A 143549-nucleotide genomic window follows, 5' to 3' on the forward strand; every position below is an offset into this window, starting at 1 on the left:
ATCAACCACATGGAGGACAAGTTAGAGACACGTGGCAATGCCACTTCAGTAGAATGGGTCCCACATGCGGTGCCACATCATCAGTCAATGTGCTACGTCCTCGGTCAATGATGACGTGACAGCTAGTCCAGTCAATAGGAAATATTCCCAAGTCTTGGGAATATTCCAGATCAGTTTTTTGCATTTTTCGAAGCTGTTCAAACTTTGTTTTTAACTATTTTCTCATTCCGGATCCAACCCCATGCTCCCTTTCCGGTTTAGAGGCTCCTAGGCTGGTGCTATTGCTTAGTTGAGGCTTTTCGGGCTGTGGGGAGGCTTGTTGTAGCAAAGTGATTTATTTTGAACAGCCATGGGAGGTCGTGATTAGTTGTAGGAGACATAGTAAGCAAGGATACATTATTTCGAGCTTGTATCCCAATTTGGAAGGTGTTGGAGAGTTCGTCTGGTAATGACACAAGCGCTTGCTAGGGGCGACATATCGAAGATCAAAGGTTGCAGGGAAAACCTTGGGGTGGAACGTGGATGGATGAGTGGCGGGAGAAGACTAGATAGAGATGAAGAAGACTAGATAGAGATGATTGAGACTAGCAGGAGGTTTTGGGAGTGGCGGATATGATGAAGACCTATCATTGAGATTTGCAATTATGATTTAGGCTACATGAGGAGAATGATGGGCAACCAATACAGGCTTGTGGAAAGTACGGACATATGGAGCTGATGTTTGATATGGGGACAAGCAGTATGGGTTTTTTTGTGACAGTGAACAAAAGAAGCAACAATTGCAGAGACGCATAGAAAGGGCATTAGAGTACAAAGAGTCATGAACTTAGATGTCCAGGAGTGCCGGGTATTGAATTGGTTTGTGTGTGGAATAGTCTGCAGACAGCGGGCAACTGGTTGTTAGAAGATGTTCACTAAAGCTCCGGACAGAGGGATTGAGATAGAGACCAGACGATACATCGCTGGGATCTCTTTCTTTGTGGATTTTGTGACTGGATCCTCTCTGCGATATATGGCCATATGAGGAGGAGAGATGGAGTCACAGATTGTGTCCTGTGATTGGGCACGGGCGTTTGCAATTTGTTGGACGTAGTTTATGGCAACTTGATTTAGATTCGCGCACTCCGGTCAAGGGGTGTGGAATCGCAGCCGGACAGTGGTACGGGTTTAGTCTCTGAAGATCTAGTCTTACAATGAGATATTTAGTCAAGCAGGGGTAATCCGGTGAGGGTTGCTGGACGCTAGACTTGGAATGACACAAGTGCTTTGCTAGAGAGGGGGTGATTGTTGGGGTCCACCCATAGTGGTGGAATTTTGTGAGAGATACCTATAGTGTTGGGTGTCTTGTGTATTTTACTCAAAACCCTTATATATATTTTGTAAACCCTATTAGGGTTAGTGTGTGACATAATATAGGGAGATGGTGAGGCGAGTTTGGGGAGCCGATTTGTGGCTTGCCGGAGAGGAACCAGTGTTGGTTCCTGGAAATTTTTTTCATCTTTGTGTATATTGTGTGTGAGTATATATCAAAGGAAATTTTTCTCTGATATCGTTGTGTGGGTTGTGTGCATGGTATCCCTCCAATCCTAACAAAAGGGATGTGGTAGGGATGTTTCTATTTGGCCTCTTGCCAACCTTGTCTTTTGAGTCTCGGCACATGTTCGCGGGAAATACGGACGTCATTTTGTTGGGATGCATTTTCATAAGACCTGCGCCTGAATATGTACTTGCATCGGGCACCTGACACGGCATTTATAGTTCATTTGGCATTTGTTTTTTTGGAAACAGATATCTGCGCTCCACTTTTAACGTGAAATTATTAGTAACTTCATGAACAAAGTAGAGCACCATCAGTAAAAAGTGATGGGTGAATATCAAAATCTTTTTTTTTTTTAAAACAAGTGTTCTTCCACCATTGGGGTGGGAACAATTAAGTGGTGTATGTCCAAAAGGTCAGCTAACTTTGTTAATTACCTTGTCACTTAATGAAAAATGGATAGAAATGGTATGGTATACTAAGTTACACCTCATGCTTTAGGTTGAGATAGACATTAACCAAGAGGACAATAGAATTAAAGAAAAGAAAACAACAAAATTGAGTTTGGGATTAAGACTGCCAAAGCATCAAACAAAAACTAAGGTGTTTCATTCTTTGTCTTTATCTTCATCTAACATTTGGAATAAAAGCTCTTTGTTATTTGAGAATGCTTGTTAGATGTTGGATAGAGGTGCTATGTTGGGAATTAAACTCTTAGGGGGGAGGACATTTAATTTAAGGCGCTTGGTTGGGATGGAAGAAGAGGAAGTCACTGATTGGGAGAAAGCTTAGAAGAATATCACGCAGTTAGAAGAGAGAAAATTCTGATAGGGAAGATGATGTTTCTCCCTTTCGTTGGAGTTCTAGGTTCCGTTTGGTTGCTTTTTGGGCTCTACTTAAGTTTTTGGTGCTTTGATTTTTGGCTTTTCAATTTGTTTGGTTATTCCTTTTTGGTTGATTTGGTTGCTGAGGGTTTGTTTTTTGGTCCATGGGTTAGTTAGGTGCTGTTGGTGTTTGTCTCTTTGGGTCTTTGTTAGTTGTTTTGATTGTGTTATCTCTTTGGATTTGCTTTTGTGTTTCTAGTTGTGTTATCTCTTTGGATTTGCTTTTGTGTTTTGGTTGGCGTCTTGCCTTCCTTTTGTTCTCAGATGAATTTTCACCAGTGTGCATTTGATTCGTATGATGTGTTTGGATGAGTTTTTAAGAATTTTTTAGTTTGGTTTTTGGGATAATGAGTGAAGAGAGAAATAGAGTAATGATTACACAAAGGGGTAATGAGTGAAAAAAGATAGAGAGAGAAATGAGAATAATGATTAGAAAGTGGAGAGAAAAATTAGAGTAATGATTGAAAATATATGTAATGAGTGTTTTTTGAGTTGGAATTTTTTTTTCAAGTTCCCATTCAAACAAAACTTAATCTTTATAATCTTTTATATATAAAGATTATTAAATTTCTTTTGCTTCGAAAAAAAAAAAGAAAAGAAAAGAACAAAATAGATGCCTATGGAAGGGCCGGATATCAGGCCTCGTTTCCCATTTTGGTCTCATGTATAAAGGTGTCAAATGGGCCGTGCCGGCACAGCACGTCACAGGCATGGTCTTGACCTGGCACGGCACGACACGGCACGGTTTTAGTGGGCCGGGGGCACGACACGGGCACGGGAGTGGGCGGCATAGCACGGGCACGGCACGGAAGTTGGCCTGGCACGGCACGGCACGATATGGTCGTAGATGGGCACAACACGAGCACGGGCACGGAAGGTGGACAGAAAGGGCCCGGTACGACACCATTCTAGCCGGGCACGAGCACGGGTACGGGCATGGGCACGACACGGGCACGGCACGACGCACAGAAAAACAAAAAAAAATTAAATAAGCCAAAGTAAAAAATTTCTATTCGGTAAAAAATATTTGTCCTTTAAAAAATTAAAGGTAAACAACTAAGATATTTAATTTTAAAAAACCAATTTCTTAAAAAAATTATGTTTTTAAAAAATCATTTGTTTACCTTTAAAAAATTATCCATTTTTATTCGGTAACAAATATTTGGTTTGTTTTTGTTAGTGAATAAGCTTTGGACCTTTCGTTTATAAATTTAACATTACAAGATAAAAAGTAAAATTAAAAAAACTTATCAAAATATTTATGGTGCAAGAGTAATTTAATACAAAAGGAAATGTGCAAGAATCGTATACTCGTATATTATTTAACAAGAAATAAGAAAAAAGTCTCCAACAAAAAAAAAAGAAAAAAAAAATACATAGTAGAAATAAGGGGAAAAAATAAGATAAGAAAAAAAGTCTCAAACAAAAAAAAAAAAGGAAAAAAATGCATACTAGAAATAATGGGAAAAAAAAACAAAAAGGGGTTGCTTGGACTAGTATTTGAATCCAAATCCCTAGGTTCTTTCATACACAAACAAACTACTATGTCACCAATTAACTTGTGTTATAGATTTGAAAAATTAGTATATAATATGTAGCTCTATTATATAAAAACAAGACCATCAAGCAGTAGCCACACAATCGCAACGCAATCACGATGATCAATACTATTCAATGTGTTCATTTTGCTGTGCTTAGCGTTTTAATCATGGAATCCAATTTTTTCGTGCATCGGATTTTGAAAGCTCTTTCATCGGCACGCTAATTCATTGTTTGATTAAATTTTTTTTACGTCCGATCAAGCATGTAGCGATAAGCATTTTACTTGATTATTGGCATGAATGATCTAATCCCTCCCACATAAAAGTTAGATAGTTCTAATTTTTAAAAATAGCTTATGCGGCCCTCAAGTAATGCATTATAGAACTTTGATGCCTCTGAAAGCACCGAATGTGTTCTGATCATGTGGTTTCAGCATTCGATTATCACCTATTCAGGTGAGAATGATAAATTTGATAAGACGTTAAATCGTAACGGTTTAGATCGAACATTCGGAAAAAAGAGTCTATAACTACCTTTCAAATATATACATTGAACTTGGTTGGTATGAACCAAGGTATTCTGCTATAGTATAATGTACGTTAGCCACACGATCACAAAACAAATATGACGATCCATGCCGTTCATTTTGTTATTCTCTGTGTTTTAATGACTGTCAAATTTTTTTAGGTCTATCGGGTGTTAAAGCACCTTCATCGGCACGTAGATTCATTAATAGAAAAATGAACGTTATAAACAATCAAGTATATAACGATAACCAATTTACTTCATTTTTGGCAAGAATGATATAATCTCTCCCACATAAAAGATAGACGGTTCTGATTTTCAAAAAACATCTCGAGTAGCCCTTGAGTGATGCATTATAGGACTCTACAAGAATTTTCGATAAGTTGGTGCATATGGATTGTGGTGTCTCGTATGCACATGATCACACAGATCATATAAAATGAATGAGATGCTGCCCTAGCAGACATCTCATTCTCCGATCTCTGTCGATCTCTCTCGAACTCTCAGACTCTCTCAACATCTCTCTGTCCTTTCATCTCTGACGAGCCTCAACGTTCAGATTCTGGCACGATATATCGATTCATTCACCTTTCTCACCGATTCATTCACCTCTCTCACTCTGTCTCGCTGCTCACCTCTCTCTCTCTACTCTCAAACGGTGAGTCGGTGCGACAGTGAACATCACAAGTGAAGAGATCAGATCTGAACTCAGTGACCATCATCATCTCACTCTCTCAACGTCTTCGACTCTCTCATCACCTCAGGTTTGTGGGCTCCTCGCCCGGCACGCACTCGAAGAGTCGCCACCCCGATTTTTGAGATGGATGATCCGAAAAACCAAGAACTCGTTTGAAAAAGAGGCTTTTAATGTAGCGAAAACGTCGAGATTTTGGATTCGGGAGCCATGTTACAAGCAGGGAAGGTTTTGTTGAAAAAGCACCCCGCTCGCCCGGTTAAAACCGATCTCTACTAAACACTTTCAAAGGGAAAAATTTCGTACATCTCTTGAAAAATGAAAATCTTTAATAAACAAGTAGAAGGGGGAGGGACATGGGAAATATATCAAGTTGACGTGCGCATGGTGCCGTTTGTACAGAAGTGATAAAGATGATGTGGCAAGGAAAAGAAAAGAGAAGCTTCTCAACAAACTGTTTAGATTATAGCAATCTCCTACACGACATACTGTAATACCACGCGCAGCTTTATGATACGCCGTGCGGGGTACCTATTTTGTTATCAGACTATTATCAGCTTTCAGAATATCACATGTAACATTTTTAAGAGACATTAAAAGATGCACAATCACTGGATCATCTCAAGTACAGTACCATTTCTTCAAGCCATGGACGTAAAACAACTTTTGATACGCTTAATCACTTGAGAAGGTCAAGAAGACCTTATTTATAAAACGGAATACGACTTGTAGATATGGTCTTATTCTGAAAGTATTGACAACTGATATCTCAATAACAAGAATAGGTCTTATGAAGGATAGCTATGATTCAGACAGTTTAAACAAGAAAACAGTAGCTGATGAAAGACCGTGCGCCTGAACACACTACATCGCGCGACGCATCGAAACGCCACGTGGCGTGGCGCCTTCAGCACAGTGGCTATTTTATTTTCTAGAAATGATTTTTAAGTCAATTTAACCAAAAGGGGTTAAGTCTGACGATTGGGAAGCCCCCTTAGGGTCAAGACAGAGCCTTAGCCCAAGAAAATTTGGTTTTTACCTTTGATCTTGAGCTTAAATGAGATTTGGGGGGGGGGGGTACGGTGATAGCGGATGATGAATGATGTGGGTAGATGAGATTGGGTGAGAAAAGATAGGTATGGGTGTGAGTTGTGGTTGGTTTTTTGGTGGGTGTGGTCTCAAAGTTAGTAAGAGGTTAACTTTAATGGTGAGGAGAAAATGGAGTAAAGTGATTAGAGAATGTCTTTTGGGAATAACATTCTCAAGACTTGGAAATAGAAAGTAAGTGTAAAGGCAAGAAGAGAGAAAGGCCAGGCCTGGGCACTTTCTTTTGGAGAACTTGGGACTCCTTTCTTTTGAGTGAAGAGGTGTATTTATAGGCAAGAGCCAATGATTTTGAATTTAAATGGTGGAGGTATTTTCTGGGCGGGCCAGAAGTGCTTTTTCAGCTAAGCCACTTTAGTAGCTGTGGCTCAAGTGAGCATGGCCGATAGCTTTCTGAGCCAGCCCAAACTTTACCTAAAATGCCGTGCGGTTTTCTTCATGATGGCGTACGGTGTAACAAATTTTATTACACCGCGGGGTGTAGAGATGTACCGTGCGACACTAAAGGTTCAATTCCAGGCTTTTGGGTTTATCTGGGCTTTTGGGTTCTTGGGTTTATCTGGGCTTTTGGGCTGAGGGAATCCTTTATTCAAGCTCCCAAAGGTATTGTTTCCTTAATTTCATCATCGGGGTATTCAAAGAACCTCTGAGGTCCAGATTGGGGTATCTACAAGGTCCTTAGCTCACCGACTCACTCACCATTCACCGTATCTCTTTCTCTCTCACAGGTATCTCTATCACTTCCCTCTCCAGTCTCCACCTATCGTTATCTACTACAATTAGGGTTTCTGAAATTAGGGTTTTGACTTGGTTTCTGAAATTAAGGTTACGAAAGTAAGGCTTTGGTTAATTGTTACTAATTTCTAAAATTAGGGTTATGAATTAGGGCTTTTGCAGAAATTAGTAACAAGATATTAGGGCTTTTGTTACTAATAGAAATTAGTAACAAGAAATTAGGAATTTTCACTTTTGTTACTAATTTTTGAAATGAGGGTTACGAAATGGTTTTTGATGATTTTGTTATAGACATACACTGTTGATATGGATTAGTTTATTTTTGCATTCTTCCATGTGATTAATCAGTCTAGTGTTGCATATCATTTTGTCAAATGCATCTCTTTCCTCTCTTTAGTGATTTAGGTGATATGTGGGGTTCCTCTCTTTGCATATGATTGATTGCCTAGACTTAGACTTCTGCAACAAAATTGGTAGTTGCTACTTGCTATAGTGGTAAAATTGGTAGTTGGTTAAATTTTGAATACAGTTTATTTTGCGCTATTTGTACATTCTAGGTTTTCTGCACATGTAGGTTATTAACTTATTTAGATGTTATTAACTAATATTCTAGTGTACTAATTTTCTCTGTTTTGTTTTCAGTTTTTTATAGGAGATGAATCCTAAAAATATTCATTTTGACAATGAGGGTTTACACCCTAACTCGGATGATGATGGACCAACTCTACCACCGGGAAGGGAGTCTGTAGGTGAAGCTATTTCAAACATTGCAACAGCTTCTACTCCTGCAGGTGTAACATGTGGTGGCCAATCGGCCCAATCAGGTGATAAAAGGTGCCGCTCTTAGGTATGAAATCATTTAACCATTGTTAAAAACTTTAAAAATGCACATGGAATGGATGTAGGACCTAGTGATGTATGTAATTATTGTCCAAATGATTATACATGCGCAAGTGGTGGTGGGGTAGGGCATCTTTAACGACATTTAAATGATAAACATAAAAAATTTAAACATACCGTAGTTGGCCAAGTCAGTGGTGAATCTGGTAGCATTGATACTATAGGTGATACGTCGAATTTCGTATATTCTCAATTTAGTATGAGAGAGGGATTGACCCGTTATGTAGTTGCAGCAGAACAACCATTTATTTTTGGTGATGATGTCAGATTTGAATATTTTATCAAACAATATCTTCATCCTATTTTTTCGAAAGTTTCTAGAAATATGACCAGAAGTGATTCTTTGAAAGCTTTTATTGAAGTTAGAAAAAAATTGATAAGTGAAATTGCGGAATTTTGTAGTTTAATCTCTTTTACTTCTGATTTGTGGAGTGGTCGAAAAAATCTTAATTGGTTACATTTCTGTGACAGCTCATTATATAGACTCCAATTGGATTTTGAATAAAAAATTTATTATTTTCTTTTTAATGGAGTATCCTCATAATGCTATGAACATTTTTTAAAATATAATGGGTGTTTTTAGGGAGTTTGAAATTGTTGATAAAGTTTTCAGTATTACTTTTGATAACCATTCTGCTAATATCAGTTCAATTGATTTGTTCAGACTGAATTTGACTACTCCTCATGCTGGACAATTTTTTCATGTGCGATGTGTATGCCATATTATTAATTTAGTTGTGCAAGATGGTTTGAAATGTATAGAACCACAAGTGGAAAAATTAGAGATGTTATTCTTTTTATTGCTACTTCTTCAGCTAGGCAACAAGAATTTGAAGGATTGTGTTTAAGTTACAACGTTAAACCAAAACAAATCAAAACTGATGCTAAAACTTGTTGGAATTCAACATTTCTTATGTTAAAATCCTGTAGGAATCACACCAATGTAATTTCTGCTTATGTTAATTCCAAGCATATGTGTACTAACGATGGTTTAACTCGAGCTGATTGGAAGATTACTTTTGAGTTTATGAATTTTTTGAAAATTTTTTATGCTGCTACCCTAGCTTGCTCAAGTGTTCATTATCCTATTACTTGTCTTGTGCTGAATCACTTGTATAATATGAGTCACACTCTTAAAAGTTATAGAACAAAACCAAATTTTGTAGCTGCTTGTAAGTCTATGGAAGATAAATTCAAAAAATAATTCAAGAACATGCCAATAATATTTATTGTAGCTTCTACAATTGTAACACCCCAATTTTCGGATATAAAATCGAAGGCATTAAATATTAATTTTTTAAAAATTCTTTAAATTAAATTCAAAATCCAAAACGGATAATTCATCCTAAAGATTCATCTATTACAAACCATTGTAGAAATACTGAAATTAGTCTTTGTAGTAATAAACTGAACAAAATAATCGAGCCGTCTTCTAGGTTTGATACGGATTCCAAGCATATTCTGGCTCGACTCCCACCTCTGGATTCTCCTTTGCATAAAATTGCTCACCTTTGAGATTCTATGTCTCTTCCTGATTTTCTGCAAAATCTGGCACGGAAGCCAGGCAATCCGTACCTGAGTGATAGAGTTCACCCCGAAGTATAATCCAACCCAACTACCCACCTTACTTTACAGTTAACAAGTAACAGGATAATAATAATGTGAAAAGCAGAATAAGGATTCACAAACACCAATTTATTACTATTCATTATTCTAATGTAAAATCTAAGATCCCTCCGCGAGATCTTTCCTCCCCCAACTGCTAGCCATGCTCGGTCCCATGAGGTCACTTCCTTTTATTGTCGCAAATACACCTAAGTCATATACCGAGTGTGCACCTCAATAACTACAACAAGGGAAAAGCTTATCATGCCTGAATCACAACTAGGGTTCGCCTATATCTTATATACCACTTCACAAATCACTTTACAATCATCACTAGACTCCCGCCAGTCTATCAATTCATCACTGGACTCCCGCCAGTTTCAATCACATCACAAATCTCATCATATCTCAAAATCACGCCTGCAGGCAATCTAGAAATAAAACTTTCCAATTCATCCATTACCTAGCATCACAAATCGCATACCACCCCATGTCTCTAGGGTCCAATCTAGCATTCAAATCAAGTAATAGTGCAACATACAATTAAAACAAACTACAAGCAAAACAATCACACAACCTTTTATGAATGGGCCGTTGCCCTTAATCTCGTATGGCCAAGATGATAATAAGTAAGAGCTTTTTAAGAGAATTTAAAAATATATATTTTTCTAGGCTCTCATTAATTATTTCTAAGTAATTAGATTAATTAAAAACTAATTAAACACATTAATTAGGTAAAAATATTAGAATAATTAACCTGACCTTAATAAGGATCCTAGAGGTCCTATGCAACCAATTGAGTGTCAAAAGTTGGATTCGGAGAGTCGTGGAATTAATTTAAATGAAGACGTTAAATAAAGTGGCCGAAAGTGAAGTAAATAGATAATAAATAATTTACAAATTAAAATATGTTGAGGTTAACAAAGTTTCATCTTTGAAATGTAAGGAGTCTAAATAAAATTATTCGGGCATTAATAATATGGTTTATAAGGTCGTAAAGTAATTTTGATTGGAAACGCTATAGAAATAACAATAAATAATAAATTAAATAAAAATATATATTAATTTAACAAGATATCATCTTTGAGATGCAAGGAGTCTAGGAAAAATAGTTTGAGTGTTAAAAATATTATTCGGAAGGTCGCAAAGATTTTTCGTTTGAAAACTTTGAATGAAAACAAGAAAAAAATTTAATAAATAGATAATAAAATAAAAAAAATGATATTAACAAGGTATAATCTTTGAGGTGTGAAAAGTCTAGAAAAAATAGTCCGGGGGTCAAAAATGGTGTTCGGGATGTTGAAAAGTCGTTTCGAACCAAAACTGCCCAAACCGCGAGGTTGGACCGGTCAACCTTGCGGTTAGACCTTCTGCCGCAAGGTTGAACCTAGTTCTTGCAACCTGAACCTTGCGGCCGCAAGGTGCAATGCAGATTTCATTTTTTTTGTCTTTTCGTCATGGTTTCGATGCATGGGTTCATTCGGGCTATTGGGTTAAGAATAAAAACACTTAATATACATAGATGAGTGTTTGGAATGGATTATAATACCTTGAATCGGATCGAATTGATTTAAAACCGAAACTTGAATTTTTGGGAAGATGACTTCAGTTTCTTTGATCGGGGAACCTTGGGACCGAATTGGACGACGTTTGGTGATGCTAGGAGTTGTGGGAGGAGTTTGGAATGGTCAATTTAGGTTTCGGTCGGGTCTTGGTACAAAACCCACTTTTCTTTCTTTCTCTTTCTTTCTCTCTCTAAAACTCCATGGATTGGAGTTCGATTTTCTCCGATTTTTCTCTCTCTTCTGGACTGGTGGGGCATGGGGAATATTGTGGTATGCCCTCGGGTCGGAGTGATGCGGTATTTATGGACGAATTTTTGAAGAGGGTGATAAAATTGAATTTAAATAAAACTCTACTTCTTGGGCTTTGAGTAGAAACAAGATAGGAACGAATTTAGGTCAGGGAGGGAGTAGTGACTGAGTAGGAGAGGGAGAGATGGAAGAAATTCGTATTTATGCATGCATGCAATTTGTAACGAAAGAAATAAAATAAAAATAAGGTAATTAGGATAAATTAATTATAATTGTATATATTTAATAATAAAGAAAATTTTATTATTAAGAATAAAACCTTTTAAATACTATTATTATTGTTAAAAATTACGAGTTGTTACAATAATGGACCTAAAGATTAAGGTAAAGGATGTTGAATTGCTCTTAGAAGGGATTGGTGAGAATGTAGGGATTACATTACCTTCTACTTCTACTGTGACTAGGGTTGTAAATGAACCGAGTAGCTCACGAGCTTAACTCGGTTCGACTCATTAAGACTCGGCTCGTTTAGTAAACGAGCCGAGCTCAAGCTCGAGTATTCGGCTCGTTTACTAAACGAGTCGAGTGAAGTTCGGCTCGTTCGACAAAAGCTCGGCTCGTTAAGGGAGGCTCGACTCGATTAAAGAGACTCATTTAGTAAATGACTAAGCTCGGCTAGTTAAGGCTCAAGCCGAGCTCGAGCTCGAGTTTTTGGCTCGTTAAGCAAACGAGCCGAGCTCAAGCTCGCAGAAGCTCGGCTCGACTTGGCTCATTTACACCCCTAACTATGACTACACTGTTGATTTCTATATATACTTCATATGAGTCTAAATTTGTAAGCACTACTACTGCTGCTGCTGTTCCATCTTCTTCAAGTATTAATGACTCATGTTCTACAAGTAACAATGAGAATAACCCATCTTGGTTTCTGATTTCAGGGTCAGGTAAAAGTGAAACTTCTTCATGCTCTGAACTTAGTCAATATTTAGAGACCAAAGACGAGTTACAATCATTTGATATCTTAGCTTGGTGGAAAAAAACAGAAAGGACATTTCCCATTCTTTCTATCATGGCACGTGATTTACTAACACTACATGTGTCTTCAGTGGCTTCCGAATATGCTTTTAGTGCAGATAATAGAGTGTTGGATGAGAGGAGAAGCACACTAACTCCCAACATTTTGGACTGTCTTATATGTTTAAAAGATTAGAAGGATGCAAGTCTTGGAATTCAAAAATGTCATCGTAGAGATGAATTCAGAGATTATTTTTCAAACTCAGATATAGATGCTGATTAGGAGTGCTGGTGCTAGTAACTTATGAAGGCCTTAAATGACAACTTAATGTTGCCGTATCCAGGTGCTTTTCTTTATAGATCTGAGTGTGTGCTATGATGATATAATTTGAGTGTAATTTGTGTTTAGTGTGGCTATGATGATATAATCTGAGCCTAATTGGTGTTTAGTGTGGCTATGATGATATAATCCGAGTCTAATGGGTGTTTAGTGTGGCTATGATGATTCATGATATAATCTGAGCCTAAACTGCAGAAAACAGCGTGCCAAACAACAAGTTTAATAGGTTTTGGTGTTTGGTGGTATGAAAAAGCATGAACATGTGTGTTATCTTATTTGTGGACAATGATGAATTAATTTATTTCATAATTAAGGTGGATACCTTGGCGCCTTGGCAGGGTATCATTTGATGCAGCCATGAGCATCCTTCTAATTCCCAAAATATATTTTCTGAGCTCAATCATGTTTTCATTACTACATTGATGCCATGCCTATGTTTGGTTTAGCATGCTGTTTTTCTGCAATTTTGATGCAATTTTGTGGATATGGTTTGGCTCTGATAATCTGTGCAATGTAGGAGTGCTGCTGCTACTGGTATTTCAAAGTACTGAGTGTGTGTAGTAGTAGCAGTGTGCAAGTGTGTGTGTTCATTTGGCAGAAAAAAATGGACTGCTGGTGTTTCAAACTCATTCAACTATTGGTTATGATTTGAATTTTATATATTATTGGCTATGATGTTTAAAAATTTGTGTAACGACCCTAATTTTTATCAATAAAATTATTAGTTCAATAAAATTTCCATTACTCGATGGTCTTTTTATTTATTTACTTGAGTGTTGTTTTTATTAAACATGTCCTAATTATAAAATTTGGTTTTGGAAGCCTTAATAATTATACATACACATACTTGGAGAGAAAGCTGAATGGGATTTCTATCCCAAGAATCTATCATATTGCTTGACGATTTCCTAGTCCTAAATTAATGGGTTGCCCCAAGCGTAGGGCTGAGACCAATGTAGCACAATACCCGATAAGACCGGAGTCGAATCCACTAAGGACGGTGATGTGTGTGCTATGGAAACTCGGATTGTAGTATTAAAAATAGCTCTTAGGTAGCCACCATTTGTCTTTTAGTTGATTGATTAGCTAATACTAATAGATAACTTGATCAAATAATTAAAAAGAGAGGCACGGTCATAGGGAATCCGGCGCTTACTACCCAATCAGAATCCACTCGCTTTTCAAAGTTCTAAAATGATTAAATTTAGGGAGAATTGGAAACTCCGAAGGATGCGAATCCTGTGGTTGCCGGTCCCGTACACAGAAGCAAACAGGTTTTGGTTCCCCGTTCCTGCTCACATGAGCCCTAGCAATGCTTCGGATTCGTCCAATGAACGTAGTTTTCACCAACTAAATTATTTAATTAAATTAATGTGCGAAAAATTGCGAGACGAATCCTAATTGGGTCACGGCGCCTTTACCCAGCGACCAAACCTCAGAAAAACTACTCACTAATTATTAAAAATAAAAAGAAAAAAAACCCTAGAATTAATCATGCCTCCAAATACGAAACAAACAGAAGAAATAGATTAAACAAGTTCTAACGAACAACTTTAATGAAGGACGAAAATTAATACGAGTTACCGAAGTGCGAGTACTTGAACAAAACTTGAAAACTTCAAAAGAAAAGAGCTCTGAAAGGAAAAGAACGTAAGAAAAAGCTGCTACCTAATGTTCGAACCCTAAAAACAAAGTCTGGTGAGGTATTTATATTAATCTCCAAAGTCTAGAATTAAAAATAATTGAAATACAATTTTTTCCCGTTAAAACCTTCGGTAGCCCTACAAGGAATAGCTGTAGGGCTACGGGTTTCTCTGTTCCCCAGCTAATGCACTCCGTAGGGCTACACTTCTGAGCTGTAGCCCTACCGCCTACTTTAGTGAAAATTTTGTGCTTGCATGCACTTTTTGGCACCCGACGCGTCCATCACGTCACCCGACGCCTCACGCCTCGGTCACGACTTCCCATGGCGATGTCCGACACGGCCTCAAGGCCTCGCAATCCAAACTTGGCGCAAGAACCGCCTTATTTCCTGCGAAACTAACAAAGACACAAAAACAAGACAAAGCACGGCGTCAAGTGGAAAATGGAATAAATCGCGCCTCTAACGCGCTAATATGCCCTACTTAGGCGCTTATATCTATGATATCACGCGCCTATCACATATCATCTCATCTCTTCCACCTTTCGTCATCCTAGCCCTGAGTCTGGTGGAGAGAGAGAGAGAGAGAGAGAGAGAGAGAGAGAGAGAGAGAGAGATAGCAGTTCGAATGAGAGGGAGAGAAAGAGTAAATGTGCGAGATTTTCCTTGCACAACATTCAGGTGCCTTGTCCTTTTGAGTTGACAAGAGAGAGAGAGAGAGATTGCCGAGAAGAGGGACAGGATGGGATTTCTTTTTATCCAAATCTCCATCTGTCATGAATGTTGCCAGGCTATAACATCCTATGTATATATGGCTTATAGGAGAGAGAGATAGAAAGAGAGAGAAAGAGGGGAAATGGCCGAGAGAGGGAGAGAGAGAAGGGAACAAACACTTACACTACTCATCATTTCCCTCTATCCTACAATATAGCCTGTGAATGTGTAGCTCACCAATGACAAGACAAGAGAGAGAGAGAGTGTGGATATTGCCGAGAGAAGACAGGAGCAATATTGAGATGAGATTTTCACCAGATTTTTCCTCCCTCATGCCCCATCATGTCAACCTATTATAGCCTTGCCCAGGCTAGAAATTAAAATATGAGGAAGAGGGTGTGTGTGTGTGCCGTGGAGAGGGAGGAGAGAGAGAGAGATGAGAGGCCTATATATACCTTCACATACTTTCCATTTTTGGGCATTCCACTTCCACATGTTTTTTTTCCCATTTGGGAAGCTAAATAGAGAAAGAAACGAGAGAGGGAACCACTGGAGGAAAAGGGAAAAGAAAAGTCAGTCTTATACCACCACCCACTAATCACATCATCACCCATATAACTGTTCTTCAAAAAAAAGATAAATTCTACACTTTTACTGTTATTTTTCGGTCCTGAGAAAGAAGACTAGAATTTCGGCCAATCCTAGACCGAAAAGAAACGTACCGATCACCCGACCTGACGCCGTCATAATCAACCCGCTACCGCCAAGAAGTAAGGTAGAAACCTCCTACTTGCTCACCTAAATATAGTAGTGCTACGTGTTCGTTGATTTTAAAAAAAAAAATTGATCTAGAGAATTTCATAGTTACCCGCATAATTAGTTTGCTGGAAAAATTAAAATGTTAACGTCATTGTAGTTATAATCTCCGTTGTACACTGTATAAAGGAAACTAGAGTAATTGCTTGTAATGTTGCATGAAGGAATAGTGGAGTAATTACTAGACGCTTTAAAAAAAAAAAAAGGAGTTAATTGGCATCAATGAAAAGTCTTCACTTGCTAGTGTATTGGCTTTGGTATTATTAATTTAGAAAAGAAGCAAACAATCACTTTTTGGTTGGCGTGGGAAAAGTTTTCCATTTACTAAACTTATTGACTTCTATTTTGGTGTGGAAAAGAAGCAAACCCAGTGTACTTCATTTACCCAGTGTACTAATTTTTGTCCTAGTTTAGAAAGGAAGGATATGGAATACGTTTTTATTTTACTTTATTCTATTATTAGAAAAGCATGAAAGTAGGATTAGTTCTACATGATTTTAGTAAGCTTTGAAAGAATAATGTGTTCGCGAGAAAATGATGCATGTGTACAAAACACGAGAAACAAGAAAACGATATTCGAGAACGAAAAAGAGCAAATGAGAAATTTTGACATGTGTAAATCTGTGAGACCGGAACAGCGGAACCAGAGTTTGGGTGTGCGTGAGTAAACTTGGGAGACTGGAACGGCGGAACCAGTGTTTGGGAATGTGTAAGTAAACCTGGGAGACCGAAACGGCAGAACCAGAGTTTGTAAATGCATGGTTGACCGTTATTCTGAAATAGGGAGTAAACGGAATCAGTGCTAAAGGATAAGAGTTGAAAATAAGAGAAATTGACGTTTTGACACGAGATACGATACACTATACGAATTTGACACTTGACACTTTTACTCGTACGATATTGTTAATAATTGTTTTTATTTAAGTTCTGTTTGATGCCTTGTAAACTAGATGTTATTTTTGCTAAAAGTATAGGACATAGAGGGAAGAGTTAGCTACTAAGCTTAAAAGCTCATGGTGTTACTTTTACGACCCTGACATTTTATGCCAGACTTAGAAGGCGAACAGGAGGCGTACTATAATCTGGAGCAGTACGGAGCTGAGCAGAATATCGTTGAGGAAGCCAACCACCTTGGAGAATAGAAAATTTTTCGTAGAACCTCTCCCTATTATTAAAGAAATGTAATCTTGATTTGAGAATAATTTGGGATGTAATGACTTATTAATCTACTTTTAGTTACTAAATGTTTTAGTTGAATAAAATAGTAATAAATAATGTTTCCAAAATTTGGGGCGTTACAATTTGAGCCAAAAGGCATATATTGCTTTGGAAGGTGTTGCTGCTCTGGTGTCCAAACTGAGTCCACCCTCTGAGTTAGGTGTGTAAATGTAACCTGATACTCAACTATTTGGGGCTGCTGCTGTGTGTGAAAAAGGTTGTGTGTAATAGATTTTACTTTCAGTTTTCACCTGTTATTTGGAGTTTGGAATAATGTGTGTATAGTGAGTGTGTGCACTGGCATATCTGTGTGAAATTGTTGCCGTTGCTGCTGTGAGTGTGTAGAGCAGCAAGTGTTTGCAATAGATTCAACTATTGGTTATGATTTGAATTTTATATATTGTTGGCTATGATGTTTAAAAATCTGAGCCAAAAGGCATATTGCTTTGGAAGGTGTTGCTGCTCTGGTGTCCAAACTGAGTCCAACCTCTAGGTTAGGTGTGTAAGTATAATCTGATATTCAACTATTTGGGGCTGCTGCTGTGTGTGAAAAGAGTTGTGTGTAGCAGGTTTTACTTCCAGTTTTCACCTATTATTTGAAGTCTGGGAATAATGTGTGTATGCGTGTGTGCACTGTCATATATGTGTGAAACTGTTGCAGCAGCACTTGCGTGCAGGCACAATGAGTGTGTACATCAGCAAGTGTTTGCAATGCTTGACACGTATCTAATGATCCAAGCACTCCGCCACCAAGACCCACGGGAAGAAGCAGTAAATGATGGAAGACCAATAATTTCTTTTTATTAGTATTGTTGCAGTTCACTCATAGTTTATTACATTCCCTATTATAGAGTACTCGTATGTAATCAGTTTTAGTGGATTCAAAATCATTATTCTAATTTCTAATGTCAATGTATGAAATTGAAGCCAATAAGTTTCTGTTTTCTGGGCAAATGAAAATGGATGTGATGTAATATATTGTGACCAATCAAACCATTGAATGAGAATATGAGATTCTCAACAAGGGACTGTTAATATTTGGATAACCTTTTAAGAAAGTTGTACTTTAATTTTTTGAAGATGGCATTGCCTTCACTGTACGTTTAATTGGTGTCGGTGCCATTGAACCTACTTTTAAACATAGGATACAAAATGATACAAAAATGGTTAATTGTTCAACGGCACCTACGAAACATGGCACCTACTATAAAATGGTGCCATGGTGAACACCCTTTAACCACAAATCAGAAGTAAAAGTGTGCCATGTTTCCAACCGGTGCCATTGACAAACTGGTTCATGGAATTAAAATGGTTAATATGACCATGACATTGGCCATGTTTCGAAGTGTACTATCATACACGGCCATGGTCTCACTTTTTAATGATACTTTATTAACCATGGTCTTATGATACTTTAATCAAAATAGGTTCAACGGCACCTACAAAACATCTTTTGTATCATTTCATTTTTGTTTTGTCCTACTTTAAACATGGTTTGGATGAAAATTGGTTGGTGGTGTGCCGGCATGACACGACTTAAAATGGCACAGTCCAACCTGACACAATTAAGTAAACGGGCCGGCACGGCTTGACACGATTGAAAACGGTACGGCACGACACGATTTAAGAAAATGGGCAGGCACAACACGACACAATTGGCAAACGGGCCGGCACGACACGACACAACACGACACGATTTAAGAAAACGGACTGGCACGACACGACACAATTTAAGTAAACGGGCCGGCACGACACGACACGACACGATTGACAAACGGCACGGCACGGCACGATACGATTTGAGTAAATACTGTAAACGAGCCGGTACGACACGGCACAAAGCACGGTTAGCACGGAGTTAAACGGGCCGTGCCGTACCTCTGCTCATGTATAAACTCATGCATGTACATGTATATCCATATGCTAGGTTTGGGTGTGCATGGAAGGCCACCCCATGCATTTGTTTCCACCACATGCTTAGGATTCCAAAAGAAATCAATTCAAGAGAACTTCTTCTTCTCCTTTTTTGGTTTTTTTATTTGTAAAAATAAATTTCATTAACTCATAACAACAAAACACAAAGATAATAGGGACTTGGGTACACAAGTCTGACCACCCAAGATCCTTTTCTTCTAATCATACGGAGAAAACTGATTTATGCCCATTGGGCTGAACCCAAATCTGTAGGAAAAACCCTAAACAAACCCAACGGTTGGTAAAAAACCAACCCAACACCTGCGGCACCAACAAACACCCAATTCTTCGCCTTTTCTGTTGCAGCACCGAAAGAGGAGAGAGAGAGAGTGTGTGTGTGTGTGTGTGAGTGTGAGTGTGAGTGTGTGTGTTAAGGGAATAACTTTTCATTTGATTCGAGCACATGGATGCATTTTTATACTCCTATATGTTTAAGTTAACTAGATATGGTGAGTATACATCTCTTGTATGAAGTTTCTCAGGATAATTTGAAATACTTACGGTCTTGAGATATGAAAATTCGCAATAATAATGATTTTACTGTATTTTGAAAGTTTTCATATCATAATTTTTGTAATAAAAGTTTCGCAAATTTCCTTAGTTTGAGATAACTTATGCGTTTTCATCACTGTTTTTGTATCAAAATTATAATTATCCTATGCCAGTGATAGATTTATTGTGTTAGAATTCTCGTAATTTTTGAATTTTATTCAAAATTTTAGAAGAGAGAAGATTGGAGAGTAAATCAGAGATATTTGAAAGATATCTCTGATAGATTATGAACAGGAATAGTCGCCAATTTTTTTAAAATATACGTACGACCAAACGATATCCTCCTAAAACACCTAGGACTACTTTTTGAGGATCTTTCGAGCATAAGACCAGAATTAAGAACCCTATTCCATGCAAGATAAGTTAATTTTTGTGCCAAAATTCATTTGTTCCTTTGGGGTTCAAGAAAATTTTGGAAGACGGTTAGTAATTTTAAGTACAAAATTCTTTTTAAAGATCCTAGCTAACGCGTTCTTGGAATCTAATCTACTCAAGAAAAAACAATTCAAAAGTCTTATATATTTACAAAAGTCCTATGTACAAAGAAATGTTATCCGGAAATGACCTGGAATACACTATTTATCATTTCGGGTTATTTTCGGGTAAAATTTCTTTGTACGTAGCATGCCCCATATATTTATATAACTTGACATTGGCGAATGGGTCTAAATCCTTAACTAAAGTGTAAAAAGCAGTGCTTCTGATCATTGCATGCCATGGGAAAGAGTTCCATCAAATTAATGAATATATATACTATGGCAGGATCACTTGTGAGTCGAGCTTGGAGACAGAAATCTGGAGAATATATATAGGTCTAACCGTAATTCTAGAGAAAAGCATGACCAACATCAATCTGGAAGTAGATTCCCTCACTGTTGTGGATCGAGCTGATCAATGAGAGGATCTGGGGAATCACCCACGAAGTGTCATGATCAATGATTGAATACTATTCTGAATTAGACAAGAACTATTCTAACCCACACTTATTGGGAAGCTAACCAATGTGTTATATATTCATTTGACAAGGCTTGGAGAAGGAACAAAGTGAAGATCTTGTGATCTCGAATGAACAAACCACTCTCAATTAGGGGAGTTCATGATTCAGGACAGCCTTAACCCAAGGCAATTTCTTGACTAGATAGGAATCTCTTTTGCTGGGTTGTAATCTATTCCTTATGCTCCCACATCTGTTGCACAAACCTTTGTTCATTTGGTTTTATAATATTCCGAAATACCAACAAAAAAATAACTATATATACTGGAACATATACAATTTTTCTTTACTTCATCTTACTACTAATTAAACTCATCTTGAAATAATTATTTATAATATTCCGAAGTACAAAAAAAATTACTATATATTCTTTTTTTTAGCTTTTCGTCTAAATGTTTGAAATTAATTACTTTTCATCATTTTCTCGAGGAGAGCTATAAGAATAATAAAAATATATGGACTGAAATTTAAAAGTAATTAAATAAGGCAATATAATCCTAAAGATGCCTTCTTCCAAACTTTTTTTTTTTTTTTACTTTCTATATTCAGCTTGTCAAGATGAACAATTATCCTAAAAAATTAATACAAATCCAAAAAAAATCATTAATCTAACATCTGAATTTAGGCCAAACTGCTGTTGAATTTAGACCAAAATTCATTATCCTTATTTGGGCAAAAGTTTTGTTTGAATTAATTATCTAGGATAAGGCATTAAAAACACAAATGGGCAATGGATAAAGTGAAATCATGAATAATAGAGAGGAGTAATGGCATTTAGGCAGGAAGTCATGTAGTAATAGAAAAGGAGGTGAACCTGCCCCATTTTTATTTTGTAAAAATTTACCCAAACAGCTCCGCCGATTAGGCTAGCTGCACCTTTATTGTCCATTTTCGTTTTGTAATTTGTTCTTAATTACCTCTATGGATTTGGTTATTGACTGTTATAAGCACTCCCATCCATGCACTTAATTAATTAACATAACCAGAGCATTTAAATTGCGAGCCAAATACCGGATAGAAAGTAATTACGAAACGGGAAGAAAAGGGTAGACTAAGTGACCGGTTCATTCCCCGGCCACCAACCTAGGGTACGTAGATATATGCATGGTGCCTCCATCCGCGGTGAGAGAGCGGATGCAACACTTGCAGGCGGGAGGAGTTGGATGCAGGCGTGGAGGAGTTGGATGCGGGCGTGGCAGGATCAAATTGCGAGCCAAATGTTATGTAGCCATGAGTGAATACCGTTGTATGACTTCTGAAATTCAAACCGAAAGAAACAACTCTATTGAATTGTAAAGGTGCTAGGTATCAGGCATAAAAGGGGAGGAGTAGTGAACGACACTTGAGTGTTTACGTTAGTGATTAACTTATGAAACATAATTTTTTGGTTGTCTTTATTCAATTTTTTTTTTTCGTTTATTAGTTTTATGGCAAACTTTTATGTGATATGGATTTGTCTCGACGAGAAGAATCGAAAAACTAAAAATTATGACTTTTACACAAGTAAAATTTTGAATTTTTATTTGGATACTTTCCAAAATACTTGTGTAAAAGTCATTATTTTTTTCTTTTTTGATACCTCTCGTAGAGACGAAACCATATCACATAAAAGTTTAGCTTAAAATTAACAAATGCAAAAAAAAAAAATTTTGAATAAGGACAAAATCAAAAAGTTGTGGTGCATAAGTTAATCATTAACGTGAACGGGACCAATCGAAAGACAATGGTGCTGGACCATTAATTATAAACATATTCGTTACGCATATAATCGTGCACGGTTTCGAGGTACGGTGTACTATATAGTACACTGGTTTATCCAAGACTGAACAAAACCAACCGATTAGGTTAATAAACTTCATCGGAGGTTTGGATTGCACAATCAGTCCATGTAATGGCCTGACTCTAGGATTGTTCATCCGTTAAAAGAAAAAAGGAAAAAGAAAAACTTCATCGAAGGCATGCCAAGAGTCCTCAATGGCCCACTCCCTAAAATTAATCAAGGAAGTCTTTCATGCCACGAATAGACTCGCGCGACCCACGAAATCAAATACGAAAGTGATTGTAAACGTAAATTGCTTTTCCCACCCCTCTTCTCACACACACACCTATCTTCCGAAAATACCCCCGCAGCTACGCCCAGAAATACCTAACCCCATTTTCTCTAATTTCTCCTTTATTTCCTTAATAATCTTGATATCGTTTTTCTCTTTTATTTATTTAATATTATTTAAGTCTTCCGATTTTCAATCTGGTTGAATCAGTGCAAAGATTTTATTTTATTTTTATCATTTTATCTTCAATGGTCATAATAAATTTTTGGCTCTAAAGCCTTTCAACGAGCACTCTATGGGCCCAATTGGATGACGTAGAAGTTTTGAGTGTATTATTATTTATGAAGGGGGATAAAATAGTAAGGGATATTAGTTAAGAAGGGATGACCTACATTGATGTGACATTTATGGAGGGGGGATAAAATAATATTTGATTTGGATGAAGGATAAATTGGAGGTATAAGGAAGGGTGTATGATGTAAAAAGCTGTTAAATGATTCATTTGCCCTATGCAGTATGAAATTAGGTTATTCATTATATAATAACAAAATTCAATAAAATTAATTACTTTTCACAATTTAAGGAACAATAATTTAGTTTACAAATAAAAATAATTAATTTAATATTTATAAATAATAAAAAATCAATATCAATCGTATTTAATTCAATTTGTGGTTTGTTTAATATGAAAATGTACAAATGTTAAGTTGAATTAATTTTTTGTTATAAGTTATTTTATTTGTCAATTATTAGTATTATTTTTTCATAATTAAGCAATACTCCCACATGCACCAAATCATTTTTCTCTTCTTTGTTTTTATACATGGTCACAAGACTCACACATGCACCGAATCATTTTTCCTTCTCTTCTTTGTTTTTATCGCCTTTTAAAAGAGAGAGAGAGAGAGAGAGAGAGAGAGAGAGAGAGAGAGAGAGAGAGAGAGAGAGAGAGAGAGATAGATAGAGAAGAAGAAGAAGAAGAAGAAGAAGAAGAAGCTGCTGTTGCTGCTCTCCGATCATGGTGACTCCTCCCTCTCTCTCTCTCCGATCTGTTGTTGATGTTCATCTTCTTCTTGTTGTTTCTGTTCACTGATCATCTCTCTGAAATTTAGGGTTTGAAATTCGAAATTGGGGGTTTCTGGTGGTGGCGGTTTGTGATGGTTCTGATAGTTTGTGTGTGTGTTTTTGTGGTGATCTCCTCATCTTTCTTCTCCTTCTCTTTTTTTTTTTTTTGATTGATTAGTTTCTTCTTCTTCTTCTTCTCTCTCAACAGAGAAAGAGAGCCGTTGGGGAAGGGGATGAGGAGGGGTGTTTTGGTCAAAAAGCAGGTGTATTAGGCCGGCTAAATTATGGAGAGCTCAAGGGGTGGCAATAATTTAGCACTCTATACACCGGATTGAGGTGTATACGCGAAGAAGGGGGAGAGTCCAATACAGGTAGAAATTGGGTTGCCAAAGCAAGCTAAATCAGTCCCATCATCCCCTAACCGGGTGTATTGTGGAATACACCTAGTTAAAACAGCACCCGATCGGGCCCTAAGGCTTCTTATTTAGTTTCAGATCTCTCTTAGGGTGGTCATTGAAAGGCCTTAGAGCCAAAAATTCATTACGACCATTTAGGATGAAATACTAAGAAAAATAAGATTTTCGCACCAGTTCAAACGAATTGAAAATTGGAATACTTATTTTTTATATAGTTTATATATTAAAAAATATAGTTAAGAAATTAAGTGTTTTAATTTTCAATCTGTTTGAACCGGTGCAAAGATTTTATTTTTCTGATCATTTCATCTTAAATGGTCATAATTAATTTTTTGCTCTAAGGCCTTTCAATGGGTACCCTTAGAGAGCTCTGAAACTAAATAAGGAATTTTAGGATTCTCATTGAAAGGCCTTGAGCAAAAAATTTAATACGACCATTTAGGATTAAATGATAAAAAAATAAGATTTTCGTACCGGTTCAACTGAATTGAAAATTGGAGCAATATCTAAACGATGTATTTATTCCGTTTGAACTGGAAATGTTCCAATTTTCATAGATATTGTTAAGACAAACTTTTGCTTTTGTTAGTTTTGCGCCAAACTTTTGTGAGTTATCGATTAGTCTCGACTAGAAGAATCGGAAAAGTAATTTTTTTTACTTTTCCCCAAGTATTTTGCTAAAAAGTGATTATATCTCAAAATACTTAGGTAAAAGTTAAAAAAAAAAATTATTTCTTCAATTCTTCTCCTCGAGACGAATCAATAATGCAAAATTAACAAATGCGAAAAAAATTCAAATAATGACAAAGTTTCGAAGTTTAAAAGTAGTCTTTATTCAAAATATTTGGGTAAAAGTAAATTTTTTTTAGTTTTCGGAATCGCCTTGACGAAACAAATCGGAAAACCAAAAACATTAGGCACAAAACTAACAAACGCAAAAAAATTCAAATAAAGACAAACAAAAAGGTGGAAAAAGTTGTTAGTGGAACGGGTCTTTAATTAAAATAATGTAAAATTCTTAAATATAAATGCAAATTTAAATGTAAAAACATAATTTAGTTTAAAACATACTTTGAGTTAATCAAATTAAAATTAAATAAGTATTTCAATAAAATAAAGAAAGGAATTAAATAAATAAGATAAAAGCAATTAGATAAAGAAAAAAACTAAATAGAGAAAGGAATTAAAGAGTGGAGTGGGGGTATTTCGGTCAAATAGACAAAAAGGTGGGAAGGGGTGTGTGTTAGGAGGGGGGCGAAAAGCAGCTCTCTTAGGTCGTGTTTGGTAGCCATTCTATTTTCTGTTTTTTGTTTTCATTTTCAGAATTTTCAAAAATTAACTTTGAAAGTTTGTTTGGTGCCTACTTCAACTTTCAAACTATGGAAATCACTTTCACTATTTTCAAAATTTGAGGAAGTAACAAAACTCAACTTTCACTATTTTCAAAAGCAAAAAATAGGCTGTCAAAAAGGCTCCGCTACAATTCCTTGGAGGGAGTATTACTTTCATACGTACGCGGTCAGTAGTTAAGTAAAAATTAATTACATTTACATTTACAATTTTTTTTTTTAAGTCCGCAATGGACGATGTAAAACCTTCTAGCAATATCTGTGCTTTGTGCTTGTGCTTGAGAAGACACATATTCAAAAGCATCGACCTAAAACAATGTATATTTTTTGACACCAGCATTCTGTTACTCTTGATGTGGTCAATCATAACGAGTAATTAGAACGATTCAAGGTGAGGAAGAATTTCACAATGCTAGTCTCACAAACTATCCTAATGACGTATTGTTATTATTTACGACACCTTGGTTTCTCCTTCTGAATGCTAAGAACATCTTTTCACGTCTCTCCATCTTTACAAAAGGGTCAATGATTTGTCAAAACAGTGTCAATTATGAGAAGAATAATGTGATTTTATTGGGGCAACCTTGTTTTGCGCTTCTAAATCCTAACTTTTACAGCTTGATATTGTTTATTCTGTGCCCTCTTCCATGTATATAACCATCACGGTTGCTCCGTGTCTTGCATAATTCATGTCCTTCATTCCTTAATTACCAATCTCCACAGCGATTGCCACCACCTCTTTTTGCTCCCTTTGCAACACCAGGATATCCCATTCTATAGAATTTTTTATGGGCAATCCTATTCTAGCTACAAATATCACCTGAAAAATGCATCAAATTATTACCGCAGAATGATGTCAACAGAGATAGGACTATGGTGTCATTAAAGAGAGATTTTCCGTGACACAGGCTGTCGTTGAATGCAATGGTGACGATAAAGGTGGAGTCGTGCAAGAGAGATTTTTAGTGACGAGTTGTTACTGAAATTATCTACCATGGCAACCTACTATGTCACCGATGATCTTTTCTGGTGGGCACACAAGGGTGACAAACTTTTTTTGTCACAAAAAATAGAACTTCAGCGACACAACACTCAACATAATTGTGCCACCCAAAATGTCATTTTCCACCTACTTACAAAGTTTCAAATATTTGTATCTTATGTCTCACCCATTAGCAAAACTTATACCGTGAAGAAGCAAAATATCATTCAAATCAAATATCCAACAAGTCAACATTCATTATCCAACTTCAAAACCCTTCAAAATATTCATCCTCCAACAATAAACACTTCAAACTTAACAGCATTAGCGAAACCACGAATCATCCATACATGGTGTGTCGAATGACAAAAATAACTCAAGACAAGTGTTCCAGTTAACTACCAAAAAGTCATCAACTCCATCATGGCATGGTTAACTGCCAAAAAGTAACTCCATCTAGTTACTTACTTGTACAAAATCGAAAAATAAAAATAAAAAATGCAATTATTCAACATGTCCAGCACAAAACTAAAAATTAATGGAAATACAAGTTCTTCAAATCAAGAGAAAACTACAAAAGGCTATGAAAAAGAAAGATTTTACTCCAAGTTGTTATATGACAAATCATGGCATGACTCATGAGTGACTTATAAATGAGCTACCCAACCCAGATTTTGATGCCATTAATTCTATATAATATCAGTGATATGCAACAAAAGAATATTCATTGTCCCACTTTCCTGTGAACATCCTAAAACTAGCTATTACAGCCATAAAACAAAGCCATACATAGGATAGTACACCAATAATAGTTACAGATAAGTTGGATATGCAAGACACAAAACCATGCTAGCAGATCAGTCCTGCTACATACACAGCAAACTGTGCACAGATTGTGCACAGATTTTGTTGTGGGGCCCACCACGGGTCCCACACAAAATCATCCGAGCCGTTCATTAAATGTAAAACATTTTTTCAATGGTCCCCACAAAAAATAAGCTCAATCCAATACCTATAGGTGCTTCATCCAACCATCTAACTTTTCATTCAGATTTTCGGATAATGAAAAGTTATATGATTGGATCGAGCATCTATAGGTATCGGATTGAGATTATTTTTTACGGGGACCCTTGAAAAAATATTTTACATTTAATAAACAGCTCGGATGATTTGTGTGGTACCCGTGGTGAACTCCACAATGAAATATGTGCACAGATTATATGTGTGTGTAGACTTTCTGCTAGCAGATAGACAACCAAACATTGTACCCATGAGTTCCTCCTTTAAAGTATATTATGGAAAGCAACAGCTGGAAAAACAAACTACCATGACTGCCACGTGCACATTTCATGCAATCCCCCAAATTTTTTTTATCAACATTCATGCAATCCCCAATTGCAGCATCAAACATAAAATTCCAGCAATTAAAGAAAGTCAAATTCCTTCATCTAAGCTACAATTTGATAAGGTTTTGTTAATGACCGGTTTTTGAACAAATTACACCAATATATTGAATGGAATTGGGAGCTAATGAAGCGAAAGTTACTTACTGGTAATTAGAGATGTACGTACTTGTAACTTTAATATCATTTTCATTGACATTGAAGGACTGTAATAACCTTAACTTTTTCACTGATCTATTCATTATGAAACTTTGGGCCGGAGTTCCTATATTGTAACATTTTGAATTGTATTATGATTTGGTGAAACGAGTATGGAAAATTGGTTGTGAAGTTGTGTACGATATTACGAGAATTTTATTTATGAAAAGTTATTAAAATTTATGTTTAAAATCTAGGAAGGGACACGAAATGAGTCCCGCAAAAATTATGTGGATGATTTGTGCCAATTTCCTTTGTGTCATTAGAATTTTCGTTAGGGCTTCAATTTGGCGACAAGCAAAACCGAGTGAAACGACGTTGTTTTGCCTTAACTTCTCTTATTTTTGGTGACAACCAAAACCCCATGAAATGATGTCATTTTGCCTCACATCGCTTTTAAATGAATTTTTTAAGCACGCCTAAATGAGTACCAGCCCTCTTGCGAGAAAATTCAAATCCTTCAGTGTTATACTTGTCGCCTAAAATATTTTTCGTCTTTGGCTACTGGTTACTAGAGGTGTCAAACGGGTCATGCCATGCCGTCATGGCCTATTTAGCTTCGTGTCAACCGTGCTTCACATCATGTTGTGCTAACCCATTTACTTAAGAAGACTAACTATGACCAAAAGACACTGTTCTTATTAGGGCTGCCCGCAGATAGGTTTAGTGCAGATTAGTCTGGTTCCCAATTTGATTCCCTCGCGGCGGATTGTCATTTTCTCCATCCGCCAACCGTCCATGAGTGTTGTTTGGTCGGTTCAGTTTGGATGCGGTTTCGGCGGATCAGTTCGGACGGTTTCAACGGATTTAAGTATGCAATTTATTTTTTTATCTACAGCAAAAAATTAATAAAGCCTTACAACTTCAAGTTCAATCAAGTTAAAACAAATTCAAACAAGTCTAAATATTGATCCACCCTAAAATCCAATTAAGTGTGTCAATGTCTGGAGTAGTTAACACTGCCTAAAACTTTACCCTATCCATGCGTTCATAGAATCTGATTCTCGGTGTGTTATTAATTTGCAAAATCTGTTGGTTGTGAATTGTCATCCACAACTGATACGTCTTTAGATCATTGAATGATAAAGTTTGCAAGATTACATTCAAAGTAATTAGGACTAGGGTTTTTCTTCAGTAGTTCAGTCATTAATTTCTTCCGCAATTTTTATTTTTATTTTTTTGAAGTGGCCGATGGTTCAATTTGAACTGGAACCGATTTGGATCCACCAGAATAAGTATTTTTAGATCTGTATCCGTCCCTATAGCATAGCTCGGTTTGGTCCGATTCGGACAGATGGGGCGATTCGATTCATTTACTGAACAGCCCTAGTTCTTATATACTATGTATTTACGAGGGCCTAAACCCAAAGATACGAAATAAGACCAAGTCAAACTTGAATTGCATCTCATTAGGAGATTAGGAGTTCGAGTCTCTTTACGTGAGCTTCCCTTAGAGGCTTTCTTTCTTTGTTTCTATGGCTTATTTCTTATATTAGTTGAGTTGTTGGGCTTAGTTATTTCGTGAACTCTTACAATTGATGTAGTGTCGTGAATTTGTACTCACAACTACAATAATAGATATGCATCACGCTAAGGAGATTTACAAAGATCACGGTTTTCAGTGAAAGCGTGATAAAAAGTGGTGCTTAAATTTTTTTATCTCAGTTTAGGTCCAAAGCTGAGATTAAAAGTGGGTTTTAGCACGAAATAAAAGACCTCGCTCTTGCGGTGAGATAAAAGAAAAACAACCTCACCGTTGCAGCATGATAAAAGATTTTAGGGCGGAAAAAAAATGAGATAAAAGATCGCGCTCTTATGGCGAGATAAAAGAGAAAAGACCTCACTCTTGTGGCGTGATAAAAAAGAGAAAAGATTTCACCCTTGTGACATTATAAAAGATTTTAGGGCGGAAAAGAATGAGATAAAAGTTCTCGCTCTTGTGACAAGATGAAAGAGAAATGACCTCACCCTTGTAGCGTGATAAAAAACTTTAGCGCAAAAAAAAGTGAGATAAATGATCTCACTCTTGCAGTGAGATAAAAAACCTACCTATTTAGGCGCGCAGTTTGAATTTTCACGTGAGCGGGCTAGTACTCATTTAGGCAGACTTTGAAAAGTTATGTGAGAAAACGATGTCGTTTAAGAACTTCGAAAAGTTTTTTTTTTTTTTTTACAAAAGATAAGAAGATAAGCCCTAATTACACTCATCCCAAAAAATCTTTACGTTTCATCCATCTTCACATCCAAAGAGAGATAGAGAGAGAGAGTGAGAGAGAAAACAAATCCCACAACTAGGTTCCACCAATGCCTAGTTGTTTCTTCGACAATGGGCAGACTATTCCACTAGTGCCCGATTTTCACTTGGGCGAGCCATGATCTTTATGGTTTATTGTAGTAGTGAAATTTAGTTATTTTGGATGTCTTCCAAGTATATGTTTGACACATTAGGTAAACTTTTTTTTTCGCCCCAAGAAAATTTTTTGGTGACCAACAACTAATTTTGATTGGCAAAAGATCTGTTGTCGTATTTTTAAAATTTTTTAAACAATGTTTATATATGTATTTTTATATGTTTATATATGTATTTTTTTATATTTTAATATCATGTTCATTGCATTTCAAAAAATTTAGCAAATTTTAAGGGGAAAAAAAAAGTTTTCACACTTTAGGAAATAAGTATAAATATTTTTGTTTTCCTAATGTAGCTGAAGTTCTTGGCTAGCTTAGTGGTAAAGGCTTGGGAAATCAACTAAGGGTCCGTGGGTTCGAAATTTGGCAATGATAAGAAAAGATGGTTTAATAGATACAAAGAAAATATCACGCGCAATGATTTTTCATCTCAGTTTATGGTTGTGTGATTATTTTGAACTTTCAATCACGGTTATAAACCGTGATCTAAAGTGACATACAATCACACCCAGAAAAGAGAAATGATCACGCCCAAGAGAAACAAACGATCACGCCTTTTGGCCATGATTGTTTCTCTCTTTCAATCACGGTTTATAGCCGTAATAAAAGAGAGTGACTTACAATCACACTTAGATCCATCACGGTAGCAGGAGTGTGATGAAAAACTTACAATCACAATCAATTGCTGTGATCTTTATGGTTTATTGTAGTAATGACTTTACATATCAGATGTAAAATGATTTCTTCTATTGCTCGAAAAAAAAAAACACTCAATTGAATTGTAAACCAATGATTGGCAGCGTTAATTTAGGACATGCCCCTCAACTAACCATACATTCATTTCCTGAAAAGCCGGTCATCCACACGCAATTGCAGTATTTATCTCTGTTGTCCTTTCCCTTGATCTTGTTACTTTTCATTTGCTCTGTTGCCATCATGGCAACAGACCTTGATCGATTTGCTTTCACATTTATCATCATCTTAAGTGCCATTCCAATCATCTTTTCGGGATACTTCTTTATCAACACTCTCGTCTTCCTCGGCGGCGATCCTGTTTGCGACCATCCGCGCTTGGAATGGGATTTCCGGTTCGGCATCTTCCTTCTCGTTCTTTCCGTCGCGGGATCAATCGGCACTATGTGCAGATCGAAGGGCCTCCTGATGGCTTGCCTAACCATCCTGGGTACTTTCATCGCGTTCATCCTCGTGGTCAGTTGGAATATCGAATATGGTGGAACCTATGCTGAAGGTTCGAAGAGGATTGATTCGTCCTATCGCCTTGATAACTACGCGCCGTGGGCGGTGAAGTTCTTGTTGAAGGACGACGGTTGGACTAACTTTCGCAACTGTCTTAATTAGAGGAAAATTTGCGAAAAAAAACTCGACGACAATAATTTTTACGAGGTTTTTTCCATCTCTTCTCTTAATTCCTGTCCATGCTTGTGTTTTGTATGTTCCATAGGTGATATGAAAGATGAAAAATGCATGTGTCTTGTCATGAGCTACGTACGTTTTGATTTTCAGTCCCCTAACATGACCCGTTATTTTTAGCTTGTGGCCCAATGTTCTGAATACCGTATCGGTCAGGTTACCGATTTTTTTATTGGTACGGTATGTATCGGTACCAGTCAAATACCGGGTACCGTTTCGGATTGATCGCTATTAGTGTTATTTTCCTACTTAAAAGAATTTATAATATAATATACACTTTTTTAAAATAAATAAAAAATCAGGTATTTGACCGGTACCATCCGGTATTTGCCTCGTACCATCCGGTATTATCCAGTACTTGAAGAAAAAATAAATTTAAAAGTAGTCCAGTACTATCTGGTATTGGCCGATACTGACCGGTATGTCCGAAACTGGCCGGTACTGACCGATATTTGAGCCGAAACGGAATTAGAGGTGTAGGGTACCGAATTCTGTAAAAAACGGTACGTACCGGCCGGTACAGAACGGTATTGATAACATTGCTATGGCCTCTCTGCTTACAAATTAATTTGTAAAGACTCAATTCAAAAGATCAGGTCCAGAGATTATATTCAAGAAGTCTCATTTATTTTTTATACCAAATATAAAAAAAAAAATAGTGACAAAGTATAAAAGTCATAGACTTCCAGAAGACCAAGATTTCACTGATGAAGAAGGGTACAGTTTTTGGAATAATTTACTTTTGGAGAATTGCACAACATCGACAATACGATAGAAAGATGAAATCATTAGTTAAAAGGAAAAAAACATCATGAAAACCAAAGCATAATTGCTTTTCTTCATATTAGCACCAAAAGCAAAGACAATCGGCATCTTTATTTAATATTTATACATATTGAATTTGTAGTCCCTTTAGTTATGGCGTTTATGATTTAGCGCCAACTTGTTCTTATTTCCTGTTCATGATGGTAATCGAGAACAATTTCATATGGCGATGTAAAATTAATACTTAAATTAATATTTCATACTAGTTAAAACAAATTGGTAATGCCGCTTCCTCCATCGATCCCATTACTATAATTTTGCCTCTACAAGAAGTGTAAAAACATCATCATAATTTTCATGTTCTTCTGCAGAACGGTTGGTGTGCTCCGCCCCAGTATTGCGGCTTTCAGGACAAAAACCAGTCATGGGTGATCCCTGAATCTGGTTTTTACGCGGAGGACATCAACTGTGTTACTTGGAGCAGTGACAAAACAAAGTTGTGCCACCAGTGCGAGACGTGCCAGGCAGTATATGTCTACGTCATGACGTTCAATTGGCACCTTCGAGGGATTTGGTTAGTGTTCGGCATCGGCATCTGGGTCATGTGCCTTGCCTTTACTTGTGAGCATGAGAACAAACAAAGACAACAGCAAAATAACCGATCGAACTAACGTCGACAATGTTGAAAGTAACCCAAGTGTTCAACTTGATCTGCCTGCCTAATGCAACAACATGAAGTAGTGTTACTAATATATATATATATATATATATATATATATATATATATATATATATATATATATATATATAATTTAATGTACTTCTCAGAATATTGCCACAATTCATATATACTTGATTAATTGAGAATTAAAGTGAATAATATACGGGTAATTTGAAGAAAGTTCTTGTTTCCACTTGCCACCACCAATGTTAAACTACTATAGCAAATCGTATGCATTCATTTCAACTAGCTAGGAGAAACACACTGAAGTGAATTAAGTCGCTTGAATATGGATATTTTGCTATACAATGTAATAAGGCCCGGGGGGGGGGGGGGGGGGGGGTGTGGGGAGTGGTGGGAATTAGCACAATTTTTGCATGATGCTGCATGATTAGCTATGGTTAGGGAAACTAATCGTATAAGTTCCTTTATAGTTTGAAGGCATGAGTATGGGAGAGAGAGAGAGAGAGAGAGAGAGAGTGCGCGCGCGCGCGCGCATGTGTGTGTGTTTGTGGATTTTTGAGGGAGGGAGTGTGGGTGCACTACTAGAAAAATAGATAAAGATCTCGATTATCTGGTGTGGATCTTTTACTTTTAATCTCGCATTTAAAACCACGGTTTATCAATGTGTAACTAAAAGTCTCTATCTTTTAACCACGGGATAAGAACCGTGATTAAAACTCATTAAAACCGTGACTAAAAAGGTAAAAACTGTGACTTTTAACAGCTTAACATCTCACTTTTATTGTAAAACCGTGGTTATTTAGAAAGAAATAATCTTGGAAAAACTGAGGTTAAAAGTAGCCTTCTCCTTTGGAAGCACAGATACAGATACGAAATATAATACGGACAAACAGATAAATCATTTCTTTAGAATTTAGGACACGCACATGTTGTGTTAATATGGCAACTAAAAAATAACTATATTTGCATTATAGAGGTATATTTATGAATGAAGGGGCGGTTCCGGAGACCCTTAAAAAAACCTCTCAAATCTTAATTTTATAGTTCTCAATCAAATTTTGATGATCCAAGCCGCTCAATATGTTCAAAACGTGATTTTAAGGGTGCCCGCGAGAAATTGAGAAAAAAAATAATCGGGAAAGGCTTGATTTGAGCAGTTTTTTTATTGAACCGTTCAAAAAAAAACTGTTCGGATTAAGCCCTTTCTAGTTAGTTTTTTGTTGATTTCTAGCAAGTACCCTTAAAATTACGTTTTAATTACATTGAGCGGCTCGGATTATCAAAATTCGATTGGGAACTTGCGAGGGTTTTTTTAGAGATTTTTTTAAGAGTCCTTAGAACCGCCCCGTATAAATACATATTAAAAAAATAAGAACATCACCAGTTAGACAATTAAGAAAGAGTGTTGTGTTGTGTCTGTATTCGATACGTGTTCGTTCTTCTTAGACAATTAGTAGTGCAGGGGCAAGAACCCATCACTTGCCGTTGGCTTGGTGGAGCTCCTCTTAACCTTTGTAGGTACTCCTTTATCATTCTTAGTTGCTTTCAGTCACCTCCTTGCCCTTACCAGTTGTTTCATTTCCATCCAAATTAGAGGCATCAAGACATAAATATTTGGGATCCAATACATTACATTTCCAATCTCAATTCAAATTCCCAAAACGGACGTATGCTATAACAAGCATATAGTAATGATACTTCCATTAGTGATGGGAAAATAATTTTCCCTATACTTCACCCCAAAGTAACGAAATATAATATCGTACCCAATATTTCACCCCAAAATAATTCAACAATAATTGATGACAGTCCCACATTGCATAATGCATATACAAACAATAGTACAAATATTGAGGATTTCTTACAAACAATTTCCATGCCCAATGGAGTAGAAGATGAACAATGGAGGAATTGAGAAGTGTGAAAGATGATGAAAAGTGAGAGAGAGGAGCCGACAGTGCGAGGGAGGAGTCGAATTTTTTTTTTTAACATAATAGGTTAGGGAAGAAGTGGGGAATGGAGGAAGGAGATGATGGTTTGCATGTGTAGGAATATTGGGTTGTGATGAGAAATTTTGTGAAGGATTTTAAGTGCGTGGGCACTGGGTTGTGTAGAATTTTGTAAGGGCAATTAAGTCATTACGCATCAGGGTATTTTGGTAATAGTGGGTTGCGACGGCCCTGAGTTTTATACTCCCTCCCTCTGTCCTTAAATAAATATCCGGCGCGAAAAACTAGGCTTTCAAAAAAATACATTTGTTTGGTTAAAAAAATCAATTTTTTTCCACAAATCAATAAATAGCAATGGATTCTATTAGATTGTGAAAAAAATTAAATTTTTTAATGAAAAATATGTATATTTTGTAAAGTCTAATTTTGCTTTCTGGATACTTATTTACGGACACTTGTTTCGGGATTGAGGGAGTAACAAGATGGACAAGTATACGTCATGTGTAGCCCTAAACCACCCCAAAATCTCAAACTTGAAAAAATCGAACAAACCTGAAGCTCCGGCCACTATCGGCGGCTCCGGCGATCCAAGAACAGGTGCCTCTCTCTCTCTCTCTCTCTCTCTCTCTCTCTGCTTGTTGTTACTACTGGCACTCTTAGATGCTTCATAACAAACAACGAACTTACTTCGCTCAGTCTTTGGTAAAATATTTTCCTAATTTTGGTTGCTTATAAACTGGGTTTTACAATCCCTTCCCGATCTCAAGTTTCCACCAAAAAATCATTGTTTGGTAATTGTTTTCCAAGTAAAAGTTTTTTCAGGAAAATATTCTTCCACGTCTAAACAAACTGAGCCTAATTTCCTTTATATACGTATCACTAATAACCTCGCCTTTCTTCATTTCCGAACGAGAAGCCCCATGGCGGTCCTTGTGAGTTCCAAGGTGGACCTGAAGCGCAGGGAGAAGCATAAGAAGGCGGCCAAGTCGGGCGGGTTCGAGTCGATGGGGCTGAGCCTCAACGTGTTCAGAGGAGTAAAGCGCAAGGGCTACAGGGTGCCCACACCGATCCAGCGCAAGGCAATGCCGCTGATACTCTCCGGGGCCGATGTGGTCGCCATGGCCCGCACCGGGTCCGGGAAGACGGCAGCGTTCCTTGTGCCGATGCTCGAGAAGCTCAGCCAGCACGTGCCTCAGGGCGGCGTTAGGGCCCTGATACTGTCGCCCACCAGAGACCTGGCGCTTCAGACCTTGAAGTTTACGAAAGAGCTCAGTCGTTATATGGGTGCGTAAGTCTTTTATGAAATTGCAGTTGTGTTGCCTTTTTGTGGAATATTAGTTGATTGCAAGGTGAAAGAGGACTCACTGACAGGATAGAGAGAGGGTTGGGGTGTTATGAGCACCAATAGTATGTGTGTAGTGGTTTCAGGGGAAATTTTGTCTTAAAAATGCCCAAACGAATGTGATATTTGCCCTACCAACAAGTAGTCATGTAACAGAAGGGTTCCAGTTGGATAACATTTATAGATGAGGGGGTCATTTTGGGCAATTTTAAAGTTGAGGAGGTGTGTGTGAGAAAAGTGAATGGATGAGGGAGTGTCGATGGAATTTAACCCTAATTATACGAGCATAATTTGCACTTTAAATGCTAGAAAATTATCTTTTTTATAAGTGATTGGTTTGAATTTTTTGTATTGATATTCATTATTTATAATTTTGTCTTCTTGAATAGTTATAAAGTTTCTTGTTGAAGTTGTCTTATTAAATTTTTTATTGTTTTCGTTGTAAACTGCATAAAGGGCCCCCCTTTGTTAAATTCGCCTTGAGCCCCCAAACTATCAGGCTGGCCCTGTTTGTATGGACTATAATTGATTACGAGGTGAAAGAAGACTCACTGATTGTTTTCTTGGGGTGAAATTTTGAATTTAGCCTATGCAATGGTGTTTAGTTTGTAACGAAACTTAAGAGTGGATATTTTGTTTAGTTTGGATGATGTTTGTATTGTTGTTTTGAGTTTTAAGGAAATGATAATGTCCCATGTGGTTGCGCACTTTGAAGATTTGAACAAGAACTGTAGACCATATTCAGTTGCTATTTTGGTATCACAAAACTTATAGAAAATTATAGTACTTCTGAAATGCAAACACTCGTAGCTATCAGAATGTGTGTGTTGTCCCGTGGAAAAAGTTTTTGAGAATTGAAATATATCTAATCTTTGTTTTCCAGAAAAGAATCGCTTAAAAACAGCTTTTTAAATCTGTCAACCAAATGAGTTTTTCTAGAAAATAGGTTATAAAGGATTGATCCTACGACGGCCATCAAATATAGCAATTGTTTTTCAATGTTATGTATGGGTCTCTTTTGTTGTTGAAGAATGTAAGTAAGTCAAGTCAGGTTTAGACTTACATGATTTCAATCAATTTAATGTCACACAATACTTGTCTAAAATGCACTTTATTATGTATTATCTCAGATCTTCGTATTAGTTTATTGGTTGGGGGTGATAGCATGGAAAGCCAGTTTGAAGAACTAGCTCAGAACCCTGACATCATAATTGCAACCCCTGGTCGGCTCATGCACCATTTGTCGGAGGTTGATGATATGTCCTTGCGTACAGTGGAATACATGGTTTTTGATGAAGCAGATTGTCTCTTTAGCATGGGATTTGCTGAACAGTTGCATAAAATCCTCACCCAACTCAGCGACAATCGACAGACCTTGCTTTTCAGTGCAACCTTACCGGGTGCTCTTGCTGAGTTTGCTAAGGCTGGTCTGCGGGACCCTCATCTCGTCCGACTTGATTTGGAGACGAGGATTAGCCCTGACTTGACACTTACTTTTTTCACCCTTCGGCAGGAGGAAAAATATGCAGCTTTGTTGTATCTTATAAGAGAACAAATTGGTTCTGATCAGCAGTCGCTGATATTTGTTTCCACCAAACATCATGTTGAATTTCTGAATGTTCTGTTTAGAGAAGATGGTATCGAGCCTTCTGTGTGTTATGGAGATATGGATCAAGAAGCACGCAAGATGCATGTATCAAGATTTAGGGCAAGAAAGACTATGTTGCTTATTGTGACTGACATTGCCGCTAGGGGTATTGATATCCCGCTGCTTGATAATGTTATTAACTGGGATTTTCCCCCTAAACCTAAACTCTTTGTCCATCGAGTTGGCCGAGCTGCAAGAGCAGGTCGGATTGGTACCGCGTTTTCCTTTATCACTTCTGAAGATTTGCCTTACCTTCTAGATCTTAATCTCTTTCTCTCAAAACCCGTCAGAGCTGCTCCCACGGAAGAGGAGGTTTTGCAAGATATGGATGCAGTAATGTCTGAAGTTGATCTAGCAATTTTAAATGGAGAAACTGTTTATGGGCGTTTCCCTCAAACAGTTATCGATCTTGTTTCTGACAGAGTTCGTGAAATTATTGATTCGTCTGCTGAACTTAATTCTTTGCAGAAAGCTTGTACAAATGCATTTCGTTTGTATTCTAAGACAAAACCATCACCTTCAAGGGAGTCCATCAGGAGAGCAAAGGATTTACCCCGTGAAGGGTTGCATCCAATTTTCAAAAACGTTCTAGCTGCTAATGAGTTATCAGCACTGGCCTTTTCAGAACGGTTGAAAGCCTTCAGGTGACTTCTATATACTTATTCTTTGAGGATTTTGAATGCACTATTTTCTTCCCTTAATTTCTCCCTTTCTCATGCTGATGAAACCTTTGGAACTTGATGCTGTAAGCATTCACCATTTAATGTTTTGCTTATTGCAGGCCCAAGCAGACTATTTTGGAAGCTGAAGGTGAAGCTGCTAAATCAAAGCATCTAAAAGTAAATCCCTGCTTTTATATGTTGTGAATTTTCATTTTCTCATTCTTTTACATCATTCATTTGCATGCCCCCTATTTGCTTTCTTGTCTGCGATATTGCTACTTATTGTCATGATCGAAATGTGTTATATTTGATAACACTGTTATTTACACATTCGATCAAGATTTTCAAACATGAGGCTACAATGTTTTGAGTCTTTTGACTATCCAGCTTGCTAAACAAACTTAGATTCTTTATACATATGTAATTTTCAAATACAATCTTCCATCCCACTGCTCAAATTTCTTTTGCTTCCGTGTTTTGAGATTCCGCCTCCTGCGCTGTGGTGTGTGGTGGGTTCATGTCATGAGAACTAGGCTGTCGATAATAACGTGGGATGCGGTTGTCTGCCTCCTCTCTCTCCTAGACCTTGCCAGAGCCTTGTGCACTCGTTTTGACATGTTTCAAAATATATTGAAATCATTATAATTGGCATTCAATCACTGTAACTGGTGTTTTTGTATAGATTAAGCTTGGTGTTGTGTATGAAGATAAGCATCTAGTAGTAATAGTTGTTTTCATTTTTTTCATATATGTACAATCGTTTGAAAAGAAATTAATTGGAGGATACAGTTCATTGTGTCTTTATATGATGAACTTTGTTGTTCTATATGCAATGCCTATTAAAATTATTAGCTTGACTGTTGAGGGTGGAAAAGATAGAAAAGAAATTCTAAAAGCCATGTTAAAGGAGAGTTTATACGAGAAAATTGTAACCATCTTGCATACCAAATCATCAAGTAACTTGCCTATGAAATTGCCAAAAAAAACATGGAAGTTGTTTAGAAAGCTAAAAAAATTTACTCTCTGATGAGACCTTTTCCTTCAAGATTGGAAACTCAATGGACAAAGTCGACTAATTCACTTGTTTTTTATCTTTGATCATTCGTAAAACACAACACTAATTTGACACAAGGTGCATTTAGCCATGTACGACTAATGGACGAAGTGAACAAAAATACTTGTTGCCCCTTCTGGAAGGTTCTGAATTGTGTTTCTGTAATTCCTCAAGCCAAGGTTCCAACATCTTCTGCCCAGTGATTGTCTTGGACTTATGGAGAACTGCTGTATTGTAGAACGTTACATATTTTTGTAGTCCACTTCCTGAGGCACATTTCACTAGCTCTTTATGCCCTAAAACCTCTATAGCATGTGGTTGCAAAATGTGCATGATTTCCGTCCTGCGTGTTGGAGCTATAACTTTATCAGTTGGCACTATTATCTTATGATTCTAATTAACTTTTTTCTTTTCTTTCTTTTGTATGCTAATTATGCAAGTTATCGGCTAAATAGTTTTCGAGGGATCTGACACTGTTTTGTCAGTTAAACATTGTTTTATACTCCGTGTTAAGATTCCAAGCAATGGTCATAGGAATGACACTGGTCACACTTTGGCACTTTGCATTTAACTTTGAGGGGACTGCTTATTTAGTTTCTTATTATGTTTTGTTGACCTATCTTCACATTAAGAGTTAATTCTAGGGCCCTTCTAGTCAATGGGTTGATGTCATGAAGAAAAAACGAGCTATTCATGAGGAAATCATTAACACAGTACGTCAGCAACGCTCTAACGATCATGCGACAAAGGTAAGCCTCTGGTTAATATGTTCATGTTTATTTTGCTTTTGAGTTGCTGCGTCGAAAAGGCATTATTTTGATTTCTTGAACTGTTTTTGTGGGTGGGTGCCTTGCCTATGTATGATTGTTTTGATGTTATTACTTGTTTAGGTAAAAGATATGCATTGTCCACATTAATTTTTCTTTTGAAAGTACATTTTTGTGAATGTTGCTGGATGTGTTCAGTCAGTAAGGTAGTCTTTCTTGGGTAGAGAGCATAATGGGATGAAAAGATTCACGAAATTAATCCCATAAATTTGACCAGTCTTTTTTTGTGGCATGGTGTTGCCATTCCATTTGTGAAGGTAGATTGCACAACTTTGTCTCCGGTCACTGTTTTGGAAACAATCATACCTTTGGATTGTTTGCTGGACGATTTTTTATCTCTTGAATGTGCATCAATAGAATGAAGCAGTTCTCTACTAGTGGATATTTGGGCAAGTGACTCATTGACCGTTGGTGCCAAAACGGCATTGTTAAAGCCTTTGTTGGCTAGCTACATTGTCATTTTGCTAGAAGAAGTGGCAGGGTTGCTCCATCAATGCATCGCCATTTAGGCATAACCACCTTTCTTCCCCCTTTGCAACCACCTTTCTCACAATTTGAATGTGATGTGGCAAGTTTGGAAATTGCCAATTTGATGCCAAATTTGGCACAAAGGATGGCATTGCTAAAGTTTGGCATCGAATTTGGCATAGGAGTGGAGAGGATTTGGGCATTCTTCATGCCAAATTTTGGCTTCGGCATAGCATTTGGCACAAAGGTGGGCTTGCTCTTAGTGGTTTGGTTCTACTTTGCACATGATAGGTGCCCCGTTCCAAAACACCTTTTTAAAAAATAAGTACTTATTTCACATTTTTAAACTCAAAAATAATGTAAATGAAAATTAATTTTTCAATTTTTTTTGCACCGTATTAAAGATCTCAATGAGATCTATCAAACACATGATTTTTGAGTTTGAAATTGCCTTCTTAAAAAATAAGTGCTTATTTATCGTTCTGGAACGGGGCTAATGTCCCTTTTTGTGTTGAAATGGGGCCTACTTGGTCTTAGTGTCAGTTACTTTATTTTTTTGTATTTATTTTTTAGGTTAAGAATGTCGGACATTTATCCAAGCTTAAAGGACAAATCCAGTGCACGAGGCTCCCGCCATTGCGGGGTCTGGGGAAGGGTTGATGTATGCAGCCTTGCCCCTGCCAGCAGGAAGGCTGTTTCCGTGGCTCGAACCCGTGACCGAGGTCACAATGGAGCAACTTTACCGTTGTATCAGGCCCACCCGTCACATTTATCCGAGCTTACCTTTCAAATCTTATCTTACCTCTATTTTCTGGGCTTTTATCATCGAATGTACTTTGCATTTTTTTTTGTGTGGTGATTTTGTGCTTTCAAAGGTGGTTATGTCAGAAGTATTTTATTGGGATTTGCTTATCGAAAATAGTCATTTCTAATTCTTTAGTAGGTGATTAAGTAATAGAACCAATATGAATTGATATTTAGGGGTTGTATACTTAGTGCTTATTATTTGATCGCGTCTGCAAAATGTTTACTTCATCTCTAGTAGAAATCGACATCAAAACTAGATTTACTACTGGAAGCTATTGGTTTAAAGAGTGTAATACCCACCTGTGTAGACTTTGCCAAGTAAGAAGCAGCAATGGAGTGGTACTGGTTTTATTGCTCTAGCTGCAGATTTGAAAATGGTGCAATTTGGGTGCAATTAATAGCCACAGGAATTCTTGATTTGGGCCATAAGGGCTATTTGGGCTCAATTAATAGACACTGGAATTATCCACTGAGATCACTTGTTTTGGGCCATTGGACAGTGGACACGAAGGTAATTATAAGAAATCATTTCTTTCTTGTGAGAGTGCGAACCTTGGAGCACAAATATTTAACTGCCAGCTGGGGGTCAATATCCACTCAACGCACTCCTGCCTCTGATGGAGTTGCCATCTGCTAAAGGATCTATAAGATATATTTCTGATGTTTGGTTTCTTGGGAGGTGTGAGACCCACTTGAATGGTAGTTTCAGAAACTTCAACTAGCATATAAGGACTCTCGACTTTTTATTTTGATCAACAAGGACTTACGACTTTGAAATAGTCTTTGAATAATTTGTCGATTTGATAATACTTGTTTATTCCTTGTCTTTGTAATTCTTAGTTATCATTATCAATGTCTATGTTCTTCTAGCAACCTAGTGTTTTTGCTTTTAGCTTGAATTGCCAAAGCTGGCATCTTGCCCACTCTATTAGATGGACCATAACATTTAGGCTGTGAATGAGGGATTGAATCTGAACCATCTTAAATTCTTGGATAAAGAATAAACTATAAAGGATACTTCATCCTATACGGACTACTTTGGAATGGTGATGATTTGCCTAGGACTGGGTCTTTACCCATGTTAACATGTTATGCTGGTTTAGTGGTTTCTAGGAATGATTGCTTACAACATACATGGTATCTTCACACAGTTATCTGACTGTTGTACGTTTATTTCCTCTCTCTATCAAATGAGATAAATTGCTTGATATTTGTTACAGGCAATAATGGAATCTGAAATCAGTTTTCCGAAGGAGAGGGAGAAAAAAGGTTTATCCTTCGCCCAATCTCTTCTCTAGTTCATATTGATCCGCTGTCTTGCATGATAAGTCTTATAGTATTCAATTGCGGCAAATTAGCCTGGTGAAACTTCTATAAGGATGTTTTGCATCGTGAGAACTGTTAGACTTGTCTCACATCGCTCATCTAAGCCACCCAAGCTTGGTTAATAAATTCAAGAGGCTACTCCACCTATTGCCAATTGGTTTTAGGTTGGAACCCTCCAAGAAATCTAACAAGAACTTCTATATAAACTGTTTATTTGTGGACCACCACTTGTGCAGTAGTGGAGAACCTCATGGCTGACATCATGAACTGAAGAGAGAACCTTTACGCACTACCTGATGCCTATTAAATAGCCATGTTTACGGCTGTCACCCTTAATTTTAGTTTTTTGAGTTTTTCGATTTAAATCAAAATTAGAAGGGTTGACCTTTTTTAGAGGCGTCTCCATATCCATGGCTCCATCTGCTGTCACAATGATGTGATACTTTTTTTTCTTAAATTAGTATAAGTGGAAACGGTTAACTCCCTTCAGTTTGAGCCCCGGCAGAAGAAAACTGGAAAGTGAGTTTAAGATCAGTAATCTCATTTACACCTACTAGTGCTGTCAAACCCTAGAAGAACCATTCTTCAGGTCCACCAAGTAGCAAAAGTGTTCTGTATCTCTTTATGTTATTCACTTGATAAAGGAGCTATTTTAAAAATTAAGAAAGTGGGAAAGTTTGTTAGTAGATCTGGTTTGAAACATTCCTATTTGAGCAACTTTGAATTTAAGGATCATGGGAAATTTTGAAAGGAGACTAACCTGAAATAAGATAAATCCAGCTAACAATAGAATGAGCAAACTTTGAAAGGAAACATGGGAAATTTTGTTTTTGTTTGGTTTTCATGTTACTTTGTAGCTTTAGGAATCCCGTTTATTGTTTGCTTATAATTGTTCTTGATGCATTCCATTGATTCTGGCAGTTTCCGGTTTTAAAAGGAAGGTGAAGACCTTCAAGGATGAGGAGTTCTTTATAAGTGCTGTACCAACAAATCAAGTAGGTCACTCTGTTCTATTTTATGTTAATATGCCTCCAACTGTAGTATGTAATGTTTCTCATAATGAATTAACGCTTCTGGTCGCAGTTGGGTGCATCCATTTCAGTCGTTTTATCGGGGGATAGTTTGTGTTTAACTTATTTTTCGTGCTCTGTGAAGTTCATATTTACAACTATTTAACTTAGCCTGTGTTATCAATTGCAGCATTTGGAGGCAGGACTCTCGGTAAGTGCCAACCAAGGCTTTGAGTCAAACAGGTAAAGATAAATATTTGCTCGAGTGTAGTACTCTTCTCTTCATATTCTTGTACTAGTTTTATCTTTTCTACTGTAAGTTTTATAAATACAAAGGAAAACTTTCAAGGGTGTTGAAGTTTCTCCAACACTCTTTAACATATGTTAGGCCCGAAACTTTTCTGCATGAGAGGCCAAGTATTCTCGAAAGAGAGAATGTGGATGTCTGTGTTACATGGATGTGGGTGCGGGATGGAGTGAATATTGAACGGTCCTGCACGGTATTTGGATACAGATGCCGGGATACATTAAATAATTATTTCCTGAAATATTTAAGACTTAGGCCCATTTATTTATAAGTCATAACCTAGTGGCCAAATCGCCCAATATCCCTCTCAATCCACTAATCAACAGTGGCCCATTTATTCAATTGTTCTTGGACCAAATCCATTTATCCCTTTGCCCCTTGATCCCTGAGGATATGAGATAAATTGTACGTCCCATAAATCTCATAAGAGACCCTAGCCACTATAAGCAAACCAAGCCCAACTAGTGCCGCACATCAAACTCATCAGAGATTGTTGAAGACCCAGATGGTCTTCTTTCTCTCTGAATCATCAGCACTTGGGAAAACAAAAAGGCTGGGTTTGGTACATATACCGCACCCGTGTCGTATTGTTTTGACATTGGTGCATCAGCGAAAACCGAGTTTCCATGTAAGTATTTAACATACTGAATCTTAAAACTAGCATTTCTTTTTGGTTAAAGAAACCAAGATAGTTATTTTATCATCTGATCGTATGATGTCCTGTATAGTGGATTAAGAGATAAACCAAAAAATCGAAAAATTCTATCGTACATAATTAACATTAATCAATTCAAAAGTGGAATATGCTGCTAGATGTTTGAAGTAGAATTCCTAGATCGTTGTATGTACTACCTTTACCTGTAGTGCACCTGAGCATTAGGGGTTAAAATTATTGATCTCTGTATTATGCACTTTTGCTTGTTCTTTGATTTTTTAGGAGTATACTTATTTTTGGTGTCGTGATTAATTAATTGAATAGGTTAGATGCTGCGGTGCTTGATCTAGTTGCAGATGATAAAGAGGGCTTGCAGAAACAAAAGACTAGATTCCACTGGGATAAGGTATCTCCTTATCTGTTGGACATTTATTTCCTGCTTTTATTTGCGTTCGTCTCCTTTTACATTCTTTGAATCTCTTTTCCATGGCAGAGGAGTAAGAAGTATGTCAAATTGAACAATGGGGAACGCGTGACAGCCAGTGGAAAGGTATTTAACGAGGATCTTTGATTTTTTTTTTTCTCGGCAAACAAGGATCTTTGATGTTTACATTTATGTAAAGAAGATTTCATATCTATAATTGGCATACAGAAGAAACAGGTATACAAGAATCTTTGTTCCTTGAGATTAGGTCTAGGGTGATTTTGTTGCAAGTTAATGGGTACTAAACATGCTCTACTTAATGTTAAGAATGGTGAGTATTTGATGATTGGCGAGCACAATACTGCACTCCATATTTCATCTTACAGAAACTGATGAATGGTTTCTGTGTTTAAATTTGTCAAGTTGTACGCATCCCGCCTCCTTTGTCGTCCCACATTGCATTTGGTAAAAAATTGTACTTTGCATACAAGGCTTGTTGCTGTGTCCTTGACACAAACAATCGTTGAACTCTCCTCGGCACGTGTTGGACTCGTGCCTAAGGTGTCATATATTTTTTCTGTTATTGGCTGATTGATCGTTTCTTCTGCTATCTGATAGAGTCACTCATAATACAACTCCTGTTAGGAAGTCTAAAGCCCCTCTTCAACATTGGGTAGAATGGTGCACACTGCTTATGACAGTATGCAGAAGAGTGTGAAGTTGCATGGAAGATATGGATGCCCCTAATTTCATGATAAGAACGTAGTCTTATGTCCTTTGTTGCCGACCCGCAAAGAAAAAGGAGAAATAGACTTCTTTGATGCCTCTCCGCTATATTTATTTACTTTCATTCAGCTGGGTTATCAATTTCTGTTGCGCCTCAATGGAGTACGTGATTAAGTTGTTTTATTTTATGACGGAAAAGTTGTTTCATGCTATCCATGTGTAGAACTGATTTTACTTGTGCTAGAATATATGTTTATTTTTCACAATTATTTACGTTCTATGTTTTAATGGTGAACAGGTAAAAACAGAGAGTGGTGCAAAAGCAAAAGCTAACAAAACTGGGATATACAAGAAGTGGAAAGAGCGTTCGCACAGTAAAATTTCCCTCAGAGGAACCAGTAATGAGGGCAATGTTGAAGAAGCCACTAGTTTGGCAGGTAAGTACTTACAAGATTGGAAACTTTTTTGCATTTGAGTTTTTATTTCTTGAATTTTGTGAACTCGTTCTGCTTTATTTTTGCATTGGCATTCAAAAATGCTGACGACACTTTTCCCTTTTCGTTTATAGTATAGTTTCTTGTCTTATTTGCATTATGACTTCATTTATATCCTAGTGGGATTTCAATATCACTGGTATTTCATTTCTTGCATGGTTGGAGGTTTGATACCTTTTAGGTACTAATTATTGGAGTTCCCTCCTTTACATTCTTCGCAGATTGCTTACCTGGTAAACGATTTTCGGTCATTACTTTTTTGTTCCCAATTGGAAACATTATCATTTTGTTTACTTGGTATGGTGTTTACTATGAGATGTCTTTTATGTCCATAGTCTGAGCTACTAACACAAGCAATTTTTTCACTCCATCAGTTGAGGGATCTTAGCCCCTAAGTTGTTCTTATGCCTAGCTGACTCAGTTTGTTTTTCATATCAAGATGAATAATTATTAGTCTTAAACTGAGAGAACATGAAGATTAACAGCGTAGGAGGTATATACGCCCGTCTCCCTCCCCATTGCCTGGACGCAGAAGTAAGAAGATGTAGTTGTCTGCTGAGCAAGTGGTTGGTAGTGTGTTACTTAGGTCCTTTAGTGTCACCTGAAAATTAAGTCCATTGCAGTACCATTTCCTGTTCTTTCCTCTTCATATTTCTGTCATTGATTTGTATTACGAGTTTCCAAAAAAGCCCAACTCTTTGGGTTCGTAGATTGATGTTAGCTTCATTCCTGAATACCAAACACAATGGCTTTTTGATAACTACTGGATTTTTGGGAGTGCAATCCTTAGCAAGTTTGCCCTGATGTTGCCATGACATCTACCAGAAGCTGCCATTTGATGGCCTTAAAGTCACCTTTGTTGGTCCTTCCTTGCATTCAGTGATTTTAGAATGGGTCATCATGCTTAACTGTGAAAATGTTGTATTCGTTGTTCTAATCAAGGGTGTCCGGGTATTGTTATGGAACCCTCAAATCACAATCTTTTTCTCCCCCTTTCTTTTTGGAAGTTCTTAAAGCGCTTTCTAACTTGAACATTTATCAACTTCTTGTCACTTAATGTGAGTCATGAAGTGGTGTGTCGACCAAAGCTTGATATCCATCGGTGAAATTGAAGTTTCTTTAATGGAAAAAATTTTTTGTTCCCAAAATTTTAGATGCCTTTGTGAATTGTGATGGGTAGAAAAATTTGTTTGCTTTGAATTATTGATGTTTATTGTATGTCACTTGTCTTGAAAGAGGATTAGTTGTATGTTGCTTTTCCATCTGTGTAATATTGCTTAGTTATAATTAACCAAAACCTCCGGTCGTTTATGTGGCAGGAGGTAATGGATTCCGAGGAGGCAATGGGTCGAGGTTCAGAGGTGGCAGGAAGCAGCTGTCAATTCCCAATGCGCATGTGCGGTCGGAGATTAAAGATCTCGATCAAGTTCGGAAAGAAAGGCAGAAAAAGGCAGACAGAGCTTCCCAAATGAAGAGCAAATCCAAGGGGAAAAAGTTTGGTAAAAATGGTAAAAAAAGGAAAGCAAAGTAGGGGAGACCCCCCCACAAATTTTGTTTACAAGAGAAATACAGTGTATTTTTAACATGTCCTGGACTGTTTTTTGTTTTTGAAGCTCTCCATACATATACTTCATATTTGGCTGTATGTAAACAATCCATTTGCTCCGTTAAAAAATATATATATATTTTGCTGATTTGCGACTCTGTATGAGCCAGATACGAAATTTTCACGGTTGTAAATTAGCTTGAAAAGTTAATTTGGGAAGTTTAGGGCATTTTCAAAATGCTGTGTTGTATTCTATAACGCAATTTTAAAGAGCGTTTGGCAATACGTTCTCAACTGGCACAGTTTTATAAACTATATTTTGCCCAAAAAAGTAATTATTATATTGCCTCCATTTCATTTTGTTCGTTTATTTTCGATGTTAGTATCATCTTTTAATTGCTTAATATCTTCTGATCTACAATGTTATTTTATAATTTTGAAAATTTAATATTATAGAATTAATCAATAATAACTACCAAGCAAGATTTATATTGTATATTTTTTGAGATCTATGTCTACGATACTAGCAATTGAAAACTGGTACAGACATTGAAAATAGACAAACAAATTGGGACGGATAAGTACTAATCATCATTGCTTCCAAGCTCTTGTGAGCCATGCTATAGTAACCGCATTTTGTGTACCGTGTGACCAATGCATTAGTAAAATATAATCAACTAAATATAGGACATAGTCTACCAATACATTAGCGACAAATCAAATGCTACACCAAAGTTAGCGAACTCTCAAAAGGAGAGCAACATCATAACATACCCACATATTTCTGTAACTCATTGCAATTGGAACAAATTCCTGCAAGAAATACTGAAAGAGAGTCTGGCTTTCATAGCTCCTTTTGTTCAAAACCCGATTCTAACCAGTACCCACCAACACACAGCTCTTCCGAAATTTGGTACTTGACCTTGGCCAAGGTTATTGTTTTACATTGCCTTGCCTTAGTGAAAGAAACCGCTACTGTCATCCATGGCAGATTCCCCAATTGGCTTCGTGAGTGATGTATTGTCAATCAGGAAAAATTATTGGGCACTGCCACGTGGTGCCGCATACCCTTTTCCACCGCACGATGATGCGTGGTGTACGATTGAAGTGTGTGGGTGACACCCAATGTGTGGTGGAAAATGGGTCTGGGGCATCATGTGGCAGTGCCCCGGGAGCACTGAATCATCTCTTTCAAGATAACTGGCTGATGGAGGTGTTGAAGAGGATCCCCTAAGTTCGGGAACTTTAATAAAACACCACCTCTTGATAGGCTAGTTGACAAGATGACATTGTTATCCACAGAGAGAAGGTATAGGGAAGAAGCTTAAACCTGGTTTTTCAAAAAAAGCAAATACCAGACATTAGCCATCCTGTTAGTTGGCTAATGGTTGGCTAACTGATGGTAGTTCGTGACCCGATGGCCGTAAATGCAATGGGGCTCCAAATTATTCGTCGAAAACCTCAAGGGAGGTCAGTATTTTACACCCTTACGAATTCAATATGTTTGTGCTTGATCAAAAATATTAATTTGTTTAACAACTCGTGGTTCGCATTTACCAGTTCTTTACATATGGCTTGCGGGATTTATTTGTATGGACTTCGAATATGTTCAATCGTTTATTTATTTGTTGCTTCCTTTCTAGTTTTTGAATCATACACATTCATTGGATTGGCCACCCAGCCACCCCATAGCTAGGTTGGTTATGGAATTCCAAGAAAACAAGCTCCTAGCATTGTAGGGGTCCCCAGCTAAGTTTGAAAGAGTTATGAAGCCAGCTTCTCTTTGAGCATGACATACTTTATGGCCATTAAAATCTTATTACGAGTTGGTGCATCTGTAGATATCTCTACACAATCTAGTAGACCGAAGGATATGTCGTAGCCCTGCCAACATTTGCCGGTCTGTATGAAAGAATGGTAATTCATGCAGTTCACTACTCTTAAATTTAACTTTCGAGCTTTGCCTTATTTTTCCTCCTCCTCCTTGTTAAGTTCTTGGAAACCGAAACAAAGTACTATCGATGTTTAACAAGTACTTGAGAGACCCTTTTCTTATTGTGATGGGATTGTGCATGGAAATACTGAAGTTGCCTTGGATTCTCATCACTGGGCTTGTTCCGCTGTTTTTTGGGATTTTCATGCTTATTAAAGCTGTAGCGTCTGATCTCTCAGTTGCTTCAACAGAATCTTGTAATCCAAATGTAGACCCTGTGGACGGAGAGGTTTTATCCAATCAGAGAAGAAAGATTTGTGAACTGCCTCCTGTTGTACTAGTTCACGGTGTTTTTGGATTTGGAGAAGGGGTATGTGATCAAGTTTTAGTCGTTTGGCTTCCATTTCACTGTCAGAAAAATTAATGCACAAACAGAATTTTATTTGGAAAACCTATTCAAAATAGAGTTGAGTTTTGTTCACCCTCCACTTAAGAGGGTGAACATTACCCTCCTTCGTATTGGTCGAAACGATATGGATCCCACCATAAAGTGATGCCATGCTTACCAAAAAGTGTATTGAATGGTAAGCATGATATCACTTTGTGATAGGATCCACACCATTTCAACCAATAAAAGAGAGGGTAATGTTCACCCTCTTTTAAGGAGGGTGAACAAAATTGCACTCTATTCAAAATGATGTGACGGAATTTTCATTTTTAAGAGGCACAATGGGGTGTTGAACTAAGATGACCAAAAATTTCAGCATCATTCTGTATGGATTATTTTATTTTTTTTGATCGGCCCTTCTCTATGGATATTAACAGGATTCTGTTTTGATAACATTGATTATTCTTCTGTAATGGGTTTTGAAACATTTGTTGTTCTGATAACTTATTTCGTTTACAGAAAATGGGGCATGTATCGTACTTTGGAGGGGCTGAAAAGAAGTATGAAAGGGTTTTTGTCCCGGATTTGGGTTCATTAACCAGTATTCATGATAGGTGAGCTGCTGAAGCATGGGAAACTAGTAAATGATCCTTTCTCTTTAGTTTCTTTGGTTATGTGTATATTCTTTTGCAAGTCTTTACGGGGCTTTAGGTTTCAGAGCTAGGCAGTTCTACTATTTGAAAGGTGGCCAAGTTGACTACGGAGAAGAGCACAGCAAAGCTTGTGGACACTCACGGTTTGGAAGAGTTTACAAGCAAGGTTTGAATACCAGACCTCTAGTTCTGCTACCATTGCATCAAGCTACAATCGCTGATGAAATGATTGCTGAAGTTACTCATATTTCATGAACTAGTAAAATAAGTTGTTCCTCAACAATTTAACCGGGTATCAGCACATGGAACGATCGCATAATATGATTGTTGCACGCCTTTGCCCCTCCTTAAGCAGATTCAGATGAGCTTGTTGTCGACACTTGACAGTTTCTTCCATTATATGCATGTCATTTATTTTAAACTTGCAGGGAAATACCCTGAGTGGGATGAAGATCGCCCCATTCATTTTGTTGGGCATTCAGCTGGAGCACAGACAGTTCGTGTCTTGCACCAAATGCTGGCAGATAAGGTTTGTCCGTTTGACCTCTTCCTTATCGAGTGAGTGAATCTCTAGCTGTTGAAAGCTAATAATTCTAAAACCAATTCAGGCTTTCAGGGGTTATGAAAACACTTCAGAGAACTGGGTTTTGAGCCTCACTGCCATCTGTGGAGCTTTTAATGGGAGCACAAGAACATACATAACCGGCATGAAGTGAATTTTTTTCTCAACCATATATCCTTCATTCTGATAATTGTTTTTGGCTTAAAATACCTGTATGGTTCCCAAGTGTTCCTTTCTTGTTACTTTCGATTCTCTAAGTTATTAATTTTTCAGATAAATTTAATAGGTTTTCAATTTGAGTCATATTGATCGAGATTTAGAAAACAGAAAATTCTAAACCATTAACTCACTGTCGGTAAAGTACCCCAATGGCAGATAAAGTATGTATTCTGTGTCAGTTTTGCCCCAAAGGTGTTTCTTGTCAGTTTGTATCTAAACATGTAGGACTCTGTTTGGATGGTCATAATCTGGACAGGAAATTATTGTTTTATTGGAGCTAATACATAGAGGAATCTCATATGGTCCAAGAAGAAATCAATCTTGTCCTATCTATATTCAGTACTGTTGTACTAGAAATCACACGTCTTCAATTTAGTTTCCGAAGACCATCTTGAGTTAGGGGGTGTCTGTCAAAGATTTTGGCGGCAGCTTCTGCATTTTTATCTGGGGAAAGTTGTGCCAGTGTGTTTGCTACAACTTCAGCCTCGACTCTGGGCCAAAAACAGTTTACAAACTGCTGAAAACTGATTTCAGAAGCTCCAATTTTGATGCTTTCGGATCTCCATTAAACAATTATGTACACCTTTCCTGTACTAATGGCTTTAGACCTGCCAGATTATAAAACCCTGCAATCCACACACATCGCTGTAGTATTAGAGTTGAGGCGGAAGTGACATTGAGCTCATGTTTTAGAACTAATATATTTTGCAAACACTGTCATTGGTGTTTAGATTCTAACCATTTGGAGTTATTTCTTAGACAGTTAGACTTAATAGAGACCCTTAGAGATGATGGACAACTTAAACTTAAAAGATCAATGGGATAGCAAACATTTGGGGCCGTATGCTTAAAATGAAGGCCAGAAAGAATATTTTGTACAAAGTATCATATATAAGTTATTCTAAAAAAAGTAACCTACTTGTTTGTTCCAGTGATATATGTGTTGCATGTTAAAAAGTACTTGATATGTTTTGCCGATACTTGGTTTTGTCCAAGATAGATCTCTGAGAACTCTAATCACCCCGTTTAAGACTCAAACATATTATTCTGTTCTTACAGGCCAGAAAACTGGAAATCCATAAAAGCAATAAGTCCACTTCAGTTGTGCCGATTATCAATTATTTTCAGTGATTGGATGGACATTTCCTGGCTCAAATCCTACTACACTTTTGGGTTTGATCACTTTGACATGTCATGGAGAAAAGTTGGTCTTAAGGGTCTTTTCAATTGCCTGATGGGAAAAGCGGGTCCTTTTGGTTCAGGAGATTGGGTGCTTCCTGATCTTACCATTCAAGGATCCATGGAAATTAATCAAAAGCTTAAGACATTTCCAAACACGTTCTACTTCAGCTATGCAACTAAGCGTACAAGAAAAATAAACAGCGTCACAATTCCTGCCCCCATAATGGAAATTAATCCTTGGTTTTACATCCAAATTTCTGAGATGTGCCGCTGGCGTTACCCCACCAATGTTCCACTCCCCTATGAAGGCTATCGGTGCGTATGCTAGTTAACTTTTGACTGATAATCTTCAATTACCTTCTGTCTGGTTTTTTCTTGCTTTTGCTTTGTGTTGATATAGTTGGACTTCAAGTGTATGCCTTTGGTCCTTTTTTCCCGGGGGTTTTTTTTGCACAACAAAAATTAACTTGCCAAATAAAAACCTCTAGCTTATGTATAGGATGTTCTAGGACACCTTGAAACACCATTTAGCCTCAGGAAGAAGAAGAAGAAGAAGAAGAAAATACAACATGTGAAATGAATGTTTGCAATCTCCCGGTATCCTTGACATGTGAAATGAATGTTTTTCCAATTTCTTGCACGCACTTTCTCTCGGCATTCATTTGGGAAGAAGAAAATACAACATGTGAAATGAATGTTTGCAATCTCTCGGTATCCTTGACATGTGAAATGAATGTTTTTCCAATTTCTTGCACGCACTTTCTCTCGGCATTCATTTGGGCAGGACTTCTAACATTTGACCATGTATGAACCACGTTGGAATCATTTACAGCCCAAACCAACCTGCTATTTACAAATTGATTTCAACATGTCGGGAAAAAAACATTGGTCGCTTATACACTTTCCACACTCCTATGCTAATGATAGGGATGAGGATTGGCAGGACAACGATGGGGAACTCAACACCATATCCATGACACACCCTCACCTCCCAACTGAACATCCACACTGCTTCGTTGCAAATGACTCTGAGCTCCTACTGCAGCCTCAACCTGGCATATGGTTTGTACTCAAAACTCTTAGCATCAAGATTGTTTTACGTTTCATTTCAAGTTACTTGGAAAAACAGAAGTAAGACTAGATTATGTGAAATTTGGAATGCAGATTCAAATGTTACTCAAAAAGTGTTAGATCTATGGCCGTAAACAATCCTTACAAATACAGCAATCCTCCTCCTGGATACCAGAATCAGCAAGGGATGTCTTAGTTTAGTTACCCAACAGGAGACCTTATAAGTATTCCATGACAACCATAAAACCATTTTAAATAAGGTTCAATTTAGCAAGGTTTGAAGATTTTGTGTGTCTTAATGCAAGTCGCTGAAAATTTCAAAATTGTGTTGATTCTGAAGTACCTTTATGCTGACTTTTATTCACCATAGTGATTCATTTCTAGTAATTTTAGAGGTGGTGTTTCATTGAGGTGCAGGTACTACAAAATAATCGAAGCTGTTCACGTTCAATTTGTATTGAATTTGGACAAAGCTGCAGTATATGACGAGGTGTATGACAGCATTTTCGAATGCTGCAGAAAGCTGTCCAAGAACAAGAGTTCATCACTGTGATCTGGCTGAACCCGAAGATGAACAATGATTGTAATCATTTTTCTTATGGAATGAGCAATAATAATCTTTGAACTTGACAAAGGTTGCTCTCTCTCTCTCTCTCTCTCTCTCTCTCTCTCTCTCTCTCTCTCTCTCTCTCTCTCTCTCTCTCTCTCTCTCTCTCATGGTTGTGGTCGTAAACACATTGTTTCCTTCTCTTTTTGTATTTATTTTTCTTGGTCATAGAGATTCATGGGCCATTCGGGTGTAACTATCCTTATTTCTGTCGAATAGTCATCGTCTTTCCGGGTTTTGATCCGACCTCAGCTCAACTCAACTCATAATTGCAACAGAAAATCGAACTGTAAAAACTTCTTTAGTCTGATTTTTACTCGAAATGTATATTCAGTATGTGGCTCTTTTCAACCATTGATCAGAAAGGGCGACTGTAAAAGCCAACGGTTTGTAACTGTAATGCCATTCGGAGGGTCAAAGATGGTAAAATTGGTTATCCATTGTAATAATGTAATGGTTTGTGAGGAACTTTCCCAAAGGAAGTGTTTGCATTTGTATTTGTCTGTCGCTTGTAACTTTCCATGGTGTAATAATGTCCATATGTGTAATACTGATTTTCTAGGAACTTTCCTAGACTCTAGGCAAGGCGTCTTCTTCCTCTATAAAAAGAGGAGGTTACCAACTATGTACTCAGACGTGTGTGTAATAATATTCTCGTGTGTTTCTTTAGATCATCTTCCTTCTTTGTGATTGTACTCTCTTAGTGATTGCACTTGTGACGGTTAAATTTGTATTCGGAAATATGGAGTATTAAACTTTGAAGGATATAGGTAGAGTCCATATGTATTTCCAAATGGGTGATGAAACTGGCCATGGATTAAGAATAAAGGAAGGAGGAGAATAAGGTATAAGGTAGGAACAAGAAAGAAACTTGCAATGTTATGTGGAACTTCGCCCACATCTAACTAGGTATGTTGAGGAGTTGAAAGCCTCAAGAGAAAGTTATTCATTCCTTCCCTGGCGGTTCCGCCCTCTCTTCTCTCCCCCTTCATATGCTCTCCTCCTCTCCTACCTTCACGGTTGTAAGATGGTTGAGACTCTTCTCCTAAGAAGATAAGATCTCCCACTCCCCCTTGGAGCAGGCGGTTGCAAATCTGAGGAACGGGTTTTGTCTCTTGGATCCGAACAGCCAACTGGACTCCCCAACGACAATGGTGAAGGCATCATTGCGAGGGGAACAAGCTCCACCTTGCTGCAGTAAGCTAGAATCTTGGGAGTTAAAATCTTGACCTCTGAATCGATGTTTTAACAATCAGCAGTGTCTAAACTCTCGGAAGAATTTTTTCTCTATGCAAATACAAGTCTAACCTTAATCTCAAGTAAGCTGTCGTCATATCACAAGATTACACCTGACACGTAAGGGGGATACTTGACGAAAAGAACACAATAAAGGAAAATGAGAAGTACGACAATTATGATGAATGAAGAGGAAAACTTTAATAATTACGATTAGGATGAAAAATAAAACAATTACAACAATTACGAGTTATACCATCCTCGTTGAAGCTAATGCCAGCCATCTATAACACGGGTAGGGGCAACAAGCAGCTACCAATGTAGCATATAAATGTTCCGAAGGAATCCTAGCTAGCTAAAAACACAGTGACAATCATTCGACAGCAGCACTTAACCCAATTTTGGTTTCGCTTGCGAAAATGGTGGTCTAGTTGACAGAGGAAAGATTATTTCATGAAGATTTCGGAAGGACCCTTTGTCGTAGAAATTTTCCTTGACCATCTGCACATCTTCTAAACGAGATCTCCGGAAGAAGGCCTTCCATTTGCTCACTGGAGGCTTCCTTTCATTGCTCAGTCCGCTTATACTGGCGTCAAGTGCCGCATCACTTGCCTTAGCCTCGTGTACCTTTGTCTGCCAGCTTAAGTACTCTTCCCACTTGAACGTCTGTCATTTCAGCAGACCAGGAAATATGAACTCAAAAAGGTTCGCTAGTGACCTAATACAGTAGCATATGATGTATATATATTTGACAGCCTAGTTTGGGGGGGGAAGGTAAAAAGAGAGCAAAACATGTGCATGGGGATGCATTAACCAGCGCAGTTACCTTCTTGACAGAAGCAAAAGCCAAGCCGAGACAATCCTACAAAATTAACCATCTTCTAGATTCTATCCGTGAATTTGATTGTGGACAAACCTTTCTGGGTGCTATTATACCTTTACTGGCAAAAGCTACAGCCAATCCAAACTTGCGGTACTGGACTATTTCATAGCTTCTATCCAAGAAATTTTCCACCTATTATTACACTACAAACCCTTTAATCACCAGAAATATATATACACACGCTTCCTAAACACAAACCCCAGCTAGCAGGTTAAGAAACAGTAGAAAACCCAACCGTAGCCCCATCCTTAGGTGTGACCGTAGCAATCTTTCTGTCTTAAACAGACCAAAAGAAGGGCCACCAAAGTGAATGGCTATATCCACAGTCCCAAATTTAATGATGGCATCCACAGCCATTCCTCTCACACACTCACAAAAATGGTGGGGGAACGGATTGTGGAATCAGCAATTTCCTAAACAAAACAAAATATGTATAAAAGCTGATGAGAAAGAGATTTGCCGGGGAAAATGCTTCAAGCCGCAAAGCTATTAACTATTTAGTTTTGTATTTGTGAAGATGGAATTGAAACTAGGGTCAAAGAAAAGAGCTCAAGGGAGCTTGGAAAAGAGAGACAATGTGGAAAAGGATGCATACAACTTAATCGAGTTCTTTCCTACCTAATATTTCTGTTTTCTGGGTTAAGTCACATAATATTAAAGTTAAATGAACAAGAAGCATTACTTAATTTGCTTATGATAGCAGTTAAATCTACTCTTGTGTAACAGAGTTGTAATGAATTGTAATTTTTGCTTTTTAGATGGTGCAAACACATAACAATCAACACGAATTACATGCATCACCAAATCTTATGTCTTTGATTCGAAGAAATTAATGCTATTACAGCTTGCCAAAGATAATTGGGAGCATAACTTATTATTAGCTGTTCGCTACATTCCTCTTTCTAATAATCCAAAGAAACAGCATACATGTTTATTCAATAAAATTCAGGGTAAGCGAAATAGACCTCATTAGTGGTGGTGTTCGTGAGGCACAGGTGGGCATGATACCCAAAGAATCCAGAGAGAAGCAAAGAAACAATGGCCAGAAACACCATAAGAAGGATTTGATTGTTGTAAGAGGCCAACAACCACTGTTGCAAGACAGGAAAACATTTAAGGTAAGAACCATTAAGAAGGCGCACTAGGGAGAAAAATAAAATAGGTTGGTACAAAAGCATAAGGAGTATACACTAAAGGCAATAAAATATGCAGAGTCCATTCGTAAATTATTAAATATCACACCCAAAAATTGAAAACCATGGTAACCATGATTTCGCATAATTCCATACATCATAAGGAAAATAAAAACCACAAATGCAAACGCATACATATTTCAACGGGAAAAAAGGGTCAATGGACAATTTGGGAGGCAGTTCTGATCTAATTGGACAACCTCAAATATTATCATCATTATGTCCTGGCCTTCCAGCACAATATTCTTCGCTGGACCTTATTAATAATTTTCCGTATTTATATCCACGTACACTTTCTACTATCCTTTATTAGCAGTATAGTACGCTTTTGGCAAAATATGTGGTTTCTTCCAACAGAATTGTGAGTGGATAGAAGCCAACATATTAAAACAAAATCTTTATCACCGGCAATTTACTAACCGTCACACCTGGAAGTTCATTATCTCACCCATCAACATGCCTCAAAACCTGCGTCCTGTGCTTTTGAGGGTTTGGGTTAAGCATTTCTTAAGAAGGTGGCCTCAATCATCACAAATAGGTTAGTTCACTATGACTCCCGCTGATGAGAAACTGTAGTAGGCCAAACATAGGTGGTCCAAACCCATGTTCGGGAAGACTAGACCGAAGTTGGGGACAAGAGGGGTAGCCGTACTTAAACCCAAGTTCGGCTTAAACCGAGGCTTAGCGATGAACAAAGGTTCACTCACCTGATTGCCAGCTCTAGGAAAGAGTCTTCAGGCTCGGCCACCTTGAAGATAGGCAACTCAGTTAGTCATCTCTCCCTGCGAGTTTCCTGCCCTCAAGCTTGGCCAGAGGTGAGGTGAGGTCAACCGTGATACCACGTGCCTCCCCATGCGCCGGGACAGTTACGCCAAAGGATAATGATGGGTGCACATGGAAGCGCCAGCTCACATCAAAACGGTTACCAGATCTTATTGGTGACGTCACGATGACGTTAGCCGACCCGTTCAAGGCACATGCTTGTACTTGGAGAGCAAGTCAAGCAGACTATAAATATCAAGAAAGCAACCCTGGAGAGGTAGATACTATTCAATCCCTAAAACCCTAGTCCCTTGCTTTGCTCTGTGCACATTCTCATCCTCTCACCGGAAGGCCTTGCCAGGCAATCCCGGTCAGGTCTTAGTCGTGTGTTCACTGTGCAGGTTAGGGCAAGACGGCTAGGAAGCACTTGAACCAATCGAAGAGGAACTCTAACCAAGGATCAGCAGGCCACACAGAAACTAATAGGCTTCTTAAATCAAACTTACAATATTTTTCGATATTCTACTAATTCACAGAAAAAGGGAAAAATGAGGATAACATTTAAAGCAATATAGTGAAGATGATCAAATTTAGCCATCCTAACAATGATAATATTGGAAACAAGTCTCATGTATGAACCTTCAACAGAAACCAGGCATTCCAATGACGTTACTGACCTATTTTTGTTTTGTTAGAAACTATGAGAGTGACGATCTTTCATTAGTTGCATCCAGCATCCATTCATTAAGTACAGATGAGAGGAAATGACTATATCACTCTACAATGTCTACATATTCATGGTTTCGACGACTTGAATGCTAAAGCAAACCAAAGTCAGTCAAATTAGCTATTTTCTTGAACCACAACCAAACCAGAATGGCATACAAAACCAAGCAATATTTTGCTTTCCACAATATCTACAGTGACATGAATGAAAGTTTACTGACTCTACCAAGTATGGAAAAAACCATTTAATTTTTTCCAAAGACAAATCATAGCCACAACTGCAAGCAAAAGGTCTCACAATGCAATACAAAACTTCTGACTTACAAAAATGTGCTCACCTGTACAACATGTGGAGCCAAACTCCAGAATGAATTTTCAATCCCATAATAAGCTGCAAAAAGTAGATATTCATGTTCAGCCTCTCATGCATAGCTCATCCAACAAGAGATGTCATAGAAAAATCAAGGTTACCTTTCAGAATATAGATTACTTTAAATTCTTTCACTTGACCGGCAAGAATCAACCCAATGGCTACCGTCCCATAAATGCAAAGAAGGAAATGCCTGTGGAACCACTTGTATATCTATAAATAATTTTTACACATACCCAAAGAAAAAGTTTACTTACCAGAAAAGGGGTAAAAAAAAACACAAATCCAAGTGGATTCAACATCTATGCCGGAAGACCCAAAGGATGAGAGATGTTAGATGGACTATTCTATATGTATAAAGTACCCCTGTCAAATGCTGGACACTCTTATCAGTGTTCGCGATTCGTGGCCAATATCTTCAGTTGGACATTCACCTTGCAAGCATATGTTGTGGTTTGACTATACCCTGGACTATGTATAGAACCCCTACAGTGTGCACGAAACGCTCTAAGACAGATAGGAAACACTATTTAATGAAGAAGAAAACAAAAGAACTAGTAAGGAAAATATTCATTTTGTGGCGTGTCCCCGTGTCCTTTGAGGCAAAAATTAGACGAATCCAACACTTAGAGACATGCCTGCACTCGAAAACTGTCCCCAACTCCATGTAACACAGAGGTGAGGATGATCCACGCCATAGAGGCAGTAGAACAATGCACAATTACTACTAATTGATTTCATCCTTCACCACGACAGTAAGACTACTAATGAGACTGACACATACAAATGGCCATGCAAAAATGAGATAACAAGCCCTGCTCTAGAATTGATCTCAAGCTAATTGAATGGAGAAATAGAGGATAAAAACCCCATGTGGTGCTAACATAACTAATGCCATATCGTAACAATTAACAAACACAACATGTGTCGTAACAATTAATTGATCTCAAGCTAATTACTAATTGATTCCAGGAAGGTAGTCCCCCATGATGCTATAATACAGCACAATCTACCTCCATACTTCCGCAAAATCTTCCGCAATTGGAAACTAGCAGAGAGTTATGATTTTTACTTGAATCAAAATCATAACGTTGCATGGAGCAGGTGTATCAATTAAGTAGTTTCACACATATTCAGTTCCACTTTTTGATTAATTATGAAGTTATGCACATGTTTCTCACAAAACAATTCCTCAAAGGCGTTATCAATCACTTTAAAGGGATCTTGTTTGGCTGTGATACGAAACATGGATAAATCTTAACTCACCATAAAAGAAAAGCAACGAAGTATCGAGTGTTCCTCTCCCCTATGCAATTATTCTGGAGTAATGACAGAAAACAGAGACACACATAAGAAGAAACATAAAATGTTGACATTTCATAGCACAGACCACCAAAAGTTTCTGACTTTTACGAATAGAAAAAAGAAAAGAAAACAAAAGCATGGCGTAAGATAAAAGCAAACCATCCATCCACAGTGATGGTCAAACCGAGCCACACACCGATTGCAAACGCTGCAGTGCTTGGACCTAGCAGGTCTATACCAGTGGAAAGAACCATCAGCAAAAAGTACTGGGAAAGCACATTTAAAAGTCCCACAAATGCAACAAGGAACTCACTTCAAAATCTTGCAAGTTGAACATTCTTTCTCTGAATAAATCATATTGTCATAGGGATAAGCAGAGAGATATAGAGAAACATTCTCTGCATTCACAGTTCCAGGATCAGAAAAGCTAGTCAATAGAAAGAGAAGAATACCGACAGCAACTGCCAACAAGCTTGTGTACCTGAAAGAACACAAGGTCCAAGAAAAAATTAGAACATTTGTAGAAAAAAAAAACTAACAAAAATAACACATGAGAGAGTAAGAGAAACACCTGTGAATCTCACTTAGATAATATCCGGGTATATACATGAAAGATGTTTTTACAATAATGTAATAAGTAGCTCCAATTATTGCCAAATATATGATCTGCCACAGAAGAAAATTAACATAAATCCTCAATCACATGCCCATCTTTATTCTTTTCCACGTCCCACGGGTTGCAAACAAAAAGAAATCTAGATTTTTGCATAATGTTATAGGAGAAAAGAAGCAGAAAAACAGGAAGATATATTTTCATTGCAAGAGCTTAATTTCCATGTGCTCATCCAAAAACAGATGCCTATTCTACAAAACTCAAAGCATTTAACTCTTCCACTTTCTCATCCTTCAGGATAAAGTAAATGTAACGAAAAAGCACAAAGATATAAGAAGAAGAGGTTTCAGTTAACTCATACTGCAACAACTCTAATTGCAAAGAAGTCTAAGAAGCGGTTTCAGTTAACTACTAAGGGTTTTTTTTTTTTTTACCAGAAGTTAACTATTACGGTTAACAAGGCAATAAAAAAAATTAAAGAAAACAAAAATGTTGGGTATAACATGCCATTAAGTGTGCACTGAAAAGGCCAAGGTACATTTGTGTGTATGGGACAAAATTGCAAACCCCTAATAACCCATTCTAAAATAAACATCTTAATTCAAATTCCTCTAAACGATATACACAACGGCAAGAATATTGTGTGTACATATAATGTAGCTTCCAACTTGGGAAAGCCATACAACTATACAAGCAAGCATATGCTGCTATTGGATATAACCAAACAATCAACAATGCATTCTTTTTCTTTTTGATATCTCAAAACAATCAATAGTGCATAAAAATTGCAAACCACTTGTAACCCCATTACCACCTCCTCCGTTCCTCCGTCCCGAAAATATTGTCAGGTTCGCAAAACGACAACATAAAAAAGTAAATTTTTGTCATGAAAAATACAAACTTTTTTGATAAATGAGCAGAACTCATTGATATCTATTATCTAGTGCCTACTGGCAACAAATTCCAACTTTTTTAACAGGAATCCATTATTTTTAAGTTCCGGTTTTGCGGACCAAACAGTACGGGGCAGAGTAAAACTATCTCTCTCAATTCAAATTTCCCTTAAATTTGTGGTAACAAATCGCGCGCACGATAATTATACGAACAAAGTTCATAATTCATCAGATGGAAACCTGTAGGATAGGGTTAGGTCGATCACAACAGTAGTTCTCAATGGAGAGAACCGCATCGGTGCCTCTGGAGCCACACACATACCCAACGATTCGTCTGAAACATTAGCAGACCCTAATTAGACAATACAATACTAGAGAGAGAGAGAGAGAGCAGACCCTAATTAGACAATACAATACCAGAGAGAGAGAGAGAGAGATTATACCGGAAATAGTCATAGAGGCCGAAGGCGATGAAGTAATGAATGCGTTCGATGAAAGTGCCTTGGAATATAGGCCACTGCCCGCAGAGGAATGAAATCACCACTAGTAGTGTGACCAGGCCATGGCATACCAGAAGCCATTGCACGGCCATGAGAGAGAGAGAGAGAGAGAGAGAGAGAGAGAGATAGAGGGGTCTGGAACAGAAACAGAATGTTTGGGCAGTTGGGTCAACCGGAGTTAACATACTTCGTACTTTGAAATTTGTCATTCTACCCCTTGTAGATGTCATTGTTACACCTCAGGACGTTAAACTAACAATGCAGTATGCAACGCCTACTTAGTATTCCGGAAATGCTGAATAATTATTATTTTCAAGTATGTGACTATGCGAGGGGTCGATCTCATTCCCGTTCTTTTTTATTAATTTTGGAATCTCTGGTTCAAATGTATTCACGAAAGATACTTAGAAATTGATGATAGGTATCAATGTTTTGAAACCCAGAGTGTTGAGCGAACCGGAGAAGGGACCGGGCGGACGGGTCACCGGTTCAACCACAGTACCGTGATGTCATAACTATTTATATAATTATTAATTATGTCAAAAACCATTAATAAAAGAACACTAACTAATGTAAGCAAAGTAGGAATGACATCTACAAGGAGTTAATTATCCATTTGTTTTTTTGACAAACGTTTATGCAAAGCATATGTGTACACAAACTTTAGTTGTCAAACTCATCTTTTCAAGTCAGCTCTATCATAAGTAGTAAAGTTGGGGTTGAGTGAGAATCCCGTTCTTAATTTGGCTATGTTGGAATGTTGAACGTATGAGAAAAACTTGTGCTTCCTCAACTCCTTTTTTGGGTTTTAAAAACTTACTCTGATTAACAATTTCCTTACTGTTTTTCCTTAGATTAAGTTGAGGGTGACTTAGGCTCGCTGACCCTGTCCTGAAATCTTCATCCCATTAGTTTGGGTCGTGACATAACCGCACTTTCAAGTTTTTGGCCTAGCAATCTCTTTGGATTTCTAACCCTCCGCTTGCAAGGGTTTTCTGAACCTAGTGGGTTTTATGCTTTAATTTTTGCCTAAGACATCTGCCCTTGTGGATTTCGAATTATGCGTCTTGAGCCCCATTGAATTCACCAAGTAGCCTTTTACCAATTTCCTTACTTCAATTTGAATTCAGCTAGTAGAAGAAACCATTGTGTCTACGGGTGCTAAGATAAGTAGAGTTCTGTTTGTATGCCCCAAGTTGGAGGAGGGTCTTGGGTTCAAGGTTTTGAAGGATTGAAACAAAACTGCCATGTCAAGGTATTTGTGGGCTCTTGCTATGAAAACTTATTCACTATGGATTAAGTGGATTCATGTGTACATTATTAGGTACCATTGTTTATGGTACATGCTAGTACCTAATAATGCTTCATGGTCTGTTAGATCTTTGGATTGAGAAGCTTGGTCCAACCTTAGATAAGGCATATTAGTGGTAATGGTAATACACCTTCTTCTGGCTTGACAATTGGCACCCTCCAGGCCCTCTTAAAGCTTGGTTTGGTGACAATAGTGATCACAACTTGGGCAGAAACCTCAGTCTCAAAGTGGCATCAATTATAAGGAATAATATGTGGTTCTGGGCTTGGAGCTGCAATGCTGTTATTCGAGAAATCATGGATACTACGCCTAACACTCTGATTTCAAACTCTGGCCAATAGGAATTCGTACCATGGACCTTGACTGCTTCTAGCATTTTTTCCATTCAGTCAGCTTGCATCCCTTATTTCATGTTTCTTGGTGGAGGGCTATCTGGTTTCAGCGCCATGTTCCTAGATGGGCCAAGCATCTTTCAATGGATGGCTACCCGGGACAAGGATGTCTCAATGGATAGATTGCAGACTTGGGTGGTGATTGACATAAATAGGTGTGTCTCTTGCTCAGCTGGCCCTGAGAAACATGGGCATTTGTTTTTTGGGTGTCCCTACTCTTCCCCAACTTTGGAGGCAAATGATGTTGGGTAACCGTGTGTCTAGACCTTCTGGGGCATTGTCGTGTTCTTCAAAAGAAGTGTGAGGATGTGGCTTCGTTAGAGCACCTAATTGCCACTGATTTGAGGTACCACGTGAGCTCTTGGAGGCATATTCAGAGGTCTACCATAAAATCGGACCTTATGCTAGTCATGGAATATTTCTAGCAGAGTTTCTGTTGATTCATAGGGGATAGCTCTAGTTTTCTAAGTTTCTGCTTGTGGAGTCTACTGTTGATTGATTGTCTTGTTTGATAGCATTGTTTTGGCTTTGTTAGATTGTGGTGCTTTTTTCTGCTTTGTGTTGCTCAGGGTTATGACCCAGTGATCTTGCATCCTTGTTGGTTGTTCAAGGGAATCTTAAATTACAAAAGAGAAAAAAAATAAAAAAATTGCAACCCTTGTGCAAGCTTTGCTGTTTATGTGGATTTGTCAAACAGAAATTTGAGAGGGTCAATTCAAGAAATCAATACTACAGAGAAAGCACGTATAGTGCATCAACTTCTCGGAAACACAAACCAAGGGCCAACAAGTTTCCGCAAGCTTTGAGTGTAGCATTCCTTGCAACCTACCATCTTCTTGCTCAAAGATTAAACAACGTTTTGGGATTTTGCGTCTTCTTCTTGAGTTAGCACGCACTCCAAGTCCAACTTGCTGGCCGATTGGTGGGTCGGTCGGTCGGGCTTTAACCCCTCTGTCCATGTTTGGAGTGGACTAGGCTCGGCTAAAGCCCGGTGGGGCAAGCGAAATTCAGGCCTGCCATAAAACAATGACCCTTACTCCAAAGTCGCCAATGTGTGAGCTTGTATGCAGTTCAAGAAGGCACATGAATGGATTGTGTGACCTAAGTTAAAACACTTCCTTCAGTTCAGAAAAAAAGTTGAGACACTTCCTTACCAAGTTAAATGTCTGGGTTGATATTTCTTGGTTGCAAGCTACAGCTTTTAATTTCCTTCTCTCCTTGTCCATGGATAAATTGAATCAATACATTAACCACATCCTAGGTCAAACATTTCGTGAATTTTCTACGTATTTCTTGACTAGTAGTGCTTTTTATGAGCTACACCATTTTCTAAGATTTCAATTCCCTGTTATTTCCTTTTCTCCTGGAATTTATGTTGAAAACCTAAAACTTATTTTCATATGCAAATTGTAGGGGTAGTAATACAGCTTTTCAGCAAACTCCAGATAATTATTCCCTTTATTTCAGCCTAACTGTGGCGATCAATAATATGGAAATTAGAAAATTATCGGCCTTTCTTCAGTTCTCTTTTCAGAAAACAAAGCATTCCACCTTCTTATTTTGGAGCTCAAGATAGAGAGGAGAAAACCTTGAATTTCAGCTGAGTGTATCTTTCAATGCAGGGGATCTAAAAGAGAGTTTGCGCAGCACAAATTAGCTTGCAGACCTGGATGGAGCAGAGCATTCTCAACATCACCATGACTATGCTTGGAATAAGCACAAATGAGACAACGGAATCAAAGATACTTGTAATGATCCGAACAGTGTCCTGTGCCCTGCAATGCTGGATTTCCAACTGGAAATCGAATAGACAGATTATATTCATTGTTTGTTTCCTAATATCTGTCTTGCGGATGCCAGACGCTGTGGACTCTAACCCCTAGTGGTGCATTTTATGGCCTTCTTGAGGTTGCAACGTTTTAATTCTGGTTCTTTTAGCCTTGAAAATTTATTCTTGCATGCTTCTCTCTTGTACACTTTTCTTTACGGTCAATGAAGTTTCTCTTTTCTTCCAATCACAAAACAAAAAAGGTAGCAACTGTGGCACTCTTGTTCCATCATGTGCGGGCACGGGGGGGGTGGGTTGTTGAGGGGCAAGGCACTACCTGGATTGAAGCCTTTTTCAAGGGCGGCACTACCTGGAAGTTAAGTATTCTTAAGCATTAATTGATACAAGTTTCCTGTCATATTCCATTTATGAAGCACCGTCACTATTAGGAGGTCACGGTATCAATGTTGGACACGCTGGGGATACCGACTTTTGGAGAACACAACAAAATACATACGGGAAATGCCACATGGCATGTCCATTAAATTTTAATGTTTCTAAAGGTGGGACATGCCTAGGACACGGGGGGACACATCGTGACAACAGGGAGACGACGCATGACTTTTATGCTGTGTTCGGATGAGTTTTTGAGAAATTTTGTAGGGTTATGACTGGAGAGAGAAATGAGAATAATGATTGGAGATAGGGGTGAGTAAGGATTGAAAGTACAGATAATTAGTGTTTTTTGAGTTGAGAATTTTATTTCAAAACCCAATCCAAACAAAGCATTAAATTCTTCTAAAAGCTTTTTCGGAGATAAATATTTATAAGCAAAATACCTGTAGATATACAGGCATTGAGACCATTCACGAAAGATCAAGACTAGAACTAAACTTTCTAACATAGATGGTAAGAATTTATAGCCAAAAAAAACTTCAATTTTCCTTTGCAATCCACAATGTCTGGTGAGAAAAGGGGTTAAATCATGAACAACTAACATCATGGGTTAATCCCACACATATCCCAGGCTAAGATAAACAAAGGATGGACATAACTTGACATTGGTGGCTGATGGATGGACGACCAATCAAAAACGTAAAATAAGGTATAAATACACAAAATCAGATCAGAATTTCCGCTACAAAAGAGAGAGAGGTACCGTTCTTTAGATGACTCCAATAATTCATCACAATGAAGTGAGTGACCCAAAAAACAATTATACAATTAACAATTTTTTCCCAGTAAATGCCTCCTACAAGCTACTTGCTCTAACCCTACAAAACTGGTGGCTGCTTTTTCTAACCTGCTCCAAAGGAGGCTTTCTGGATATGCCCAAAAAAGGGTAGGCCAAAGATTTCAAGACAAACTTTTGCAGAGTACAAACACTCAAAAAAGAGGTGGTCATGAGATTCCATGTCCTGACCGGAGAGCATGCATAGATATAAATTGCCATCCCCATTCCACTAATGTATCCTTAGAAGCCAATTTCCGAAGGAAACAGAGCCGCATAATAGAAGCCCATCAACGGACATTTGCTTGAACCACACAATATGGTGCCACTGAACGTTTTCCCAAATTTGTAGAGTGAAAGCACCCCAAAATAAAGAGCCAGATTGAATTGCGAGATGCTGCAAACGCACTCCATGGGATTATTTGTTCCCGTTAAAAGGTGAAAAGGGCAATGGGCATATGCAACAACTTTATACCAGCAGCCTATCCTAAACCTCTAATGTCTTTGGTTGTGTACTTTTGAAAGGGGAATGCTAACCATTGCCCATAACCATAAGGTGTTCAATAACATCGGTACACAGGCGAAAAGTGTCATCAAAATTTTATAATTGCATAAAAGTTTGTTGCAAGTGTATAGGAACACATAAATGCCCATTTGATGGTGGTAGCATGACCCTTTTCGAAGCTGCAGCTTTTCATGTCATGTGTACACTGTTACTGCGTATTAACCATGGGCTCCTCGAAGCATGTATCCACAAGTATTCTTCATCCATGTGAAATAATAAAAATTACAGCAGTCAAAAAGTTACATTTAGTCACAGATGTCATCTTGAAATTCACTGGTGCAATAAATTCATAGGCTCTAAAATGATATGGAGTCATGTTTTCTTCACCATAAGCAAACATTTCTTTCTCACAAAGGGAAAGAAACATACATCGTTGAAAATGTAACTCTGGGATATAGCTTCACTTTGAATTGAAAGAAATTAATGTTCTGCATTACTAATCTGCAGTAACAATTGTAAATCCATCACTTGCAGAGTTTTAGCTTTTTGAAAAATGATGATACCATGGATTTAGGGTAGGGCTTTGTGGCAAGACAAGTTGGGATGTTCTCAGGTTGTTCAATCCACAGTTTATGAGCTATGCCACCAGCTCTGAGCTTCTCTGATAAGTTCGATAATTGGGTTTCTCCCTTTACTTCAAGAGTAACCTACATAATTTTGTAATCCAATGAACAAAACGTTTAGTAACAAGTTATTACTTATCACATTTTCCATGTGACAGATAAACCAACATCAGAAACAAGAGAACTCGTGAAAGTTATAAAATTCAAAAGAGTTAGATTCCTTTCGACCGCTGCAATTTGTTCACTAGATGTTCTCTATTCTGAGTGCAAGAAATTCCAGCATCACAGACCTATTAAAGTATGAGTGTATGACTGACAAGTGATAAGTTGATTTGTGTTTTTATAGAATGGATACAGTTGCTGGAACTAGCAACTTACACACAATATACACAAGGATACTTAGGATAGTATTGTATTTGTCTGTTAAGAAATTCCGAATAAAGAAAGTCAATTACCTTAACTGAGATAGAGAGTGTTTCTATGTGAATTAGAATATTGAAATCTATGATGGAAAACTTTTGTCCATAGAGCGAATACTAAATTTCACATCCTTTGGCAGCTGATTTAAACATGATAGGTTCAACGGCTAGACTTCAGAGTATTACTCTTGGCAATTGGCAGGCATAAAGTGTTTTAATATAAAAAAGAATACCACTTTATATTCTTTAATTCAACAAGCATCAAGACACCACAATAACTGTGCGTATGCCAGCGCGCGTGTACAGGCCCAGTATGCAAAATAAGTGCAATGTGAGTAGATTCACACCCCAGCTTTATCCAAGTAAGTCATAAGACACAGCAATTTGTTCTCTATCAATCGAGTAAGACCGATTTAAAGAGATACACTATATAGTAGTAACAATCCAGAAAAAGATAGTGGAATCATCATAGAGATGAGAAACAATAAGGCCACATGGGCATTGCAATTACGGAATTCAGACAGATTTCGCTATTGGAGAACGTACTTTTACTTAGAGCAAGTCCACCCATGGGCCAAATCTTATGCGAAAGCCAATATTTTGGCATTAAGAAAGGCAAAACCCTCCCCACCACCTTTGTGCCAAACTCAATGACACATTTTGGCAACGCCATTCTTGGTGCTAAATTTGGCATCCGATTTGGCAATGGCCAAAATTGCCAAATCATCCAAGCCATTTAATTTGCATTGAAAATTAAATGGGCTTAATTTAATGGTCTAAATTTGAGATTGTGCTAAAACAACACCAAGCCGGCGCAGACATGGGAGTATTTTTTTGCTTTTTGACACACAAGTCAAAATATGACTTTGTCAACCCTATTTTGGCACCAACGGCTAGACTTGCTCTTTCTTTTCGCCTAATTTTGAAACAGGTTGTTCACAACACAGAATTCCAACCTGAGGGGAACAAAACCCCAAAATTGAAACACAATGACGAACGAGAATTGCTTCTACAGTACTCGCTTACCTTGTGCATGGAGTCAATATTCGTGGGGCTACAGTAGTCAACAGTGTGAGGATCGTCCTTGTGCGACCAAACGGCGGCCACAGAGGCATGGCAGCCCTGCGTCACCACGCTCCCCAGCGGCCACGCGTCGACCAGGTCGCGACGGAGGACCACGTACTGAACCACCACGTCCTCCGCAGGTACGGGAGCGGTCGCTTCCGACGGCGTGGAACCCATGCGGACCCCACCGACGAAATCGGGCAAAACCCTAACCCTAACTCGGTCTCTGAAAAAGCACGTCGAAGCCGAAGAAGACCTGATTGTTGAGTGAGTCGATAATGATTTGAGTTGCGACGCGAATGGTGCACCGAGGAGACGAGCTGAGGATATAGCCGTCATTTGACAATGGCTATGTTCTGTTCTGCGCTCTCTCACCCAGATATAGTTGAGGGGGTTTAATGTAATTTAACAAAAGAAGAAGTAAGATGAAAGTTGCTCTACTTTTAGAAAACAAAACATTGCTCCACGTGCCCTGCATTTGCATAGATCTAATCACACCCGTTTCACATGCGAACAGATTGTACGTGTGTGTAGACTTTCTGATATACTATCCACTATGTGAATAGAAAGTCTACACATACATACAATCTGTGCACAGATTTCATTGTGAGGTCCACCACGGGTCTCACACAAATCATCCAAGCCGTTCATTAAATGTAAAATATTTTTTTAAGGGTCTCCATAAAAAATAATCTCAATCCGATACCTATAAGTGCTCGATCTAATCACATAATTTTTTATTATTCGAAAACCTAAATGAAAAGTTAGATGGTTGGATGAAACACCTATAGGTATTAGATTGAGCTTATTTTTTACGAGAACCCTTAAAAAAATGGTTGGATGATTTTGTGTGGGACCCGTGGTGGACCCCACAACGAAATCTGTTCACAATCTGTACACAGATTGCTCTGTGTGTAGCAGGATGTGTAGTATATGATGTTAGAGGAGTGCGGTTGCATCTGTGCAGATGTGGTACATACCAAATACCTGAATCATTTTCGATTGAAATTAAATTACTTTCACTTTCAGTGGAAACGGTGGATTTTCCACCACTGCCGTTGTGGACCCTATTGTGCATTTGCCGATGATCCAAATCGTTCATCTTGCAAGATTCACAAAGTAGAATAGTAATTCAAAAAAAGAAAATTCTAAAATCAGCTCAATGAGCTGATAATAGTAAATATATGAATTTGTATTAAAGGGTGTAAAAAATACACAAAAATATTTGTTTTTCTTGTCTTCTAGTGTGCTTATCGTCAGCCTATTATTCAAAAAATCAACTTGATCGGAGATAGAAGTATCAAAATTTAAATTTTGATTTATTAAATGGATGGTCATGGACAATTTAATTTGACAGAATCAGACCATTCATTTTACGAACTAAATTTTAACTTTTGATAGATCTATCATTATCTAATCAATGTGGACCATTAAACCTATAAAAAAAAAAAAGACCTCTCTCTCTCTCTCAACCCTAGCCGTCATAATAACATTTCTTCTCCCTTCCCCTCCCCCAAGGTTTCACAACCCTAATATGGCAGCAGGAGGGAAAGACCATGATACTTGTTATCAATATCTTTTTTTCTAGTCTTTGGTTTGTTTTTCTCATGTCTCTTCAGATCAACAACTTGTCGTCTGATGTGTGAGAGTTTTTAGTTTCATCTTTGGGCGAATATTACATTTACAGATTGGGTTCTTTCAGATGATATTGTTTCATAATGGTACCTATGTCAACACTGCTCTACTACCCCCGTATGTGTCTTTATTGGATCAACTCATAGTGGCTTTGTTAGATCTGTAGCTTTGGGAGTTCATTGGTGCGTTCATATTTGGTTGGAGTTCGTCTAATGGTTTGGATATTTATTGTCTTTTTTCTTGGCCAGCACTTTATCTCTTTTTGAGACTGCAAAAAATATGAAATTTCAGTAGAATGTGCGTCAGACGATGCCTGAGTTGGGGTGAAAGATATCAACCACCTTGTGCTTTCTCGTTTTGTATATTTAGATGATTATTTTGGCTTTGTCGAATATATTTGCAATAAAGTTGGTATGGTAAGTGCCGTTAGACTTACATCAATACAACTTCTCACTTTTGTCAAAAAAAAAATATTCAAACAAATTTTTATGTGAATATACTATTGGCTGCTGCTATTGCCACGACAAAATTTTATAGTGCCACGATAGTTTTTGTGTACTGACAGTAATACCCTCATCTGCTAGAGATAGTTTTGTGGCATTATTGTCTTCCTTAAGTGGGCTTTATAACGATTCAAATTTCATATTAAATGCATGGGTCATCTGCTAGAGATAGTTTTGTGGCATTATTGTCTTCCTTAAGTGGGCTTTATAACGATTCAAATTTCATATTAAATGCATGGTAGGGCTCATAATGACAGTGGTGCAAAACTCGTCGTTTTTGCTACCTAATCTCTTTCCGATTACCAAATCTCACCCACGTTCCTTAAACAAGAGTCATCATCTGGAGAAATTTTCCAGTGCCGGGTGGGTACCCCCCACACACTCTCTCTCCTCTATCTTTCTCTAAATTCAAATCGTTCAAAACCGAAATGGATTGCCCAGATGCACTGAGCGGGCACCACGAGGTACCCGTTCAGCACTGAAAAATTTCTCCTCAAGCATATGTTCTGCAATGGAAATCCATGCACAAATGGGCTAGCAAAGGAGGCGCTTCACAGTGCGACCGTAGATTTTGGAGTCCCCCCTTCGAGCATTCAATTGTTGGCTTGGGATCTAACTGGTATTGAGAAATATCTTATTGTAATTTTTTGTAAGCTTAGAGCATCTGCAATGTAATAATCAAAAATGAATAATCAAAACTTGTCACGTCAGCTTTGCTTTTGATTATTCATTTAGAAGGTTGCTAAAATTAGTAATGTAAAGCTTCACATTGTTCATTTTGTACCCATAATCAAAAGGGCTCTGCTAACAGCAAAGACAATTCGCAGAGAACCACGCAGAGACAAACGCGTTTGACTCCATTTTGGGTCTCGAAAAAATCTAGAAAAATATTCATAAATTTTTGAATATTATTTTATGGAGCCATGTAAAAAATCAGCTCCAGTGGATATCGGTAAGTATTACTTTTTGATTCGTAGGGGCGAAACTGCTCAGCTCGCACCTACGAATCAAAAAGTAATACTTACCGATATCCACTGGAGCTGATTTTTTACAGGACCCCATAAAATAATATTCAAAAATTTATGGATATTTTTCTAGATTTTTTTGGGACCCGAAATGGGGCCAAACACGTTTATCTCTGCGTGGTTCTCTGCGAATTGTCTCTGCTGTTAGAATTTTTGTAATCAAAATCAATGGGTCCACTGCCAACTCTTCCTTCCCTCCAAACTTTTACCCTTTATGTCATCCCGAAAAAAATTCCCACCGGTTTGTCCCTCCAAGTTTTTCCCCTCCCCTCCAATTCTTTCATGCCTACTGCGTTCTCACCTATTTATTCTTCTTTCTTCCTTCAATGGAAAATTCATCTCAAACTATGGAATCAGAATAATATCAAAAAAAAAAAAACTATGGAATCAGAATCACAAGGTCAAAGCCAAATGGAAATAGAGAATCAGAAGAAAACGAATTATTCACAAGTTAAAGATGAAGCTTGGCTACATATTTCCGGAGATGCAGTGGTCGGAAGGGATCAAAAGTCTACCAAGTTATGGCTGTGAGTTTTAGAGAGTTTTCATCAAATTCTGGGCAGAGTAATAGAGAGAAATGCTCAAGGCTTGCAAAATAGGTGGCAAGCTATTTCACATGATGTCTCCAAATTTTGTGGGTATTACAACAAGATCGGACGATTGAATCCAAGCGGATGGAACAATCAAATGATAGTAAGTAAAAACCAATTATTTTCTTGTTGTAGATTTTCAAGAAAAAAATTTAACAACTCCTAAAAGTTTGTAGTTCACTTTTCTGCCTTGGAACTGTTTGTTGAAATGCTTATATGAACTACTGTTGCACTATTTTTTTGTACTCTATAATGCACAATGTTTATGCTAGTGATGATAGCATGCTTAAACTATTCTGGATTGTTGCTCCATAAATGAAACGAATGATTGTGTTTTTATCGGCACAAAGCGAGGGTGAGACTGAAGAGGAAAGAGAAAAGAGGAGAGAGAGAGAAGGTGCGTTGGGAAGTTTCAGCCAGCCAATTAAAACACGCATGACTCACAACAGGAGTCTTCCGAGCTGTGTTAAGTTGTGGAGGGTGGGGACCACTGAATTTGGTTATTGGCAAAAACATTATTACTTTTGATTATTCAAAGGCCCAAATTTGATTATTGATTAGGAGGTTGTTAAATTTGATTATTATAATGTGACCACTTTTTAAAGCACACATTGTTAATTTTAACAATTTTTTGTTTTTAATTATTACAATGTAGATGCTCTTAGGACCTCCTCTCTTTTTTTTTTATTATGTTTTTTTGAGCTTAGGCCCTCCTTTGTACACAAAAAAAAAAACTCCTTTCATTAGCAAGAATTACGATAAAAGTATCTAGAGAGAAGCCAAGGTAGATGCAGACTATAAGCGAAATTTCTAAGGTGGCATCCCGCTAAGCACTTTTTGGGTTTTTTTTTGTTCCATCCTTATTCAATTTTGTACTTGCCTTTGAAGTTTGGGCCTCATTTTTTTGGTTTTTTGATTTGTCTAAGTAAAAAATTGTTACTTTTATTAAAATATTTTTGAAAATATCTAAAATAAAGCCCAAAAAACTTGCTTAATCTTGGATATTTCACTTACGAGAATTGTAATAGCGGAATAAGAAGATCTCATGGATATTATGATTGGCATGAATTTATTGCTAATTTTAAGACCCATTTTATTGGCCGAATTGTTACATTCGTGTACACATATACAGCCGCGTACAAGTATTATTTATGCGTGTGGGGCAAATATTTCTTAACTCAGTGTGACTCAATGAGTGACTTCGTGGACTAATCGAGTGAGTTGTTACCTGTTGTTGACTGGTTGTTTTTTTTTTTTTCTTTCAGATTATAGCTTTCGGCCTCCGTTTGGAGGATTGTTCTTCTTATTTTGTTGGGCCTCCATTGGAAGGTCATTGTTCTCTAATTTGCCCTACCATGTGCGGGCTTTTCTTCCCCTTCACTGGACTTTCTCACCCCTTTGGCAATTGTATGCACTGTATTGAGGTAATGTCAATGAGTTTTCGGAGTTGTGACAAATCAATGGCGCATGTTGTAGCCCAGAATGCAGTGGCTTGTATCTCTCCTTTATGGAGATATGTTTGCCTTTGCTAATGTACAGTTTTCTCTCCTATCAATGGAACTATCCTAAACTTTAGGGAGAAAAAAAAATTCAAATAAGACCAAGGATAGCTCTTATTAATTACTTAATCAACAATACTAATATCAGCAAAGATATTGGCAGGTACAAGTCCTGTCATTGGATTTCGACTACTTTTCTCTGCTCTCAATACCCACTGACGTGTGCAGGCTTCCATCCCATACCACATGAAAACCCTAACTGCATGTCTGATCTACCCTTGATTCTCTTGCTCAGCAGTCTTTTAATCCTCCTTTCCATTATCCTTTTTTACCTTTCGTGCCGTCATCCTCCTCAACTCCCAAATCTCTCTCGCCGTTATACCATGGATGGCTCTGAAAATCAATTTTCCCTAAACCCCAACCCTCCACCGCCCTTTCCCCTACATGCACGAGTTGGTCCCGAGGTTTTTGAACCTCACTTACCCTCCATCCATCATGAGCGTGAGCGCTAGTTTAGCTGTCTAATTGGTAGGTTTGTGGACTACCGCTCCTTCTCCATCCCCTAAATGCAAACTGCCATCAACACAAACTGGCATCTTGACGGGCCGGTCACTGTTCGTCATCAAACAAGTCGGTTTTACATTTTGGAAGTTGAATCCTTGGCTGACTATGATGACCTCCTTTGATCAGGTCCCTGGAACAACAACGGGGCTTTGTTTCAACTCCGTCCATGGGTCGCCGATAGGCCTCTCCACAGTATCGACTTCTCCACTGTTGCTATGTGGATTCAGATTTCTAGGGCGCCGCTAGAATATATGACCCCCACCATGGCGGTTCGATTGGGTTCTCTCTTAGGTACCGTCATTTCGGTCGACCGCCGCACCGTTGATCGTGACAACCTGGAATATATGAGAGTTAAGGTTGAGATACCCATTCTTCGCCCCTTTGTCCCAGGAGCTTTTCTCCGTTTGGAGAATGGAGACCTAGTTTGGCTCCACTTTGGTTATGAACATGTCTTCAAAATGTGCATCAAATGCGGCTGTGTCGGTCACTTGCATTGTCGTTGCCCCTACTCCAATGCCTATGCTACCACTCTCATCCATGAACGCATTCAGGAAGCAAAACAATTCCCCCACAGTGCTTTTTGGGTCCAGGAGGATCATCTCCTCTATCAAAGGGCTCTGAAGGCAATCAAAAACTCCAACCTCAACCGTACCTCACGTATTGAGATCCTATGGTCTGAACTTGAAGCCGGAGCTATCGAAACGGAAAATATCTTTGGGTTGCGTACCATCTTCTTCCTTCAAATAGCCCTCTTTTCTTCTTCCATGGAAGAGGGTGAACCTTTTGACCCACTTGAGGACATGGACGACATGGATGAGGTTAACTCTGAAGCTGCCGCTAACTCTGAAGAAGCCCCTACCGAACCTCTCCCCGCTGATTCCCCTCCCCACTCCCCCTAAACTCCCACCACCGGCCCCACCGTGGCCTTTGCTAATGAGGTTGTCCACACCCAAAACGTGGATGCTATCACTTGCGAAGTATGCCATTTCGGGCTTGATGTTGCATTTGAACAGAAGCTCAATGATTTTGGTCTTACCTACCTTTTTGATTGTCCAATCCGTGTTCGTCCCCGCCCCAACAATGACGCGGGGGAAGGTCCTTCTAAACGAACCAAATATGGTGCTTCTACTAAATCTGTTCCATCAAGTGAGCTGCATGTTTCTTCTCTTCATGGGCCTAATATGGGTATGGACACTTCTGCTGGCCCGATTATGGAACAATCTTTGGGTGGTGCGGCCGACATTGGGCCTTGTTCTTTTGGGATCACCCCATCTGGGCCTAATCCCCAAGAGGGCCCTGCAATTGCTGCGTTCCACATTGAAGGGCCTGCTGAGTTACACACTGAGGGGAATGGTCAAGCCTCCTCTAGCAATTTCTCCCCCCGCTGTTGGGCCATCCCAACGCAAATGCTTTGACCCACAAGATGTCAAACCACTGGATGTCTCCACCAAACGTCCCTGCTTGGACCTCAATGACATAGCCAGTACTCTGCTTTTCCCCGATCCGGACCCGTTCACAGAGCTTAGTAGGTTACCCGATTTGGGTAATACCCCAAGTATACCTCCCCTTTGCACTTTTCCAGTTCCGGTCAATTCTTCTGATGCTTTTGTAAGTACGACTTGCCATTCACACTGTGCTTCCACTATTGATGGGGTTCTAGTCCTCATATCTGCTAATACTGTTACCTATGGGCTTCATATGATTTTTCCAACTTTTGATGGAGTTCCAGTCCCCATATCTGCTGCTTCTTTAAGATACTGACCTCCTAATAAGGCTGATTCGGGCTCTCTCTGCCCTTCCACATGCGAACTTGTTGGAGATTTAAACTCCATCGCTGCTGTGGCTGTACCAGTTCAGCCATAGTAGCAACAATGATACTCCTAAGCTGGAACTGTAGGGGACTTGGCCACCCCCTCTCTGTTCATACCCTTGGACGTCTCATCCAAGATAAGCGGCCTGGTTTCCTGTTTCTTATGGAAACCAAAACCTATTTCACCAACGTTAATCATATTCTCCATAATAAAGGATTCTCTAACTCCACGGGTCTTGACTCCGAGGGCCTTAAAGGAGGGTTGTGGGTCGGTTGGCGATCCAATTTTTCTGTGTCCATCCTCCACCTATGTAAACATCTTACCCTACTCTCAGTTACAGATGACTTTAACTTGACTTGGCGTATTGCCCTGATCTATGGTTCTCCCTACCTCCACCAACGCCAAGCTATTTGGGCCCAACTTGACACCCTTCTCAGTTCTAATTCCGGGCCTTTAATCTGTATCGGGGACTTTAATCGGTGATCCACCCCACTGATAGGCTCAGCCCAACACCGTCCAGTCTCCCGGGTTCCACAAGTTTTTCACAGTTCCTCTTCAATTTAAACTTGACCGAACTTTCTTCAACCGACCCTCACTTTACCTGGACTAATAACCGTCAGGCTCAACACTGCACCTTTGAACTCTTAGATCGCGGTTTTATTAACGAAGACTGGTCCTCTCTTGGCTTGGTTACTTCCATCACTAACCTACCAATCCATGGCTCTGATCATTCCCCAATCCTCTTGTACACAAGCCTCCCAGGGTCTATACGCCGCAGGCAATTTAAGTTTGAAAAATTTTAGACATCTTACGAGCATTGTTCCGATATAGTCCAACAATCTTGGTCAACCAATTTTCAAGGATCCCCCCTTTTTCAGACGGTTCAAAAACTTCGTCTAACTCGGAAGAACCTGATTACGTGGGTTACAAATGGCATTGGTAATTTGGCTTCTCGTATTACCGACACCCGTGGTCTACTCTTGGCATGTCGGCTTGCTCTCCCAAACCACCTCAATTTTGACCATGAAGCTATGCTTCGGGCCACTCTAGAGGATCTACTCTCCTAAGAAGAAATCTATCGGTCCCAACGATCCAAAACTCGTTTCCTTGCTCTAGGTGACAAAAATACAACGTTTTTCCACCGCGCTAGTTGTATCCGCTCTCAAGGGTCTCGCATCAAAGGGATCAATCATCCACAAGGCGTTTCAATTGAAAATCCAAATGCCATCGATGGAATTTTCACGGATTATTTTCAAGAACTCTTCTTCGAGCCTCAACCTGATCTTGACATGGACAACTGGGAGGGTTGGGCACACTTTGACAACCATCTCTCTGTTAACCACTTAGTCTGGCTCAATAAACCTTTCACGACTGCTGAAATCAAAACTGCTGTTTTCCAAATTGGAGGGACTAAAGCTTTGGGCCCTGACGGATTCTCTGGCTGTTTTTACCACCACCACTGGGAAATCATCGGTCCATCCATTTGTACAACGGCTCTTTCTTTCTTGAACTCTGGGTATCTTTTAAAGGAAATTAACTACTCCCATATTGCCATAATCCCGAAAGTTCCATCCCCGGCAGCCCCAGGTGATTACCAACCTATTAGTCTTTATAATGTGCTGTATAAAATCATTTCCAAATCCCTGGCCAATAGACTAAAGCACATTCTCCCTTCTTACATTTCCCCCACCTAAAATGCTTTCGTTCATGGCTGGCAAATTTCTAACAGCTCCATTTTGGCTAGTGAATTCTCCAATCTAATTGCCAACAGGAAAATGGGTCATAAGTATATGGCGGCCCCAAAACTTGATATGAGTAAGGCTTTCGACAGGGTCAGCTGGAAGTTCTTAAATGCTATCCTCAATAAAATGAGTTTCTCTGGCCATTGGCTCCGTCTTTTCCACCAATGCTACTCCACTGTCTTGTTCTCCATCCTGATAAATGGTTCCCCATCTCAACGCTTCCAACCGCAGCGTGGTTTAAGACAAGGTGACCCATTGTCACCCATATCTTGTCATCATTTACATGGAAGCGCTTTCTTCAACTTTAAACCACCTGGACGTGTCCAAGTTGTGTAAGGGTCTTAAGCTCTCAGTCAATGGTCCTTCGCTATCCCACCTATTCTTTGCAGATGACTTTCTCATTTTTTTCCAACCAACGCTTTTAAGCTGTGCCAAACTCCAGGACACCCTCATGCAGTTTGGCCTTTTCTCGGGACAAAGCATCAACCATCAAAAATCTTCTATCACACTGAGCCCAAATATTCCCCAGGTTTTCCGCCGTCGCTTTCAAAGTTTTTTCCATATACCTGTTCACACGGATCTGGCATCTTATTTAGGCCTTCTGCTCAGTGTTTCGAAAAACAAAAGAGGTTGCTTCCAATTCATCATTGATAAGACCCAATCGGCATTGGCAGGATGGAAGTCGACTCTTTCTCAAGCTGGAAAATTAACTCTCATCAAATCAGTCTTGTTTTCCCTACCAATTTACCTTTGCTCTTCTTACAAAATTCCCCTTGCTATCTGTGACAAGCTGAATGCCATCTCTGCCGCTTTTTGGTGGAAAATGGGTGACCGGAAACCTCTCTACTGGCTTTCTTGGGACAAAATTTTAGCCTATAAATCCGAAGGAGGATTGGGTATCCGGGACTTCCGCCTTCTAAATCAAGCTCTTTTGGCGAACCAATGTTGGCATATCCTTAATAACTTATCCCTTCTAATATCAAAAATTCTTCTCCCAAAATACTGTTCCCAAACCCACCTCCTTAATGTTAAGCCTCACCCTTCGTCATCTTGGGCATGGAATAGTATTCTTTATGGTCGAGACTTAATCTCCAGCCACTTCTCCTGGACAGTGGGCAATGGTGAATCCATCAATCTATACTTTGACCGATGGATCCCATACTTCCCTAAGCCTCTAAGCCATGTTATTCCCTACACTGGTTCAAGTTCCCTCACGGTCTCCAGTATCCTAAATACAGGTCCGGAAGGAATCACCTGGAACATTGCAAAAATCCGTGACATTTTCCCAGCAACTATTATCCCAAAGATTTTGGCCATTCAGCTACCTTCAGTACCATGTGAGGATAGATGAGTGTGGCCTCACACTCCCTCTGGTAATTATTCTACTAAATCCAGTTACCGCGCTCTTTATGACCAGAGGAAGGCTCTTTCCAACGACCCAGGTAGACAACCCCATCTGCACAAAGGGACTAATATATGGAAAACTTTGTGGCACTTAGATCTCCTTGAATGCCTCAAAATTTTCCTTTGGAAGTGTGTACGAGGTATCTTGCTGGTAAAACTCAATCTTTGCTCTCGCCTTCGTCAGATTCCCCCAACCTGTGCATTATGCCTCTTGGACGACGAAAGCCTGGACCATCTCTTTCTTTGCTGCCCGAGTACTCAACCAATTTGGGTTAATCCTCCCTTCCCGTTTCCTTCCCAACCGTCATGCTTCCAAAACTGGTTAATGGATGGGATTATCTGCCTAACTGCTTCCCCTCACGACAAGGACCATTTTTTCGCATTCATCGCTACGTTTTGGGCTATATGGAAATCTAGGAATGCAACCATTTTTTCGGGTGCACCGTTTACGACCGGAACCGCTCAAGCTTTGACATTTGATAATGCTCTCTGGTTTAAACGGTCGTCTCTCTGGAATGCTCAAACGTTGTGTCGCTGCACTCCACCATCCACCAAGAACCTACCATCTCTATCACTTGTTGCCAAGCCTTACCCGTCGTTCATCCTCTTTGACCAGCGTGTTGCTCATATTACAGTCGATGGGGCATGGAAAGAGGATTATAGGAAAAGTGGCTTGGGTTTTTATGCTTCTGATCTGAATGGCCGTCTTATACAACAGTGTTCCATGTCTTGCTGCAGTTCAACCCCGCTCCAAACCAAACTTATGGCCATGCTTCTGGCCGTTTCATGGGCTCTACACTTCCAATTTAATGTTCTTGTCATTTATTCTGATTGCTTAAATGTCATTTTGTAGTTAGCGGGCCGGTCTGAACCTCATTATGCAGATGTTTTTTTGTTGCGCAACCTTCGGCAGGAGCTCTCGAAGCTCTCTTGTTGCAGGTTAACCAAGGTTGATCACAGAGACGCGCACCAGGTCCACTGCTTAGCCAAACAGGAGTTGTTGTCCCCTTCAGCGTCTCCAGTCCCACGGGGAATCCCTTTTTGGACGGAGCTACTGTCAGGCAATACTTTTTGTTTACCTAGCTCCTTTCGCTTATTGTATATTTTGTTGTTCCCCTGTGCGTTTTTATTTTGGTTTGTAAACTGTTATGTAAACTGTTATCCTTTATCAAATGCATTTTTATCGTGTTCCAAAAAAAAAAGTCCTGTCAACTTCCTTTGGCTTTTTCTCCCTTCAACCTCTTACATTGAACGTCACAACCTTGCCAATCATAAATGAAGCACAAATCTCCCGGCAATTGATCCCCGCATAATTTGGGCACAGTCTCCATTATTTCATGACCACCAATGCTACCACCATTAGTCTCTGCACGTGAGGGAGGATGTCAGTTAAGAAATACCATCTTACATTGATTAATTTGCTGTAGAATGATTGATTGCTAAATGTAACGTTGGAATCTACCTAATAGCTTAAATTTTGAGGGTTTTTTTTTTTTTTTTAAAGTGAGAAGATTGTATTGATAAACGCCCAGCGGCACTTATAAAACGGAGATCATTACAAAAAATTTGGACAAAGCCAAACTAATCATCTAACAAACACAAAACAAGTGAATCACAGGCAATCAATGTCTTCCATCCTAACCAAGACATAATCTAACGCAACGACACTTTTAAACTACTTAAACATCTAATTAGGAGTCTCAAACGAGAAAAAGTGTAAAGTTAAGGACAAAAGACATCAAATACCCAGACGATTAAATGCACTCCACCCAAGTATGAATGCACCAATGAACTCCCAAGAACTACAGATTTGCCAAGCCGCAACGAGTTGCCTCGCCAAAGACATCGTGTAGGGATAGAGTGCTGAAGCACAGATATCGTTGTGAAGCAATCTCGATTGAGAGAACCCGATATGTAAATAAAATTTGTCCAAAGACGAAACTAATAAACTCTCATTGAACGAGAGACAAAACTCTCACAGATCAAAGGACAAGTCGTTGATCTAAAGAGACGGAAGGAAAAAAAAAAAAAAGACAAAGAAAGGGAGTCCGTAGTACCATGGCCTCCCCCTCTCGCCGCTGCACACGGGTATGAAACCCACGGGGGGGAGGGGAAGGGAGAAGAGGAGATGTGGTGGTTGGGGTTGAGAGAGAGATAGGCCGCACACGGCTAAGCTTAAACTTTTGAGTTGAATAGAAAGTTTTCACAATGACCTTTGGTATAGTTTTCTTTCGATGTTGAAGAATAGAAAAAAAAAATTTAATTCAATTAACTTGTACCAATGAAGCAAATCTGCCAAATAAGTGCATTTTGAGGTTGAGTTCTGTTAAGATTTTTGAGTTTTTTTTCTTATTTTACCCTTATTCAAATATTTTTTTTACATTTGTTAGTTTTGAGCCAAACTTTTGTGGATTAATGATTTGTCTTGTCAAGATGAATCGGAAAAGCTAAAAGTTATGCCTTTTACCTAAATATTTTTTAAAATATCCAAGATAAAGCCTAAGCCTTTTACAAGAAAATTTTTTATATAAGGATTAAACAAGAAAAATTCTAAAATTTCCGAAAAGCCCTTAGCGGAAGCATGCATGCACATGCGGGGAAGTTTGGAATTCCCCAAAAGGATAAAACCACTTAAATGTTTGATCGTGCGAATACCAGTATGCATGTTTGCTCTACAAGTTGGTCCGAACATTATCAGCGTTATAGAAAAGTAAATTACGAGTTAAAATTTATACTAATATATATCAATGCCAAGATCAACACAAATTTCCCCCCGTATACGTACGTACCTAGTTAAGACACAACTACACAAGATACTGCTACAAATTATTCAAAAGGATTTCCTAAAAAATGCATGCATGCATGAGAACTTAGAATCACCTGTAGAAATGAAAAGCACGAGCACAAGCACAAATACAAGGTTAAAAGGGGAGAGGTTCTTCATGTTGGATCTGTTGATCAGTTTTGTGTGTCCTCAAGATTTTCTTGTCAATATATATAGGCTTTTATTGGTTTTTTATTTTATTTTTTTTGGAACCCAGGCTTATTGGTTTTTGCCAAATTAAGGTTGGACAAAATAAATGTTTCTAGAGGATTACTGTAATCAGATTTTATATCAACTTTGGAGATTTCATTCCAAAGTTATCAGATTTAAAATCTTTCGTAATTTAATTTTCTTCAAATATACTAATTAATGCTTTTGAACAAAAAGGAAAAACAAGTTTTGACAGCTGGTAGGAATTAAGGTTCGACAAATTTTGTTTAGTAGACTTGACATCTTTTCTTGAATACTATATGAGAAAGAGATGCAAATATTTGACTTTTATATATCCCAATTTGCTTGTCCAATTGACTTTTAAATGGGTAAAATTTCCTCTTTGTCCTTACTTATTTGAAATAAAGTAACTTTTCAAAAAAGTTGAGGAGTATTTAATGTTGAAAAATAAAATACTTTTTGGTGTAATTATTATGTTCCTTAAATAATAGATTCTCAATATTTGATGTAATTATTATGTTTCCTAAATAAGTTAGATTCTCAATATTGGATAAATAAATTGGGATGGAATGAGTAATCTACAACTACGTACACCCACATTCAGTCCCCCTGCGACATGGATAGGTGGTGTTGGATGGAGGACTCCCTCCACCACACACTTTTATGTGAAACCCACACTTATATGGAACATACCCACATTTGTGTGGTGGGGAGAGCCCTTAGGCCCTAGGATATGGACAGGTGGTGTTCGAGGACTCCCTCCACCACACTTTTGTGTGAAGCCCACACTTATATGGAACCTACCCACATTTGTGCGGTGGGGAGAGCCCTTGGGACATCACATGTACATGCCCCAGTCGCACTCGCACTGATTAAATTTTCCACACGCTCTTACACCACCAAGGCTCCATTCTTGTAAACTTAATTTTCTTCTTCGTTTTATGTGTGTTGTTCGTCTTTTCTGAATTTTTGTTAGATTTGCGTGATATTTTTTGAATTAATCATCCGTCTCAATGAGAAGAGTCTAAAAGTAAAAATGATGACAAAAAGCAAAAAAAAAAATCATTAAAAACAGAAAAAGTATCAAACAGATGTCGTATTTGTCTAAAGTACTGTCTTATTTGAATTTTTTCAACCTTGGTTCATATTTTTATATTTTTTCGATTTGTCTCATCAAGAGGAATTATTGACCTCAAAAATTACAACGATAAACTAAATAAAAAGTTACGAAAAGTAAAAAATACCAAAATAAGTTTTAGACTTATAAATTTACAAGAACGGAACTATAGTGTTCCACACACACTACTCCAAAATTAGAAAAAAGGATGAGGAGGGAACAAAAGAACCTAATTGTTCAAGTAAATTGTGGGGATCGCGAGACAAGAGGTAATTGGGGTTGATAAATCTTTCGCTGGAGTGTGGTGATTGAATTTGGTTTCCAATGTGGTGATTGTAGTGAAGTTATGGGTAAAAGATTTAGGTGAAAAAAACATGGTGGGCTCATGATTGTTCTTATTAAAAAAAAATTGTGATAGTTACTTTTGCGCCAATTTTTTTTAAATTATTGATTCGTCTCGACGAGAAGAATCGAAAAAATAAAAAAAATTCAATTGTTTTTTACCTCTTTTTGCTGAAAAGTAATTATTTGACTTTTTTTTTGCTAAAAAATATTTTTTTATTTTTTCGATTCGTCACGACGAGACTAATAGAAAAAGTAAAATGTCATGAAAAAAATTTAATCAAAGCCAAAATTAAAAAAAAAACAAATTCCTAAAAATGCTTTTAAAACAACACCTTAATGTGATTTTATCCTATGCGATACGTGTCAAAACAGTAATTTCAATTAATAAAAATATGATAACGTAATGCAATGCAATTAAAATTAATTTGAAGGAAACATATATTTACGCCGCCGGCTTAAAGGATTTATTCACTAGTCAAAGGAGTCCTTTGTTATCGTTGTCTACTCTACGCTTTTGAAATGAACTTGAAGCTCCACTCCGGCGCCCTGAGCTCCTCCCGCGTCCGGCACGAATTCCCGGCGAATAGAACCCTCCTAGTTTCTGCCAAAATCAAAGAGCCGGAGGCAATTCTTCGCCGCCGTCTCGCGCTGAGGAAAGCGGACAGAGAGCTATCGAGAGGAAACTACAAGACAGCGCTCACTTTGGTCAAGCAGTTGCAGGGAAAGCCTGGTGGCCTCCGTGGGTTTGGTGCCGCAAAGCAGGTCTTTAACCCTCCCTCTCTTAAATTCCCGTCTTGCTGTTTGGCTGCCTAGAAGAATGTAGGAAAAGAAAACAAAGTTACAAGTTTTGTCTTGGTTCGCGGTGTATTTAGTCATCAATTTCCAATTTTCTGGGCTGGGGTACCGAATAGAGCATTGGCGTATTAGTGGAAAAGAAAATAAAGTTATAAGTTTTGTCTAGATGTAGTGGAAGTTAAATTAGTGGAGATTTATTTATCTGCTTGAAGATTGTTTGGGGGCATCTTCTGTTGGTTAGCTTGATATACATTGTTGGGTCCGTTTCCTAATAGTTAAAGCTTTTGGGACAACCAGTAATTTAACATGGTATCAGAACTCCAGGTGCGAGAGGGTTTGGGTTCAAGTCTCTCGAGTTGCATTTGTTCTCCATTTGTATTATGTTTCTGGCCTTTGCATTCTTTTGTACTAAGTATATCACATCTCCGAATGCAAGACGGGGTTGTACATGAGAGGGTGTTAGATAGTTGATGGTATTTACTTGACATCTTCACCATAACCCTCATCACACTGAAATTTGAGGGGAAAAGGCGAAAGATGAGCTCCAATCATTTCAGAGGAGGATATCAAACTGAGGGAGACCTTAATTTTATCTCATCAAATCTAGGATAGGGCAAGTTTTTTCACCAAATCGGGTGAAAGAAGTTTTTTCAGGGTAAGCTTTCTTTATGATGTTATTTTTTGAAACTCTTGATGTAGTAAGGATTAGAGTTTTTTCATCAAAATGGTAAACTGAGTTTTTTGAAGAATTTGGGCATTTTTTTTTTTTTAACTATTTGATGAGGAACAGCATGGTGGTTCATATCCAATTAAGCTTTTAACCAAAGTTATAACCAAATTTGATAAAAGAGAGAGTAAGGTTTGGAGATGGACTTATGTGAAGAAATTTTGTTTTGCTATTAAAAGCAAATCCATTCTCTAGATAAAATAGGGGATTTTTTTTTTTCCAGAATTTTGGGAAGGTGATAGTAGGCCATTACACTTTGTAGAAACCAGAAAAAGGAAATTAGAGAAAATGGGTTAATGTGTAAGAATTTGACATGCAGTTGTGTAAAATTAGTACAAAGCAGTGGTCTGAAGTACCAAGCAGGAAGTAATGGTTTTACTACTTTATAGTTTATTCATTCAATTTGTTCATGTAGCTCAACTAAATGTAGCTAAATTCAGATCCTTGTTTTCTTGTGACTCCATATCCTATCCTCTCCTCCTCTTCCCTACTTGGAAGTTCCCATAGGGTCGTTGAAATGTTGCTATGTTATTTTAGCAAGTATGCTAATTCCATTTATGATATTCTCTGCATAACTTGTCTTAAAGATGCTAAAAACTACAGTCTGTAGGTTCCTCGGAGAATCTCATCCTTGAATCAGTTAAAGCCCGGTGGAATAGACACATCATCTCCTCAATATTTAGTTGATTCAATTCTGGATTCCATTAAACGCAGTACTGAGTTTCAACTATCAGAAGAGGTTTGCACTTTGCTTTGCACATTGTAGTCCCCGCTTTGTGAACTTCAATTCGCCAGTTAGAATTTTCAAAATTTTGCATTTATGATGGCAGAATTATCTACATTGTCGAAATTTTTGTTCTTTATATGTATATGTAAATGTATATACATGTATACATATACACAAGGTCACAAGTATATAAATTGGTGGAAACTTAATAAAAATTCTAAAGAGCGATAGGATATCCTAACTTGATATTCTGTTGATTAACCCTGGGTACGAAGAGCTTTCGCTTTGAGAGCCAATCAAACATACTTGTAGCAAGAACTACTACTCACAGTAACACCTTGCTTTGACAGTGGTTCAAATAAAGGGAAAAAAATTTAGATTCGTAGCCAATGTTTCTTGTTTTAATAACTCCGTTCGTTACAATTTGTATCCTTTTTTACTATTTCTAGACATCTTGAAATCGTCAGTAGTTTGTAAAGCATTTCTTGTCTTCAAGAACTAATTAAAAGATATTCTAGGTAGTGGAAGGAAAACTTGATTTTTATCATGCATCAACATTTTTGGTTGCCATTATCAAAAGGGCGCGATTGTTAAAAAGGGACGCATAAATTCATACTCCCTTTGTCCCACTTTAAATATCCCCTACAGGAATCCGTGCATTTTCAAATTGCAAAAAAATATTTCTATATATTTTTTTATTTTTTACACCAAATTAAGATGGAGTATGCTTTTAGTATTTTTATCAGATAACTGTTGATGTCACAGTTTGATTCCGATTGACGTGACTGTAGAAAAGCTGACCCTTGACCCTGTTGCTGCTCCGATTTGCTCTGTGGTCCGGTTTATAGTACATTGCTTTGCAATTACTTTCTTTTAAGTGGAACAAACTTCTTTCACTGGCAATTTGTTCTGTTTGTCTGACTTTGAAGCCATTCACAGACTGATATTTTCGTTTTGACTCATGCGTATCCGTAGATGTTGAATGATTGTGATGTACGTTTTGTTAGATCTCTGTAGTAAGATGGCTCGTTTTTCTAATTAGGTCTCGGCATCAGAGCTGGAGAGTTTGACACATGAATCTGTCATTGAAGATCATTTAATGTGTACACAAGTAAGCCATCCCATTCTCCATTTCTTATAACTCCAATTTGGCCAAAGAAGGTACATATTTATTGTGCGATGAATTGTGGGCCTTATCGGGGACAAGTCTCTCCAAATATTTAAGAATGTGCTAAAAGGGGTGACATTAATAGGTTTATATTGAAAAGCCATGGAACTCTTTGGGTACCTGTTGATTCATAGAGAACTAGAACCTTGACAGTCACAATTTTATAACAATAATTATGCAGATGGGAAACATAAAATCTAGCGTCGTAATGAAGTAAGAAATGGGTGCCACTATTTTCTGTTGTGCACGTAAACGACTGCTTCCTCAAGCTTGTTTGCGGCTTTGCGCTATCTAGTCTGGGACATAATACTATTTTGTGGGACATGTACCACAGGGGCTGGGACTCTTTTGCGATTGGAGATTGACTTTAGAATTTGGAAAAGAATAGAATCTTAAGTCAAGTAAGAAATATGCTCAAAACATTTGGTTTTTGTTTTTAATTAATTCCTTATTCAAAAATGTAAGATTCATATGTTTCCAAGTGGTGCACAGTGTACACACATCAGCCACTAGCTGAAAGTGTTTCCATCTCCAAAAGAACTTGATAAAAAGTTAGATTAGCCTAGTGTCGTCGAGGAGTATCTGGAAAACGAGATGTCTGACATGGACACACCACCTTCACTGAAGTGTGTCTGCTTCTTAGCACGTTGGGTTCATAATTTCCTTCATTTGACCCAGGCTGTACCTGTTTCCAAATTTCAATTAGGTTTCCGTCGTTTGAGTGTCTGTAGGTTCACTGGTTCTTTCCTGACCACCCATGTCGTGTCGCTTGATTTTGTAATTGCCTCACAACCTTTGGTTTATATGGCCATCATAGATGTGTTACGGATAACATTTTATGAGCTAAAGAAACTTCTATTTTGTGCAGCATGAAGCTGGTCATTTTGTGGTTGGCTACTTGCTTGGTGCTCTACCAAAAAGATACGTTGTTTCTAAAATGGAAGCTTTGATGCAAAATGAATTTGTAGGAGGAGGGGTTGAATTTATGGGATTTGAGTTTCTCAGAGAAGTAAGTGTCTGTTGTCATTTACTTTGCTTATCCCTTGCACCGAAAATCATAGTAAATGGTTAAACATTTCTCAATCCATTAGCCTTAGTTTTTCTACTTTCGTAGACTCTGCTGTTTGGATGACCTTCCATTGCAAAACTGGCACTACCTTCATTTTTGTCAATATTTTGTCTCTCTTTTGCATCACGTACTTAGTTTCAAGTTCTCTTGATTCCTGGTGTATTGTGACTTGAATTGAGCTTCTGAATTAGAATTCAGATGAAGTTTGAAAGGTTCATGGAGTTGAAGTAGTTGTTAAGCATTTACAATTTGGTTTTCCAAAATATTAAGGACGAAAAGAAATGGACAACAAGCTTGAGCTAGGCACTTGCATTTTGTCATGGTTTGGTTCATGCATTCTTGATGTCGGTTTAAATTCTGGGGAACTGTTGAATTGATGTTAATAGTTTTTAGACACTCCAAAAACCTTGTCTGCCTAATTTTGAACAAAGGTTAGTACAGTATTTTCATTCAATGCAGGTTGATACTGGGGGAATATTACAGATGAACCTGTCCAGACAAAAACCAAGTGATGGAGTAAGACTTCTTTTCCCTGTTCATGTTCAATGTATGTAGTATAAATGAGGGTTGGCATTAACTGTACTTGTTTACCCAATGGGTCATCTAGGAGGGTATAATAGGAACATATGTGTCGTGCTATATACAGTCAACCGAATCCCAGGGTATCATAAGCTTTATCATTTGATTGAGTTAAATATGTATCCACATAACACAGTTTCCATCACTAGATTGTCTGGTATATGTATACAACCTTGAAGGCACGCCATATTTCTACTAAAGTGCCAATTTTGGTTTATTAACAGAACTTATAAGCAAGTTCAACTTATCGTGAATTCCTTTGTCTCTTACAATTTTGGGTTTTGTGCGAATTGTGTGAGCTGCATTGGGAAAAAGAGTAAAGATACTAATGTCCTGCATGTTCTCATAACATGAGCCTGAAACCAACTTTTTCACCACATCTTGATTTAAAATCTTTGCTACTTAATTTGAATTCTAGTAGAAATATTTTGAAATAAAACAACTGGACATTGTAATTTGGTAAATTATAACCCAAAGTTGCTTCCTTAATTGGAAAACATACACAGACATGAAATTAAGAGGCTCTCTTCTAATGCAAGCTCTCTCTTTATCTATCGATTGCTAGCAAAACAAGGCATGAAAACAGTCCAAGACATCCCAATATTATGAAGCCTGTCTACCCATCTTAAACCATCTATGTTTCTTGTTAGAAAGCAAATATAACATTTGAGTTGCCAGATAATTTGATACCTGGGGTTAATCGGTCACTTTTTTGTCTGTTTTTTTTTTTTCCCCAATCTATTTATATAGTCATGAGTTTCTTAGAACCTTAAATGGTGCTGTATTTCTATTGAGAGGACATCTCAATTCGGTTTTGTTTCAGTGAGCTTGAAGTCAAAATGCACCTTTGCAGCAGCTCTGAATGTCACAAAAGAAAGCGTATATCGGTATTATGGAAAATGAAACACTCCAACTGATAAACAAGCAAAACAAATCAAAAATACCAAAATTGCACAGCAGTGGCTTCAATGGAACACTTTTCACCTACAGACAGAAAGGCAGTGACAGATGAAAAGTGTTCCATTTAGTCCCAACGCAGAATGGAAATTTCAAACTTCTTAACCTCTACTCCAAATGATTTAGATGGGTGTTTTCCCAACACTAAACTTTTGTCTCCATTTTTCTTTACTGCAAGGAAATGATGGAAAACCATTAAGACTTTTCACGTCTCGCAAAGGAGACAACTGACAACCAACACCTAAAATCCACTTGGGGGAGTTAAGTTTAGAAACAGGCCCGAATACCCTGGTGGGCCTAAAGATCTCATATAATTGTGTGCGCTAAATTTTGAAGATGGTAGGCCTGAAAGAAATATTGCCACTGTGGTGTTCATCCAGGAAATTGGCCACATGGCCCCTTATTATACGTTGGGAATACGGTCACATGGTTCCCGCTGCATCAGAGAGCTTCCCCTAAGTACGGGAATACATGCTTTTGTCTTCATCAAGCAGGACATGCCCATGAAATCAGGCTACCTTTTAATTCATCAATTCCATACAACCTGTGTTGTCATGAAACAATTAACAATGGCAGAAAAAGAATTTAATATAATGGTCATTCCTTATGCTAGGCTTGAGTAGGCTTTCAATGTTGACAGACACAAGATGGTCCTCAAACCCTTTCGAAGCCTCCACATCTATTTCTCCCGCACATCGAAGCTTCGGTGCAGAGCTCATCTGAAACCAGAACCATATATGCTGTTGATTCTCTTACCAAGCTTCTTCGGGGGGAGGGCGTAGTTCCCCGATGAAGGTTTTGAAGGAAGCCATTCTCTTAAATGTTCCATGTTACATGGATCCTTCATTTTGGCTCAAGTACCAGTGTCGATGTGTCCTACACCCGTATCCTTTTGGACACTCGGATCCTCTAATTGTTAAGATACTTACGGAAAAGGAATATCAAATTAGCTAGAAAAGCAATAGTTCGAATATTTCACATAGACATGAAATAGGGAAATAGCAAAAATATAATTTTCTTAACCCTTTCTTGTTTAAATACATTTGTAAACATAGTTTATGGTGCATAATCTGAGAAAATTGTGCAATATATTAATACAAACAAGAGTTCAGGACGTGTCCCTGTACCCGTACCCAAGTTGAGGACACATATCCACGTATCCTAAGATTTAAGTTTAGGAAGGTCCAACGCTTGGACTTACACACACACCCAATACTCGCACGATTCCACGTAACATAGTGTTCAGACTGGATCTCATCTAGATTAGAATAGAGCATTACGTATTGGAGAAGTATCATCTGTGGACCAAATTTTCACTATTAATGTGCTTGTTTGTTTGATTTCATCATTGACCTCTTAAATTTTGTTTTTTAATCTTATGCAGATCTATAAAGGCAAAATTTCATCAACGGTGAGCATCTTGTTCCTTTCTCATCATATGTTTGGTTAAAGTCTTTCTTCATTTTATTTGATTGTGACTTTGTTTAATGCGTCCATTATCTGAACCCACGTTGACAGTCCTGCATGACTATCACCATAGCAAACCAGAGATAAATCATTACAAGATAATGGGTGAGAAATTTTATTATTGCTTTTATCAAAGATATTTATATTTTGACAAGCTGAATTGGTATAAAGAAACTGGGATGGAGAAAGATGAAGGATGATCACTTCTCAAGAGATAAATGTGTGCAGCAAAAATTGTGTACAGTTGTTGGACGGTACCATGCAGCCTCTGGTCTGATGGTTACAGAGACGAGCAGGTGAACCATTGGCAGTGACTCGTTGCTATTCAATGTCTGCTGCACTCACAGAAGTCATAACCCACTGACCCAAGGTGTCCCAGCTGGCACTCTGACGATCTAGTCAATGGGAGGAGGAGATAAACTAGCACCATTAAAAACTAGTCTAAGTATAATAGTAAGCATAGCTTTACCCATGGGGCCTTGTGAGAGACTGTTGTTAAGGTTTGTACTTGGTTAGCAAGTAAGGGTTTGGACCCTTAGGGGGCATCCACAGGGTTTTTAATAAAAGGCTGTTATGTATCAGCTCGGCCGTTATGTAACGGGATTTCCAACCTCTGATTTATTTATTATGTATTGGCCGATACGGACCGACACGGTCCTATATATGGCTGAATAACTGATATCAATACGTTTCCCAATACCGCAATTTCAAACCCTGGGCGTACATTTCTTCTCTCCCTCCCATCTGCAAATCTCTCAGGTAGTTAAGGGCAATGTGTTGTGATCATGACAATGTATGTTCTCTCTCCCCACCTAGGATGTCAGTCTGTTATAAGAGAGCTCCTTTGTGTGATGTCGTGTAGGGTGGTTACCTGCAGGGATTTGAGCCCATATGACATCCTGCCATCTGGTGCTTGGTGGCGCCAGGTCAGATCCTTATTGTCGCAAGCTAGCTTGGTGATAACATTTGAACTACCTTAGAACCTTACATGAATGGCCAAAGTAGGGTATGGGCAGTCTCACGTATGTGTTCATGGTATCTTCCATCTGATAGAAAACCTTGTTGACGTGATATAGATGGTCAAGGTGGGCCTGATCGACCTCGCATTGTAAGGTTAACCGAGGGTGTCGTAGATCTATTTTGACCTCCAACAATAAATTATGTTGGTGTTTGTCCCACATCGTTTAAGTATCTCCTCCAAAAACTAGTATATTAGCCTGGGCTAGGGATGGCAAAGTGAACCGAACCGATGGGTACCCGAACCGTAACCGATTTTTTTCCCCGAACCATAACCGAAAAATCCCCGTGGGTGCGGGTATGGTGGAGGATGTGAGATAACCGAACGGGTTCGGTTCGGATATGGTTCAGCAGATACCCGAACCGAATATATACCGAACCGAAACCATATATATATATATATAAAGAGACTAGGGGTCAAAGTGCACACTTTCAGAAATGTTAGGGACCATCTTGTTGCATGTGTTAAGGTGTAAGGACCTGGAGTGTGATAACCCTTTCTATATATGTACTTACAATACCAGTAGGGTTCCCAGAAATCAGAATCAGGCCTCTCTCGCCTCTCTCTCACAAAATCACAAAGCCGAAGCCGCTCTTCTCCGTCTGCCGTCTCTCCCTTGCCGTCGTCGTCGATCATCGAAGCAGTGCTGATTTCTAGTTTAGGTCTCTCTCTCCCTCCAACTTCGTCGTATTCATGGTCGCCAGACGAAATCGAAGGGTGTTTTGCTCTTCGTTGTTGTGATCTACTCATCTACCCCATTCTTTCAAAGCCTTATCAGGCATGTATTTGCACATTTATAGGTTTGTAATGGATGTATTTGTACACGTATAGGTTTTGGGTATAAGATACATGTATTTGACTTGGAAATATCTGTGGAGTTGAACTGATTTGAAGTTTTATGGGGTTTATTTTGAGTATTGAACATGATCTGTTTTTGTCCCGTGAATGATTTCGTTCCTGGGTTGATGAAGATATTGTTGTTTATGCGGTTACCCGTTCGGTTCGGGTATAACCAGAAATCCGTTCGGTTCGGTTATGGAACAACTAGTCCCACCCCGTTCGGTTATCGGGGCGGATTCGGGTACGGGAACAATTTCGGGTATCGGGTATGGTTACCCTAATATCCGCCCCGATCCGCCCCGTTGCCATCCCTAGCCTGGGCGGCCTCTCCACTCATTGCCAATTGGCTTTGAGTTGGATGCTTTAGCAAATCACTTAATTTTCGATTACTCAACTCTTTGTCTGGATATTCGGAATTATGCCAGCTTCAAGTGACTGAACTGACTAAAACCAAAAGTTCATATGAGAAAGGGAAAGGAGAAAATATAGGTAACATCTATGCCTAAACTCTGTAGTACTTTCAGAATTCAAGCTATCTTCCACCAACAATAAGCCCACGAGGGCCTAAATATGGAAATAGAAAGAAATCCAACAATGAGTGAGTTTGACAGTGATTTCCTAATTGGATTCGTTAATCTTCAATACTTATTGAACCAATGTCCTTTTGTTTCCACTCATTCCAATTTCCCTTGCAAACAATGTAATTGGTAATGACAGTTGGTTTGTAGAACCCCTAAAACTTGTCCAAGAAAGGTCCAGATAACAAGAGTGCCCCAGGTAAATACTTGTGTCTAGAACCCGAGTGGTACCCTGCATAAGACTGAGCATCATTCTTCTAACCTTTTTGCTAGAGGTCAGAATTCTCTCTGCAGTTACAAGTTTGGGCTCCAACCTCTTTTAGTATTAAGGTTTTATGTTCTTTTCAGCCATTGGTAGCTCGCTTCTTTATTGTTCCTAAACTTTCTGTACGTAGCTGTAAGAAGCATCACCATCCCTTCTTTTTTTCCTTCTCCATCCAAGCATAGCTGGGTTGGAAAAGCTTTCTTGAACTTCGAATACAGAAATTGATTGTGTGGAATTTATATACTCCTATGTTTGCAATGATTACTCCTCTAGGCTATCAAGAGATCGTTTTTTCATTCTGCATTGGAAGAGTGAAAAACTCTCACTATGACATAATAGAGATTGTTTTCGTTTGCAGACTTTGAACAGGTTTTCATGCGTAATATTAGGAGGCTTAGTGGCAGAACACCTGGTATTCGGATACTCCCAAGGACTTCATGGTGATGTGGAAAAGGTAGCCCTCTTAGTAATTATTTTCGAGGAGGATTGTCACAAGTCCCAAAAAGGGACTGGACAGTCCAGTTTAGGTTACTGTGGGCTCGGGATCAGTATTTTGGGAACATGGCCCGAAAAGTATTATCCAGTTCCTTTTGGGGACTCGAGAGGATCCTCTTCCTAATGTTTTTGAGATACTATAATTTGCGAAAAAATTGATTGGGATAAGTAACTGACTCTTTCATCAATCCTGGAACAGCTGAACAGAGTACTTCGATGGATGGGTTTCGAAGAGAGTGAAATTGATTCCCACTTAAAATGGGCTGTAATGAATACTCTCTTAATATTGGTTCGTCATCAGGAAGCTAGATCCAGACTGGCAGAAACCATGGCGTTAGGAAAATCAGTTGGCTCTTGCATTGATGTAATAGAGAACAACTTAAATGACATTTAGGGATGGCAACTGGGCGGATATTAGGGTAACCGTACCCGATACCCGAAATTGTTCCCGTACCCGAATCCGCCCCGATAACCGAACGGGGTGGGACTAGTTGTTCCATAACCGAACCGAACGGATTTCTGGTTATACCCGAACCGAATGGGTAACCGCATAAACAACAATATCTTCATCAACCCAGGAACGAAATCATTCACGGGACAAAAACAGATCATGTTCAATACTCAAAATAAACCCCATAAAACTTCAAATCAGTTCAACTCCACAGATATTTCCAAGTCAAATACATGTATCTTATACCCAAAACCTATACGTGTACAAATACATCCATTACAAACCTATAAATGTGCAAATACATGCCTGATAAGGCTTTGAAAGAATGGGGTAGATGAGTAGATCACAACAACGAAGAGCAAAACACCCTTTGATTTCGTCTGGCGACCATAAATACGACGAAGTTGGAGGGAGAGAGAGACCTAAACTAGAAATCAGCACTGCTTCGATGATCGACGACGACGGCAAGGGAGAGACGGCAGACGGAGAAGAGCGGCTTCGGCTTTGTGATTTTGTGAGAGAGAGGCGAGAGAGGCCTGATTCTGATTTCTGGGAACCCTACTGGTATTGTAAGTACATATATAGAAAGGGTTATCACACTCCAGGTCCTTACACCTTAACACATGCAACAAGATGGTCCCTAACATTTCTGAAAGTGTGCACTTTGACCCCTAGTCTCTTTATATATATATATATATATATGGTTTCGGTTCGGTATATATTCGGTTCGGGTATCTGCTGAACCATATCCGAACCGAACCCGTTCGGTTATCTCACATCCTCCACCATACCCGCACCCACGGGGAATTTTTCGGTTATGGTTCGGGGAAAAAAATCGGTTACGGTTCGGGTACCCATCGGTTCGGTTCACTTTGCCATCCCTAATGACATTGAACTAGACATTACCAATGATCCAGCCTATTACTATTTATGTGTTTTGTTTATGATTTTGTTGGAAGAGAATGCAACTCAATTAAGGCTATACGCCGGAAGGAATCAATGCGATGGGGAGGTTGAGCAGTAGTGAGGGGCGATTGTGAAGGCGTGGTTCATCCTCTTAAGTAAAAGTAGATCCGAAGGTTCAAATCGAAGATCTTCGCGAGACATTCTAAGCTCGTTTTTCGATTAGCTCTTCTAGACCAATCTAAAAACTTTGCGTAACACAAATTTTGCATCCTAAAGATCCTATCATTAAAAGAAGGTGCGACGAACCTAGTAAATTGAGCTAAATTTGTGTTTACCCCTTTAAAACATGTTAAAAGTAGCTATTGTTTGGAGTAATAAGGATAATCTTCAAAAAACTTCGACAATTGTTGATGGTCTTTACCTGATATAGAAATTTGTCAACTAAAAACCAAACTCATTTCAGACCTGGCCGAAAAATAAAATTAGCCATAGTTACAATAACTTAGGCTAGCCATTTTTTCAAGCTAGTTCTCAACCTTTCATTCAGCTACTTTCTTTTTTCATTTTTTTGAAATGGCGAAAAAGAATTTTTTTTATTTTTGGAAACAAATTATGAAGATTAAAGATAACCAAAGCATAAGGCATTAAATCAGAGCAAGAGCATACCCACAAAAAGGCGCCCCTCACCTTGATAATCAAAACTGCCACCAAGGCGCCAAGGAAAGAAAACCAAACCAAAACTAACAAGAAGCCAACCAAGGCAAAACCCCAAAAGAAAAAAATCACTCCCCAAACCAACCAAGGCAATATGATCCCCAAAGAAACATCTAAGGATCAATCATCATGCTGAAGAGTCTGATAGTTTGCCCTTTCCTCATTTCCAGCTTCCATAATCACAATTCTGCTTATAACTTCCTCATCATCACCCTGATAACCGATATCCATGATCTTATTTAAAGACCAAACCACCAAAGATTCATTGAGATGAAACTTGTTCAAGCCATCGGAAGAAGAGGACCGAGCAGTAGCTACAACAGCAGATCTAAACACCACATTTTTGCTTCTTTCTTCCGCCCGGCATCTGCTCAATTCTGGCTTCTGCTCATTTGTAATCCTTATTTGGTTTCATTCAACCATCCTCAAAAGTCAGAACTCCACATGTTGCGAGTCTTGTGACTCGCTAGGTCATGTAAAATGTCATCGAACAAGCTTAAATATCCTATGTCATTGTAGTTGGATCTTGTTGAAAGTACTTGCCACAAGCTGTTTCGCAATCTCACTTACAGATGGAAATTTGGTAATTTCCTGCCGTGGCTTGGCAACCTCTGTTTAGGCTTTGATCCCTCCAGTTGTATAGGAGTATCATTCAAACACTTCCATATGAAAGGACTTTCATTCCAAAGAACAGTCCAGCTGCACAAGATCACAAAACTCAATAGGGAGCATCGCTAAAGATGGACAGGGATTAGGGCTAGACTTCGCAAACTTGGCTAGAAAATGAGCACAAGAAATTTATAGAGCAGTTAACACTAGACAAAAGATCAATTCCTATCTCAAGCTAAGATCTTTGCATCTTGTAAGATGGTCTGACCTTCCCAATCCATTGCTCTCTCACCGTTCACCATAGTTATATCTTTAAGACTATCAGATTCAATTATGAAATTCTGAGTTCCACAAGCCACTGTCATAGCACAAGCCACTCTAATCCGACGCTGATGACACCCTAATCCTTCCGGAATTAACTTCCATCATCTTGCCGCTGCAATCCCTGGCTAAAACTCCAAATGCCGCCTGATTATCCTTCGATGAGAATGCCCCATTGCAGTTGAACTTACAGAACACAGTAGGGAGACATTGCCACTTCGGAACATTACAATCCCCAATCGAGCTAGGAGGTGTAGTCAACCAAAGCTGCATTCAATGCTCTACAATGGGACGGATGCACACAAGAAAAAAAACAAAGTTATTCCTGCACTTCAAAATAGACCAACTCACCTGGGCAGCCAATACAAGGCCAGACTCGTCCCTACAAACGATCTACTCAAACCACCCTACTGCCAAAGTAACCAACTGGAAATTGTCACTCCCTTTACTACAACTTGCTTTCCACATCAAAGGCCCACTCACACCGAAAGAAAACATACTCAATTGTTTCAACTTGTGGCGAAAAGGGCACAAAGGGTTCCTAGCACACTTTCTAAAGAACACATTTTCCTTTGTCTCAACCGCATTCTTCAAAGACACGCCACATAAATTCTTAATCTTAGGATGACTTGGAATAGCCATTAACTTTTCCACAATAACTCCGAAGGTTAACAAGATGAACTAGGAATTGAATCACTTCTTGCATTTAAAAGGGTAAGAACTAACCTGGAGCCTGATTTCACCGAATACTCACCTTTCAAACTGTGTCCCCACACTGCTGCATCTTCACAATTCGACCACAAAAGGGATACTCAGAAGTCAGAATCTGATTGCCAATACTCCCAGGAAGCAAACTTCTGATCAGCTCTGTATTCCACCTTCTAGAACCAACTTCGAGTAAATCCATAACCTTAGTCACTGGACAATTGGGAGGAGGGGGACCAAGACCCACAGGAACCCTATTCAGCACCACACCTATCCTTCCATACATTGATTGCTTCCCCATTGCCCACCTTCCAGCCTTGCATGATAAGATCCCTTCCCTCTAAAAGGCTCGACCAAATCCAAGAGGGGGAAGCACCTCTATTTGCATTCAGAGTCTTAGAGGTGGGAAATTAACACGCCTTAACTTGAGCCCATGTTGAAGGCTCTTAGCTAAGCAAAACTGCTCTTTAGGCTGAGATACTTCTTCCCTCTTGCGCCAATGGATACAATTCCATGATCTTACAACATGAATTAATAACATAAAATGCTAAATTGCAAGTTTTCATCTGCAATACTGAATTCAGCAAGATACAAGTCAGGTAATCCAAAAATACCATATTCACAATAGACATTACCCATCAAAAGGCTTAAAAGCAGAGACACTTCAATTCATATGTGCCCAGAGGAGCTACCCATAATGCTCTCTACTAATACAAAATCCCAAAGATAGAATAATAAAAGGGAAAAGCATAGTTCCTACTATATAACATCCTATTGTTGTTTTTTCCCATTAGAAGAGTTTTCCTCTAAAACTCCTGAGAAGCAGAACCAATCTCGCCCTTGCCTTTACCGGCCTTCTTAGGAAGCAAAGTCTGGTGGATGTTTGGCAAAACACCTCCGTTGGCAATGGTCACAGACCCCAAAAGCTTGCTAAGCTCCTCATCATTCCTCACAGCTAGTTGAATGTGCCTTGGCACTATCCTGTTCTTCTTGTTATCTCTTGCTGCATTCCCAGCAAGTTCCAATACCTAATTACAAAATCAGTCACTTTTATGAATCAGAATCATCAACGCACAAAATTTATAAACAGAAACCACTGTCTGCAAAGCTAATTAACCCAACATTCCAGTGAATGGGGAAAAGAAGAATTCCTAACCTATTACAAATAATCAAAGAAATTACTCATCTATCCTTTCTTTTCTTTTTTTGATGAGTGAAGAATTTTGTAAGCAAAAGGCATTAATTAAGGGAATGCCTACCCCTATACTGCTCATCTATTCTAATCTAATATATAAGGAGGCTACCCCTTTTGGTGCAAACTAGAGAATGAAACTGTATCACAAAAGTGTTTACCATTGTTACCCCTCAAGAGTTGAAGTTTTTACAATTTTCTTAATATTAACTCCCCCTTTAATTACATTAATCGGAGGGTCAAAGAAGGGGGGACAAAAACTAACTGCTTAGTTAACGAAGGAAAAACAAAACCACTTCACGTCAAAACTGATTTTCCAACGTCCTCTCCATCCCCAAATTCAAATTTGCCACTTTCCAACTCTGTGGAAAACTCTAACGGCATATGTTTTCCGACGGTGTTCAACATGTTGGCAACCCTTTTGATTCTGTTCTCTTTTTTTAATCCAAAAACTTGATTCTGAAATTAGTTGGCGGGTTATTGGTGAATCAACCTCCACAAAACGCTTGCGAAATAAGAAATCAATTATGATTGCATGCAAAAGTGCAATGCATGCATGGCGAGAAAGTGAAAATCAAGTCAAGTTACAACACTTCAATTAGAGAAATTAAAAAGTCTGCAAAGTAGCGACAAAATCAATCACTTGCATGCATCGGAAATGTTACAAATACCACATGACAGAAGTGTTACAAATAACCAATGCATTTGAAAATTTTCTCTCGTTTAGTCAAAAAATTTAACTTTGAATCTCACAAAAATTCAAAAAAGACTGAAATTAAAGCAATTCAAAAATTTAGGAAGAACCATGCCCTTAAACCTTTCATCAAAATTACCATCAAAAAACAAGAAATAGAACACATTGACGTCAGCAATAGCTAAATCAAACAACAAACGACAAATAATTCAACCTAATGTAAGGAATCCGAAAAGTTGGTCCAAATTTTAACGCAGAAAACGATAGAAAAATCAGCAAAAGTAAGTACCTCAGCAGCGAGGTACTCAAGGACAGCAGAGAGATAGACCGGGGCTCCGGCACCGACCCGCTCCGCGTACTTCCCAGCCTTGAGAAACCGGGCGATCCGACCCACGGGGAACTGCAGGCCCGCCTTGTGGGACCGGGACACGGACTTGGTCGCCTTGGGCTTCCCCCGCCCGCCCTTGGTCGTCGAACTCATCTCCTTCGTTTAACAAGTTGGATGCAGAGAGATGAAGTAACAGCAAGCAAACCCTAACCCTAGTTTTTGTTGTTTGCTGTTTGTTGGTCGGTTGGAGAAAGGTTGAGTTAATATAGGCGGGAAGAGCGTGCGGTGATTGGTGGAGAATGTTTCACTCGGATTGCTTGCGTGGCGTCTTTTCTTTGTACTTTGGAAATTAGAAGAAAGAAAGAATAAATTATTTACACTGGCGATGTAAACATTTGTTTTCTCCAAATCAATTGTATTGCGACATGTGTCAAAACGGTGATCCCAATTAATAAAACATGGCGATGTGGCGCAATGCAATTGATTTGAAAAAAATAAATGTTTACACCGGCGGTGTAAAGAATTTATTCTCAAAGCCATAATCGTCGTGAATGTTTCAAAAGACAAAAAGGTGGGACCCAAACACTGCACACAAACACTTATATACACTCACAATAAGGATGTGATCCAAACACTACACACCTCCAATGTGTGTGGGTCTCACTCTTATTGTGAATATGTGAGTGTAAATGTTTGTGTGTGATTATAGACTTGTGTTTTGAAAGATACGGGGAGCGGGTTTAAAAGGCTTCGAAGATGCTAAGAGTACCGATCGTTGGATACTGACAGGCACTCAGGGCCCATTCAAGGTTCCGCACGGATAATTCGAGCCGGTTAATAATTTTTAAGAAAATAATCGAGTGGACTCAATCCGATCTAATCTTTTATTTTTACATTTAAATTTTTAAAATCCTTTGATCTTAATGAAAAATGACCACAGGCAAAGTTGGGTAGATTTTGCCGTACTCGAATCTGAAAAATACTACACGGTCCAGAACTTGACTCAAACCCAAACCGATAATTTTTGGGCGCTCCCGTTCCCATACTGGTTGGGGACGGGTTTACCTCTTTAGTAAAAAATGAAAAAAAAAAAACCTAAAAACAAAATGGAAGGAAAGAGTTATATATATGGTGGTATTGTATTAGTATTATGATAATAATGCTAGGGTAAAACTATATATTTTCAAGTACAATGATTGTTTTATTAGGGTAGAAATATAATCATACTTATAAAAAAATTGTGGGGCGTGTCCAGGACAAGTAATGGGGCTGGGTAATACCAACCAGATCCTATTTTTGTAATTGTTCCCTAACCAACTCTGATACCTGAATTTTTGGGGACTGGACGAATTGCCATTCCTAAACGGGTTTATGCTATGTGAAATTATATTCATATACTCTTAATACAAATAAGGATATATTGATTCATATTCATCTACTTGAGTTTTTGCCCCTGAAATCATCATGAAATTAACTTTTATTCTATGATTTTTTTTATGGGGCCATCTTGTAGTTGTATGACTGTTTTATTTTGTCATTATTCCTTTTGTCCCAAATTGCTTGCCCCCTTTTGGAGAAGCTAAACTATTACAAACAATAATTGCATCAAGTTCAAATTGTAAGACATAACTTTTCTATATTGCCCTTGTATTCTATCTTTTCAATATAATAATTACTAACTTTTAGGGACAATTTTGAAAACCTAAAAACTTTTTAGTTTGATTTTTCAAAAAGACTAACATTTTGGAATATTCAGAAAAGGAAAGAAGGACCGGCTGTTTAAGACGGATGGAATATTAGTATTTAATTTCTACATATAAATTCATAGCCTTAATTTGAAGATTCTTTCTTCTTGCTACAGTATTATTTTGTAAAATAAGAACCAGGCCTCAAATACATCAAGAAGGTCTAATGGGGCTCACAAGTCCTTGAAAGCCCATTAAGAATAGCCTGAGTAGGGACCCATTCATAAAGTGGCCGAATTTGGGTAACACCATAGGATTGGTGGTTCATGGGCAAGTCAAGTTCATGTTTGCTTTTGCAAGGCTTGGGCCGTAGGATTAGCATGTGTAAGCCCAAGGTCAACCCCCAAATCCCTAAACCCGACGGCTGCTCTCTGTTCGATCAGTGATTTACGAGTGCAATTTTGTTTAACCTTTCTAAAAGAGCGTGAACATTATCCTTCCTTTTATTATTTGAAATGGTGTAGGTCCCACCTATTTAATACATTTTTTTGGTAAGCATGACATCACTTTGTGATGAAATCCACACTATTTCAACCAATAGAAAAGAGTGTAATATTTGCACTCTTAAATGGAGGGTAAACAAAACTCAACTCGTAATTTACCATGGCTACTAAGCTAGTATTTCTTTGGAAAGCTCCTACTACGATAAGAAATCCCCCACCCCCAGTAAAGTTGAACAATATACGACTTATTTGAAAATCATCTTTGAAGTTAATAATTCATACACCTACTTTGTTCGCTTTGTTGTTGCCAAAACTCATACTTTGCTCACTTTGGCAAAAAATAAAAGGTACTTTTTTGAAAAAACTAAAACGAATAGGGAATTCCAAAAACCCATCGTGGCTACAACTGGGTGGGAAGTTGCTATGCAATTTAGTTATCTCAAAACATTACTTTACTCAGCGGTAAATATTCGCCACCTTATTCCATAACCATCCCAAGATTTGTTCTACAAAATAATGTATCTAGAGTAGATTTTACGCCATAGATATACCACAGAATATTATAAGTCAACGAGTTCGCTCGCGAGGCCGGAGCGAATACGATAAGGCCGGCCTATAATCAGCATTAAGAAATCATATTTGCCAGCACTTTTCCTCTTAGAAAAATGCCGGCCAGGTTCTTCTGAGTATTGATGGAAAAGATTGAGCAGAATCGATCCCCACAATAATCAAAACTTACTTTGGGGAGTCGGCAGTTTATTTTAAAGTTTGCATCCCATGAACTTGTGTTTAAATTCATTGAACACATTGTGCTTTGTAAAAGAGTCAACTGCTATGAGTTAAGGGTGGCTTGTCTCCTGGTCTGCTGGTGATCGATGAGAGAAAAAAATATAGGCTTAAAAATACATTGGGTGTGCATTGGCAAAGCATGAGCCAACTCTCTCTTTCTTTATAAATTCCTGTTTACAACTTGGACAGATTCCAATCACCATTGCCAACTATTTTATTCTTGTTTTCTTACAAGCTTTGTTTAGTGGGAGCAGGGCGGCTGAACGATTGAACCAAGCTACTCGAGTTTGGGCTCGTGTTCGTTCGTTAAAAGCTTGTTCAAGATTGGTTGGTTACGTAAACAAACCAATTAGCTTGAACATGTTTTTGAAGCTCGTTAAGATTTCAAATTAACCATGCTCGAACAAGCTATTACTCGACTTGCTCGACTTATGATGTGTAACAAATTCAAGCTACTTGAGATTGGCTCGTGTTTGGCCTGAGTACTAAAACTCGTTTAAGATCGGCTAGGCTCAAACATATTTTTAAAGCTTGTTGAGTTTTCAAACCACCTGCTCGACTCGTTTAGCACCCGTAAGAGGAAGACTAAATCATTTTTCTTCATGCCTGATGCTTAAGTTATGTGTGAAATCAAATAATAATCAACTTAACCAGGCAAGCAATTTCACTATGAAAGCAGAGGAGCTCTGTTTGGCATGACTTTTGCAAAGCAATATCTCTGTTGGGTGTTGTTTAGTTTTGAGTGATCAGCTTCCCTTGTCGATCATTCATTCTATTCAATTACTATAAGCTAAATAGACACATTTGACAAGTGATCAACAATATTTCTAGGGACGACAAAGTTTTTTGTTTTAACCAGCGAAAGTTAGTACGTAATGTTAGTAAGTCAGATTATTGGAAGATGAGTTGAACTCCTGACCTCCTTTCTCCTGACACTTTAGTGCACTCTTGATACCGTTGGGCCGGAAGCCTCTCTGCTTGTTTTTCGTGAGTTGAATACTGGTTGTTGATAGTAGTGGGGTGACAAGCAGCAAAAACCTCGCCTTTGTTCGGTTTCCATTTTAGTTTTCACTTTCATTTTTGTTTTCAATCATTACTCATATCTTTCCCCAATCATTACCTCTATTTTTAATTATTAACTTTTTCTCTCTATATCTTTCAAATCATTACTCATATCTCCAAATTATTACTCCTATTTCTCTCCACAATCATTACCCAAAAACAAAATCATAACTCTTATCTGAACAAAGCCGATATTTTTAGTTTATTTTTTCTTCGTTTTTGTTTTCATGTTTTCAGAAAACTCAAAAGTTTAAAATGTCCCTTTCATTTCGATGTCGATTTTTCTCTACGTTGACACAAAGTTTTTCAGTTTTTTTTTGTGAGAAACAATTCGCCAAACGAAAAATGAAACAACAAAACACAAAGCAAGCAAATACCATACCAAACAATTCTGCTGAATTTATGGTTTATAGGCAGGCAGGAATGACAACAGCCTAGAATTTCTCCCTCTTAAGTGTCATGATGAGTAAAGAAAGAAGAAACAAAACTGTTAACAATATATGGATAGAAAATAGAGGTGAAAGATTCATTCTTGTCCTCTGTTACTGGCCGTACATTTAGTACAATGTCAAATCAAGCTCCAAATATCACTAACATTGCAAAGGCTACCGACAGTCGGACCCATAGATCACAAATCTGAATGTAAATATGTACGGAGCTATCCGATGCATATGATTCACATGATACATTCGTTAGATCCACGTGAATTAAATGACTTTGAACTCCGAATATATGCATTCCTAGCACGGCTTATATCACGAACCCTCTTCAACACCAAAATGACCAAAGATAAAACTTCTCTACAAATAGGAAACACATTCCATTTTCTTGATTTTTAACTGCAGATGATGGCTTCACTGCCTCTTTCATTCTATTGGCATCTACCCACCAGCTTCTAATAATTGTTGCTCAAGCTATAACCAAGGAAATTGGAAAACAACAACAACAAAATGTGGTGAGACCGAGAAGCCGATCGGTTTGGTCCGAAATCAAATGAGATTTTTTTTCTTTAGTATACACTCACCTTGAATAGAGTTTCGAGCTTGTTCTTCACAAGGGAATACTCATTTTTCAATTGTTGCAGACATTTCAGGCACCTGCATTAGACCTTGCCCTTCCCAATTAAGTCCATATATCAAAGTTTTCACAAAAATAATCCATGTATTTGAGATTTTCGGCCTAAATAATGTGATGTTACTCGGGAAGTTTTACGTACCCTTCAGTATTCTGCTCATCGCAATAATTGCGGAAGGAAATGCAGGCCTTCTGGACTCTTTGTGCTCCGATGCTGTCACAACACGAGAGAAAGTACAAAAACACAGAAATTTAACAACAAAAAAGAAGGAAATTGAGAAAGAAACAAGCAATGGTTTTTCCCTTGGCATTTGCAAGTTAATTGAGTTATTGGCATTGTTAATGCCGTTTTTCTTGCATTGCAGGCTTGTCGAAAGCGAAATTTTTTGACAATTTTTCTTCATTAAATGCCAATGTGACCTCAGGATATTTTTTGATTGATCAAAAAATAATACTAATAATAATGTGACCTCAGGATGTATGTCACTTAATTATGCATTTGGGATTATGATAACTTAGGTGCCGTTCCGGTTTCTAAAAAAAAAAATTTAAGAAATAGAAAGTAATTTCAAGGTAAAAAATTATGTATTTAAGCAAATAATTTTTCTATCAATATAGATCTTATTCAGATATTTTAAACGGTGCAAAAAAAATTAAAAAATTATTTTTCATTTTCGTTATATTTGAGTTTGAAATTACATTCTTTTTGAAAAAGAAAGTTTTGGGAGAAAGCGGAACGGAGCCTTAATAGAAACTCTTAGACTATACGAATCTTGTTGAAGTTAGAAGAAAATTTTCCAAGTTGAGTTCTTTTTTTGTAAAGTTATTATCGACTTTAATTAATGTGCAATCAAGACAGGCAAAGATTTATTATCTGGACTATGCCATACTGGGAGGATATGAGTAGTGAAGAGGGAGGAACTTTAAAAAAAAAACTTGTTTTGCTAATTATTTCTAAAAATTGTTATTACGATTCTTTACTCGAAAAACGATCCACTTGCAAATTAAGAAACCTGTATGTTGAAGACGCATGAAATTGATAAGCGTCTTTTGATAACAATGGTACTATGTCCGAAAACACGAAAAATTGAAGACGAAAAAAAATGCAACACCAACAATGGGTACGGTTACCTTGAGCTGCTACCCTTCAACTGGTGGACATGGGCATCCACCTTTTTAAAATCTACACTCTGTTGTTCCCTGAAGAAAATGAGAAAACAATAAAAGCAATAAAATGAAGAGTAATTACAGAATGAGGCAATGAGGTGTTGTTCTAATTCTTATGCATTTTTAAATTTTGGTAACAAAAGAAGAAAACATATTTCCATGAATGAGCAAATTAATGAGAAAACAAATTGAAAATAGAATATGTTCCGACAAAAATGAAAATGAAAATGAAAATGAAAATGAAAATACACAAAATTAAGAGTGGAAATGCTGACAGATCTTTGGCGAGTTCATTGACAAGCCTTTGAGAATCTTGAAAGAAGAGAGAAACCACTTCTACCACAAACTCTGGGTTGCTCTCATCTTGTAATTGCTGAAGCTGGTTGAACTGATCATCAAGAAATCCCTTCTCATGTATAATAAACGAAAAATTTATCATCAATATACGAAATCTCGTTTGCTTAACGATTTTTTGAATATTCTCGAAAACCATTGTGCGAAAATGAATATATTTATGAAAAGGATGAGGTTTTTTTTTTTTTTTTGAAAATTAAATTTGTGAAAAGCATTTTGTTTTGAAGAACTGATTGTGTAGAAACTGAAAGCAGTACTTGGGGTATGTAACGGACCTCATTAAACAAGGACCTTGTGTAGTCCGCCAATTGTTTTTGCAACTGAACCACATCCATTGTTAGCTCTCTCTCTCTCTCTCTCTCTCTCTCTCTCTCTCTCTCTCTCAAGCTGATTGTAGCTCTATCAACTTGTAACTATTTGGAGGTTCACTTCATGGTAGTGTTGGACACACTGCTTTCTTGGAACAAAACCTGGAGACCCAGATAGAGATTTGATGAATTTAAGGGGCCAACAATAGACACATCCAGTGTGTGTATGTAGAGAGAGAGAGAGAGAGAGAGAGAGAGAGGGGCCTTTTGTCACCTCTGTGGATAGGTGTGTTTCTATTCTTTTGCCCTCTTGCAGCCTAGCTGGTAGTCCATCTGTGATCAGTCAAAACACAGAACTTGAAAACCACCCACTAGATCCAAAATTTGATGCCATGTACCATTCCCATTCCCCATCTTTTGCTTTCAGTAATTAATAATTATACCTCTCTCTCTCTCTCTCTCTCTCTCTCTCTCAGTAATTAATAATTATACCTCTCTCTCTCTCTCCATACATACATACATATTATATATAAAATATCAACATTAATCTACAACCACATTCAAAATACACAAACGCTCACATATATGTGCGGAACTACACTTACTTATGGTGTATTGTGTGAATTTCACGGATTTAATCATGTGCACAAGTTTGTGCAAGTATGTTTTTGTGAGACTACACATACTTATGGTGTAGTATGTGAATTCCAAGCATTTAATCATGTGCACATGTTTGTGTAAGTATGTGGTTGTGTCACCGTGTAAGTTTGTGTGCGTTTTGGACGTGGTTCTAGACTTATTCTCTCTCTCTCTCTCTATATATATATGTATCGTGAGCTATTGAAGGTGCTAACGTGGGCATGATAGCAGTAAGCATGCTAATGTTGGGTTTCCCTTAAAAGTTTATCTATAGAGCTTTCAAACTTTTGGACAGATTGTTTCCGTTAAATAAGCTTTTAGCTAAAGAATGTGAAGAGAATGACTCATCTCGAAATCCGTATCTCTCTAAACTTTAACTCGTTTAGTCCATCCAGACAATGGAGAAAATTAACCACCCCAAACCTAGTGGAGTAATTTGACGGATTTGGCTGCAAAAAAGCAAGATCGAAATTTTTGGAATTTGTGTCGGTGAAAATATCAGCATCAGCAGCAGAGTGGGAATTTTAACTTACTCTGGCCCAAGTTAGCAACAATTATATAGAACTATTTTGTTCTTAATAGGCAACTACAACACAGAGATGTGCTTAATTATTTTTTTCCTCACGAAATAAATTCAAAAGATTTAAATGAGAATTTAATATCATTTGGGCTTTTTACTACATCAAACCAAAACTATTTAAAATATGAGAGACTAATAAACTAATTTTATCGGAATACTAAAGATTATATAATATCTACTGATTATTTGAAATTGGGTGGAGCTAAGACTCCTAGCTTGTGGCCTATTAACTTTTTCTTAGATTTTACATTGTTGATTCTGATTCAATTTTTAAATTTTAAATTCTACACAAGCTTTGAATAGTATTTGTTGCTGCTTTGAATTGTGGATTAAATATTACAGAAGCTGAAGAGTGGTGTTTGCCATAAAATTTGCAAAATAAGCTTTTTCCTATGAATTAGTCTATTTTGTCCTTGACCAAGGGGTAACTTTAGGATGGTAAGGAATATTTTTGTCTCTATGGTAGTGATAGCTTCTAAAAATCTATAAAATCATCCAAAGTGTAGCTTCTAAAAACTGGTAATTTTTTGAAGCCAGAAGCTCTTAACCCGCTCACAGATTTTCTCGCAAGCAGCCATATATCTCCTTAGCTCTGTTACTGGGTGGAACTGATCACTTCTTGAAATGTGACTACCTTTTTTGTGACCAATTGTGTGGTCAGCTTTCTGTATCCATAAATTATTGATATATCTATGGGCGACGTTAAAAAAACTAACACCATGTTTACATCTTTACCTCCAAGATTTTATTCCTTAGGTAGATCGTAAGTTGAAAATAAAATGCAAAGGAGATGTTATGAAAGTGGGAGATTCTTTTCTTATTTCCCTTTCCTTTTGCGAGGCATATTTGAAAAGTGAAAATTCCACAAGTTTTTTCTTCAAAGACTTGAGTTGGTGAAATAGAAGAATCAGATATGTTGTTTATTTTTCAAACACCATATGCTACTAATTATCATTTTCTTACCTACTCCTCCCCACCCCTTTCTCCTTTCCATCTATTCCACACTCCCTTGCTTTCTACTCCCTCCGTCCTAATTTAATTGTCTTTTTTAGGAGTTCGTACCACTTTTTAATTGATTATATTTTTTAGCCGGTTAAAATAGAACGAGGAAAATTGGGACGGAAGAGTATCTTTTTGTAAATTTTTAATCTATTTGGTTATGCTCTTGTTTAATTTTGTGGTTGTGTTAAAAGCTGTTATTCTTGGTTGGTTGTTAGATTGGTTAGTTGATTAGCTTTAAGCATCTCAAGACAAGAATAAACAAGGACACATCCCCCACAACCTTATTAGGTCATGCCAAATAGAATTTGGAAAATTATAATCATGTCTTAAAAAGTTTACACAGGGTTGTGCAAAATATGTGATTATAAGAAAGTGTGTGGGTCCTACATTCAAGTGTAATGGTTCGATACCCTCTTTGTATTTTGTTGGATATTATTATGTTTACCATCGGTTAGTATTTAGCGCAAAGCCGATGTGATTTTTCTACATCATTGAGTTATAAAGAAGTGGACCGCGCAACCAGTGCGAGGACTCGGGTTTATGTCACACCATCAAGTGTTTAATGGCTTTACACTGTCTACTAAAAACGGAAATTGCCTAGTTCCTTACTTTTATTTTCTCACAGATGATAGGATGTTAATGAGTTAGTTTGTTACGGTAGCATAACCAAACATTCAAATCTCCTCCTTAAACTCGAAACCCAAACGCCCAAAAAAGCTAAAATTATTACCTCTTGGAAAGTTGCCCTAGTTTTTATTTTTATTTTTTTGGTAACCGAGGAATAACCGTGCAGCCGAGCCACTATTGGACCTGACTGTGCATCCAAACCTCGGGGGAGACTAGCACAGCAACCCATCGCTATGGCTCCCTACTTAAATTATGGTTTGTCTCAAGGAGGAATCGAATCATGCTATGTTGTAAGCGCTGGTTCGCCCTTACCATGTTGACAACCCATGGGTTGATGAGAAGAACAATATCATTAAGCATCAAGAACTGCGGCTTCAAGGGAACAAAATTCAGGTGGGAGAGGCGAGGGGGAGGAAGATAACCTTCCTTAGCACTACATGCAAGTCAATTGGCACATTGATTAGCTCTATACGTTTACACCAAGAAACTTTAATAAAACAAGTAGTCGAGAGAGACTTAATATCGTTTGTTGATCAGATCGACGACCTTCAGCACATCCGTTTCAAATCGATTGAAGGGAGCCTCCATGCCTTCGCCATAGATCGAGCAAGCGACTCTGATAGCCCAAGCTTCTTCTGCCAGGGCAGAGGACACCCTAATCCTACCAAAGTGTTTTTTTTAATTTTTTTTTTGGGCGAATCAATCCTTCCAGAGTTTGTAGAGATCACTGATCCATGCACGTCGCTAACCATCCCCCCAAAAGGCGCTTTTTTCTTGTTGTTCAACCTAATGGCTCACAGTTAAATTTCCAAAAGCCACTCTGAGGACGACAGGACGTTGACATCTCTGGACATTGCGACCCTCCTCGCTACGAGCGATTTGATGGTGGTCCTTGGAGTAGGCAGCTGCTAAAAAATCACCGCAATGGTGGTGAAGAAATCTTGGTTAGGCCCAACAACAGTCATGACACTCTTACATGGTGACCGTTACAGTAACGTGTCCCGTAACCGTTATTTAAAACCGTGATAAGAGTACTGTTACTCAATGATTTCCTCGGTGGAAGTCAGTTACTTTAGATAAGATAAATCTCATTCGTCCCTGTTTTGCACTTCATGGGCTAATAATCCCATTGTGATAAAGGGGCGTTTGGCTAGATATCACAAGGATCTTTGGGACTCGAAATGATACCAAGAGGGATTCATAATATACTCAAGGCAATTTCAATTACCAACTTTCAAATGTTTTTTTTTTCAAACCAAGCACGACGGTTTTTTTTCCGTTCAAGTCTCATATGTTTCAAAAAAGAGATGGCTTCTCAGCGGTCCCCTTGCAGGAGCAATCAGAATAATATAGACTAATGCTTCCGGACAACTGAATGATTCCAATGATGGAAGAGCATCTAGGGGTGGGGGGTGGGGGGGTTTGCAAAGAGACAGAATTATTGCAATTAATGAACAGATGAGTACAAAAGTATAGGTTGTTTTGGTGTGGGGACAAACATCAAATTAGAGATTTGGCTGAACAGAATGCAGTATGTGTAGGTATCCAAAGCTCAGACTGGATATGCATAGATACAGTAAGGTGATGACTTGGGTTCAATGCTTCTAAATGCCCCCAGAAATGTACATAACAAGGGTGTGCAAAAGGCCAAAAATCTATTTGCTCAAGCATGCCATGGTACAACTTTTTTGTTGATTGATCAATCAATGTCATTGTTGACACGGTACGATTATAGTTATTTCCAGTGGCAATGTACGATTAAAGGAAAACGCTTCCACTGGTCTGTCAATCAGATTGCAATTAGTTGAAATGCACGTAAGTTGATCCGAATGCCAGAGTTATAAGAAAAAAAATGCACTTTCGAATTCTATTTAAAACTTTCCATTTCGGCGTTAGGGGAGGGTGGAAAACCAAAGCTGGCCTGAGTTCGAAGTTATTTGCTCGACGGTATTTAAGAAGATATTTGAAATCAAATTTGAGCAATGAAGACCCTTTTTGAAGAGGTATGGAATCTAGTTATGAATGATATTTATGAAAGCTACAAAGATTATGGCGTCGAGTTTTCAGAGTGGACGCCTTGTGCTAGGGTCTTTTTAATCTTTATAATTTGTTTTCAAAGATTAATAAAATCTTTTTCTACCGTACAAAAAATAATAATTTCAAAGTGGAGATATTTTAAGACGTCTAAAAATAAAAAGATAGACTAAAATTACAGGATAGAGGGAGTATTATTCTCACCTGAAGAAGGGTGAACAAATAGTGCATTAAGAGCATCTCCAATGTACCTTTTATTTGTTTCATTGTTTGATCTCCCACGCGTGGACAGCCAAAAATCAATCTTATGGGGGAGAAGTTAGTGAAACAAAGAACAGCATAGCCATAAATTGACATTATTAGTAGGGCATTTATTAAGCACAATTTAAAGAAGAAAAAATTCAATACACAGGGACAAGATAACGGAACAAATTGCACTCCTAACAAGAGCAAAACCAATATGTCTGGCTTGTCTAGTCTATTTACTTCTTGAAAAAATAAACTCAACTGAATTGTTTTTCACAAATAGCTTTTGAAGAAGTTTTTTTTTTTTGGTTTCTAGATGAGAAGCAGCGAAAAGTAACATGTCTAGCTCATTCTAAACTAAATCAATGAACAAATACTAGGCAAACAAGCGCTCTTATTTTACTTACATCTAAAATATAATGCTTCTCTTGTGGTACTAAAAATGTTATGCTTTCAAGAAAAAAACTGTTTAAATTGCGTTAAGTTACACGTGCAAATTAGTTAACATATTTCAAAAAACAATTACTATTCTACAGCCATAAACAATTACTCAAACACTCACATTCACATTGGGACCCACAAAAAGATGTTAGTGTCTTTGTGCGTGTGTTTGTAATTACAGAATAATTGTTCAACAAAATATTCCAATGGGGACACGTGTACTCAGTGCGTCTATGCTCCCTCCACAGCACACACCCCCCCCCCCCCCCCCCCCCCAAAAAAAAAAAAAGCTCAAAAAGAGCCTGGTGGGGATGCTCTAAAAAAAAAAGGCCTTAGAAAAAATAAATACCCGTTCTCCTGTACTTTCTTTCCCTTCGCAAATCCCACCAAATCAGCATTCAAATTTTCATGCCCCTTCTGCAGCAAAACGGCATTGATATAAAAGGCATGCACTGTACAGTAGAATGAGCTATTCTCCATTTTCCTCTTTATTTTTACTTTTTTTTCTTTGAAGAACAATATTGTCACACAGCATTGAAATAACACTGTCCATACAGATCTCTTGCACCATAAACTTCAAAATATACAGCATTTACATGATAAATTAGAAGGAATGAACCCAGGCATTTCTGCTCCAGAGACACTTGGGATCATCAGCCAAAGAATAAAGTGCTTAAATCTTCCAGCAATTAGTCAGTAGACATTGGATTCCATACAGCAATAGCCATCACCGGCGGACAAGAAGATCACAGTGCACAATACTTTGAGTGAAAAATGCACAATATGTGGCATTTATCTAGCACATGGGAAGCAGGGGCATGTCAACCTACAGAGAAAAATACACAAATGATCATATAGACAATTGGAAAGCAATCTGCACCATATAATTGACAGCAGGCACAGGGAGTTTCTATGAATGTCTTAACTGAGCAGTACGGAAACAAACAGTCTAAACCACTGTCTCTTTTAACATGCAAGTCAAAGGAGAAAATAGAGCAGTTTAAAGAACATATAATTACAATTCAATGTTTTGTCAGACTAGCTGTTATTTCAGTAGATGGCTTTGTTGCAAAACTTATCAGACTACTGATGGTTTCTATTGTTTTTTGCTGATTTCGTACTTTTATGACATGGACAGTACTGAGAATGTGTTATTAGATCAAACAGGTAAATCGATAAATAGGTTAAAGCGTTGTTATTGTGTATGCATGTTGCATAAGTACGGCTTTAGACGGAGTGGTATGTAATCGTGTCAACTCCACAGGTCGGGCAGTGTGAACATACCTAACACATTTAGACACGAATATGAAATGACAGGATTTGAACATGACAAAACACCACGATGGCCAACCCTAACTGGAGCTTGAAAACCCCTCTACCAAATCTGAAGATGTTTTTTATGGGTTATATAAAAACCCAGACGTGAAAACATGCAAAAGGAATTTCAAGCTTTGTGTTAAAGTCATGAGAATGCTATATACGCAACTATATCAGTCCAAACAATTTTACAATCACCAGCAACCAAAACAATAAAAACCATCATAAAAGAATCAAACTAGAGAAAACAGAACTAAGCATACTTTCAGACTTTCCTACCTTCTTCAGAGAAGGCAAATACACCTCCAAGCATGTCATCATTATCCCCATCTTCCTCGGATTTCTCCTTGTCGCATGGGCTATTATTGCTGCTTTCAACATCTGTAATAGCTTCTGTTAATTCAGGGCTTTCATCATGACTTGACGCTTTACAGTATCCCTCCTCAAAGTATTGTCCAAAATCTATGGGATCATGCATATCTTCATGCACTGGCTCACCAATTATATTCATACTCAAATCAGAACGGTCAGAACTTGTGTTTGAAATTTCACTGGTCAATACACTACTTGAAGACTGAACCTCTCTAGGTGCAGATCCTCCAGTAGAAAGTGCACTAGATTTTGGAGAAGATGGAGTATTTACAACATAACTTTCTCGAATAAAAGAAACTCCAGTTGCAGATGGCCCACGCAAAGTTCGTGCATCCGCTTGGTTGAAGGACCCTGGATTCGTTGCATGAGACCATAAGAAAGCATTATTCTTTCCATTGACCCCATCATTGTCATTTTCACTTTGGACAATGCGAGGATAAGGCCTAAAACTATCCATTTGATGTAAATCACGAACAGCTGCGGGTGTTCTTGATGAACCTGATCGAAATGCTATTGGTACAATAAGTTAATATGTTACTTAACGTGCTTATGTGCTACCTCCATCCCACATTTTTGGTCCTTTTCAACTATTCTGGGCATCTTAAAAATCGTCCATATTGTTTATTATTTCTGTTTCAGATGATGTCGAAAACTGTGTCTACAAGAACTTATAGAGAAGTTCTGATTGGTGGAAAAATTTCAAATTTTTGGCCACACAGATACAGTATTTGTTGATCTGATTAGAATTTAGAAGGAAACAACCGAAGAAGGACCAAGAATCTGGGAGAGAGTGAGCAATCAGTAAGTGCAACTTGCACTTCATACTGAATAACATATCTTACCATCATCTGGGTTTTCAAGTGAGCCAGGTGACACCAGCTTGGTATGGGTAATTATAGCTTCTTCTGATAACTTTTCTTTACTACCATGAGAAGTAGAAGATGAAGTAGAACATTTCCCCGCAACCATGGTCCTGCAGAAAACATCGAAGGTCTTGATCAAAACGAGATGTGGAAACCGCGGAAGGTAGATAAATACAAATCATAGACAAGGCAGTGAACCGAATAAATGCACAGGTTTTAGCACAAAGTACCAATACACAGAATGCATCAGCTTACATTGACCTAGATTGTTAAATACATATATGCACTTCTCTGGTATATGTTCATTTTGTTCATTTCCATTTTCAAATCCCTTCATGAGCTTTTGAGTACGATGACTATATTGAAACACGATTAGTTCACACCAATCTGAAAAGTTTCCTAAATTGTTAACTGGAGTGTCACCAATGCAGTTTCTGTTTCCTTTTAAGTTGTTCCCCCTTGTTTTATTCAACTAGATGCATGCGCCAAAATCAAGTATACGAAGACTCCATCTCAATCTTCCAGCAGAGGTGGTAGAGGGAACAATTGCAGAAGAATTATAACCACATGTTTTTTTTTTTTTTTAAATAACCACATGATTTTTCTCCACTATTATTTCCTTCGTTGAGGCTGGGCTTTGCATTCCAACCCAGATTTTCCCTTTGTTTCTGTTTTCTATACCTTCACTTACTGGAATTTGAACCAAGGATAGATGGTTTATCACTAAAATAAAACACACATGAGTTTTCTTTAAGGCATCTAACAATTAGTGGGAAATATTAGCCCAAAAATCTCCACTACTATTTCCTAGGTTGAGGGTGGGGTTTTGAATTCCAATCTTGATTTCACCCTTTCACTTTTGTGTCGCTACATTCTTACTGAAAACTTGAACCAAGGATAGATGCTTTCATCACTAATTTCAAACAATTTTTTTCTAGGCATCTAACCATTTAAAGCAAAAAAGATAAGCATTTTCTCTATTTGGTATTAGAATATTTGAGACGATCACATCCTATATCATCCATGCAATAAGGCATCACCTAATTCCTATCTACTGCCACATTTAAAAGTATAATTGACGGCATTGTGAAATTGCTATTGTATTTCTTATTGCCGTTTTTTTTTTTTTCAATTATAAGTTCTTTGAATGTTGTTTCCAAGTGCGTTTGTAATAATAATAAAAGTAACCGCCAATAATGGAAAATTTTCTACCCTACTGGCTATTTTTAATCATCAGCCACACAGAATAATACTTAAATGCCAAAAACAAAATGGGATTGAAAAGATCTATATCAGTGAACTTCTAATAAACTCAGGATCTCAACCACATCCCATTATGTATCATTCATTAGACCCCGGACATGGAAACCATAGTGCAAGTCCGCCTTAACTAGCATAAAATCTTTGGTAATTTGACAAACTATTCATTCTCCTACATTATTTGTCAACTTTATAGAGTGCTAGTAGCCATAGTATATGTGCATCGATTGAGCAATTTGTGAACAAATGTTAATATTATAAAAACAACATATGAAACAGTGCACAGTGTAACCCTAGTTATTTGAGAAACTGTCAAAATTTCTAATCTAGTCAACATTTATCAATATATAGCTCTTTGATTTACAGTTTACCAATCTTGATGATATATGTACAAGTTGCTAAACCAAACCAAGCCTTACGTCCCAATTACTTGGGGTCGGCTACATGAATCTGTTTCCTCCATTGAGATCTGTCAAGGGCCACTTATTCACACAGACCTATTATACTCATATCTTTGCGCACTACAGCATCTAATGTCAATTTAGGTCTACCTCTTTCTGTAACATTGCTACCTAGAGCTATCCTATCTGCTCTCTTTACTACTGCATCTTCTGGTCTACGGTAGATATGCCCAAACCACCTTAGCCTATTTTCCCTCAACTTCTCCTCTATAGGTGCTACACCTACCATCTCACGAACTGTTTCATTTCTAATCTTGTCTCGTCTAGTCTTACCACACATCCACCTCAACATTCTCATTTCCGCTACACTCATCTTGCTCACATGTTGTTTCTTAATAGGCCAACATTCTGTCCCATAAAAGCGTCGTTGGTCTTATGGCAGTTCCATAGAATTTTTCCTTCAATTTTGTGGGTACCCTCTTGTCACATAGTACACCAGTTGCGCTTCTCCACTTGAGCCACCCCACTTGGATCCTATGGGTCACATCATCAGCAATCTCTCCATCTCTACAAATAATTGAGCCTAAATACCTAAAATGATCACTCTTTGGTATCTCTTGGTCTTGGATCATCACTCTTTCTTCATGCGCGCTACTGGTACCACTAAACTTGCACACCATATACTCAGTTTTACTCCTACTTATCTGAAAACCCTTTGACTCTAATGTTTCCCTCCAAATTTCCAGTTTCGTATTAACACCTTTAACGGTTTCATCTACGAGGACAATGTCATCTGCAAACATCGTACACCATGGAATATCCTTTTGAAATTGTCTAGTCAATTCATCCATAACTAAGGCAAAGAGGTATGGGCTCAGGGCTGACCCTTGATGCAATCCTACGGTGATTGAAAATTCACTTGTTTCCCCTACTGGTGATTTAATGGAAGTGACGGCACCTTCATAAATGTCTCTAATCACCTCGATATACCCTTTGGTCACTCCTTTTCTCTCCAGAACCCATCATATAATGTCCGTAGGCACCCTATCATAAACCTTTCTAAGTCTATGAAAACCATATGGAGATCCTTCTTCTTTGCTCTGTGTTTTTCTACCAATCTCCTTAATAGGTAGATAGCTTCCATGGTTGATCTTCCTGGCATGAACCCAAATTGTTCCTCTGACACTGTAGTCATCATCCTCAAGCGATGCTCAATAACTCTTTCTCACAACTTCATCGTATGACTCATCAATTTAATACCTCTATAGTTGTTGCAGTTTTGAATATCCCCTTAATTCTTATAGATAGGTACTAAAGTGCTCTTTCTCCATTCATCGGGCATCTTCCTAGTCATAATAATCTTGTTGAAAAACTTTGTCAACCAAGTCACCCCCAAGTCACCTAGACTTTTCCACACTTCAATAGGGATACCATCTGGTCCTAGGGCCTTACCTGGTTTCATCATTTTCAAAGCTTTAACCACTTCGAACTTTTGTATTCTATGTTCTCGCCAGGTACATACACTTCCTCCCCACCAAAGCCTCCTTCATGTTTCTCGTTTAACAACTTATCGAAATATGACTTCCATCTATCCTTGATCGCCTCGTCTTTCACCAACACCACCGAATCAATACCTTTTATACACTTAACTTGAGAAACGTCTCTAGCTTTCCTTTCTCGAAGCTTAGCAAGTTTTTAAATAATCTTTTCTCCATCCTTACTATCGAGTCTAGCGGAAAATTTTTCACATTCTGGTCCTTTTGCCACTTTTTAAGGCACTCGCTCATTTGTTTTTACCATGGTTTGAATCTCGTCATTCTACCACCATGTCTCCTTAGAAATTGGACCTTTTTCCTTCGACTCGCCAAGAACTTCTTTCGATATTCTTCTAATACCGTTAGCTATCGCATTCCACATATTGTCACTATCGCCTTCTACTCCCCACCTACTTCTTGAGACATTCTTTCCTTGAATACCTCTAGTTTCTCCCCTCTTAGACCCCACCATTTAGTCTATGGGCATCTAGTTTCCTTTCTCCTTCTATTATTCCCCTTGAGACAAATATCTAACACCAAAAGTCTATGTTGTGCCACTAGACACTCTCCGGAAATAACCTTACAATCCTTACATGTCAAGCGGCCTGCACCTCTAGCAAGAAAATAGTCAATTTGGCTTCTATTGACTCCACTCTTAAAGGTAATTAAATGCTTCTCTCGCTTCCTATAGAGAGTATTTCCAACTATAAGGTCAAAAGCTACAGCGAAATCTAAAATCCTCCTACCACTTTCATTAAGGTCCCCAAATCCAAAGCCACCATGCACCTTCTCATACCCTTGCTTATGCACTCCCACATGGCCATTGAAATCACCTCCTCCTATAAATAGCTTCTCCCCAAAAGGTATCTCTTGAACCACGTCATCCATTTGCTCCCAGAATTGCTCTTTAATAAGATCATCCAAGACTACTTAGGGTGCGTAAGCACTAATAATATTAACTATACTCTCTCCGATCACAAGCTTAACTGAAATAATCCGATCTCCTTTTCTCGTTACTATAACTACCAAATCTTTCAGGTGTTTATCTACTACGATACCTTACCCATTTCTATGTCTATCCTTACCCGAATAGTAAAGCTTATAACTTGTGTCCTCTATCTCCCTAGCTTTCTCCCCTACCCACTTAGTCTCCTGAAGGCAAGCTATACTAATCCTCCTCCTAAGTATGGTGTCAACTAGCTCCCTAGTCTTACCCGTTAATGTCCCTATATTCCAAGTTGCTAAACGAATCCTATAGTCCTGGGCTAGCTTCTTTACCCGCACTCGTCTAGGCACGCGCGAGAACCCTTGCTCACTTATCACCACACACACCGGCGCCCCTTGCTAAAAGATGTTAAATATTCACAAAAGTGTGGTTTTCTGTGAATGTTGACTTTAAAGCCTTGTTAAATTCATAATTAGATATCCACGAAAAACTCCACTAGAATGACCTCATTGATTATCATCATGTGTAAGGATATACTGAACCAACTAGTAGAACAGATTAATAGTTAAAGTCTTTAAGTGCACCAAAGCTTGACAAATTTACAAGGTATGTTGACAATCTGTTATGCAATTTTAAATGTTGATGTATCCGTAAGATAAGTTGAGGTCACCTATGGCAGCAACTAACACGTGGATCCAAACACACAGTACATGTATCCTTTAGGTACATTGATGTACTATGTGAACAAAAGCACAGTAGTATCACACGGTAGGGTCTGGGTTAGACCTCAACCCCAGCTACAAAGTGAGGGTGCTGAGTGCCCCCATGGTTATATCCTTCAGATTACCTTCATGTCCAGGCAATGTGAGGCTTTCATCACAGATATCTGTATTACATCTCCTGAAAAGAGTTTCAACTAATCTAAAAGGGGCCAAGTGCGATCTAGCAAGTGTTAGTGTTACATTCATTAGTGAGCTAGGTTGTCTCCATGGTGACCTTAGTGGTAATGATATCGGGAAGGGTTCCACATGCAAAAATCTTCCCCCAACCCCACCTAAATAAGGTAAGAATGCTCCCAGCCGCTGGCCCAAAAGTGAGCCCATGCGAAAACTAAATGACGAGGCATGCCACAACCCTGACAGTGATTGAAAACGGCAAGTGGCTACCAACACACTGTTCAAGCTTTCATTTAGTACTTTTGAATCAATACAGGCCAGCAGACTAAAAAGTTTTTAAACCCATTTCTGAAATTGAAGCAACTTTAATTCAGGAAAATATCTGTGTCGTAAAGTTAGAGTTCACATCACAGCCTTTTAGAAAATGAACCATTCTGTCTCACAGGAGGGGAAACAAAGTACTCCCATGTTGAAACTTCATCACGAGCAAACAGCTTATAAAAGCAGCTCCAACTATTAAATAATTGTTCGATGGAAGATAAATAATGCACAATTGGGGGGTGTGGGATGCACAATGGCAGATGTACAGGCATCCAAGAAAACCTACTTAAGAAATATAGCAAACAAAACCAAACCAAATAAAGCCTCAAGTCCCAATCAATTGGAATAAACTATATGAATCCTTTTTTTTCCCCACCAGGTTGTTTTTTTGCCAATATTGTAAAACATCTGCAAGGCTTAGCGGGGTGGTAGTAGGTTAGTCCCCAGTGGATTTAAGAGGATATCCATAGCCCTAAATCCCAAACGCCCACCATGGGGCTCGAACCCTAGCCTCCCACATGGGGAGGACAAGAGTTACCAACTGGGACAGGAGCCCATTGGTTTTTCCCCACCAGTTGAAGGCATCATCTTCCAAGATATTTAAAAAAAAATTAGATTCTTCCGAATTACCGCCTCTAGTGTCAATTTTGGCCTATCCCTCTACCTTAGTGTTACCCTCAAACGAAAACCATAACACTCCTTCTAACTATCGCATCGGTTGATCTGCAATAGATATGTCCAAACCACCTTAATCTATTTTCTCTCATCTTATCTTTCATTGGTGCTACCCTTAGTCACACAATTTGCTCTTGGAGGGTAGCATACAAGCACTCAGATCACAGTCTGATGGACTGGATAACAAATCGCTCGAAATTTGTAAATTCAATTTCTACAAGTCACGAATTGTTCACAGATTCAATCGTTAAGCCAATAATAATTTTTGGCAAATTTATTAATTGCTAAAGCAGTAAAAGTGGTTGCAATGTGTCAGATCAATAGCTTTATGCATGTGGAATGATGACAAAACCTTGTCTCCTGTTTGCTAAAAGTGCCACTAGTCAAACTTGTATGAGGAGTGAAAGTGAACTTAAAATCACAAAACCACATTAATTTCACTTCATTTTACAATACGGTGCATGGAGTTCTGTTGATTAATTTCTTCCATTGGGATTATTTATACGTATGGCACTTTCTTGGAAAAATTGGAATATTGGATTATGGGTTTGAAGTGAATTTACTGATCCTTGCTTGCAAGACTGGCGCCAAATGTGAAGAATGAGCTACAGGACTGCTCATTGTCAGAGAGAGAGAGAGAGAGAGATACATAAATGAACAGAGGGAGTGAGAGAGAGAGACATGGCAGATTCGATGGGGGGAGTGGGGACTGTGAGGGAGAGGGAGAAAGAGATACATACATATACATATATTAGTAAAAAAAACATTAATATCCTTCAAATAACCCAGTTAGGTATAACTTTTCCATCCAATACATGGATGGAATGTGGGAATTGGCCTTAGTAAGTAACAGTTTGTTAGTTTAAGGGGCAAGTGTGTGCAATTGATAGTTAAAGAACGAAGTAAACAAAATTTGAATAGTTTAAGGGCGATGCTCTTTCTCCATTCATCAGCCATCTTTCTAGTGTAGTTAAAATAATCTTGTGGACAGCTTTGTCAACTACGACACTCCAATGTCACCAAGGCTCTTCCATGCCTCAATGGGAAAACCTCATGGTCCTGAAACTTTGTATTGCACGGCTTCATCCTTCTCAGCGCATTCGCCACTTCAGACTTTTGTACTCAGCGATGATACATATATTCTTGGCTACCACTCCCACTACTTTAATAGTTTCTAAAAGTAGTTCTCCCATCTTCCTTTAATCTCATCACCATCACTAATACCCTGCAATCGTCATTTTTTTATGCACGTAACTCGACAAAGTTCTCTTCTCTCCCGATTGGCAAGCTTATAAATATTCGTCTCTCCATCCTTGCTGTCTAGTCTAGCATAGAAATTAGTAGATGATATCATCTTAGCTTACCCCATGGCTTTCTTAGCCTCCTTGAAGGCTTGTTTATAGCTCTGAAAATTGTCTTAAGTTCTATCCGTCCACCACTTTTTAAAGTTCTCTTTTTAAGCTTTTACTATGGCTTGGACCTCATCCGTCCACTAGCAGGTCTCTTTAAAGATGGGATCCCTCTAGTATTTTAAAGTCAGCCTAGGTAGCCACCCAATACCTAGATTTTAGGGTCTTCGAGTTGATTAAGCATCTTACACATTTTTGAAAATTAGGCAAGGATTAGTCAGCTAGGTGGTGTCTAATCGGAGGGTGTATTCCGTAATTTCTAAAAAAATTAGTAAAATGTGTAATGCTAAAAAGTACGAGGGGTTAAATGTTTTTTTAAATAAACAGATTATATATATACATAATATACCAAGGATTCTCTGATTCAAACCCTAAAAATTTATATTTTTGTTGCTACTTTAATCTTGATTCATTTCTTCCTAGTCTTATGTCCTTTCTTACTCAAACTTTGGGGGATGTGGGAAGACATTATATTTAAAGACTGGAAAAAACAACTAATCTGAAGGCGCCTTGAGTAGTCAGCCTAGACGCTAAGCGCATCCCTTTCGCCGTACTAGCGCCTAGCGATTTTTAGAACATTGGATCTCTCACTTTCAAGTCGCTAAGGATATCTTGCAATATTCTACTAGTGTAGCCCACCGTCACATTCCACATTTTCTCACTACTTTCTAATTACTACAATTCATCCATCTCCAGCTAAAATATGTTCCTATAAGAAACAGCAAACTCGTTTTGCAACAAAATAAGGATAGTAGCGCGAAGAAAACCCAAGCAGATCAAGAACCTGATGTAGTCAAGTGATTTTACAAAGTTATTATAGTTAATTTGAGTTGTGCATTACGTAATGAGCACAAAAATTGAATTGGGTATCGAGGCCTGCTTTTCTGATGCCTTTTGACATTGAAGGTTCCATGGCATAACATCCTTTGAGTTCCTCGATTTTTGGAGGTATAGAAGGACCGCTACTTTAATGGTAAAACTTTATAAAAGCAACCACTTTGTGCATATATTGCCAAAGGTTAGGTCTATCTCCAGTTGTCCTCCACCCATACCCCCCATCGATTGGGGAGTACATAGGTATTATTATTATTGTTGTTAATTGAGAAGAATCCAACTTAAGTCTTATTAATGGGGAAATGCAACCTACGCAGAGGAGACCCCAGAGACAACTAACAAACAGTTAATCCTATTACCTTTCAGCATGCACCTCATAATCAACTTACATAAACACCATCCATGCCCTGGCAGCCATGATGTGCTTGGGCATTTGCCACATTTAGATCCTAGACTAGGATATCCAAAGGTGACCAGTGACCTAGACCTTGGAGAAGCTCTCCACCTAAAGATTTTAGTTGAGTATTGCATGTTTGGTGATATAATCTGTACATATCAAAAAAAAAAACAATCTAACAGCAGGAGAGAAAATATCCAGGTATCCTTAATTCAACAGTGACTGGCAAACCATCTCAGAAATACCACTGAAAAGTAATCAGGATAGGCAAACAAATAAAATTACCTGTCATCACTCCAGTCTGAATGAACCCTGTGGAAACGATCAAAAACAGGCAGCAAATCCTTCCGCTTTATCTCAACCTCGTGAACAGCTATCTTTTCAATCTCAATCTCTCCATCAATTTGATCTTCAGCGAGATTATTTTCCTCATCCCCAAGAAGACTCATCCTGAAGAAGCATATCTAGAACAGACAATAAAAGATTACAAGCACACTCTAGAAAAAAGCTCATTTTCAAAAAAGTTAACAAAACAGAAAAGTACCTTAGACTTTTGCCAAATTGGTATCCTCCCAGACCGTATCTGCACTTCTGCATTGGATAGATACACATGAGAATGTTCATGTTGCTTTCCCAAATCCTTTTCCCCAGTATCATTATCTTCATAATCAGAAGCATCCATGAGCATTGCAGATTCTCGATCACCAGGATTATTCCCATAAATGCATTCCTCCCTTTCAAGCCAATCTACTCTTCTGCAGACGTCCCACCATTGAACGGGCTCAAATTTCACATGTAGCTCTTCCTCTTGCATTTGCACCAATGAGTCCGTCCCAGCTCCTGAAGCAGATTCACTTTGTTCTCCCCCCACTGAAGGCAGGAGTTCATATTGAATTACATTACCGGATGGAGAATAAACCAGTAAGTGCTCCAAGGCGTTGACTTTTGAGAGAGCAAGTTGCTTGTGAGGATGCACAGAGCTGTGAAAGATGGCAGCAACACCGCCCGGTTGCACAGAGACCTTTCCTGCTGCAGAAGATGCAGCATTGCTGACGGTATTTAGCCACCCAGAATTACCAAGTCTGATTCTACTAACCACGGATAGAGTGATAGGAGGTGGAGGGGAAGAAAAAGACTGCCGACTCATCACAAGAGATGAAGTAGACCACCACGGATGAGATAGGACAGGTATGAGACGAGGTCCATCACTGTGAGAATTCTGTATTTGAAGACCAGTTTCACCACCAAAAGGAGAGAGTACAAAAATATGGCAAGTCCCCCTAGATGAAACTATAGCTACCCACTGGCTGTATTGACTAAAAGATATATCTTGAATCACCTGTAACAAGAAAACAGACATAGCAGAAAAATTAGGTCAACTAATAAGTCATGAATATCCAGAAACATATCTATAAGCAATAGCAGAAAAAGAATGTACAGCTGAAGTCAGGCCGCGATGGAGCTTGTAAAGGTGCGCATGAGAAGAACTCCAATCAGAGGTTCGAGCTCCTGATCCATTTTGAGACAGCATGATGCGGAAGATATTTATATTGTTCCCGTGTACAGAGGCAGTAACTAGAAGAGTCCCACTTGGGTCAAAAGACAGAGCTGATATAGGACTAGTATGAGCCCTAAATTGTGAGACAACAGCTTTAGACACAAAATCTCTAATAACAACCTGCAACAAAAAATAACAATCAACCTTAAGCACACAAAATATATTCTGATTCTCAGCAAGATTATTAACTGCATCAAACCGCTCCCGTATTGTAAATGTTTATAGCTGGAGTGATATTTACCTAGATACCACCCACAAAGAGAGAGGCTAGCAGGGTGGGAAACAATGTAGAAACATGTGAAAATGTGCCTTTTTTCATCAACAAGAAAAAGAAAAAGAACTCTTGGAGAGAGAACTCATCTACACTGGAATACATTGAAAAACAAAATCCACCCTCTCTTTCTCTCTCACACCTCTTGCATTTCCATATATATTTTGTGCGAGGAAAAGCATGAGCTAGACAGAAAACCTTGAGCCGATTTAAAAAAAAAAAAAACAGAAAACCTCATGACTAAGCATGGATACGGTGGGACATTGAGTTTTTTCTATACAAAAAAACACAAACCAGCATTAAATCGCTTATCATAGAATATGAGTTTTCTCATCCTTCGTAAACATTTTGTGCTGCAGCATCAATATTCCATGCAGGATGTTGCTATAAGTAATTGTTGGTAAACTAACCGTTCCAGCAGTGTCATTTTCAGTTGATGTTGTGGGAGCTCTGCCAACTTTCCAGCCAGAATTCGATGAAGCAGGAGGGCTAGAACCATCAGGCATAAGCTCATGATAATATTTAGTGAAAGTCTTGTATCCCTTGTCACCCAAGTTAACCAATCCGGCCGCTAACTGCTTGCTTGATTCCATTGCATATCTAGCGACCAGACTTCCATTTCCAGGTGAGGTAGAAGGACTGACACCAGGAGAAGGGCTAAGACTTTGGGGACTCAGACGTCCTGTGCTTGATGACAATGGGTTGTTAGATGCATAAGCCAACCATCTGGGGCCCACGGCCATTGGTCCATAGCCAATATTAACTCCAACCAGTCCTGGGCTCACCAACTGAGGAACTGGATAAGTAAGGACATTGAACTTACTCTCAAGGGTAAGCGCATCAAAGCAGTAAATCTGCCGGCAAACATCAAACATTATGAGTCAGTTCAATTCTCCAAATTACATAATTGTATTTCAAGACAAAACAGTTCGAGTGAGCATTTTGTTTGACCATCAGCAGTTCACGCAGCCGGCGGCCCCATCTTACTCATCTAGCCACCAAAGACCTGGTTGTCTTATTCCGATCGGACTATATAAATCCAGAGGACCATGTATCCCACATTTAGCTGGAATTTTTTATGCAACGGTCAAATTGCCATGTGATATACAAATACCTAGGGGATAAAGTATCAATAATCTGTAACTATTAATCCAATAGAATTACATATATCAGCTTATATAACCCTTTATTAGTCCAGTCAACCAAACAGGGCCTAAAGGGTACTTAGAAAGTGATCACGTAACAAATCATCGTACTGTAATGAACATATGCTATATCCTCTCCCGCTGACAACATTTCCAAAGGAATTATTTACAAGTGCCACCCAAGGAAAATCAAATTGCCACCTTTCAAATAAAATGCTCAAACACGAAATACTTACTTGTGCTACAAGACCCACAGCCACTATCCGTGGACTGCATCTAACCATATACACGGCAGACCGGAATCTCAGAACATGAACATAGTTGTGAGATCTCAATGAGTAAAACCTAACCGCTGTTGGAGAGTTGAGAAGGTTCCCCATTTGAGGGTCACAGCCATCTCTGACAAAAACATCTCTCCCATTCTGCATGGGACCTGAGCTTCTTGGTTCATCACTTGCCACAACCAAAAGCAAGGGATGCGATGTTTGAAATCCTTCACGGCCCTCGGACTTTGCAGGGATGGGCTGCATTTGTAAAAATGTGACTGGATCATCCCGCCTCGAAACCAATTCGATGAAATTAGAAGCATCCTCAACATCAAGGACTTGAAAGCCATTGGAGTATCCAAGCAAGAGAACGCGTTTTACAGAAGGACCAAGTTCTACTTTGTCGAAGGAAGCCCATAAAACCTGTTAGCCAACAGAATTCACAGAATGCTCATACGTTTTGGGAAAAGAAAATTTTGGAAATAATAACATATGAAGCAGCACACAAAGAAAAAGGGAAAAGTCAGAAGATACATACAAAAAATCCTATCCAGAGATGTGACGGGAGGAAAAAATCAATTCATCTGTGTCTATCTATTAGACCACAGAGAAAATATACCATTTGGTGTCTTAAAACCTTTTATATTATTCATTAATTCTCAACTAATCAGTAATGTCAGCTGAACAGCTTTGGATTATTGCTCCTTAAAAGGGATTTCTGAGGATTTCGTAATCACCAAAGAATCATAACTCTATTTACGGAGGAACCAAAGTTGCCAGAAATTGGTTAAGCAACCACTGTGAGTAGTAGGAAGAAAACAGTAAAATGATAAGAGAGAATTTGCTTTCTCACTTAAAGACAAAACTCTACCCATTCATATCTTGGAGAAACTTCCTGCAACCAATCATACTCTCTTGATGCTGAAAATGCACAGCATGGTGCATTTCCTGTACTAAAAACCCTCCAAGTTCAAAATCCAGCGAAAGCATCAGCAGAATCTCCTCTTTAATTCAATGTGTGTTACTTTCTCCTTTGGCCACCTTCTAACCAGTGAACCACCAACTTAATATTCACCCCAAACCAGTGTTTTACACACCATATTCCTATTTAACTGGTGAGGTGACTATAAAATTGCTTCAATCCATGCTCTACTACCCATGTAGAACTTACCTTTGACAGCAATATTTGATTCTTCGATCACACACTGAAACCTTTTCGTGTCAGAACCACACATAAACACAGAGAGATACATTATACTAATGTAAATACCTAGGATAATCAAGCATTTCTTTATGTGACAACATATGAGCCTTTCGTCTAACTCAGCAGGTAGAGTTATTGGGCTCCTAAATTATCTTCAAACTTGCTAATGGATGACTCATATGTCTATCAGGTCGAGGTTGGTGCAATCTTTATTATTGTTCCTTAGTTAAAAGCGCACTTAACAAAGCTTTGACCCCATCTACTTCCGGTGTTAGCTCCACATACGGGTATCCTTCCAATGTCACCTAAATTACTCTTAGCCCCCTTTTGCCTTTTGGAGCTTAAACATGAATTAATATGCTCCTCTATGTTTGGGGTTTAATTGGTCTCCACAATGGGTGCTCCGTATCAAGTTGACCTTCTCACAGATACTTTCCACAATGGAAAAAGAAATAGATGATATGCTAGTCACCAAAACATAGTTACTAACTTGTTAATCTGTCTACTTTCATATGATCTAATTTTATGAAATCCATCTAAAACCTCATTTTTGAAATGTTCATTCTTCACCATAATTACCAGGGGGGGAAAAAAGAGAGTCTCACAGTGAAACCTATGACTTACCGTCATACGACGAGACAATCCTCAGCTCAGGGTTTCATCTCCTAAGTTGAAGTTACATTATGACGAGACAGATTTGTTCTGATTAGAGTACATATCCTCCAGACTAGCACAAACAAATTTAATCCCAGTAATTACCGTGTAGCGGCACTTGTGAATTCACAATGCCCGGTTACGGTTGGGGAAGGACATTGACTTCCAACTTTCCAAAAAATTCAATCAAAGTTTTTTACTTGCATTATCCTTTGGCATCTTTGTATACACTGCATGTATTAAGTTTCTAAGAATTTTTAATCAGTAGGATAGAAAGTAAGTTTGTGATGCTCGTCTGTACATTTGGTACCTATATCATATAGGAGAAGTGCCATAGTCAGATATCGCACAAAAAGATGATGAACATGGTAGCGTGGTTAATGCAGAAACAGAAGATACTCCTATTTTTCATTTTAGTTTTTTGATAAGCAATGAATTCATTGAAAAGGAATCAAGGAGATACCACCCATGTACAAAAGAAAGCGAAGAACAGAAGGCCATAAGCCAACAATACCAAAAGCGAGCGAACAATGAATGGAACCTATACACCCCTCTTAATGATAAAACATCTAACATGTCCAGGATTTTGGATCAAGGATTTGGAGACAGAGATGAAAAAAACAAAACGTAAGGCATTTTCATTTCATAAACTCAAGATGTGCTTCCCTTGCCCCTTCTTATAGTTCAGCAAATCCCTCCACAAATCCTTACAGTTTCGTTTAAGAAAGCTTCTAGTAAAAAACAAGTTCCACGAGCCGATAATTATTAGCACTTGTTGCAAATGCAATAAGTTTGAAATATGACCTCCCATCAGAGTCTCAGAATCAATAAACAAGCCCACCCCATCCGCAAACATTGGACAAAAATGAAACCCTAACCAATCAAAGTCAGGCCTGTTTGGTTACTAAATAAGGTATACAAAGTAGAACGAGCTAAAGGGGGAGAAAAGAAGAAAGGAAACTTTGCTAAATACTTCAAATCCAACTAGTTGGCTTGCTAAATCGAACTTCCTCATTTCCATATAAAATCTGGACTCAAAACCCAAGCTATGCCATGTTGCCAACCACCAAATCAAAACACTTCCCTAAAATAAACTCCTCAGCAAGAAAACACAAATCCCAAATAAGTACTTTCCAGAAACATAATGCTAACTCCCAAATCAAAACCCAAACTAGTACCATAAACATAAAGCACACAATAGGACAAGGACCACTCACACGATTAATTAACTGGAAAATATAACCATAATTGGACATGAAAGCGAAATCACTATGATCCAATAATTCAGGTGTCCGGGCTAGCTTACGCGCACATCGACTACTACTATGATCAATCCCACCGTCCACTGGCAGGGCCCAATTAAAACAACTTTAAGCACACAAACTCACATGATTATTCAACTCAAAAAGATAACCATAATTGGACGTGAAAATGGATTTACTACGATTCATTTTTTTTTTTTCCTTATAACTCAAGCGTCTTGGCCAGCTTACACGCACATCGACTACTACTAAGATCAATCCCACCATCCACTAGCGAGGCCCAATTAGAAAACTAAAAGCACAGAATAAAACTGCTCACAATAAAACACTATAAAACAAGGAAAAATATAACCATAATTGGACATGAAAACAAATTCACTACGACAATAATTTCCGCATACGCCTAACTCGACTAATCCTGGGACCAATCCCACTGTCCACTGGACAGGCCCATTTAAAACAACTGAAAGAACACACTCTCACATGATCATTCAGCTAAAAACATAACCGTGGATTTACTACAATTCAATAAATTCTTTTTTTACAACTAACTCGTCCGGGCTAGCTTATGCGCGCTCCGACCCCGTCCCCTAGCATGGCCCAATTAGAATTGAGTAATACCGGACCAATCCCACCGTCCACTAGCGAGCCCAATTAAAACAACCGAAAGCACAGAATGACAGAATAAAACAGCTCAAAATAAAACACTATAAAACAAGGACCACTAATTACTCACATGATTATTCAACTGGAAAATATTACCATAATTGGAAATGGAACCGGGTTTACTACGATTCAACAATACCTTCTTCTTTTTTATAACTCAATGTCAGAACTAGCTCACGAGCATTCCGACTAATCCCTCCCAATAAAAATCGAAGTAATACCTGGTCTTTCCGAAGGTCGTCGGCGTCGGCAGAGATGGAGGCGGCGACGGAGGCTCCGGCGGAGCGGACGTTGGAAGAGACGGTCTTGATACAAGAGGAAAGGAGGCGGAGAGAATTGGGGATAAATCCATTCGAGTTATTATTATTATTAGGATTGTGCTTGCTCTTATGATTATTGCTTGCTTGGGTTTTCCTCATAATAATCAGAGAGCTCTCGGGAAAGTTTCTTTACCGGTCACCAGAGACACGCCGGCAATGATGATGACTCCTCCGCCTCCTCCCTCCGCCTCCGCCGCCGACAGTTGCCGGGAACTCACGATCAGATGGAGCATTTAAAAATGGGGCCCGCCCGCGCCTGAATTTCAAAGTCGGAGATAACTACGGCGAGAATTTGGTGTCGATGTTGTTGATTTTGTTGTCGTTGGCGGAGTTGGGTTTGACCTTCGCTGAGACGGTTTCTCTCTCTCTCTCTCTCTCTCTCTCTCTCTCTCTCTTCCCTCTCTCTCTCCTCTCTCTCTCGGTTTTGGAGTTTGCTTGTTAATTGTAGCGGTGGAAGGAAGTTTTGCTTAATGTTGGAAATACCTCTCAGGTTTCAATAGTATTACTTCGCTCCCTACATGGTTTCGGTCTTGTAGTTTTCTTTTTTTTTTTTGCTCTGTATATTGGGATTTGTACGAGCACTGTCAACTAATGTAAAATTGTCACACATTTTTTAATAGTTTTGCCTTAGGATCATTTAAGAGATACTCTCTCCGTCCTAATTTACTTATCTCAGTTCTATTCTAACTGGATAAAAAAAATTAATTATATCTTTAAATGGATAATGAGTTTATATCCAATATTGATCTTATTTGATAGATCTCGATTTGTTCTATAATATAATATTTTTGAAATTATCTAAAATACTATAAATTACAAAATATAATCAATTGAAAAGTGACACAAACTCCCAAAAAGGATAATTAAATTAGGACGGATGGAGTACGTAATTTGACCAAATTGATGTTTGCAAACTCGATATGGAATTAGAGATATTTTGATATTCAATTATTAATTAATATTGGAAAGAAGATTTATTGGGCTACTTAAAGAACTATTGAGTAAAGTTTTAAATCTTTTAACAAAATTTTACTTTGCATAAGCTTAATGCTATTTTGGAAGATTATTCAAGAATGTCGGTGCAGATCTATTTAAAAAAGTCAAGTCATGCAAAAAAAAAGTGATATTCTATGTAGTTTTTGGCTCATGCTCAAATTTACTAGAATACAATTTAATTGTTGAGAGAAATGATATTTGTATTCTAGTAATTATTTTCACACAACTCAACTCTTGTGAGAGCTAAAACTTAAGAGTCAAAAGGAAAGTGTAAGCATCTTGCATGGTAATTGTAACTTTTAAGGAAAATATATCCTTACCCATAGCATATCAATTAATATTTATATCAAACAATAGTAGTGCTACCTAGTACCTACACTTCATCTTTAACCTCTCACAATTTTTTTTTCAAAAGGTAAAATAATACATGCAAGAGGAGAAACTTAAAATCGAATGGTAGATGTCATTTTCTAATTAGAATGGATCCATAAACAATTGCATTTTCTAAAATTTGGAACTATCGGTTATACAACAATATGGTCGTACCAGAGGAGCACCAAGACCGTACATAAATTAGAAGGAGGGAATTCTGATATTATTTGAAACATTTGGGGAGGTTCTAGATGTTAATCATAAAGTGAGGGAAAGAAATGAAAGATGGGGCAAAACAGTTTACGTCACGACACGGGATAAGAATATCTTAAATGAGATGCGGAAGCAACGATTAATAACCGATTTGGCTTTTCCTTTTTGTTTTTTTTTTTTCAAAAAAATTTGTGATAAGGGAACCGAATTGGCTTTTCTACCCTCGGTAAAATCGATCAGATAACCAACCGCGGCTAACTCAATTGGTCAGCACTCTTGCATTTCGTTAAAAGGTCAAGAGTTCGAATCTTCCCAATTGCATGTTGGTGTTATTATCTCCTCTATCAATTGACAAAAAAAAAACCGATAACGAATTAATTTTGGACTCACCTTGTTAATCCAAAATGCTTTCGAAAAATAGTTTGTTGAAAAGATCATCCATGAGATAATTTGAATGGATTCAAGGATTGTTACTATATAATTGCATTATATTTAGGATAAGTTTCCACTAAATGTTTGATTTTTTGGGGGGTATTTTTGTTTGTTTTTCCTGAAATTTTGTTGTTCTCATGATTTATTTTTTGGATTTATCACTCATCTCAACGAGAGAAGTTTCAAAAGTAAAAAAAATATCACCAAAAAATGTTCATTAAATATAAAAAAAAATCAAATAGTTGGTATTTTCTATCTAAATTTTCGATTTAGACAATTTAGTTCCTCATCTTGATTGACCATTATACCCTCAATTAGTCTATCCTGACATTGTCGGATTTTAATATCTGAAAGTTGCTGATATTTTTGGATTTTAATTAATATTCAAAAATTGGACATATTTTCGGATTTTAATATCCAAAAGTTGGACATGTATTCGGATTAATATCCGAACATTGCACATAGTTCAAAAATCCTTCAGATATTAAAATCTGAAAACATTTGCATCTTTCAAATATTAAAATTCGATAATGTCGGGATAGACTAATTGAATGCCGACGGTGATAGTGGAGAGAGGCCGACGATGGTGGTGGAGCTCCCTGGTAATGGAGGAAGTCCAACAGTGGTGGTGGTTTGTAGAGTGGCTGCTAGTTATGGTGGTGTGGTGGCCGACAGTCGTGGTTTCTAGAGAATGAAGTGAGAACGGAGAGGAAGAAGGGTAAATAGGGAAGTTTAGGGGTATATTTTGAATTGTTTTTAGCAGCAAATGGTTATATGTAGAAAATAAGTGGATGCAAATAGAATTTCCTTTTTTTACGCCCAATCACGCTCCTTCGGATTCCCTCCCCCGCCCCACCCGAAAAAAAGAAAAAAGGAAAAAAAGAAACAATAATGGTGAATAAACGAAAACAAAAAGCATCAGAATCAAGGGAAAATCTTTAATCATGGAGGTTTTGTAAATAAAATTTACGGAGGTCAATTTCGGCCATCCAAAAATATTTTAGACAATTCATGTTAAAGACAAACTATTAACGGTAAGAGATATTTATTACCGGTCAAAAATTAAAAACATATCTCAAGTTGATTGCCGAATTAAACAGAGGGATGAGATTGTGCGTTTTCTGTGAACAAATTATTCACGGCTCCTCCGTGAATAAGTTTCTCTCCAGAACCAGGCCAAAATGTTATGAATTATAGAAAAAATGTTACGAATCGTATTGTTAAAAAGTTACGAATCGTATAAAGGTTACGAGATACACCAAAATGTTATGAATCATAATGAAAATGTTACGAATCGTATTTTTAAAAGGTTATGAATTCTAGAACAAAAGTTACGAAGCACACTAAAATGTTATGAATGAACCATAAAATAGGTGCATATGGTACACCCTTTTAAGAGGTGTGTATTGTAGACTTTCCCCCGGAACCAATAGTACCCCAGAACCAATAGTAGTATAAACAAAAAGACATTGACGTGCATTTTTTATGCACTAGCTATTTGGTTAAAAAAATAGTGTTAAACAATATTCAGCTGCTAAATCCACGACTCCTTTTCTTGGAGCCATGACCATAAGTCCGAAATGGCATATTTGCCCTCAATAGAAGTTTTCGGAAAATAAGGGTTCGCCCACGTGTTTACCTCTTGGTCATATCTTCTCTCTCTCTCCAAAACCAGACTACCCAGTACCCATCGTCTCTCCCCTTTCTTCTTCTACTTCATTTCAGAAACAATGAAGCATTGGAGAGGGAAAAAAGAGAAGGATAGATCTTAATGAGAGAGAAATCTTGGGTTGGCCTGGGAAGAAATTGCAGACAAGAGCTTCATTGAGAAGACCCATTTTAGGCGTTCGTAGACTGGGTACAGATCGGGTGTTCAAGCTATCATCTTCTTGTTGGAAAATTAATCTGGAAAGACTTAGATAAAAATGTGATTGTGAAACCCAGTAACTAAGGAAGGGAGAGTGTGTGGTCTGGTTTAGAGAGGAGTAATGGTGGGAGAGTTTCAACATAAGAAGAGAGAGAAACAAGGATGTGAAAAGGAAAGTTGGTGGACAAGATGAATGAATGACTTTCAAAAGGGTAAAAGGGTAAATACGTCTGTTCCACATATTAGTCGTGGCTCCAACAATTGACGTCGTGGATTTAGCGGCACCTTTTTTTTTTGTAAACATATATAAGATTAAAATGAATAGATATACACACAAAAATGTTGGATTCTAAAAAGAGTGGAGAGTATATGTTCGAGTTTATATATACCGATAAGTACAAAACTAGGGGAATGTTGGTGCGTGCCTGAAGGCATTGACAAACAAAATTTAACTTCAAGTACGTTAACCACTTTATCATTGTATTGATCAAATCCCAGTTGTTTTCACAAAATTCACTTTATAACTTTTGAAATAAATAAATAAATCTTTGTACATTATCCATACAACACGAATTACGAATAATTGAATTTAATAAAATAGAGCTAACTAATCAACTCAAATTTAAGTAACATAAGGAAGCAAAAGAGTTCACAGAAGTAACCATTTGATCAGTTCGAAGTAACAAAAGTTTGAGGTGGTTTCACTTTCCTTCTCTGTGTTCGGAGATTAGCACAAACATTAGATGAGTTTGAAAAGTCACATTTTTAGCACTTAATAATAATAGGCTCATACAGTTTCATGGTTTAACTTTTGAAATCTAATGAAATATTTTGGTGAGGTCGCTTCCGTTAAGATTCTTATTTTTTAAGTACTTATTTTCTGTTTTACGAAACAGGTCATTCACTCACAATACATCACCTTTAATTCATAAAATAAGTACTTATTTTAATTAGTAGTAGGAAATTATCAGTCTTTATCATAATATAGATTTCAAATCAAGATAAAGAGTTTTCCACATTAGGTTCATAACAAATTATCCACAAATTGAGCTCAATAATTTGAAATTGAACAAAAAAAACTCTACAGTCTCCGACTTAAAATTTATAAACAAACTGATTACGTCACTCTGATGACCACCAAATCCATTAAAATATAGTTTACACACACATTAATTCAGTGAATAGAAAAATATCAACAACTCATTATTAGATACGTTGGGTCCATCATTAGACATTTGGAGTCCACCAAATGGCATTTAAAGCATAATTGAAGCTTACTTGACATTGGTTAGATATATGATTAATCAAAAAGTAAACACTTCAATAACCAACTAGTGTAGTTTATTAACATATAAAAATTATTAAATACCTCTCTTAAAGATACAATTTTTATATATCCATTGTAGACAAAAAAAAAACCAAATGTCGAGAAATCCACTCTAAATTAAAATGGAAAATCATGAAAATCCATAACCAACTAGTGTAATTTATTAACATATAATATTAAATACCTCTCTTAAAGAAAACAACTTTTATATATCCATTGTAGGCAAAAAACCAAATGTCGAGAAATCCACTCTAAATTAAAATGGAAAATCATGAAAATCCATAACCAACTAGTGTAATTTATTAACATACAGAAATTATTAAATACCTCTCTTAAAGAAAACAATTTTTATATATCCATTGTAGGCAAAAAACCAAATGTCGAGAAATCCACTCTAAATTAAAATGGAAAATCATGAAAATTCATAAGCGCCTGTGGCTGAGATTCCACAATAATTTTCTCAATGGCTTTAAACAATTAACGACCTACAATAAGTCAAGTGCAATTAACATATGGTTATGCTATTGTCAATAAAGCAAGAAAAATATAAGAAGACACAATTTTTGATGCACTTTAATTTTAATATTTCTAGGCACTTTAACGCATAAAGAACAATGTTTTTTTTTTTTGGTTTTTTTCTACTATCTTATTGACAGCCCATTGAGTCGTTATAAGCATTTTTATTAACATAATCCTATATACCCCACAATCATAGAGAGAAATTTGCGTATGTGAATATGATCCACCAAAACGGATTTCAGATCATGAACATGAAAATAAAATTATCTAGGTAAACCTAAAACTACATCAAGGTTACGCGCTGGGTAGCGTAGCGCATCTGTTTCGGGTACAGACGCAATGAGGGGTGCTAACCAAACGATCCCAGCCCAAGTGATAAGAGTGGCCAAGCCAAGTATAAGCACTTCACCCGAGAGCAAGGTGCGCAGCGGGGGAACATTCGAGTTTACAGGAAAGAACAGAGTCGGATTATCGGATCTCCTCTGCTGAACAAGTAGCTGGAGCAGGAATGAATGTAGGATCTTTACTTAATTTATAGAATCCTAATCTATCCACAACAACCAAGGTGCTTCAAGACTTCCCCACTTTTTGCAATCCCACAATGAAATACAAAGAAACACTTTACCACGGTCGCTCCGGGATTGGTAGAGGCTCGATTATACCTGCCAGCGAGATTGGCTTCAACCTTCTCTTTCTCTGGTTCCTAGCCCCAGGCTTCTTTATAGGGTTCTAGAGAGAATTCCTATTGAGTGAGTTGCCTACCCACTAAACTACCTTTCGAGAAGACCGAGAGGAGAATCACGAGCTACCTTCTTCCCTTCTGCCTTTTGTCCCGAGATTGAATGATTCTTCCCTATTAAGCCTTCAAAACGGAACCATCTTTTGTCACTTCACTACCTTTCTCCACCTCTCTTGATGAACTCTCGGCTGAAAAAAAGCAAGAGCCATCAGTCTAATTAATGTCATTTTGAAAGGGAAGAAAACCGTTGAAATTTTCTTTTGTTGTTCAAATATGGATTGTTGAACTCAAATGTATTTACCTGATAGAAAAAAAAAAAAAACTCAAGTGTACTTCTTTTCAGATTTATATGTTTGATTGCATGTTTTTTCTTCATGTGGGCAATTGCTACAAGTTATGGTTATTTTGGCTTCAAGTTCTAGCGTAGTTATTCTAAGTGGAAACGATATTTGGAACCTGTGGAGAGAAGTAAAAAGGAAGGGAAAATTTTACTACAAAATTTCCTTCAATTCCATCGTATCCTTCCTAAAGTAAGAGAAAAAAAAAATATCATAAACAAGTTGAACTTTTCATTCGATTTCTTCTCTATAACCTTCATTGTAATTTTCCTCTTTTAGTTATTTTCTCTTTTCAATTTCCTTCCCCAAATACTACCAACCACAAAACAAAAAAAGAGCAATAATGATAAAACAAATGTCGCTGTTACTAAAAATGTGTTGCTAAAAATTTTTAGTGACAGTGACAACTTTTTTGTAGTGGTGAAAAGCTGTCACTAATTTTTTTTTTTTGTGCTTAAATCCAAGAGCCAGACTTGACATCAAGAAAGGAAATGCGATGGACAGGCATTTAAGAAAATGACTCCCACCAACGAAACGGTGTTATACAGCTAGTGCACTACAACATTTTCCATTCCCAACGAAACACGGTTCTAAAATTAGTTTAAAAGGCCATGTTTTCCGATGGAGTTAAGCAACACATCTAGTTACAACTAGCTTTTAGGGCAAGTTCTTTATCAAGCATATTAATTTCGCCTAACATTGGCTTAACCACGTCATTATTCAATACTCCCAAATTCATATAAAAAATACAAGCGATTCTACAATTTCTACAGGAAATCATTTTCGAAAAATAAAATTTAAGTCAGAAAACAGTTGAGTCGGGCTTATCTGTTCCTTCATGTCTCCGTTCAGTATCTTATAAATTACTAATAATTAATCACAAAACACTCCTCAAAATAAGTAAGTCGTGAATATGATAGTTAAGTACAACTTCTTTTACAAGTTAGAAGAAGAAAAGTTCAAAATGTTTACTCAGAGAACTTGTAAAATGCCTATTACCAACTGAATGTCTAGATTAGTACTCTTCAATGATTCTACCGATTGACGTACCCTTGAATTAAGTGTCATATTAATTTGGTCAAACTTTAAATAATCTCAATCTTTCTGGCCAAAAAAAAAAAAAAAAACTAAAACTATAAGTAAATGATTGTTAACAATTTCTAGAAAACCCTCGTCGTCGTCCTCTGTTTTTAAGCAAAAAAAGCTAAATAAGTTATGTTATACAAAAGGTACCAAATCGGACAAGCAAGCAACTAGACACGCATTCTTCAAAGGAAAATAAATTTTATACTGTACTAATGTTCTTTTATTTTTGGTCAACTGGGTGCAGCCTAATTCTATGGAATGGATAAACGAGAAGACTTGGTGACGAAAAAACTTAGAAGGAAATGAACATTAATACCAAGTTAAAAACTTTTGTTTTTTTGTTTTTGGGAAGACCAAGAAATCCATTAATAAGAATAAGGAAAGTATAACTGTGTTGTCGCCGTTACAATAATAAATACACGCAAGCAAGGTTCTGAATGCCGTACCGGCTAGAGTACCGGTTACTAGTACGGTACGTACCGGTACCAGTGAGATACCGGGTACCATTTCAGATTGATCGTTATTAGTGTTATTTTCCTACTTAAAAGAATTTATAGTATAATATACACTTTTTAAAACAAAAAAATAAAAAATATTCCGGTATTTGTCCAGTACCGTCCAGTATTGACCAGTACTTGAAGAAAATAAATAAATTTAAAAGTAGTCCGGTACTGACTGGTATCTTTGGTATTGGCCGGTACCGACTGGTATTTGAGCCGGAATGGAATTAGAGGTGTATGGTACTAGATATGGACAATACCAGTTACGTACGAGTCCGAGTAGGCCGGTACGATATAGGATTCATAACCTTGCACGCAAGCGACAAGCAAAGACCAAACTAAGACTTAAAGAACAAAACACAACATACTGATCCCTAACACACAAAACACACAACTAGTTAACAACTATTGTTGGGCGTTCGTATGGTTGCTTCGATTGCCAGTAAAAGCAACCGCCGCATAAAACCTGGTTGAAATTACACGGAAGTAATCAAACATCCCCAAAACAGGGTTATGGTCAAGAATATGGAATTGGAAAATTCTTCTTGTATTCTTCCATATTTTTATTCCCTCTTTCAGTCCATCCAAGCGAAATGCAACTCTCCAGTATGGTACGTCTCTTCCAACAAGCCAACCCCTTGTTGGGGAATAACTGTTAATTGTTAATTACTCCTGCAGTACCGTCACGTAATGCTTCAGGAGTCTTCTCCACCACATATTAGTGTGGGCTTCATCACCAAGTGTGTGACTCCCTCCCTAACGTGTGGGGGAGAAGGCACGGTGCTCCCATTCTTCCTAACTTATTTGTCAAGTATTTTCTCAATATTTATTTATTTTTCTTTATTTTTTGTTTAGTTTTTCATAGTAATTTTTGGAATTAGTCATTTGTTTCGGTGAGAGGAATCAAAAAAATATAAAAACGCAGCCCGATGTTGAAATAGTTCATATAAGAGTACACTTGGACAGATCGGGCAGTTGTTTGGGGAGTATTAATTTTTTTCTTTATTGAATTTGTTTTTTTGCTCTTGGTCAAACTCTTTATACTCGTTGAGATGGATAATTAATCCAAAAACATGAAACAAATCTAACAAAAATTACAAACAAAAAAAAAAAAAAACAAAACAAAACAAAAAAAAACGAAAAAGACATAAAAAAGAAGAAGAAGTTAGGGAGAATAGGGCCTGAATAATTACTCCTTAATCAGGACCGACCTTGGCGAAAAGTCATC

General features: G+C 38.0%; 8 protein-coding genes and 1 long non-coding RNA gene across 18 annotated transcripts; 4 read left to right on the forward strand and 5 right to left on the reverse strand.

The window, feature by feature from the left end:
• The first annotated feature begins 31341 nt into the window (after positions 1-31341).
• LOC131333288 (uncharacterized) lies at positions 31342-33433 on the forward strand. Its single transcript, XR_009201767.1, has 2 exons — positions 31342-31881; positions 33045-33433. It is a non-coding gene; the product is annotated as an uncharacterized LOC131333288 (long non-coding RNA).
• Positions 33434-35781: 2348 nt separating this feature from the next.
• LOC131332681 (putative DEAD-box ATP-dependent RNA helicase 29) lies at positions 35782-48897 on the forward strand. The gene is made up of 12 exons (XM_058366979.1): positions 35782-35904; positions 36224-36591; positions 37780-38941; positions 39079-39136; positions 40658-40762; positions 43336-43384; positions 44363-44436; positions 44642-44694; positions 45738-45819; positions 45907-45963; positions 46862-47000; positions 48377-48897. The coding sequence occupies exons 2-12, from the start codon at positions 36228-36230 to the stop codon at positions 48586-48588; spliced, it is 2355 nt and encodes a 784-aa protein (XP_058222962.1). The 5' UTR covers positions 35782-35904; positions 36224-36227; the 3' UTR covers positions 48589-48897.
• Positions 48898-50509: 1612 nt separating this feature from the next.
• LOC131333275 (uncharacterized) lies at positions 50510-55874 on the forward strand. The gene is made up of 8 exons (XM_058367731.1): positions 50510-50906; positions 51444-51538; positions 51643-51743; positions 52006-52106; positions 52186-52289; positions 53418-53855; positions 54468-54602; positions 55029-55874. Exons 1-8 carry the CDS (start codon positions 50625-50627, stop codon positions 55162-55164), a joined length of 1392 nt encoding a protein of 463 aa, XP_058223714.1. The 5' UTR covers positions 50510-50624; the 3' UTR covers positions 55165-55874.
• A 762-nt stretch (positions 55875-56636) lies between these two features.
• On the reverse strand, positions 56637-63852 carry LOC131333276 (probable protein S-acyltransferase 17). Of its 3 annotated transcripts, none has more exons than XM_058367733.1 (10): positions 63643-63852; positions 63440-63533; positions 62265-62359; positions 62007-62174; positions 61853-61925; positions 61655-61707; positions 60490-60581; positions 60357-60409; positions 58303-58478; positions 56637-57120 (listed from the first exon to the last, which is right to left on the reverse strand). In XM_058367733.1, the coding sequence occupies exons 1-10, from the start codon at positions 63789-63791 to the stop codon at positions 57096-57098; spliced, it is 978 nt and encodes a 325-aa protein (XP_058223716.1). In that variant the 5' UTR covers positions 63792-63852; the 3' UTR covers positions 56637-57095. The 3 variants fall into 3 exon arrangements, with proteins under 3 accessions (XP_058223716.1, XP_058223715.1, XP_058223717.1); XM_058367732.1 differs by having other exon boundaries at positions 58303-58428; positions 63643-63850; XM_058367734.1 differs by lacking the exon at positions 62265-62359 and having other exon boundaries at positions 58303-58428; positions 63643-63850.
• A 5337-nt stretch (positions 63853-69189) lies between these two features.
• LOC131333901 (uncharacterized) lies at positions 69190-71431 on the reverse strand. The gene is made up of 2 exons (XM_058368707.1): positions 70976-71431; positions 69190-69614 (listed from the first exon to the last, which is right to left on the reverse strand). Exons 1-2 carry the CDS (start codon positions 71351-71353, stop codon positions 69432-69434), a joined length of 561 nt encoding a protein of 186 aa, XP_058224690.1. The 5' UTR covers positions 71354-71431; the 3' UTR covers positions 69190-69431.
• A 15288-nt stretch (positions 71432-86719) lies between these two features.
• Positions 86720-97736, forward strand: LOC131332252 (uncharacterized). 6 transcript variants are annotated; one of them, XM_058366368.1, is made up of 8 exons: positions 86720-87006; positions 88377-88505; positions 89536-89604; positions 90530-90670; positions 91172-91246; positions 93651-93677; positions 96793-96888; positions 97129-97736. In XM_058366368.1, exons 1-8 carry the CDS (start codon positions 86764-86766, stop codon positions 97321-97323), a joined length of 975 nt encoding a protein of 324 aa, XP_058222351.1. In that variant the 5' UTR covers positions 86720-86763; the 3' UTR covers positions 97324-97736. The 6 variants fall into 6 exon arrangements, with proteins under 6 accessions (XP_058222351.1, XP_058222352.1, XP_058222356.1 ...); XM_058366369.1 differs by having other exon boundaries at positions 91190-91246; positions 97129-97528; XM_058366373.1 differs by having other exon boundaries at positions 93651-93711; positions 97129-97274.
• A 3444-nt stretch (positions 97737-101180) lies between these two features.
• LOC131332254 (histone H2AX-like) lies at positions 101181-103152 on the reverse strand. Its single transcript, XM_058366377.1, has 2 exons — positions 102811-103152; positions 101181-101663 (listed from the first exon to the last, which is right to left on the reverse strand). Exons 1-2 carry the CDS (start codon positions 103000-103002, stop codon positions 101442-101444), a joined length of 414 nt encoding a protein of 137 aa, XP_058222360.1. The 5' UTR covers positions 103003-103152; the 3' UTR covers positions 101181-101441.
• A 4215-nt stretch (positions 103153-107367) lies between these two features.
• On the reverse strand, positions 107368-110209 carry LOC131332253 (histidine-containing phosphotransfer protein 1-like). Of its 2 annotated transcripts, XM_058366376.1 has the most exons (7): positions 110066-110209; positions 109759-109953; positions 109405-109535; positions 109094-109162; positions 108105-108176; positions 107913-107985; positions 107368-107802 (listed from the first exon to the last, which is right to left on the reverse strand). In XM_058366376.1, the coding sequence occupies exons 2-7, from the start codon at positions 109816-109818 to the stop codon at positions 107770-107772; spliced, it is 438 nt and encodes a 145-aa protein (XP_058222359.1). In that variant the 5' UTR covers positions 109819-109953; positions 110066-110209; the 3' UTR covers positions 107368-107769. The 2 variants fall into 2 exon arrangements, with proteins under 2 accessions (XP_058222359.1, XP_058222358.1); XM_058366375.1 differs by having other exon boundaries at positions 109759-110066.
• A 5606-nt stretch (positions 110210-115815) lies between these two features.
• On the reverse strand, positions 115816-134359 carry LOC131332261 (autophagy-related protein 18h). 2 transcript variants are annotated; one of them, XM_058366388.1, is made up of 9 exons: positions 133834-134359; positions 129797-130249; positions 128826-129269; positions 128025-128264; positions 127131-127925; positions 126872-127050; positions 117892-118022; positions 116957-117547; positions 115816-116186 (listed from the first exon to the last, which is right to left on the reverse strand). In XM_058366388.1, exons 1-9 carry the CDS (start codon positions 134029-134031, stop codon positions 116182-116184), a joined length of 3036 nt encoding a protein of 1011 aa, XP_058222371.1. In that variant the 5' UTR covers positions 134032-134359; the 3' UTR covers positions 115816-116181. The 2 variants fall into 2 exon arrangements, with proteins under 2 accessions (XP_058222371.1, XP_058222370.1); XM_058366387.1 differs by having other exon boundaries at positions 116957-117559.
• Positions 134360-143549: the final 9190 nt, after the last annotated feature.

This window comes from Rhododendron vialii, chromosome 7a (genome assembly GCF_030253575.1).
Source record: "Rhododendron vialii isolate Sample 1 chromosome 7a, ASM3025357v1".
Taxonomy (NCBI): domain Eukaryota; kingdom Viridiplantae; phylum Streptophyta; class Magnoliopsida; order Ericales; family Ericaceae; genus Rhododendron; species Rhododendron vialii.

What these genes read in the sequence shown, in the direction of transcription:
- LOC131332681 (XM_058366979.1), top strand. Translation starts at nt 36,228, where the DNA reads ATGGCGGTCCTTGTGAGTTCCAAGGTGGACCTGAAGCGCAGGGAGAAG. An exon ending in GTGCTGTACCAACAAATCAA is followed by an intron (nt 44,437 to 44,641) that starts GTAGGTCACTCT and finishes TATCAATTGCAG; the next exon opens with CATTTGGAGGCAGGACTCTC. An exon ending in AGAAGCCACTAGTTTGGCAG is followed by an intron (nt 47,001 to 48,376) that starts GTAAGTACTTAC and finishes TTTATGTGGCAG; the next exon opens with GAGGTAATGGATTCCGAGGA.
- LOC131333275 (XM_058367731.1), top strand. Translation starts at nt 50,625, where the DNA reads ATGTTTAACAAGTACTTGAGAGACCCTTTTCTTATTGTGATGGGATTG. An exon ending in TTAACCAGTATTCATGATAG is followed by an intron (nt 51,539 to 51,642) that starts GTGAGCTGCTGA and finishes TTTAGGTTTCAG; the next exon opens with AGCTAGGCAGTTCTACTATT. An exon ending in ACATACATAACCGGCATGAA is followed by an intron (nt 52,290 to 53,417) that starts GTGAATTTTTTT and finishes CTGTTCTTACAG; the next exon opens with GCCAGAAAACTGGAAATCCA.
- LOC131333276 (XM_058367732.1), bottom strand. Translation starts at nt 63,791, where the DNA reads ATGGCCGTGCAATGGCTTCTGGTATGCCATGGCCTGGTCACACTACTA. An exon ending in GGCCTCTATGACTATTTCCG is followed by an intron (nt 63,534 to 63,642) that starts GTATAATCTCTC and finishes CTAATGTTTCAG; the next exon opens with ACGAATCGTTGGGTATGTGT. An exon ending in TGGCTCCACATGTTGTACAG is followed by an intron (nt 58,429 to 60,356) that starts GTGAGCACATTT and finishes GTCTTGCAACAG; the next exon opens with TGGTTGTTGGCCTCTTACAA.
- LOC131333901 (XM_058368707.1), bottom strand. Translation starts at nt 71,353, where the DNA reads ATGACGGCTATATCCTCAGCTCGTCTCCTCGGTGCACCATTCGCGTCG. An exon ending in ATATTGACTCCATGCACAAG is followed by an intron (nt 69,615 to 70,975) that starts GTAAGCGAGTAC and finishes AAAATTATGTAG; the next exon opens with GTTACTCTTGAAGTAAAGGG.
- LOC131332252 (XM_058366368.1), top strand. Translation starts at nt 86,764, where the DNA reads ATGAACTTGAAGCTCCACTCCGGCGCCCTGAGCTCCTCCCGCGTCCGG. An exon ending in ATCATTTAATGTGTACACAA is followed by an intron (nt 89,605 to 90,529) that starts GTAAGCCATCCC and finishes TATTTTGTGCAG; the next exon opens with CATGAAGCTGGTCATTTTGT. An exon ending in GATTTGAGTTTCTCAGAGAA is followed by an intron (nt 90,671 to 91,171) that starts GTAAGTGTCTGT and finishes AGGTTAGTACAG; the next exon opens with TATTTTCATTCAATGCAGGT.
- LOC131332254 (XM_058366377.1), bottom strand. Translation starts at nt 103,002, where the DNA reads ATGAGTTCGACGACCAAGGGCGGGCGGGGGAAGCCCAAGGCGACCAAG. An exon ending in TTGAGTACCTCGCTGCTGAG is followed by an intron (nt 101,664 to 102,810) that starts GTACTTACTTTT and finishes TTTTGTAATTAG; the next exon opens with GTATTGGAACTTGCTGGGAA.
- LOC131332253 (XM_058366376.1), bottom strand. Translation starts at nt 109,818, where the DNA reads ATGGATGTGGTTCAGTTGCAAAAACAATTGGCGGACTACACAAGGTCC. An exon ending in GATGAGCAGAATACTGAAGG is followed by an intron (nt 107,986 to 108,104) that starts GTACGTAAAACT and finishes GGTCTAATGCAG; the next exon opens with GTGCCTGAAATGTCTGCAAC. An exon ending in AGCTCGAAACTCTATTCAAG is followed by an intron (nt 107,803 to 107,912) that starts GTGAGTGTATAC and finishes CCTTGGTTATAG; the next exon opens with CTTGAGCAACAATTATTAGA.
- LOC131332261 (XM_058366387.1), bottom strand. Translation starts at nt 134,031, where the DNA reads ATGAGGAAAACCCAAGCAAGCAATAATCATAAGAGCAAGCACAATCCT. An exon ending in ACGACCTTCGGAAAGACCAG is followed by an intron (nt 130,250 to 133,833) that starts GTATTACTTCGA and finishes GTTGGCTAACAG; the next exon opens with GTTTTATGGGCTTCCTTCGA. An exon ending in CAATTTGGCAAAAGTCTAAG is followed by an intron (nt 127,051 to 127,130) that starts GTACTTTTCTGT and finishes TGTCTGTTCTAG; the next exon opens with ATATGCTTCTTCAGGATGAG.